At 38.1% G+C, this 144,179-nt stretch overlaps 2 protein-coding genes across 2 annotated transcripts; one reads left to right on the top strand and one right to left on the bottom strand.

Annotated features, from left to right (window-relative positions):
- Positions 1-48,869: 48,869 nt before the first annotated feature.
- LOC139739474 (solute carrier family 12 member 8-like) lies at positions 48,870-98,007 on the bottom strand. Its single transcript, XM_071650077.1, has 11 exons — positions 97,900-98,007; positions 92,299-92,557; positions 75,090-75,242; positions 66,874-67,065; positions 64,347-64,578; positions 60,487-60,776; positions 58,169-58,315; positions 56,953-57,430; positions 55,973-56,061; positions 55,359-55,534; positions 48,870-51,878 (listed from the first exon to the last, which is right to left on the bottom strand). Exons 2-11 carry the CDS (start codon positions 92,542-92,544, stop codon positions 51,554-51,556), a joined length of 2,328 nt encoding a protein of 775 aa, XP_071506178.1. The 5' UTR covers positions 92,545-92,557; positions 97,900-98,007; the 3' UTR covers positions 48,870-51,553.
- An 8,663-nt stretch (positions 98,008-106,670) lies between these two features.
- On the top strand, positions 106,671-140,979 carry LOC139739480 (dolichyl-diphosphooligosaccharide--protein glycosyltransferase subunit STT3A-like). Its single transcript, XM_071650084.1, has 16 exons — positions 106,671-106,683; positions 114,277-114,426; positions 115,104-115,286; positions 116,475-116,620; positions 117,697-117,894; positions 120,805-120,996; positions 122,177-122,333; positions 123,827-123,979; positions 128,230-128,312; positions 129,858-130,028; positions 130,972-131,160; positions 131,967-132,083; positions 133,083-133,185; positions 134,101-134,166; positions 134,937-135,059; positions 140,813-140,979. Exons 2-16 carry the CDS (start codon positions 114,318-114,320, stop codon positions 140,956-140,958), a joined length of 2,136 nt encoding a protein of 711 aa, XP_071506185.1. The 5' UTR covers positions 106,671-106,683; positions 114,277-114,317; the 3' UTR covers positions 140,959-140,979.
- The last annotated feature ends 3,200 nt before the right edge of the window (positions 140,980-144,179 follow it).

Raw genomic sequence — 144,179 nt, 5'->3', positions numbered from 1 at the left:
AAAGATGTCTACGGGAGTCAATATCACACTCATAATATGCAGACACTAATATTTGGGAAAGTGATTGTGGAAAGGGAGCATTGGAAAGAGAAGAGAGTGAGAACAAGATAACAACTACAATGGCAATGTTGGCTCGGCGAGTGTTAACCAGAGTACTGTATCGTAGAGGTCGCGTTATGACGATGTATCTATTAAGATTTATTAGCAATGCCAAACCTTGAGTTTCCGTTATAAAGGCAATATCTACGAAAAGGGCCTGACTCAGAATGGTTGGTTTTTCCAAAATCGTTGCACAAATACGGATGATGATACAAAATGCGCTGTACAGCCAATTCAAAATCGCAAGCACTCGAAAGAACCGATGGGATATCTCGTCAAAGTTAGCCAGAGGAGTCTGCAGAGCAATCAACAGAAACAGGTTCAGCAGGTTCGAGACCCCGAGTTGAATATACATAATTGCAGAATATACTTTGTCCCCAAGAGATTGGTCAGTGACGTCTGTGACATTGAACATTTGACAGAACTCTAAAACCGACATTGTGCCCAATTTTCCGATAACTACTCCTTGATGAATGATAAGCTGGTCTTGCGGTCACGCAGTTGCTCTTTCTTAGCGTGTTGGAATCACCTTGACAAATTAACGAAAATCTTTATTCGTTGTTGCCCAACGTTGTTGCATATGTAATGTTCGGTTAAAGCTAGCAAAACTAAAACACGTTTAACAGAGGCAGACGTATAAGAACGTTGGAGAGCACAATGGAATCCTGAAGCTTGTCAGTGCTCGTAAGCATGGAACTGAAGCAATGGCATGCACGCTATCTCCTTTGGTTTAACCTCACTCGCCTTTCTTGCCTTCCTGAACTTGGATACCAACTTTAACATCAAATATCTTTGCTGCAAAGCCAACGCTTGAAAAAAAGAGATTATCAAAGTTTCGAGGTGAAGATTTATGTCTTCGTCGTGCTTGTGGATGTGTTATAGTTGATAATTGAAGCGCATTCATAGAGATGTACGTATTGCAGGCTCTCCGTGAGTACCTGTACACTCTCATTACACCGTTATCCATTGTCGAACGTCAATCAAGTATAAGAGTCTGCAATTACTCCGGAAGGTTTATGGCCACTCGCAACGTTTAATTTCCGATGTTCAATCATAACACTTTGATTGGATCGCATCTGGACTCTAACCCACAGGGAGAGACCAGTCATGCCTATCTTACACACTGGTTGTGTTTGGCGGGATTTTTTTTTTTCTGATTGCATCGCTGAAAGAGGTTTTGATTGTGAAATATTCCCGTGGCCGAGACATCTATGGCAGGCCAATTTTGACAAACATAATATATTACAATAACACACCCAATCCTGGCGTGGCTTCTTCTTTCTTCCTCTCTTCTCTGACAGCTTGAAGATATCGTTTAGTTTTTGCGTAATGTAAGTTCGTATGATGGAATCGAAACAATGCTCTTTTCCATGGTCATCCGCTATCTGCTTGGAATTAACCTCATGCGCCTTTTTCACTTTCCTGAAGCGTAACTTGGATACCAATATAGATATCAAAAGTATTTTGTTGCAAACCAAGAAGAAATTACGTTTGCAGGTGAAGATCCCTGTCTCTTTCAACGTCTTCGTCGTACTTAGGTAGGTGTGATATAGTCGATAATTTTGAAACCCATTAATAGAGGTGTACGTTTGGAGGCTCCAAGTAAGAACCAGGAGACTGCCAAGACACCATTATCTATTGTCAAGCGCCAATCAGGTATGAGAAGCTGCAATCACTCTTGAAGTTTTATAGCCACTCGTCACGTTTAATTTCCGATGTTCAATCATAATACTTTGATTGGATCGCGTCTGGACTCTAACCTCGCAGGAAGAGACCAGTTTTGATATGCTTATCTTACACACTGGTTGCGTTATTTGGGGATTTTTTTCTGATTGCATCGATGAAAGCGGTCAACGACGCTTCATTGGGTGTATGGTGGTCCTATACCGCTCCGTGAGTTTTTGATTGTGATACTACAAACATGTTTTAGTTTTTTTATTTATTCATTCGCCAGCAAATAAAAGGAAAAATCGTAGACGATTTGGATGAGGTTTGGATGTGATTTATTGCAGTGCCCGAGACAACTATGGCAGGCCAATTGTGACATGCATTAATTACAATTACACAGCCAATCCTGGCGTGACTTCTTCTTTCTTCCTCTCTTCTCAAACAGCTTAATCATCACTCTCCATTAAATACTCAATCCTATGTTTGTACTATACAAAATTTGCCCCTATTGTAATAAACACTCTTGAAAACGGAAACTACTCACTAGATAAAACCACAACTGAACAGTTAACATATCACCTACCAATGTGATAATATCAATCACTATAATCAATAACAACATTTTATTACTGTCAACAAACAACTGATAACCTGATGCATAAACACACTGATAATAATTACAGATTGTCAATATCCAACCAAACTCTTACCCCTTTAACATCTGCAAAAGAGAAAGAGAAGATATTGGGAACATCTGCAAAAGAGAAAGAGAAGATATTGGGATACACAATTGTTAGATTTTGGGTTTTTAAATATGATTTGTGGTGCACAATGATTATTATAATAATAATATCTCAATTTATAAAGCGCAAAACCTATAGACATATGAAGAGCTTGTTCGCAAAAACCGATAAGCCCATATTTGCCAAATGGAGATATTTGCGATTAAAGCTCAAGAAAAATAAAGAGAATGATAAGAAAATGTTTGCTTCTTTTGACCATAACTTCAGAAATGTACCTTTAAATGTAGTGACCAATATATCATTTAAAAGGTAATATTTTGTACTTTATGACAGAGACCTTACTTCAAAATCTTCAAAAATGGACTTATCGGTTTTTGCGAACAAACTCTTCATATATTCTTCCTCAAAAGCTTCTGATGTGCTTGATAATAATGAACAGTTAAATGAAAAGATGTGTTTTTAGCCGTGATTTAAAGACTGCTATGGTTGGGGATTTCCGGACTTCTAATGGTAGATCATTCCAGAGTTTGGGAGCTGCATAGGCAAATGCTCTGTCTCCCAGTGTTACTTTTGTTTTACATGTTGGAATTTGTAAAAGGAGAGTGTCCTTAGAACTGCACAAATTGTGATTGTGTCTATGAGATTTGAATACCAATAATTCGGATATGTACCTGGGGGCTTGACCGATGAGTGACTTATATACAATCAACAAAATCTTAGTTTGTGTTTTGATTATTAACAGAAATAAGGAAGAATATGATGTTGGAATTGTGTGGAATTTGATGAACATAGTTTACATGAATATGATGTTTTATTTTTTTAAACGTGCTAAAGTAAGCCAAGTTATATCCATGTGCTAATGGATGCATCTTCCAATGCTCCCTTTCCAACCAGAAGAGAGGACGAAGAGGGGAGGCCCGACGTTCCGGACAGCTTTACTGTCCGCCCTCTGGAGACTCCTTTGAGGTCGGACAGTCAAGCTGTCCGGAACGTTCTCAATTCTGGTTCACAGTCCTTTTCAAGACTCACACATTTTCAAGAAAGTGTACTCTCTATCTTGCATTCCTTACAGTTTTCTCGCCTCTCCCTCCTCACTTATCTACTATCTACTCTCCCAACAGTCCTTATCAGGACTAACCACATGGTGAACCGTACACCCGATCTTCGTTAACACGTTGCAACTCTCCTAAAATGATTACAATATGTCGTCAATAGTATGCTGACCGATATTGGTGGCTCATGGAGCGGATTTCTGCCAGGCAAATTAACAATGCAAACCTGCTGTGTACTTTATTGTTTAAACAAAGACCAAGTTGAAGTTATTCAAGCCTTGCTGCAGGTCTAGACGCCCGAGTAGATTCCTGACTGTCTTCTTGAGATGTTTGTCGGTCATTATGAGGATGATCACACTCAACCACATGCTGCTGTAAACCAAACTCGTTGACAAGTACGACCACCATTTAGGAGGGATATTGCTGATCAGCGGAATCCATGTCATGCCGACAATCTGAGGAATCCAAAACAAGTACAAAGAACTCGTAATGAGAGCCACAGTAATCGATGCCTTGAAAGACTTTTCAACTTGCGACCTGGCGGTTCGCCACCGTCTATGGATTTCGAGCGCAGACGACAAGGCATATTGGATATTTCCTTTCCCACAAGGGTTTGTGGATTTTCGTTGGACGATATCCGCCCCTCCGGAATATGATTCTTTGAGAACCTGGGTAGGTCCCCAACCGCCGGTGGCTTGCTGAACACCTGCCTATGAAGACGCCTTGCAATAAGAAATGTGTGTAAGTTTATACCTGTAATAAGTATAGTTATTCCCGCACAAAATGCCAGTATGATCCAAAATATGATCTGCAATGTTTCAAAAAGATGTCTACAGGAGTCAATATCACACTCATAATATGCAGACACTAATATCTGGGAAAGTGATTGTGGAAAGGGAGCATTGGAGAGAGAAGAGAGTGAGAACAAGATAACAACTACAATGGCAATGTTGGCTCGGCGAGTGTTAACCAGAGTACTATATCGAAGAGGTCGTGTTATGACGATGTATCTATTAAGATTTATTAGCAATGCCAAACCTTGAGTTTCCGTTATAAAGGCAATATCTACGAAAACGGCCTGACCCAGAATGGTTGGTTTTTCCAAAATCGTTGCACAAATACGGATGATGATACAAAATGCGCTGTACAGCCAATTCAAAACCGCAAGCACTCGAAAGAACCGATGAGATATTTCGTCAAAGTTAGCCAGAGGAGTCTGCAGAGCAATCAACAGAAACAGGTTCATGGCAGGTTCGAGACCCCGAGTTGAATATACATAATTGCAGAATATATTTTGTCCCCAAGAGATTGGTCAGTGACGTCTGTGACATTGAACATTTGACAGAAGTCTTTAGCCGACATTGTGCCCAATTTTCCGATAACTACTCGTTGATGAATGATAAGCTGGTCTTGCGGTCACGCAGTTGCTCTTTCTTAGCGTGTTGGAATCACCTTGACAAATTAACGAAAATCTTTATTCTTCGTTGCCCAACGTTGTTGGATATGTAATGTTCGGTGAAAGCTAGCAAAACTAAAACACGTTTAACAGAGGCAGACGTATAAGAACGTTGGAGAGCACAATGGAATCCTGAAGCTCGTCAGTGCTCGTAAGCATGAAACTGAAGCAATGGCATGCATACTCTTTTCTCTTTTCCTGCGCTATCTCCTTTGATTTAACCTCACTCGCCTTTCTTGCCTTCCTGAACTTGGATACCAACTTTGACATCACAAATATCTTTGCTGCAAAGCCAACGCTTGCAAAAAGAGATTATGAAAGTTTCGAGGTGAAGATTTATGTCTCTTCCGACGTCTTCGTCGTGCTTGTGGGTGTGTTATAGTTGATAATTTTGAAGCGCATTCATAGAGATGTACATATTGCAGGCTCTCCGTGAGTACCTGCACACTCTCATTACACCGTTATCCATTGTCGAACGTCAATCAAGTATAAGAGTCTGCAATTACTCCGGAAGGTTTATAGCCACTCGCAACGTTTAATTTCCGATGTTCAATCATAACACTTTGATTGGATCGCATCTGGACTCTAACCCCCAGGGAGAGACCAGTCATGCCTATCTTACACACTGGTTGTGTTTGGCGATTTTTTTTTTTTCTGATTGCATCGCTGAAAGAGGTTTTGATTGTGAAATATTCCCGTGGCCGAGACATCTATGGCAGGCCAATTGTGACAAACATAGATTATAATAACACACCCAATCCTGGCGTAACTTCTTCTTTCTCCCTCTCTTCTCTGAGAGTTTAAAGGGATCGTTTAGTTTTTGCACAATGTAAGTTCGTATGATGGAATCGAAATAATGCTCTTTTCCATGTTCATCCACTATCTGCTTTGAATTAACCTCACTCGCCGCCTTCTCCTTCCTGAAGCGTAACTTGGACACCAATATAGATTACGTTTGCAAGCGAAGATCCCTGTCTCTTTCAACGTCTTCGTCGTACTTGTATAGGTGTGCTAGAGCCGATAGTTTTGAAACCCATTAGGCAGCGATAGCGATGTACGTTTGGAGGCTCCAAATAAGAACCAGGAGACTGCCAAGACACCATTATATCTATTGTCAAACGCCAATCAAGTATAACAGGCGGCAAACACTCCTGAAATTTTATAACGACTCGTCACGTTTAATTTCCGATGTTCAATCATTATACCTTGATTGGATCGCGTCTGGACTCAAACCTCCCAAGAAGAGACCAGACCATTTTTTATTAGACTTTCTTACACGCTGGTTGCGCTATTTGGGGATTGTTTTCTGATTGCGGCATCGCTGAAAGCGGTCAACGGTTCGTCGGGTGAAGTGTTGACGTTACTGATATATATGAACTTATACCGCTCCATGACTTTTTGATTGTGATAATACAAACATTAGTTAGTTTTTTTATTCATTCATTCGCCAGTAAATAAAAGTAAAATTGTACACGATTTGGATGAGGTTTGGATGTGATTTATTGCCGTGGCCGAGACAGCTATGGCAGGCCAATTGTGACAAACATTAATTACAATCACACAGCCAATCCTGGCGTGACTTCTTCTTTCTTCCTCTCTTCTCAAACAGCTCACCATTACTCTCCATTAAACACTCCATCCTATGTTTGTACTATACAAAATTTGCCCCTATTGTAATAAACACTCTTGAAAACGGAAACTACTTACTAGATAAAACCACAACTGAACAGTTAACATATCACCTACCAATGTGATAATATCAATCACTGTAATTAATCAACATTCTATTACTGTCAACAAACAACTGATAACCTGAGGCATAAACACATTGATAATAATTACAGATTGTCAATGAACTCAATATCCAACCAAACTCTTACCCCTTTAACATCTGCAAAAGAGAAAGAGAAGATATTGGGATACACAATTGTTAGATTTTGGGTTTTTAAATATGATTTGTGGTGCATAATGATTATCATAATAATAATATCTCAATTTATAAAGCGCAAAACCTATAGACATATATTCTTCTGCGCTGCAAAAGCTTCTGATGTGCTTGATAATAATGAACAGTTAAATGGAAAGATGTGTTTTTAGCCGTTATTTAAAGACTGCTATGGTTGGGGATTTCCGGACTTCTAATGGTAGATCATTCCAGAGTTTGGGAGCTGCACAGGCAAATGCTCTGTCTCTCAATATTACTTTTGTTTTACATGTTGGAATTTGTAGAAGAAGAGTGTCCTTAGAACTGCGCAAATTGTGATTGTGTCTATAAGATTTGAATACCAATAATTCGGATATGTACATGGAGGCTTGACTGACTCATATACAATCAACAAAATCTTAGTTTGTGTTTTGATTGTTAACAGAAATAAGGAAGAATTTGATGAACATAGTTTACATGAATATGATGTTTTAATTTTTTATCAAACGTGCTAAAGTAAGCCACGTTATATCCATGTGCTAATGGATGCAACTTTCTAATGCTCCCTTCCCACCAGAAGAGCGGACGAAGAGAGAAGACCCGACGTCCCGGACAGCTTGACTGTCCGCCCTCAGGAGACCCCTTTGAGGACGGACAGTCAAGATGTCCGGAACATCCTCACTTCTGGTTCACAGTCCTTTTCTGGACTTACAAATTGTCAAGAAAGGAAACCTCTACTCTCGCTTCCTCTCTATCTCGCATCTACTTTTATTTTTCTCACCTGTCCTTCTTCACTTAGGCATATCTACTCTTCCAACAGTTCTTTTCAGGACTTACCACATGGTGAACTGTACACCAAATCTTCGTGTAACTCTCCAAAATAATTACGATATGTCATCAGTAGTTTATGTTGACCAATACTGGTGGCTCATGGAGCAGATTTCTGCCAGGCACATTACCAATGCAAAACTGCTTTGCACCTGATTGTTTAAACAAAGACCAAGTTGAAGTTATTCCAGCCTAGCTGCAGGTCTAGACGCCCGAGTAGATTCCTGACTGTCTTCTTGAGATGTTTGTCGGTCATTATGAGGATGATCACACTCAACCACATGCTGCTGTAAACCAAACTCGTTGACAAGTACGACCACCATTTAGGAGGGATATTGCTGATCAGCGGAATCCATGTCATGCCGACAATCTGAGGAATCCAAAACAAGTACAAAGAACTCGTAATGAGAGCCACAGTAATCGATGCCTTGAAAGACTTTTTCAACTTGCGACCTGGCGGTTCGGCACCGTCTATGGACTTCGAGCGCAGACGACAAGGCCTATTGGAGATTTCCTTTCCCACAGGGGTTTGTGGATTTTCGTTGGACGATATCTGCCCCTCCGGAATATGATTCTTTGAGAACCTGGGTAGGTCCCCAACCGACGGTGACTGGCTGAACACCTGCCTATGAAGACGCCTTGCAATAAGAAATGTGTGTAAGTTTATACCTGTAATAAGTATAGTTATTCCCGCACAAAATGCCAGTATGATCCAAAATATGATCTGCAATGTTTTGAAAAGATTTTTGCTCAAATCATTATTACATTCATAATATGCAGACTCTAATATTTGGAAAACTGAATGTGGGAAGGGCGCATTGGAAAGAGAAGAGAGTGAGAACAAGATAACAACTACAATGGCAATGTTGGCTCGGCGAGTGTTAACCAGAGTACTGTATCGAAAAGGTCGCGTTATCGCAAAGTATCTATTAAGATTTATTAGCAATGCCAAACCTTGAGTTTCCGTTATAAAGGCAATATCTACGAAAGCCGCCTGCCTCAGAATGGTTGGTTTTTCCAGAATCGTTGCACAAATACGGATGGTGATACAAAATGCGCTGTACAACCAATTCAAAACCGCAAGCACTCGAAAGAACCGATGGGATATTTCGTCAAAGTTAGCCAGAGGAGTCTGCAGAGCAATCAACAGAAACAGGTTCAGCAGATTCGAGACTCCGAGTTGAATGTACGTAATGGCAGAATATATTTTGTCCCCGAGAGATTGGTCAGTGACGTCTGTGACATTGAACATTTCACAGAAGTCTAAAGTCGACATTGTCCCCAACTTTCCAATGACTACCCTTAGATGATTAATAAGCTGGTATTGCAGTCGCAAAGTTGCTCTTTCTCAACGCGTTGGACACATCTTGATAATTGACAAAAATCCTTATTCGTTGTTGACCAACGTTGTTGCCCATGTAATGCTCGGTGAAAGGGAAATTATTGCGCGTGTATTGGAGGCAGATGTATGACAACATTGGAGAGGACAATGTATGCTGAAGCTTGAATGCATCGAATTTAAGCAATGCTCTTCTTTGTTTTCCTCCGCTATGTGCTATCTGCTTTGATTTAACCTTACTCGCCTTTCTTGCCTTCCTGGAGAGTAATTTGGATACCAACATTGATATCAAACATGTCTTTGCTGCAAAGCCAACGCTGGAACCAAGAGATTATCAGAGTTTCCTAGTGAAGATCTGTGTCTCTTCAGACGTCTTCGTCGTGCATGGAGATGTGTTAAAGTCGAAAATTTTTAAGCGCATTCGTAGCGACGTACGTTTGCAGACACCCCTGAGTACCTGTAGACTCTCAATACACCATTATCCATTGTCAAACATCAATCAAGTATGAGAGGTTACAACCAATCCGAAAGTTGTCACGTTTAATTTCCGATGTTCAATCATAATCCTTTTATTGGATCGCTCCTGGACTCTAATCTCCCTGGAAGAGACCAGTTTTTGATTAGCCTTTCTTACTCATTGGTTGCGTTATTTGGGGATTTTTTTTTTATTGCGTCGCTGAAAGCGGTCAATGCATCGGGTGAGGTGTTGACGTCTATCGGATATTTATATGGCGGACTTTAAAATAATGAAATGCAACTTTACCACATTTGTACCATGGACTTTTCGTCTTGGGCAATGCTCATGAATCTTATATCAAAAAAATTTTAGTGCTCCAAAAACGTGCAATACAAATTTGTCCCCATGGTTTTTTTTTTTCTTTTTTATTGCCCTCATACGTATCTTCATAAAAAAAAATAATCCAGACAATATTTGAATTCAATTCAATTCATAATAATTCAATTCAATTCAAACTTTATTTTCGTTTTTCCAATAGAATGTACGAACAAATAGATATCTAAAATTTGAGAAAATTTCACGTAAGTGATAGATATGAATTTCAACCTGGAATCTGGATGTGACTTTGAAATAATATATTATTAGTAAATACAATTTCAGACTTGTTTACCAATCAGACTGTCAATCATGGCACACGATCTACAAGCAATTTTCACTTGACAATACCTTTATCTTACGTCTTGAGTCTCATTTTACAATTGATCGATCATTACAATTATCTTACCTTATAAGATTATGGAATTCTCTACTTTCTGTCATATGCCCCTAAGTAGTTCTAAATCTTTTAACCCATTTCACATCATTTCATTTTATTTCATTTTCTTGCCGTAAAAAGTATAGAATAGAATATGTCATTTGCAAATACAAAGAATTAGAGTACACTGTGACTTTGCTAATTCATGTGAAATTAACGAGATTTTTTTTTTTTACAATAAAGATTTAAATCTGGTTACAATATAGTATCTTCATACACAAACTCTTTAACTGCATTCATTAAAGAATATTATTCCTTTATCTCTCGATGTTGTGAGAAATCTTATAATGTTTGTTTGTCATTATATGTTTCGATTTGTCTTTGTCAAGTCCCATTCTTACTGTTTACGTGATTTTACACTCATGGAATACATAAAATATCTTGTAGGTTAGTCATAAACAAGGGTGTTTTTCATTTCTGGCTGCTGACTACCTCTGCATATCTGTACACATCTGTAACATATTTTTGATTCTATTTCACCGTTTCTTTCCACTGTTTTGTTACTTTTTTTTTTCTTTTACAAATGTATTTATTTCCTCTTCATTATACAACGTAACATACAAAATCATATTACAAATCATGTTTTGTTTAACAAATTAACAACAACAACAACAATAAAAGATGGGTATCAAACTCTTCAACAATTGAACAATTATATCCTAAAGATACAGTCAGCTCTCGTTACAATAAACTCCTTGGGCCCAGCGAAACCACCGTGATCTTGTCACTTTTGAAACGTTGCCATATCCAGGGCGCAAATACCTCTGAATAGGAAAATTTTCAAACCCTGGGACCCCCCCCCCCCCCCAAAAAAAAAAAAAAAAAAAACCAAAAAAAAAAAAAAAAACCAAAAAAAAAAACTACCCCATCACGTCGGGGTTCTGCCATATGGATATTCTTTATAACGAGAGTCGACTGTATGTTCTTCTACAATGACCTAAAAAATATGTTCTACAGGGGACCATTTCTTATAATGAAAATTTAATTTGTTTGTTCGTTTTGCAATGTTGGATTCTATATATCGGATATTAACAATAAATGCTGTCAATCCATGAAATTTCACACCTGTATCTTCGCATCCCTGAATATATATGTACCTTTTGTATAACAATATTAAATGATTCAATAGACTCCTGTGGGACCCTTTCCAGTCTTTGATGAATCCTAACATTACTCTAATTCTTGTACAATCCTCTAATTTGACATGAAAGATCGTACCAATTTCATCCACAACTTTTTGAAGAAATTGTTTGGCAGCTTTACAATCAAAAAACAAATGTACAGGGGTCTCAGCACATGATTTACAAAGCGTACATTACTCTGATTCTGATATTTTCATTTTAAACAATCTTTCATTTGTGTAAAGTATATTATGCGACAACTTGAACTGAAATTCTCACAATTTTACTTCAATTGTACATGTAAATGGCAACATATATATTTGTGTCCAATCGTCTGGTTGAATTCCATACTTGCCAGCGAAAACTGTCTCGCAAACAGGTCTTGATTTAATCTCTTTTAAAAATTCCTCATATATTGGTTTTGATTTCACATCTTGTAACTGTGAAATGATAAGATCCTTTTGTTTTTGAGCCACTTCTTCTTTCCAAAACATCTCCAATAGGAGTGTATTGAAGGAACATTTCGAGTATTTTTGAACAGAGTATACAATTGCCATATACATCATACTATACTTGCTTGGCACTCCTTTCCTTAACCAAAATTCAAAATCAATGAGCCGTCCATCAATACTAAATATTTGATATATATAACATAAACCTGCTTCAAAAAACGGCCTGCAGAATATTGAGTGCTTATCAATCAAAATATTCTGGTTATTCCATACTGGTTGTTGTAGGATGTCTGCTTGGCTATTTTCATCACCAATAAAATCCTCATGTATGTTTGTCTTTAACCATATTCGTAAAATATTCTCATAGAATGGAGGGATACCCCTCTTATCAATAGTTTCAAGGGAATAATTACTTTGAAACACTAGAATTCCACCAAGCCTTTTTAAGAAATAATCTCCCAATAGCACCCATTGATGGTTGCGATTTCCATAATATCTTTTAACCCACTTAATTAACTGCGTATCAATCATACATTGTAAATTGGGGAATTTGAGACCACCCTCAGCATATTGTGCATACATAGTTGACCTTGAAATCTTATCTGGGCCATTCCATAAAAAGGAAAACATTAACTTCTCTACTTCTTTCACAATTGCAATATTTGACATTTTTGTTACTTTTTTGCTTATAGTATTTAATTGTGTATACAGATGTTGATATGTGTGTTTTCATTGTGCCCTGCTCTGGTGACAGGATCTAAAAGCTAAAGAAAAGAGGAAAATATCAAACACGTTTTAATTGCTTTCTTCTTATTTTGTAGTTGCACACACTTTAAAACATTACAAGTGGAAACTCTAGGCCTACTTTCCAAACAGGGCAAATCGAAAAAGAAAAAAGAAAAAAAGAAGATAAGTGTGGAGTCTTGTCTGTAGTGAAAAGGGTATGTCCATCGAGACTGAAAAGTTTTATCACTAATTAATCATGATGGAAAGAGGTTCCATTTAATGTCGGCTCTAATGATTTCCTGTGGCCATGTATATTTGGTACTAGTCAGTAAAGCTTTCTGGTTGTAATTCAATGTTTACAGCAAAACACATGATTCTTCAGTAAGAGCAACCTTCAATGCAAAAATGTCACTTATGTTAATGATAAATTTAACACAATCAGAAATTGCTTTCAGACATCGCCAGAGAATGGAGCAATGGACTTTAAAACGTCCTTGAATTCATAGCACTAATTCAGTCATTTACCTCTACTAATATCTCTCATGAATATCGGGAACAGAAAAAGGGGGCAGGAAATGAAAGACATATATTTTTAAGACTTTTTTTTTTGAAAAGAGAGGTTGTGAAAATCATCTTCATCTCTCTTTTCCTCTTTTCTCCTCGTTAATCATATATGCTTCCTTTTTTTCTGGGGAAGGGGGAGGAAGAGGGGAGAGTATGGTTGTAGATCCCACAAAGTTACAGCAAAAACCATAATCTTATTTTTTGAATGAGATTGAGATTAATACTTAGATTCATTCCCTTTTATTTTCCGTTCAGTTGGTATTTCCTGCGACAAAACTAATATACGAAATATATTTGAGAGTACTTCTCAGAATTCAGCTTGGAGCAGAACTATAATTAAAGCGATACTAAGTATCTCAGTGAGGTGTCAGCTTTTTGTTTTAATGCTTGATTTATACAAGTAAGCTATACGTGATATGAAGAATTATGTAATTACATTTTTAATGAATGTCTTCTTATTTTTTATTATATTTGTATTTATTGTTGAACAATATTATGTGTGACTCTTAAACCAAAACTAATTTCCAAATGGACAACCAAGATTGAGGTTACAATTAAAATCAAACCCCCTTTTGAAGATAATACAAAAATGTATTTCATATTTCAAACTATGTGTCCTTGCATCTTTACTTTAAACTTTATAGCGGTATATCTTTTTCATGGGGAGGGAGGTTGTCAAGACAACGGTATATGGATATCAAAGATCATATCTTTGTTTTTATAGCAACTGATTAACAAATTAACAAACTCCCTGATCTCCGGACAGGCGTCATATCCACTAGACCACCGAGCTTCATCCCGACAGCCATTGCTAGTTCTAATTCTTGTAATTTGCCACGGTGCTGCGTAATTATTCAAATTTATGGACTTCTTCCGTTGTGATTTTTTTTTAATTGTAACTGATAACAAATTGCCCTGCATCGACGTAAGTACGCACTGAATTGATTTTTTAGGTGGTCTAATGGATAAGACGCCTGCACGGAGAATAGAAGGTCTTGGTTCGAATCCTGCCCGAGTATGTATGCCCACGATTTCTGTTGTCATTACCATACTACTACTAAGAAAAATACACTTGTAAATGACACCAAGAAGTATATTGAGTGCATTAGAACTGCAATACGTTGTCCTTTTCTGTGTTCATCGCTTCACATACATACATTTACCATCATTTACCGATTGATACAATTCGCTTTCGTCATTTAGTACATGTAGTGAAACGCATTCAAGTGTGCAGTATATTTCCAAAAAGTCATGAGTCTAAGATTGTCTAAAAGCTGAATATTGCATAGAACCTATCAAGTACAAGGCGCTTAAATAGAATTACTTGTCTTTTTATATCTTCCACGCTGAATATGAATAATGTAAAAACAGGAAAAAGAGTATACTCACTTAAAATTACAGGATGTATGATGACAAAATAGGAGAATACAAACAAACGTGCTAACACTAATAACAATACACATAGGCATACTTTTAGTATTGATGATAACAATCGAAGCAATTAAAATAAAATAATGGCTTTCATGATAATAGCGATAATCACGTGTTAATAATGAATGCAATATCAATAATGAGAACAGTTTGGGAAGTGTGGCGAAAAGAAAAGAAAAATATCAGCCGAATATATGACAAGCATGACATATAGCAAGAATATTAAAGTTGACCGAAATGGGTTTCATATCGAATCAATTTCTGGCAAGCAAAATGCAAGTAAATAATGTGTTTTGTAACTGTATTGTTCAAACAGAGACAGCCAGAAGTGGGTTCGAGCATTGCATCACATTCATACGTCCGAGTAGATTTCGGATTGTCCTCTTCAGATGTTTATCGGTCATTACAAGGATGATCACATTCCACCATAAGCTGCAGTAAACCAGACTCCCAGATAGATACATCCACCACTTAGGAAGTGGGAGCCCGACCAGCGGCACCCATACTATGTTCACAATCTGAGGAATCCAAAACAGGTTGAAAGAAATTGTTATAAGAGCCACTGTGATCGCTGCCATGAACGACTTTTTCAACTCGCGAGCAGGCGGTTCAGGTCCATTTCCTGACGTTGAGCGCAGACGACGACGCGGCATATTACGAATTCTGGAGTCTGGTTTCTGGATTCTGTATCTGGTGTCTGGATTCTCATGGGACGATTTCCGGTCCTCCGGAATATGATTCTTTGTGACCCATGATGGGTGCTGAACCACTGGTAGTCTATGGTTGAACACCTGCCTATGTAGACGCCTTGTTATGACAATGGTGTGTAAATTTATACCTGTTATCAACAAGATTGTTCCTGAAAAAAATACCACTAAAATCCAAAGTAAGACCTGCATTATTTCTGTGAGATGTCTGACAGAATCAATGTTACACTCAACATAAGCTGCTATTAATCTTTCGGAAAGCGAATGAGGATAGGGAGCATTACAAAGAGACAGCAATGAGAACAAGATAATCCCAACAATGGCTACGTTGGCTCGGCGAGTAGTAACCATAAAACTGTATCGCAAAGGACGAGTTATCATGATGTACCGATTTAAGTTGATTAGCAATGCCAGGAGTTGAGTTGCCATTATGAACATAAAGTCTACGAAAAGCATTTTGTCCGGAATGGTCGGCTTTTTAAAAATCGCTGCACAAATACGAACGATGATACAATATGCACTATACAGCCAATTCAGCCCAGCAAGCACTCGAAAGAATCGATGAGATACCTCGTCAAAATTAGCCAGAGGGGTCTGCAGAGCTGTCAACAGAAACAAGTTCAGTAGGTTCGAGATCCCGAGTTGAATGTATGTTATGGTAGAAAATGATTTGTCCCCGAGGCTTAGATCAGACATGTTGTAGATGTAGCAGAAGTCTAAAGTCGACATTTTGTGCCTACCCCTCCGAGATCAACTTCTGGGTGAAACGACTTGTTTGTCTTAGCTAGTGATACACTGAACTTGCAGGGGGATTGGCAGTTGTTCTTTCTTAGAGTTTTGAAATAACATTGAAAATCCAGTGCCTAGTCCTTATTCGCTGTTGACCAAGATGTACTGCTCGGTGAAAACAAAATGATCACGAGTTTGCCCAAGACGTGCTGCTCGGTAAAAGCAAAATGATCACTGGTTTGCCCTAGACGTGCTGCTCGGTGAAAGCAAAATGAGCACTCATCATGCGGATGTATAACAACATTTGACAGCACAATGTGAACTTGCCTTCCTCAAGCTTAAACGTTTTCCTACATCTACATGAAACACATTTTGTCGTTTTATGCAAAATCGATGCTTGAACCAAGATATTGCATTTCCAGGTAAAGATGGCTGTCTCTTCCAACTTCTTCGTCGTGTTTCTCGATGTGTTTTTATGCGATAATCTAGATGCGTTTCTAGAGACGCAGGGGCATCATGTTAGTACCAAAAACTGCAAAGATATTGTTACCCACTGTCAAAATAAATGTCAATCAAGTATGAGAGGAAAAGCAATAACGCGCTGAAATAATCCAGACGAGACAAATATTTGATAAGGTTTAATTGTTACACCCGACACTGGCCGAGTTACTGGTAATTTTTTTTTTCGAAAGCGTCGCAGAAAGGATTCATCTGATGCCTAGCTCACACAAGCCATTTTTGTTATTGAAAGCCTTTTAGATTTCAATCATCTATCCTCCGTGTCGCATGCGACTACAGTGACGTCAAAAACACCCGACGAGCCAATGAGCAGGAGAGCAGCATTAGCGTCTCTGAAAACCTGACTCTCACCGCTCGGCGCATACTTACAATAAATGATGCAAGCGTATATACAGTGCACCCCCGTTACAACGAACGCCGTTATATCGAAATGCACATGCAACAAAGACGGATACAGCGAAATCTTTGTTAAAACGAAGTCATCTCCAATCGTCATAGACAAAACAAAGTGAATATCCTCCAATAATAACGATATGCGAATCGGTTACGAGATGGAACAAACATTCATAAAACGTCTTTGAAATGAGCGTACTCTTCACATATAAGTGTCTTTAAATCGCGTTCACTTCCTTTGTCACACTTCGTTTCCAATGAGAACAATTGTGTTGTAATATAGTCATCCCATAGGAAATAGGCCTAAAGCTCGTTATTCCGGAACATACAAAATCTTTTAACCCAGCTGTGAATCTCGTGAATCTTCGTTTCTATTCAGAAAGCTCGGTACTAGGAAAAATGCAGTAAGCCTAGGTTGCGTTACTAAATCCGAAAGTGCAAAGAGGTAAATATACTAACAAACTTTCAGAATCAAAAACCTTATGTCACTTCCAGATTAGAGAGCCCTTGAAATAACGAACCCTTTTAATTTTCGGACTAAGGGACTTTCGGAATATCAAATCCTTGAAATGATACTCATTAACTCGTTTCTACCACTTGCTATCAAAGCAACCCCCACCATTTATGTTGTTCCCGGGGACCACTCATACTCGACTCCCGTCACATAGATGGGATGCGTCAATCAACTCACTTTTGCCGCAGAATTGATGTTTCCAAACAGCTATCAAAGAGTTTAGTCACTTCCTAAACGCAAAGCTGCTTTGATTATGTGGTCGAAACCTATTTTTGAAACGCCGAAAAAAAAAAAAAACGTGCGATCGCAAAATTAATGCGTTTGAGCAAGTGGAAACACGTGTTCATGCTATAGGGTTGATAAACGCAGACTTGTTAAAAAAAAGCGTTTCCGAAAGGCGCTTGCAAACGTGTTTTGATAGTAGACAGGGTATTGAAACGCGTTTCAAATATGAGAAATTTGAAAAACGCAGCCTATAAGGCGCGTTTATCAACTTACTCCTTCCAAACAACTTTCATGGAGCTTTTGGCAGATGATAAACTCAAAGCTGTTTTGGTTGTTTTGTAAGAAACGCCGCATTTCGGACGAAAACGCGTTTGGGCCAGAAACGCGTCTCTGAAGAGTAGTTTAAGCGCATACTAGTAGTCGTTTTTGGACATGCCACTTTTATTTCTGTTAGATCTTTTCTACTAATCAATATGTATTTACAAAGAGACCAGGGGTGGTATTCTGAAATCCTTCCTAGGAAGAAATTTCAAGTCAGGATTTTTTCCTAAGTGGCATTCTGAAAATCTTCCTAATTTTCTTCCTAAGTCTGTTCGTAACTTTTTTCCTAAACTTAGGAAGAAACCCAGGAAGATATGCAAATGAGGATGAGATATGCAAATTTCTGACCATGGAAGAAGATGGTATTCTAGAATGCACTTAGGAAAGGATTTTAGGAAGAATATGTATGAAAGCCCCACCCCTGTCCTAAGTACGTTGTTAAAATATAGCAAGCTGCAAACATCGTGATAGGCGCATCCCAACACGTGTATTTAATCCTACATCGTATATGAAATCTGCGATTCTTAGGTCGCAAGAAATCTTCGATTGTCATTGGTTATTGCGTTATGATACGGCATTTCGCATTGGCTTAAGAAAGGACGTGGGCGGGGATAAGGATAGCCTAATTTGCTTGAAGAAGTTGTTGGGAAGAAGTTTCAGAATACCAATTCTGTCTTTCCTAGTCACTTCCTAAGTTTCTGACTTAGGAAGAAACTTTGGAAGATTTTCAGAATACCACTCAGGGGACCTACCCACTGCAACCACTGTCAGACCACTGCAAACTACACATCTCGGCTCCTGGGGGAGCTCCTCACAGTAGAGCAGCTGTGCAGTGTGAAGACCTCCAATCTACCTACGTACGACAGATTTGATAAACGCAACATGACAACAGAGGAACGCGTTCCAAAGGGTATTTGCATACGCGTTTTGATAATTGGTATTATAAAATGGGTTCAATAACGTAGCCAATAGGAAGCGCTGAAATGAGTCACGTGGGCTTTGATTACTTTAGTACCATTGCACTGCAGTACCAGTGCGCACTCAATCAGTTGTTACAAGTGCGTCGCGCGCTACTATACGCGCTGTCAATCCTGTAAACAACTTCTAGTTCGGGCTGCCGGTGTAGCGGCAGATAGCGTTCCGCGGCGTTTTTTGTTCTAAAACAGTATCCGCCGGCAGTTATCGTTTCAATCGGCAGTTATCGTTCCGACATGGGCTAAAATCTGCCGCGATAAGTTACGGCAGATACTGTACAGCGGCGGATTTTGTACGTACAGGCTACTACGTTGTAATAGCGTTGCTTAACCTGCCGCGTGCACGTGATCTTCGTCAGGGACTGTCGAAAGAGTTCCGCGCTGCGCGGATTAGGTTCCAAGTGGCTACTGTATTGCATGCTACCAATAGTTGCGCGAGCTTTACGGCAGCCATTTTAGTAAGCAAAATGCTGCATGAATCGTCACGAGATGGAGTGAATTCTGCCTCCCTATGAATACACAACAGGGACTTATGCCTCTCTTTGAATACGCTACAGGGACTCACGGTTGACATTTTTATAATCTGTTGACATTTTTATAATCTGCGGACATTTTAGTAAGCAAAGTGCTGCATTCACCGAGGCATGATACTGCACCGAGGCATGATACCTGCACCATGTGCACTGGAGTGAATTCTGCCTCCCTTTCATTTTCTCGTTTGAGGGGGAGCCGAGGGGAGGGGGGGGGGGGGGGAGGGAGGGGGAGGGATCATAATGCTATTCAAAAGCAGCATTTCTGCCTCCTTATGGAATAGAATTAAAGATTGCTCTTTATTTTTTCATTTGTAATCTTTACAGTTATAAAGCTATATAAAAGAAATACACCTGTGTTCATAAAAGCGTTCTTATCCCATTTGTATTTTTCTCTCTCCCTACAGATCTCATCACAATTTTGTACAAGGCACCCTTTAGGTTTCAATAAATCTGAGACTTACTCTTCAGCCATGTGAAATTGTCCCAAAGTTATATCAATCGAGATATCTAATGCACAATTGTGGACAGCCCCCAAATTACTATTTTTCAATAATATGTGGAGAAATTTGGAAGCTTTATGTGACTTTGCACAAACTCTCCTGATTTGTACACGCGTACACACACACACACACACACACACAGGGATACGGCGCAGAACTAGACGTATTCGACGAAAATCGAGGCTTTTCCTGCTTGCGTAATGAATATTTATAAGATAATTTCTCGCCTGGCTACGAAAAAAAAAAAGATACGTGCGGACCAGAGCTAGCTGCTCCACATCAACCACGGAATACCGGTCTGGAGTGTAAGTGGAGGCAGCGAAACAGCAGCAGCGAGGGGCGGAAGCAGCAAATATAGAGGTATTGTCCGTGAAACTCGAAATGGAAGCAGCGAACAAGCAGGGGCGCATTGGCAGAAGCAGCGAAAAGAAGAAACCACAGTGAGAAGCAACGATATTAACGATACCTGCGCTTCAGAACAGTATCCGCCAGTGTTAGGACACGATCTGCCGGCGGATACTGTTTTAGAACAAAAAACGCCGCGGAACGCTATCTGCCGCTACACCGGCCGGCCTTTCTTTTGTGCATATTTATGTGGCGTACGTATACAGTACTCTTTATACGTACAGTACTTATGTGCGGGATTTCCGAGTGCGACGTGCTTGACTCGACTCTCTCGAGCGAGTGCTACATGTAGCTGACTGGGAATGGTATTGACCCACAAAGGTACGTGAAAAATGCTGTTAGTTTTCGACCCATTTTATAAAACAAATGATGCACAGGATTATTTCGTGGCGTTAGTGGAGATGCAGCTCACTCTCAGCTATTTACAATGTAGTGCAACATGCACTCGGCTTCGCCTCGTGCATGTTTCACAATTGTAAATATCCTCGAGTGCGCTACGCCTCCACTAACGCACTCTATCCTGTGCATCATTTGTATACTGTAATGCGCTTCAAACATATGGACACTATAGTTGATAAAAGCAGCCCATAGTTCGTTATCACTACTAAGAAGTCATTCCCGCTACTTACTGATTCGCCACTCCGGGGTCGCCATGTTCCCGCCTGCTAAGATCGAGATGATTGTGGTAATTGTCATGTCGGATTGCTTGGGAACGTGAAACGTGTGTCTGACCTACATTTTCCGAGCTTGAGAAAGCGAAGAACAGCATCGAAATGTGATTGTCAAAGAAGGAACGCACTTGGTCATTTTCAAACATGAATGACACAACAATCTGAAAGTCGAAAGGGCACGTTTCATTTTATTTCATTTACGACGAAAGCATACAATATTACCTGTACATTTTGCATATAAACAAAGCAAAGTACAATGTAACTTTTGCATATTCAAATGAGATTTGAATGCACGCAATTTTTTTTTTCACAATGAAACAAAACATACGTTTAGATAAAGAGATGCATGGGCAAACTGTAAGTGAATCGTAACAAAGAAAAAAGTCGGAAATGGAAGGGACTGCTTAAAAGTCTAGCTTGTTGAGCGCAGTCCCCTCGTCTGTAGTAAATTGTAGTAACAGTCAAACGAAACGATGGGAAGAGAAATTGCTTGAGAAACAGAGGGAACATGAAACAAATCATACACACACAAACGCACACACAGACAGAAACAAAGCAGCTCTCGTACATATGCGTGGAAAATATAAACTGGAGGTCAATGGACAGAAGGACAGGAAGAGGAGGACAAGGAAAGAAGCATATTTCGCACTTGGAGGTTATGAATGGATCATGACTACTATTATGTGTAGGGTGATGTAGGACTGGCATGTGGTATCAAAATCTGGATTTGAATTCTGCAATTTGTCAAGTAAATGGTGATTTTAAAAATAAAATGGTACGTGAAGTGACAAGACATATTTTGGACATGGGTTTCTGACCATCATCGAGTGTGGTTGGATTCCTTCCAAAGTAGTACTCCAAGAGTACCATGAGTACTATAATGTACATGTACTTAAATACTGTACCTACAATGTATCTAACATACTTTTATAGTCATAATCAAACACTCCCTCTCTGGGGCAAATGGTTCAACCCCCACCCCCCCCCCCCCCCCCCCCCCCACGTGCCGCGAGTGACACGACATTCTAAACGTGAGTGACACAACAAGCGCAAAAATACAACAATCATCTCACCGATATTTTTGGTATTATGTACATAGTAACTCTGCACTAATAATACTATTAATCAACGGGTTAATGCATGCTTTGTACTCGTTTAACAAATGCACAGTATGTTTTTTTGACTATGAAAAATATGTTTTACTTTCTTATTTTTTTCTAGTTTGTTGTGTGTACGTAGTCTTTATTTAGGGTGATGAAAGTCTTCTTAGAGAATATCGTTTATTCTGCTTCCACATCAGCTTGAAGCTAGAAAGTGGTTCTTGTTTTTCAACGTAGGAGAGGGTCTAATTCTATGGTTCCATCCTGTTCTAATAATGAATCTTCTTCTTCCGCTACACCAAAAGAAACAATCATGGAACCATGTCTTTTCAGAAATTTAATAGTCCATGCACTAGCCTACTTACATAGTAAAGTCTGACGTCAGTTATCCAGCAATCACTTTTCTGGATTGCTTTAATATCCAGACATGGACTAGCACATGGATGTCTTTATGTAATATATTCAGCACAAAATGGTTACTAAAAGTACAAAACACTTGATTCTTTTGCAAAAAAGAAAAGAAAAAAGGATATAATCCAGGACATGAATGATGATTGCTTCGATACATTATATTTCTACCAACTACAATACTGTTTCTAGAAGGAACAAGTATACTACCGATATAGAGGAGGTGTATTTTCACTCACATTCCATTTCATTTCTACATTATTTGAATGATGAAACATAAGATTATCATGTAAATCACTATATTGAATAGTGAATTAATAATGTCTTCTGTATATCCCCAACACAGTTTGCTTAAAGTGTCATGCTTGAGCATATCTTACTCATCTGGCAATTTTCTTTAATTACGATGGCTACCCGTCACGATATGGTCAGATATCGAGGTTGGACCGTATGTCACAGACAAGTCAGACAGCATCTGGCATTTCATTGTGAAAAAAAAGGCCTTGTCCACCGATGTTTCTGTCTCTCTTCTCCAACAATGCATAACAGACATTCTAATGTTTCCAACTCCTTTTGATATTTTTGAAAGATGATAAGAAACCTCCTATGAAATGCATAATGTTAATGAACCATACAATTCTACAGAAGAGTTCAAAATTTACGTGATAAAAATCGGTTTGTCACTGGCTGAGATATCCAAAAACAAAGTAAAACAAAGGGATCCAAAACAAAGGTGGGTCACACCTTTTGTAAGAAATATCATGCTCTTTCATATTTCATGAGAGTTTTCTCATTATCCCAAAAAAGCATCATCAAAAGAAGTTGAAAATTGACCTTTTAATACAAATCTAATTTGTGTAAAGGGCAGTCAATTGAAGAGAACTCATATCTCATATCTTCACCCCTCAATAATTATCTCTTGCTTTGAACATAAGTATTATTGTTATCATTGGTGTTATGTATCTTGCTATAAGCACACTTTATCCTCTAAATTAAAATCTTTGTTTTACATGCGTTAATTCGCTCTACACAATCTTATTAATAGTTTGTTTATTCGGGCTTGCAGATGCAAAAGGAAATGTATTATATTCCGCCTTTCAGTATTTGATAAGTTTTAGTATTAATTCATACCTCAATATTTACGGTATTAGATTTAAAGAAATGATTACGATAAGTACGATACTATTATCAAAATAATAACTACTGAAATAGCAAAACAACTACTGCTGACACTGAAAACAAAAGTTATGATGATAGCCCAAAAATAATGGTGCAGAAAAATAGGAGGATATGGGGCAAGGGAAAAAGGACGAGTGCCTATCAAAGTCGTAGGCCCGAATAAAACTCTTGAAATATTTGTCACCAAGAGTATATTGACCGAAATTGATATTACAAAATATTTTTGAGAGGCAAAGTACAACTGAAAAACCACTCTGTAAAATGTTGTTCAAAAGAGACGCCGAAGATTTAATTCCAGCATTGCCTTACATCTATACGTCCTAGTAGATTCCTGACAGTCTTTTTGAGATTTTTGTCCGTCATTGTAAGGATGACCACATTCCACCACATGGTAGTGTAAACCAGACTCCCTGATAGGTATGTCCACCACTCCGGTAGCTGAAGCTTGACCAGTGAAACCCATATTGAGCTCACAATCTGCGAGATCCAATACAGGTACAAGGAACTTGTAACGAGAGTCATGATGAGCGTTGCCCTGAATGGCTTTTTCAAATCGCGAGCTGGCGGTTCGGGACTGTTTGTGGACTTAAAGCGCAGACGACGCGGCGTATTTGAGTGTTTCTTTTCAACCTGGGCTTGAGGGTTTTTATGCGACAATCTCTGGTCCTGCGGATTTTGGTTCTCTGGTTTATGAGATGGATTCAGAACCGCTGATGGCTGATTCAATACCTGCCTATAAAGACGCCTTGTTATGACAATGGTGTGCAAGTTTATACCGGTAATCAATGCAATTATTCCAGCACACACTACCACTACCATCCAAAGTATGATCTCCATTGTTTTGTAAATGTGTTCTGTAGAATCATTGCCACATTCGAAATAAGCTGAAATCATTCTTTCGTAGGGTGAATTGGGGAAGGGAGCATTACCAAGATTCAGCATTGAGAACAAGATAATTCCAACAATGGCAATGTTGGCTCGGCGAGTGTTAACCAGAGTACTGTATCGCAAAGGTCTAGTTATCATGATGTACCTATTTAGGTTGATTACCAAGGCCAGGAGTTGAGTAGCCATCATAAACGAAAAGTCTACGCAAATCGTCTGAAGCAGAATGATCGGTTTTTGTAAAGCCGTTGCACAAATACGGACGATGATGCAATATGCACTGTACAGAAAATTCAGTGCAGCAAGCACTCGAAAGAACCGATGGGATATCTCGTCAAAGTTAGCCAAAGGAGTCTGCAGAGCGATCAAAAGAAATATGTTCAATATATTTGCAAATCCGAGTTGAATATACGTAATAGTAGTGAAAGCTTTGTCTCCAGGAGATTGATCAAGCACGATTGTAGCATTATTTAATATCTCACAGTAGTCTGATGTAGCCATTCTATGCCTTACCTTAAAAGATCAACTTCCGGGCAAAACGACCTGTTAGCTTTTGCGAATATACAATCTAAACCTGCAGTTGCACAGTTTCTCTGTCAAGGTGTATATGAATTTGATGTTACTCGACAAGTCAGACAAGTGATGCTCTTGGTAAGCAGAATGGATGCACGCCGTGGTTTTGGTTTCCGAAATAAATGCTGAAGCTCAGGCTCGGAGATGAGGATTATGTCTCTGTCTTCCTCTATTTTGCCTTGTTTTCAAAGCATATCATTTCCACAACATCGATATCGAAAGTCTTTATGATGCAGAAAAACGACGCTAAAACATAGAGATGAAATTTTCATCCGGATTAAAATGAGCGTTCCTCCCTACGCGTGTTAAGCGATACTTCTACCAGGGTGACGTACATTATAAAGACCGCATGGAAACTTTTGGAAACATCTTATGCGCATGCACAATATTGGTGGCGCCATGTCAGTAAAATGCCGAGATATCGTTGTCAATATCTGACGCTGCAATTACTCCGAGAGTTTTACACCCACCCCTCTATACCAGTCCTTGGCAGGTCCAGGCATGTTTGATTGATGATGCCCAAACATCATCAAACACGACGTTTTGATTGGGTTGCACTCCCTCTCAAAATTACCATTAAACTACAATTATGTTTTTAGAAGTTTAAGATTTCTAATAGTGCGAGAGATTGGTATTCCTTTTCCTCCCGGTGAGTCATTGTGGGTAGCATATAGTGAAAGAAATTGGACTTGAGGCGGACGTTGCTGTCGATCTTGTTCTCCCTTTTAATCGAGCTTTCGGCCTCTCATCAGGCCTTCATCAGGATTGGCTCATTATGCCATTTAGACAATATCCTGATGAAGGCCTGATGACAGGCCGAAAGCTCGATTAATATGGAGAACAAGATCGAGAGCCTCAAGTCCAATTTCTTTCACCACATAATAATAATAATGATAATGATGATGATGATGATGAAAATAATAATAATAATAACAATAACAACAACAACAATAATGATAATGATAATGATAATAATGATGCATGCATGTCTTATGTGATAATATTTGATGTGATGCGATGTGATGTGTGTGTGTGTGTGTGTGTAATATTGCAATTCTGGTACTGAAGTGCCTTACATTGCGCTACTTGTCATTAAAAAAGTGGTTCTGGTGCCCTTTTGACACAGTTAAATGTGGCCTTAAAATGCCCTTTCGAATGGCCTTAATGCTCCTTGAAATTTTGAAGTATCCAAGGCTACTTTGTCCCAAGCTGAAGGTGCCCTTTTAAAAATGGCTTACCTTCAAAAATCTTATTTCGAGCCCTAAAATTGCATTTGAATGAAAAAATCGGAAATTCAAAATCTTGTGCACAAACTATAATCATGGTGATGCAAAACAAACTAAAGCTATATACCGCCAACGACTTCAATTATTACAGATCAGACTTACACATTTGTGCTGCAGTACAAATTGAGTAAAGGACGTTGTTTTAATAAGCTTGGACCTATTGGTAATCTGTTGTATTTTGAAGAAGCAAGACCCATTGATGTCAAATATGTTTACTGCACCTGACAGTGTATACGTGCATGGCCACATACAATGTATTATATTCAGAACGCCGTAGACAACTTCCAATGAGATCTGTCAATCACACGCATAAAAAATATATGATCATGATTATAGGAACAGTCTCAGCCATCCAATAATAGTAGACATTAATAACCACCGGTAATACGCCGGATGAATATCGGAGAATGAACATATAAATCAGCATGTGATATATATCAATGTAATCTCTCCTGCATCTACATTCTATATTTTTAATTTCATTTTTAGTAGTATTGTGCATCCATATGCATATCTCTTCACATAAATAATAGGGAATATTAAAATGGGACAAGAGAAGGAATACGCGGGATGCGCATATTGTTTGCAGCCTGCTCAGAAAAATGATTTAGTCTGAATTAAACAAACTAACAGTTTTCTCCTTTCTTTCTTTCTCTTTCTGTGATTTCCTCCATATTTTGTTGCAGTAGCTCTCACAAAATGAATAATGGCAGAAACCAGAATTTGAATTGAAGAATGTGATTAACACGAACGCTCATACAATCGGATTCCTGGTTACCCTTGTTTTCTACAATGTATAATGTATCTAATCATTTCTTCAATTCCAACTAAGATGCATTTTTCCCCAAGAGTCATGCATGTTTAGACCTCCTGTCTTTTGACGAATAGATAGATAGATAGACATTGACTTATTTCATCAAAAGAAGAACGATGCATAGTATAGTAGCTCAGACCCCGTTTACAGTGAGTGAAAAGGCCGGGCTCGGCCGCGGCCGAGCCCGGCCTTCATTTCACTGTAAACGCGTAAAAGGCCAAATGCGGTACCAAAATCGGCAGCGTATTATACATTGGCCAAGCTCTATTACAGAGGTAGTCTCGGCTGCGGCTCGGCAGCGGCTCGGCCCGGCCTTTTCTCACTGTAAACGCAAACTTGGCCAAATGCGGTACCAAATTGCGACCGGCGCACTCCCAGTAATAGTCGTTTGTTTTCCAGCAGAGCCCCACTACTATAAAATATTGAACGGTTTGAATTAAAAGCCCGTGCCGAGCCCTCTAAACGAATAGAATTTCCGGGCCGAGCGCCGCAATTGAGGCCGTTCTCAGTCTGGGCACGGCCCGGGCTCGACCCAGCCCTGGACTCTAAACGGGGTCTTAGAGGCTGAACTGCTGCCATTGATGTAAATGTACAAACAACATGATGCAATAATTCCGCACAATACAAGACTATGAACCTAATTACATTTACTACAAATACAGTTCTCTTTCAAAATGCGATCTTACAATTCAAAAACTAACTACACACATAAAAATTACAACAGAAAATGAAATGAAGTGATTTAGAATACGAAATATAAATATGTCATCCTATACTACAACGACAACATGTGCCAAGTTTCAAAACAAAAAACATACTCAAAAACGGTCAGAGCTAGCGCAATTAAAAACACATTTATCTGCTTTCTATTAAAACAAGTATCCTCAATGTGTGTTATTTTATAATGTATATGTCGTTTAAGTCTTTTTATCACGTCACACACGATATATCATTAACAGATTAATATCTGCGTTTTCAAGCTTCCAAATTCCATATACAACAAGAAGCAACATTTAAAGAAAACTGTGTAATTCTCTGTGCTATTTTAAGGTATTTGTTTCTCCCGTGCAACTCTAGAAAACAACTTAGAACATTTGTCAGTTTTTGCGTGATCGGTCATTACTTATCATTTGCGTCATTGTCTTAATGATATTTGAAATCGCAGATGTATCAGATAGACTGGCTAAAGGTGAAAAAAAGGCTGTAGGCTTATTATTGTTGTACAAACTGTCCAAATTGGCGCATATCCAAAGATATACTGCAAGTGTAATTAGGCAAACAACCTTTAATTTGCTAAAGTTGGGCAAATCAATTTGCATAATGTAAAAGTAGGAATAACCCTAAAAATGTTCATCAGAGACAATTATAAAACTCAGGAGAAACGTTGTGTCTAACGAAAAGAGAAATTATGTAAATAATTGATGAATATTATGATTACTAATACCTTACTTAATACGTATAAGTTTTATATTAGATTATGTCATCTTCATATAGACTCCATTAAAAAAAACCCACACATCACGCCAATAGTATGATAACCGAAATCGGCTTCACGTAAGTTTCTGTCAGGCAAAGTACAAAATTAATGTGAAACTGCTGTCTATCTGCTAGTATAGTCAAATAGTCAATAATGCCTGCTGTTTATGCATACAGAGACAGTAAAGAATGGATTCCAACATTGCCTCAGATCTATACGTCCGAGTACATTCCTGATCGTCCTCTTAAGATGTCTATCGGTCAATATAAGAATGACAACATTCCACCACAAGCTGCTGTAAACCAGACTCCCCGCTAAATACGTCCACCTTGTAGCGAGCGGACGCCTGACCAGTGGCACCCATGTTATGATCACAATCTGGGGGATCCAGTACATGTAGAAAGAGCTTGTAATGAGAGCCATAGTGATCGCTGCCTTCCACGAGTTTTTTACTTCCCGACTTGGCGTTTCGAAATTGTTCGTGGTCTTCAGGTGCAGACGAGAGGGCGTATTGCAGATTTTCTTTGCTACCTGCGTTTGTGGGTATTCGTTATACGATTTCTGGTCCTCCGCAATAGTAATATTTGTGACCCCTTGCGGGTCCAGGACCACATGTTGCTGGTTGAACACCTGCCTGTGAAGACGCCTTGCAATGACAATGATGTGCAAGTTTATACCGGTAATCAATACAATTACTCCAACACATGCTACCACTGCCATCCAAAGTATTATTTCAAACGCGTCAAAGATTTGTTTCAGATTATCGTTATCACATTCGATTAATTCTGAAATTAATCTTTCATAGGGTGAATGGGGAAAGGGAGCATTGGTGAGAGACAGCTGCGAGACCAAGATAACAACCACAATTGCAATGTTGGCTCGGCGAGTGTTAACCAGAGTACTGTATCGAAAAGGTCGAGTTATCATGATGTATCGATTAAGGTTAATTAGCAATGCCAGACCTTGAGTTGCCATCATGAACGAAAAGTCCACGAATAGCGTCAGAACCAGAATCATTGGTTTTTCTACAATCGTTACAGAAATACGAGCAATAATGCAATATGCACTGTACAGCCAATTCAGGACAGCAAGCACTCGAAAGAACCGATGGGATATCTCGTCAAAGTTAGCCAGAGGAGTCTGCAGAGCAATCAACAGAAACATGTTCAATATATTTGCAACTCCGAGTTGAATGTACGTAATGGCAGTGTAAACTTTGTCTCCGAGAGATTGATCAAGCACGATTGTAACATTGAATATTTCACAGTAGTCTGATGCCGCCATTTTGTGCCTTACCTTCCGAGATCAACTTCTGGGCGAAACGACCTGCTTGTCCTTACGAATGGATAATCTAAACCTGCAGTGGCACGGTTTCTCCGTCAAATTTTGTTTGAATACATATTTTATACCATGCAACAAAATAATGCTTTGCGAAGGCAGAATGGATACGCGAAATGGCTTTGGGGTCCACGAAAAGTAAATGCTGACGCCCACTAAACTTGCGGAGATGTGAAATACGTCTCCCTGTTCCTCTCTCCCTCTATCTTTCTGCTTCAGTTTTGCTATCCTTGCCTTCCCACACGTTTGTTTTGCCTTTTTTTTTTCTCTTAAGCATGAAATTCCGCAAACAATGATGTCAAACGTCTTTACGCTGCAAATGCTGCAAAGGAAACTCTGAAACAAAGAGAGTTAAGTTTCCAACCAGGTAAAGATGAGACTTTGAACATTCCCTCGTGTTTGACGACACTTGAGTGTATATCGTGCGGATTGCGTGTAAACCGTTTTGAGGCAGATGCGCATGTACTGTACGATTGGAGGCGCCATAGAAGTACACGTTGTACTGGAAGACTGCCCAGACATCCGTTGTCCGCTGAAATGACAAGCAAGTAGGATCATCAAGGAAAGTAGTATTATGACGCTGCGATTACTCCGAGAGTGTTACATCCACTCTCCTATACCTTGTCATGCGAAAGGTCAATTACGCCTGTTCACGCATGCTTGATTGATAATGCTCAAAACACGACGTTTTGATTAGGTTACGTTTCCTCTCAAAATCGCCATAAAAAGACACCGATTTAAAACGTTTAATGGCTTTCCAGACACACTGACTATGTTATTGGCAAAGCCGTAACTGTGACTGTATACATACCTGTGAAATGCATGTATCACTATTATGTTCATATCATCCTGGAGGGGTGGAATGGCTCGTGTGCATCTGAACACAATATTGGGATTGAAGCTAATAGACTTACTTGAAAATCGTATCGAATAACTTTCATTTTTGGATGAGGGGACAAAATGTGCATGTAACCTAACAATCAAACCGAAGACACAGACATTCAGAATAATGTGACCTAAAGAGCATGATTCTGTGCACTTGCACTGCAAACCTCGATCCACACACAAACACAACAAGATACTGTGGCCGTATAAACAAAATGTAAATGAAAACATCAGCACCAACGAAGACGATGATCCATACTGTAGTTCATTAGAGCACGTGTAACTTTCATTCATTGAAGTTATATAGTCTAATATTTAAATTTCCATCGTGCTTGTCATACCACTACTGTCTTCATGGAATAACAAATATGTGGGTCTGGTTTAGTGAATACGGAAAATGGGTTCAACTTTGTAGCTTTACCAGTGTCACGCAGTGAAGACCTCAATAATATTCGTGCATGCAACTTTTCACCCTTCAGACCAATGTCGCAATGGGAGTTCCTTTAAAGGTACAACTTTGCACCTCTCTGGTGTGAAAGGTGCAAAGTTGCACCCGTAAAGGTGCTCAAGTGTGACACTATAAAGGTGCAAACTTGAACCTATTTTCCTTTGAGTGTACCTGGTGTGCTAAGCATACTCTGATCGCAACTGCAAATGGACAGACAAAACTCGACTGATCCAACCCATTATCTTTGAACAACCTCCAACTACGAAGACAAAAGTAATGAATTCTTAATAAGACTTCGATAAACTGCCTTTAATCACTCGTTACTAGTCTTCAATTTGACATATTCCCTGCAATTAGAATGATGAGACAGGCTAAACGAGTTATGAATTTTACTGGACGTTTATTGCAGGTATCAGGTATGAAGAAAGAAAATGTTGGAGAAGGACCAAACAGGAAAATGGACAAGAACAAGACAAACTTATTTTGAAAGAAAGAGATGTGATCTAGCGCAGTTTAAAGTCATTTTCATTGTTTAGTTGTTATTTACCACTAGAATCCGATATCATACACGATATTCACAAAGATGCTAAAAATTTCTTTGCGAAAAAAACATGTTTGCGACAGGGACATCCGTTTGCACGAATTTGATAGCATCTGTTTACAAACTCTGAAATTCGCTGCATTCGCCGCTTAAGGAGATACCCCCCCCCCCCCAAGGCATAAAATGCTCACCTTCTGGAAGTGCTGTGCCATTATGAAAGTCATCAAGGGTCGATCGTATTTTACATCATCAAGTTCAATCCGCTAGGCTCCTAATAGAGAGACATCGATGATGCAGAAAGACTGTGCCCTTGTATTTGCATTCTATTTCCGATGTACTAAGAGCTTCTCCTAAGTGGCGATGGAAAATCAGGCCGAAAGCTAAAAGAGAGGGAGACAGAACGTGTAATAACAAAATTGACACCAAATATATTAGGTACATTAAAACAAAGAACGTTATGACTACCGTTACGCGTGTAGGGCGCTTATTGGCAATTACTAATGGCCAGCCGCCCCCTTAATTGGCCATTAAGAACATCAGTCGAACTGCCATTAAATTGCACTTGTCCTGATCACTAATCATTCTGATCATTACCTGTCGATTCTGCAGCTTTACGGACGTGGGGGAAATCCCCTCCCTATGACGATACATCCACTAACCATACGCTGGTGACGATCGGGATCAGAGGACCAGTGAAAACCTTCAATCATTATCCTGGAGGAAAGGGGGAGGGAGAACAGGTGCAAGGAGATGGCCATGACGTAGCATACAGTCTAGAATTATGAGAAATAGGGAGGAGCTAATGCTTTGAAAATGCACAAAAATAATGAAGCAATGATAATGCAACGACTTATGCCTATATTTCCTCAATATTCACTGTTGCCTACACTGCAAAAAGTCCGGTGTTAAATATGAAACACAGAGCTGGTGTTAGATTTCCGGTGCTCATTCATGGTGTTAGATTAACACCTCCTGGTGTCATTTAAAAATTTAAAATTGCTTTTTGAATAGTTTCTTAGTTACTGCACTTCTTGTTAATTTTGAACTTCAACAAGACGATAAAGAATTTTCCGATAAAGTACTTGATTTTTGAAAAAATCTGTAAATACATTTACACCACAGTAACACCGGTTGGTGTGGTCCCTATTGAAGCTGGACGGGTGTTATACCATTGAAATTAACACCACCAATATCAAATCAACACCATGCGGTGTCATTATTGAATTAACTCTAGCGCAGTGTCATATTAACACCACGAAGTGCCAGGTGAACACTTTTTAACACCGTCACAATACATTTTCTACACCTGTGGGTGTGGTCCTCTATTGAAGCTTGATCGGTGTTAGATTTAACACCCATGGTGTTAAATCTAACACCGATGTTTTTACAGTGTAATATTATAATAAAACAATCTATCAATTAAGAAATTTCGTCTCCATAACTTCAAACGTATTATATTTATTTAGGTTTAATTTGGAAGTTCAGAAAATACAAAGTAAATTATTTGTTAAACTAAGTGAATCCAAGGAAGTTGGAGATGCTAAACATACCCGAATTCTGCAATATCGCTAAGATTTGTGCTAGATATCTTACACTATTTGGGACTCAACTGATGTCATCACTCCCAAATAGCATATCCCCTGACATTTGAATTCAGTTGAGATCCGACGAGAGATGCTTGCCTCAAAACAAATCGAAATTACAATTAGTGACTATGGATAAATATGAAGCTTTACCGAGGTTATACGTGCAGATTCAGTGAATTTCTTCAACTTGGCCTCATTCTATTCAGATTCGGCAAATGAACTGATTTCGTCACCCTTTTCCAAACATTTTTGACCACCAACTCAAAACCCACAAAAGTAGGTCAAAATGTTCCACTTTTATAGATATTTAAAAAAAGTTCTAAGAACTAAATACGAAACTTGTTACATAATTATTGGTCCATCATAACTCATTCAAAGAAAAAAATTGAAGAAGAGTGAGTTGGGAGGTACAGTTTTATAGAGAAAAAGCAGATAAGCGGATTTATAGATTAGGGTCACTGTAATATGCGTGACGTGCAGAAGTATCAATGGAAACAAAAGAGAGGACATTGTCCAGGAAAGAGAGAGAGAGAGGATATTGTCCAGGAAAAAACAACAACTCGATAATAACATTTTTGATATCGGCAAACTTTGACAGAAGTTGGAGAAAAGATTACGCTTCTCTCTCAGGTACTACAGACTTTGAAAGTTTGAATTGTTCAACCCAAATGATATAATTATTTTGGTTCATTATACAGAGAGTCCTAATCGGCTACTTTTTTTGCGGTTTTGAGCTGGGCGATCATATCATTTTAGGATAATTACGTCAGCAGTGACTCGACTTTAAGAATGGCCTATAGGTCAGAAGAACAGAAAGAAAATAATGATCACGAGTTTGGCGGGGAAAAAAATAGAAAAACCGGTCTTGTGAATGAAAGATCAGGGAAGGGGGATTTCAACCCAAGCGCGTCTTGTGACTTTACACATCACGCACTTCACACACTTGTCACACGTGGCGCATATCGACCAACGATCATCACACACCAGGCCTTTGAAATAGAAAGGCAACATTCGCTTTGCAAATATGCACTGCACTCATTCCTGATAATTATCCTGATAAAAAATGGCTTGAAAATGAGTTGACATAATACTTACGATTACAAATTACTTTTCATTACATAATGGTCACATGGACTTCGCATCATTATAAGGGGAGCCGCCTACAGCTGCTTATGTTCCCATGAACGCTTCATTTGACATAAAACATTACCGTGTATTTACAAACTTGACAAGCCCAGCATGTAGGGGTGAACAAGTTTGTGGTGTAATAATATCTGACGTGTGTATTTATGTATACAGTAATTAACGTACGAGTGTTCACTTTTAAGATTTTTAAACACCGGAAATCTCGCGGTCAAGAGTATAACCCGTGTTTAACGGGTTATCCTACTCAAGGGCCTATTTCCAAATGTATTACGAGTGGATGCTTCATCCTCTTATTACAATAATAATAAAGGTAATAATGATGATGATGATAATGATAACAGCAACAATACTGCAATAATGATCATTATTACCACCCTATTCGTAGAAGGTTCATTATTATAATTGTTTCATTTTTATAATAATGATGATGATAATAATTGTTGTTCAACATTCCTTATTGCATGAATAAACAATGACAACAAAGGCCTAGATTGCAGGCCCGTAGCCAGGGGGGGGGGGGGGGTGCGTTGGGTGCGTACGCACCCCCCTCCCCCAATTCTGAAAGGTCCACTTTTTCATAATAACGGTTTTTAGCAATTCTCAAGATAACAATCCAAATAAATATAAAGACACATTATATGCTACGTAAATGTGGAAGAGTACGTTTAACAATGTTAAAAATATTTGTACAAAACCCTTTTGTCGTATGAACCATCGGATCGTCCCCATGCACACAAACACAAATGCTATGTATCAATTTGTGCGAGCTATTATTATATTGGCACTGCATGCCATGGCCCTTGGCGCGTGTGACCGGTGTTTTTTTTTTTTTCCACTGGCCGCCCGAGTACGTGCGATTCGTGGATGACATTGAGGTTGACACTTGCATTTTTTCACAGGAACAGAGGTAAGTGGATGAAAATCTAATAGCCTCAAGTTTACATATATGATACAAATTAAAGAAATTTCCTCGAAATTACTATAATCGAAAACCTGAGACATTTTATATCTACGTCTCACAAAGATATAGTACATGTATATATAAGTACATGTTGGCATGATAATGCCTGGGGATATATTATTATGTCAACTATTTTCCATTATGAATGCATGCTCCAATCAAATTGTGAAAAGGTGGTCATGAATTAGCATTTCTTACGAACGATCAGGAGAGACAAAACAAAATGAAAGGCCTGTCTTACTCCAGTTCTCTTGTAACACTCATTGGGCCATTATGCATGCCTAACGAATTATAACAGCTGCTTTTTCTAGCCCTTTTGCTAGTACCAACATTCGAGAAAAGATCATCTATCAAGTAACTGTACGATCTCCGTGCATAATCTAATGCTTTTAAACACACACTTATTCATACTTTTTCATAAAAAACACAGGTAATGAGCCGGATTGGGTTAAAATTCTCACTTACAGCTTTGTAGAAGTCTGAGTCAACAGTATCACACAGTACTTCAAGACGTATTAGTACAAACGATTTCTTGAGCCTGCACCGTTTCAGGCTCTGTTCTGGATACGGCGGTAGAAACTAATTCTTTTTTGTTGTTTATTTTATCATTATTTACTAATCTCTTTTCTAACTTACAGGTAGCGGATTTCTTTGCAGGCCAAATTCGGAAATGTAGTGTTGATTATTACTTATACATTTTCTCATGTTGTGACAGTTCTATCGGTTCTCATTTTAAAGTGAGCCAAAACCTAAGAACATTCTCACTCATAATTTCCAAAGAGTATTATACAGGCACGCAAACTCATTTTAGTTGTATTTCATTTAAATGTAGTGGGTAAGAGGGTATGAGAGAGAATGGAAAGTGCTGAGCTATGAAGTAAAATTAAAGTAAAAAGTTTGTCAGATAGTATTACAAAAGCCTGAATATTGCAAGAGCTCCGGAGTAAAAACAGTCAGTGAAAAACCCTATGTATGATAGCATTGTGAGAGCGTTAGACTGCATTGTGACGCATCGTTATTTAATTTACATTCTTTATTGATATATTTTCATAAATATCTCAGGTAATGAGTCGGATTGGATTACAATTCTCACTTACAGCTTTGTAGAAGTCTGAGTCAACAGTATCACACAGTACTTCAAGACGTATTATAGTATAAACGATTTCTTGAGCCTGCACCGTTTCAGGCTCTGTTCTGGATACGGCGGTAGAAACTCATTCTTTTTTGTTGTTTATTTTATCATTATTTACTAATCTCTTTTCTAACTTACAGGTAGCGGATTTCTTTGCAGCCCAAATTCGAAAATGCCTAGAGACAGCTAGTAACCAAATATGCTACTATAATTTAATAAATAAGAAATAACCATTCCAGTATGTATCTTAGTGTGCACAGTAAGACAGATCAAATCAAATAGGAAAACATCTGAGCACTAAGCCTGAGGTCTGAATTTGCACTCAACTTCTTCCAATGGCTAACGGATGTTTAATTTTTGAATTTCACTGACCTCCAAATTTCACAAAGAAAACCTTCTTAGCATGATGGTTAATATGACATTTGACTGATATTGGAGATGTTTGCGAATCGGATCTACTACCTTTAATATTATTAAATCTAAAATGATTATTTGAAAGTTCGGAAATGCTGGAAATATCCTACCACAAGGAGGCAAAATATAAATGGTTCACATTTACAATTCATTTTGTTTTAAAAATTTTCTTATTTATTTTCGTTTTTGACAAACTCGCATACCAACGGCTGATATACTGTATAGTAAAGTGAATGTTTCATCTTCCAAACAGCATCCAATGGGATGGAAAACTCCAACTGAAAGGTGGACACCGTGACCATACTCGCTAAAGAAAACGCGTAATAGGGGTCGTTTTTTCTCACGGATTAGATGGAAAGTGTGATGTACCAGCGTATATAATCAAAGGGTATCAAAAAGGCCGAAATTTGGGAAAATGGTATATTGTTCAATCATGATGAAGTACTTCTTTAGGGTGCAGGAAACATTTAAGGAATACTTGTTTTTAAGGCCCGAAAAAATCATATGATCATTACTCGTTTAGGGGCCATTTTGAAAGTCCATGTATGAGCATGGTGTCCACCTTTTAATTGTCGCTACCCCTCCCGGGACAGTATCAAAGGACCGTTTTGTTAATTAACGCAATCCCCCCTTCCTTTAAAAATCCTGGCTTCAGGCCTGTTAACGCGGGTATACAATAGAAAAAATAAAAGTTAAAACAACACCAGGAAAATCACTATTCTCAATTTTGCGGCGCGCTACGCGCGCAGTCTCGAACACAATTAAACTTTGCAACTTCATGGAAAAAATGAGTTTTTACTATTTCCTAGATGAAATACCGTAACGCGATTGCATGCAACAGACAAAAATACAAATTTCCTCGAGACTTTAAAACGTCATTAAAACAGTCAAAATTCACAATTTGCGGCGCGCTTCGCGCGCAAATTCTTATACAACTTTTGTAGTTCGGTCGTCCAAAGAATATATATATATATATATATATAATTGTGTGTGTGTGTGTGTGTGTGTGTGTGTCATCACTGGTATTGGTACCGAAGGTCCGTTTTTTTAGTGACCGCACCCCCCCCCCCCCCCTTGAAAAATCCTGGCTACGGGCCTGGATTGCCTCCGGAATTAAAGAGGAGACACAAGGCAAAGACAAAGGACAATACAGAAAAACATGTAAATACATCTTACATAATAAAGGACACACTCAACAATTAGTTACGCAATCACGAACAAATTGATAAAAAAGAGAAAATACATTTTGTATACACAAACGAATTAAAATATTCAGAATCAGCGTACATGGACACACAAAATTGCACTCTTGTAAATAATGATGATACTCCTACAAGTACTACTACTACTACTACTACTACTTATTATTATTATTATCATTATTATTATTATTATTATTATTACTATTATTATCATTATTATTATTATTATCATTATTGTTATTATCATCATTATCATCATCATCATCATCATTATCAGCATTACTTGCATGTATTCATTCAGGACGGGATTCAAATACAAAGAGGAGTGTCACACAATGTTTTTTTTTTAGGCATTTGTCTTTATTTTCCAACACATATATGTATCTGCAGCACAGATAATCTCTCACAGGAATACATTATATCATACTCTCAATATATAACATTACCTTTCTCCTACCTCACACAACTAAAAATAGGAAACTATGATAGTCCCACTTGAATATTCATGGTTTTCTTTCTTCCACTCTCTCTCTCACAACACAAATCTAACACTCAACTTGACTTGGCATGTAGAATATATTCATATTTACAAATATATCTGAACATAATATGACTATTTTATACAGCTTTACACGAATATATAGCCCCACAGAAGCATAACAGCGGGGCATACAAACAAGTTGTACGTTTCACACCTAAGACATACATCATGTATTTTTTTTTTTTTTTTTGCCTACAGCACAATTCCCCTCTTATCTCAGTACCGCACACATGCAGTATGGGCGGATACAAACCATGTAACTACCATGCACATTATCTTACTTGTTCTAAACAATATCTTGCCACAAACTCATGAATACGAATATTTTCTTTATATCTTTTTTTCCCTATCTCTCTTTTAAAAATACACATTGCTGTTGCAGAGGAATGTGGGAACATCACTAATAACAAAGGCCTGGAATTAAATCTTAATACCAAACATTAAAAACAAAACTGTTGTCAAACTTTCATGAAGTAATGGCTTGTAGTTGCTGTTGCAGTATTCAAGCATCAACCAAACGACTGTACCTTGCAGTTGTAGGGGAAGTACTCTTTAACAGCAATTTTCTCAGCTAAAAATCAAAGGCAGTGGAAATGCACATTTTGGAAACCGAGGGCCAACAGTTGGTGAGAACGGACAGGCAGTTTGTAGTCTGTGCTTTTACATCATCTCTTGAGTACTACAACATAGGGGTCCGTTTCATCAAAGTTTTATGAGAGACTTTTCGCTCATAAGACCACAGGGAGGTGGGGTCATCAAAAGTACAGTAAACCTCATAGAAATCATTATCGAATACATGTAAGTATACAGATGTTCTCAGGTCCTGCTCATGCGAGGTTTACTGTACTTACAACTTGTCATGTAGGCAACCCTATAAAAGTGCAGGATAAAGAAGACAAGAGGGTGAAAGGTTAGAGGTTACAAGATGTTTGACCATATGCATGTTCCTTTACTACTTTGAAATGTTCAGAGCAAATTCATTAGTGTCTTTTAAACTAAAAGGTCAGCATGTGAAACTGGAATATGAAAAAAAAAAATGTGGATGCAGAACATATTCTTGTGACGACAGAACGCATGATCTGCTTTAAATCAAATAATGTCATAGAGATTTAAGACATAGTTAATGTTCTGTCAGCCTCTATTCATGCTAAGTAATGGAATACAATTTGTTTCATTACAATGCTACCAACACTTGCTGCAGTAACAGAATGTCTCGTGAGGGAAAAAAAAAAACACACAACAAGCAAGCGAACAACAATACACTACCAGAATATGACATACATGTACATGTACAATAGTATGAAACTACTGATGTGATAAAAACCCGAAATATATATGGATACAACTGATGCTCTGTTCAGACAGAATAAAACGAAATATATCGCGTCTTCTTGTTACATAGCTCTAGCAAAGGACAATCAATAAACTTGCACGATGAGCAGATAGTCACAAAAATGCACTAAAGAGCTAATGTGGTTAGATTCAGATTAAGTGGTAGTCTTCTTCAGATCAAAGTTAAATGCAGCATGCGCAGTGCATTCCTAACAAAGCTGGGTAGTCAGTGAACACAATATACTGCATACATGTAACATCTTGCATTTATTTGGCAGTGGTCATTCATGTTTTAGACAAAGTAAAATTTCTTTCATCAACAGCTTGCCAAATCTGCTTCACACACATTTCTTTTGTTGTTGTTGTTGTTACTGTTATGCAATGTCCATGGAACAGAATTTGGGCAGCGGAGGTACACATGTATTCCTGTGCTACTTACAACACAAACTGCACCATTTTGGTAGTAGCACCTGCCGATGTCCTTGCTTTTACATGTTTGAATATAACAACAGGAATCCACTGCAAAGGGAAAGATGGAGCACCGACTTCATATCACACTGTTGTGTAAACAGACGTGATGCTCAAAGAGCAGAACCCTGCGAGAATCACGATTTTGATGAAGAAAGATTAAGATTTCTATCAGAGATGACTGGAATGCATAAAGGAATGATATAGTAAAGTCTGTGTAATCGATGAGTCTTTGTCCTTTCTTGAGATTTTTTTTTAACTCAACCAGTATGTCACATGGAGCTCATGATAGGACAGCCTCCTCTCAAATCCAGGCTTGGATAATTATTTTCTTCACAATGAGAAGAGATCAAATTAAAGGATGTGTACAGTTCTGGTCGAGGTGAGGATTTAGCTTTTAACATTTTGCGAGATATTCAGAAACCACTCAATGAGATGTCAAAGAGCATGCAATTCTAAAGGGTATCAAAAGTTTATTTGATGAAAATCGGTTTTGAAATGGCTGAGATATCCAAAAACAAGGTGAAACAAAGAGACCCTAATCAAGTTGTGGCATGTCGCCTTTTATTATTATCACTTTTTTGGATATCTCAGCCATTTCAAAACCAATTTTCATCAAATAAACGTTGAATCCTTCTTAAACTTACATGCTCTTTCCTATTTCAAAAGAGGTTTCTCATTATCTCACTTACAAATGTTCAAAACATGAATCCCTTACCTCAACCAGTACTGTACAGTCCCTTTAAGACCTCACACTGCTAAATTAACAATTCTTTGTTTTTTTCTCCCTGGACTAACAATTTCTGAACCACAAATGATCCTGCAAGATCTTGCAGTTGAATGAAGGTTGACATGCATTTGTGAAATGGATTTTACTTTTCTACATAGTTACATACAACCGACTTTAGTCATTCTGAGATTAATGTAAAGACTTTTATATGCTGACTTCATGAAATGGACCCCTGGACTACCCTGTTATCTTATCAATGACAGTCACGGTAAGACTGCATAAGAGAAATAGATGTCTACAAGAAAAATAAACTGTATGCACAATTGTATATGAGAGAAATATCTGTCAAAACTCTATCTGTGTAATGTCCTCAACATACAATTGAAGGGGTCGGTGCAATATAGTGCTAACCCACACAATAGTCATTTTGAGATAATCGCTGTTGAATGTTTGGAAAGTCCATACATTGTACATTAATAAAACATGAATGCATGCATTTTTTACCATCTTATTGGTTGTATTCAAACATGATATTTTCACAGAGTTTAGAATGAAAAATAAGGATTATGAAAATGCATGTAACTCAATTCTGACAAAAGTGTCGGTTAGCACTATATTGCACCGACCCCATCAATTATAAAGATGGAGTAGTTTGTAGTAAAATGCCCTTACAGAACTTCTTTGAAATTTTTCCATTGATGCATTGAATAATATGGTAATTTTTCTTCATCAGCTGCAGCTACCATGCTACATGAACATTGGCAGACACTATGAGTCTTCAAAATATGTATAGAATACTATATTCACTACACTAAGTACTGAATTACTGGGATGGAATACACAATTATTTCAAGATAAACGAATACATTGCCATTTCAGTACCACAACACAACCACAAACTTATTTATCACAATATGCACATTAAGAAAAATTTGAATGTTTACCACTAAATAGCAAATATGCACCACAAATGCTAATGGAATACACTGTCTACTCAAGTTGAAGCACACAACTGCCTTGCACAAGAAAAAGCACAAGAAATAAAATACAAACCAAATATTGTAAAAGCAAATATACCTCGCACTGGAAAGTGATTCACCTTGATGTCCTGATATAAATATCACAACCCTTATTCAAGACAGCATATAGATGGAGACCAGATAATGGAATGACTAGTCTTTCATAAGGGAATTCAACTTGGAATAATGCCTCTGGTGGAGGCATAAAAAAGTGCTAAGTGCCTGTAGCAAACATTGATATGACAGCAAACTTTCCTTTAAGCTTTAACACCACTCTCAACTAAAAATACTAAAAGAATTACAACTGATTGACAAATTGCCCTACATCGACGTAAATAAGCACTGAATTGATCAGTGTTTAGTAGTAGCCATGATAAAAAATCAAGGGCGTACATACTCAAAGAATGCTGAAAACATCATAGAGGACAACACAACATGGCAAGAAAACAATAAACCAGGATTACACAGAAGATGTTTGCTTATATAACCAAAGTCCCACTTAACATAATTTATGAAGATTAGTACTCCTATTGTACTCTAATTTCATAACGATATTTGGCATTTGGTTACAGCTACAATGCCAGTCTGCAGAACTTGTCCTAAATTGAACACTGCGTACACTGTCGGGCTTGTTTCTTGCACAACAACATCCACACCAACAATACAACATAAAGAAGTTTTTGGTATTAAGGCAAGGACAGATGCATACAATCTACACTAATCTCCATGAGCATATATTTTGTGTTACATGAAAGTGACATTAATCTTGTTCTGCACAAAAATATCTGAAAGCGGCAGTCAGTGTACAATGTAGATATGCGTTGCACAATTTTACCAGGTAATTTGTCCCCATTGTGATGTCACAATGTGATAAACCGCTATATAATTCATTATGTACAAATACGACGTTATCACTATCATTTCTCTCCCTACTATCATCTGTTGAAAATAGTCTCCCTCTTTGACCTGTGATTTACAGTTTTGGAGGTGGAGTAACCACTGATCTCTGTAGGAAGTATCTAGATATGTCATTGGCTACTTGCTTTGAAACCTGCGTGTCGCCATCTTACCACACATATAGCCCACACACTTGTGTACTGAGCTCAAAATATCATGTGACCTTGGTGACAATCTCTGTAGGTAAATGTGTGCATGACTCCCATAGAGTGCGCATGGTAACATGGAGGCATGGCAGCTTCAGTTGCTAGTATGGCATGAATGGGCCAATGAGATGTCCATAATAATACTTTCTATAGAGATCAGTGGGAGCAATAAGACAAAGTGGAGCACGCCCTCTGGAGAGCCAGGCCATCACAGGTTGTGAATTAAAAGTGGCTGCATCACTCTACAGCCTCTCTGAGCAGTACAGTGTAATGTCAATGACACAAATACGACAAAAGAAAAGGAAATGTCTGGACTGATGGCTACAATAAAGTACAGAAATAACTTGGTGAAATGACAGAAGAATATTGTCAAACTGTAAATTCTGATTTTACAATTATACAGAATGAAACATCACATGAGAAATGTGCCTTACAACCGGACTATGTCTGTACTGTGCATACTTCAGCACATTGATTCTTAATCATAGGATTTCCATAACAGCATCTAGAGCACCATGGAAATTTGTGCAGTCCACTATAAATAAATAAGACTGAAATGCTACTAGTTTTACTTTAATTTTGTTTTACTATGGCTAAAACAAATATCAAGCTATATGACAAAGGATATCCAAAGACATAAAAAGAATAAAAATCAGGCTTGAAAGGTGCCTGCTTCCTAGAGAAAATACATTGGCCTACATACTGTATGTGATAGCATTGATAGACATGCCACTCAAAGGGGATGACAACAGGAATAGAAACATACTGCACATATTCATATTGGAACTTGGTCCATATTGTACCAGAAGCTACATACATGTAGAATACCAGAATATAATCTACAGTGTACTTCCTGTATTTTACGAACTCAAGTAAATAATAGTAATTTTGGCCTGCTGCACTTGAAAAATTGATGCCATAAGATTAATTTCATAAATACTGCATCCATCCGAGATGAAATCTAGTGAGATTGCATTGGTGACTAGTACTACTAGTGAATAGTAAGCAAATAATCAACGTTGGTGAAGGTGATGGGACAAACTATCACTTCCGAGGCCATCTGGATGTAGCTAACTTTCCGAAGCGCAGCTGAGGAAAGATAGCGTACACATTCAGATCGCCGAGGAAGTGATAGTTTGTCTCACTGCCTGAAACTAAAAGTTGATTATTTGCTTTATATTCCACATCTAGGGTCCTAGACATTCCCATTCTATTCCACATCTGAAACCGTTTTAGCTGTCTTAGGGTATCCTCAGGGCTTAGGCTACGTAGTTTACTTTAGACGTATGCGCCTAGATGACAAAACAACGAATTTGCTCCGCGCCCTGCGCGTGGCACGGATATAAAAGTGCATTGCACTGTGGTCTATCACTTGACCCAGGTCAAATGATAGACCACAGTGCAACGCACTTGTCTTTCGCGCGTACTCAAAATTGTATAGTTATATCACGCGTTAGGACTGTGTGGACTAAGAGATCAGCGAAACAAAATGTCTTATCATCATAGAGTGTAACGAACTTTTCTTCTCAGGTGATGTGATGGGCAAAACTATGCTTTATCCCGTGATCAGCTCTTGACCAATCCTATAGCAAGATTCTTAGTATGTGGAATATAATAATGGCTTAACCCTAACTTACCTGGGGGGGGGGGGGGGGGGGGGGGGAAGGGGCTATAATGCCCCCCCCCCCCCCCCCCCCGACGAATTCCACGACCATTCCCGCACGCAAAATTTTTTGACCGCGCCGCTCACTGACATTTTACTTTCAAGTCTCGCACAACTTTTGAGACCAAATTTGTCGTGCCCGGGCATACCGTTCCGAAGCCACGCCCCTTCAAAAAATTTTCGTCAACCCCAAAATTGCTCAAAAACGTGATTTTGTGTACAAAGTCAATACAAATTGTGTTTTTTCAATTAATTCATATAAAAATTCATATTTTTAATCTTAAAGGCTGAAATCAATTTATTTTGGTATAACTATGCTTCAAAAAATGTGTATGACAAATTCTGCAGAAAAAACAACAAAACAAAAGTTTGAAAAAACATGGAAATACATAGAAAATTGATAAAACAATAAAAAACATAAGAAATTAATTTTGATACTGAATTTTTTTTTACGCACAAATGTTTGGAATGTCACTAGGAATATTTACACCAAAAATCAGCATTCCATAAGCTTTTATAAGGCAATTACAGACGAAAATGAGGTTTTTTGCATATATTTGCATAATTAATTAATCTAAAATAGAAAATGCAAATTTTTTGAAAATTTAACTTAACAGTCTTGTAGATTACATCCGGCTTTATGTTCATGCAAAATTTTGCGGCGATCGCGCAATCAACGGTCGAGATCTGAAGGGGGGGCCATAATGCCCCCCCCCCCCGGAATTCAAACTTGCTAAATAGCCCAGGTAAGTTAGGGTTTACCACTTGTGTGCTAGAGTACTGACTGGCACAGAAATCCCATAGTGCTTTTAACACACTGTCCAAAGTCCCCTACACAGATAGGGATAAGAATATGTGCCAAGAAGCAATTGTGACCTTGATTAATAAATAAACAAGATGCAACTAATACAATAATATTTTATGTACAACTACGACAGGTACAAATGTACCTGTCATGCTTTCAGCAATATCATTCAAATCATTATTTGGATGTAATTCACAGAAGATTGATACATTGTAAGTGTGATCATTTATGAGCTCAACCGTGGGGATGTTTTACATTTGTACACACACACACATTCCATACACAGATATACTATTATGTAAGAGAGTGCTTGTATTTGGAATCGAGTGAGGTACTGCTGCAGTGTTTGTGACAAAGTTTCTTCTGATACACTTTTCAAGACCGAGACTATGAAATTTACGTGATATATGTCTAATAAAGATATCAAAGCTCACTATCCACAAGTTCAAAACATATGCTCTATAATTATTTTGTGGTATGAAGAAAGCAAGCAGCCCTGATCTCCTCAATTGTTTACATATTCATAATCTTCAAAATTTGTCTGATTGGTCATCGATTGATGATAGCGCCCTCTAGAGGCGAAATCTTGGTTATCTTCTGTCAGTTGCTCCGTTGTGATCTTGGGGGCAAAGTTCTGAGAGGGGACAACCATGTGCTCTGTTGAGGGTGGTGTGCGCCTGTAAAGTAAGAAACAAAAACAAACAACAAATGCAGATGTGAATGAAACAAGTACATCAGAAGGGAAGTGTTGGGGGGAAAAAAAATCATATTTCTGAGCAGTCATGTTCCACTTATTATTAATATTGTTATTATTATTATTATTATTATTATTATTATTATTATTATTATCATTATTATCATCATTATCATTATTATTATTATCATTATTATTATCATCATTAATATTATTAATCAATTAATTAATTTATTTATCTATTCATTTATTTAGCAATTCAACAGAAAATACAAGCGGACAAAGAATACAAACAGATAATCATACTTATTTCCTCACGTTTTATAAATGAGCAAATAATAAAGACAGTATCAAAATGATTGCAAAACATTGCAATTTGTAACTTTTAAAAACATTCACAGTAAGAGGACAAGCATTTCTGGCTGTATGGGTAGCAAAGGATGCAAGTCCAAAGGAAATGAAGATCCACTGAGCATCTGCATATTAAACTTGATGAGCTGCAAAAAAGGTTGTTTTGACATATCTTAGTACTAAATGTGTGATGGAGCATGCATTTTTTTTAAAGAAATGGAGATTGTGACATTGTATTTGTATTTTCTAGTTAATGTTCACATAAAATACAAAGAAATGTAACAAGAGTCTCTGATTTTTGTGTAAAAGTTGCTTGCAGTTTTATTTTTCATTGTATGCCTTTTTGATGCATCCTATGTCAAGGTGCAAGTGAAGGAAATGTGTATTCATCATAATAATGTAGATTTGGGAAATTTCATTATATTTCATGCTGTGTACTATTCTGCCATCAAATTTGATTATCTATACAGTAAAATCCTTCATACGGAAATTGGATTTGCTAAACAAAACACTCTTGGAACAAGATGACTTTGCAGGTTCCAACCCTTGATATAGTGAGAAACCTGATATAACAAGGAAATGTTTAATACAGTGGACTCGAGTTATAACAAAGTCCTCAGGACCGTCAATTTTCTTTCGTTATATCAAATTTTCGTTATAACTGAACAAATAAACAATAAAATACATAGAGTGGATAATGTTGCCGCCTGAACTTTTTATTTCATTGTAACCAGAATTTAATTATAACCATGTTTGTTATAACGGGAGTGCACTGTATGATGATGTGTGCCTGTCAGCAATGTATGAATGAATCTGGATGTTTAAGACAAATGCTGTAATTACAAAAATGCACAAGTGAAGACAGCAAGGCAAAAGTAATTGACATAAATCTTTATTACACGTGTCAGCTACATCCATTGCACAAGAAGTCAACAAGATTTTCGACTAGCTGTAGCAGGTGGAAACTGCTCCTTACTAACAAAATAATAGAAATACTTTTATCTATGATACAGGATATAATTTGCAAATTTAGAAATGTTGCCTTAATCCTGTAATAGCAAGTGCATTATAAATATGTATGGTACAATGGTTCTTTGGCAGTCAAAATCTCTAAATTATACAATGTACCATGTACATGGTATTTCAGCTATCATGGTGACTTTTAATTTCAGTGAGACATTGTTTATTTTTAAGTATGAATGTGTAGCATCTGCAAAGGATTTCAAGACATAAACATGTACAAGCCAGTTGCTACGAAATAAACCAGATTGATCCACCGGTGTTGGAGACAATCATAAATTTAAAATTTACCACATAGAAAGTGAATACATTTATGTGAGTTGCATACACAGGAATTTTGACAATTACATGGAAATTATGCAATCTCTCATAGCAATATACCACTGTATATACAGTTCTATATCGTACTCTAACATAGCAAATGTCCCAGCATAGAGAATTCTTTTGTGAAATTTTTGAAATTCCTTTGTGTGACCTCAGTATTTTTAAGTAAAGATGATATTACATAAACATCAAAATATTTCCCAGGGTTAGGGTGATACTTTTTCACAAATGTGCAAAAAAAAAAAACAATATGGAAATTAATTTTCTATTTTGCTAGCATTGACTTACATATGCACTTACGATGAACAAGATGACATTAAGCCATATAAAATATATGCGAAATTCATCTTCAATGACTAACATAAGGACTTAGTTTAAATGTAAAAAGTTCCTCTACTAAGTTATAGATATTGATGAAATTGGTACTGCAGTTTTACAACAGAAAGCTATGTAACATCCTGACAGACATTCTCATTTTAGATCCATAATTATTAGTAGAAAATAACAACATAAAATGTACTCTGTACGTTTATATTGAGATGTCTCCGGAGAAGTCATCAAACATGGCATTGACGATTTCTGGACAAATCTTAACTTCCAAGCTGGTTTTCTCAAGCCTATGATTGTATGGCAGTAGGCTTTCTTTCTTGTTGTGTGGCTGGTTACTTGAAGTGAAGTGGAACAAGTTTAAAGCCACTACTTACCATTTGCAGATGAAAAAAAAAAAAAAGCTTTAGTGCATCAAAATAGTTCTAAATTATGAGTTAGGGACAGGAACAACCAATATAAAAATATTAATCAGTATAATCAATGTTAAGTATTACTGAATATAGAAATGTGAACAATAGTTTCATTAAAATCGTTCTTAGAAAAAGACGCCTACAGTTACGGTTTATTGAGACGCCTACAGTTATGGTTTATTGAGAAAATTAGTGAAATCTCCTTATATTTGGGGCTTTATTTCAAAATATTTCAATACAGTGTATATGGTTAGATGTTTTGAGATACAACTGAACTATACATACACTTCAGATGTGATGAATTGAACATTTTTATTTTTTTTTTTTAAATCACTGCATCCAACGGGAAACAATGGCTTAAATATGTAATATGATTGGAGAGTGTAGGGTCTGGAGAATTTCAGTAATACCACAATCAATTTATTTTCTGTGATTTTCTGGAAATTTGAGTGTAAATGCAATATGAGATGACATCTGTGAAGTGCATAAAAACAAATTTTAACTGTAGACTTAGTTTCATTATCTTACTTTAAAGGAAGACCTTCTGAATCAAGTATAGATTGATGGTGATAATGTCTGCATGGAGATAACCGTTTCCAACAGCGAGATAGACACATACCATAATCACAGCGAATCCACATGTACATTCAGTACTTCAGATCAAGGCTTTGATCTTTGGAGGTAATGTGCAAAACATATAGAAGATAATTTGCCTTTAAAGGCAGAACAAGTAGAAACATTAACATGCTCAACTGCAAAATCAAATGAGAGTGTCTAGCTGAATTATATTGTTTCACTGTTATCACTGGATATTGGTGAATTTCATTTTGATGTGACCGAGGGTGAAAAATTACTTTATCATGCAGCATCAGCAGCATATATTTCATGTCACTATCTTGTGGTATGCTCCAATTCTTCCTGCTTTAAAGTTAATCACAATAAGTCCAACGTTTTAGCAGCTGCATTTTTTGATTTGCTCACATACCACAGATTCATAAGTTGCAGATTCAGTAATACCAAGTTTGAACATGTCAGATTCATTTGTAGTACAAACTATTAGAGTCTGAACATTTACACTTTGGTGTCAGTAAAGTGTTGAGCATCAGAAATTGGTATTTTTCTGTGACAGCGTACTATTAGGAATCCCCGTTTTCTAAAACAGTGCATATATATGCCTTGCTCTCCAGATGCCCATTACACATCAACAGATATGTGGTGTTATACAAATGCTGTGGATCATCATCATCATCATCATAATATGCAGCTTTTCTTTTTGAAAGTCATTGCCTCAATTTAGAATCTCAAATCTTTCCTTTTGAAGAACAATTCCAGACCATGTTCATGTTCATGTTTTGGTGCAACATGTTTTATGATCAATTACAAATCAGGCTTTGGCAGTTTCCATCGATCTACCACGCAGGGATGATTACTGTATAGTTGTTAGGGAATACTACTGCTGGAGCATGATCAATCACCATGTAACATTGAATGGGGTGGGCACTAGATCATTCATTTTGGATATAAATAGCCATGTACAGTGCAGTGATGAAAACCATTTTACACTGTCTACCTCAAAATACTCCGAAATAACTGATTATCCTGGCAAAATCGCATCAGCTGGACATGTTTATTGGTAGACAGTTTTGATATATTGCAAGCAAATTCCAAATGGTGGAAGATGAATCTGGAGTCCTTCTGGGAAATACCTGTACATTTTATTTTTAAAGTTTACTTTTAAAGTTCCATTACTTTCTTATTTTATGTCCAATTTTCATGAAACTTTTAGCCTTCTGCTAGTATAATCTTATTCTATTCAAGACAACTTTTAGAACATGGCGCACAATATTGCACTTTTAAGCTGTGCACATATATTGCACAAAAGAAAAACCTATACACCTTTGATAATAGAAAAATTATATATAAGTAGCTTCTCTTTAATCTTAAGTTCAGAAATCTTTGAAATGCAGCCTTCTTCATGATGACATCACCGGTCATATAAACCTTTGAAACACATACCATGCAGCATACAATGTTGCTGTTGCCAAATGTTACAGCAATCTTGAAAACAAAAATCCATCACATCTCCGAATATAATGTCAATCAAGACATCTGCTCTCCTCTTTTGCTCCAACAGAATTCTTACAGTAAACCATCATAAAATGCTATTAAAGGAGGAAAAGGTCATGTGAGGTAAAAGTGGCCGTTGTCACACAGACACAGTCGTCAAATATCTGGTCCTTGTGTCACATCTCTGTCTTGAAGTAAAGGCTCAATTTCCCCTTTGACAAGTCCCTTCTCTTTCTGACTATTTCTCTCCAAACGATCAACAGCGCCCCCTGTGAATATCTCCTCTTCCGACTCGCTGTCTGGGGCGTGGATGGCGGACAGAGGCTGGTCCTCCACGAAGCTGTTGCCGTTGACGACGGACGAGTGGTGGAAGCGATGGCGGTCCGCAAAATCCTCATTGTCCTGGTTGATGCTCGTCTCCCTCATTCCCAAATTGTCGACGATTGGAGTTAGGACCATCTGTGCTGGAGGTGGTGTGGCCCTGTAGAGTAGACATTGGGAAAGACACTGGTGGTTGTGACTTCAAAAAGGGCGTTTGTCTGTCTGGACAGTGTGTACAATGCTACATGGTGTTTTCTGTGCCAATAGGCACTCAAACCAAGGGGTAACATCTTGGAACAAAATCAACATAATAATATATAAATTTCTTTTTTTTTCAGTTGATTCTTGCCATAATATGCTGAATTGCTAACTACAATTGGTACATCTTGACCAGAAATACCAACATAGAATTGCTGCAAATATCCCACGGAAGTCTTCTAGTCCGGATGCAAACAGCAATATGTTATTTAATGATTAGATTGATCATATATGTATACAGTCTTTATAATATCAAATCTACTACTTTTAAAATGGAAATGAAAAATGAAGCTCAGAACCAAAACTAATATATTTGAATGTTAGTGAGTCATCTACAAATAACACAATGAGTATATCATGTGAACTGAGAAATACATTTTTCTCAGTTTGATATATCATTTATACACCTTTAACTCCCTCAATGTCTAATATGTGTACATGAAGAGATTGTTCGCAAAAACCGATAAGTCCATTTTTGAAGATTTTGAAGTACGGTCTCTGTCATAAAGTACAAAATAATACCTTTTGAATTATATATTAGTCACTACATACAAAGGTACATTTTTGAAGTTATTGTCAAAAGAAGCCAAAATTTTCTTATCATTCTCTTTATTTTTCTTGACCTTTAATCGCGAATATCTCCATTTGGCAAATATGGACTTATCGGTTTTTGCGAACAAACTCTTCATATGTAGAAACCAGTATCTCCATTTCATGAACCTCTCTCTACTGAAATTTATTCAAGCTTCGAGAATATTCAGTATAAAACTTGTTTGTTAGACAAGTCTTTCAGCATTTCTCTTTGGCACAACACTCTTGCAGCTGAGAATTTTACATCATTTATCTCTTCTTTTACAAATGAAATTAAATAAAAAGAAGTAAAGAATCTAAATAAACCCTTCCAATTCTGGAAAATAACTATAGTAGCTGGAGTAAGAGGTGGTCATGAAATAAAGACTGGTGCTGCAAGGAAGATTATATTGCATGAAAAGCTTTATAGAAGTTTAGAGAAAACTAAACTATAGCTACTTCGTACATGGAGGCTACAGTGCTATGCAATTGAAAAATTAAAAAATGAAGAAATTTAGGCAAATGGAAAATAAAAGTCAAGAAGTTAATGTACTTACATCTGGGTACTTGTCAGAAATACCGAAACCGGCAACGAAAGAGTTTGAAAGCCTCAGGACCTCAGCGAGGAAACCCATCACCAAAGTTGCGCGCTCCGCGAGCATTGAAATCGCAGCATAGTTTGAATTTTAACAATCTCTTGCTCAATGCTATACGTGTATCTAGTGCAGCAATCAAGGTGTGTTTCATGATCTGTGTAGGTTATTGTACATAAACATACAGAGGGTATCGCGTTATTATCACAAATTATAATACACCTAGATAGATCCTTGTCATTTGATTGGTTGTTTGATAATGGTCATTCGTCCCATTTCACTATTACATCATCATTCGTGCAATTGTGGCTCCATTTATCGTGCATTCTTGGATCCATACGATTTGCTCCATTGCATGCACGCCGAGAACCCTGCACACTACGCATGTAAAATGCTAGTGTTTGCAGTGTGTACTTGTATGCGACAACGCGCTGCGCACTCTCTCGATCTCAGAATCCCGCACATTCTCTCTTGTTTCTAAATTCATAAAATATCAAATGACAAGGATCAATTTTAGGCGTTATAAAAATTGAATAAATGTTTTTCATTCGTGCAATGGATAGAACAGTTCATTCCGTGAAAGATGAAATGACCCATTGCACTCATAATCATTCACTAATAATTGTATAACATTTGCAATGATGGCCTGCAAAGATATTTTACGCTGATGGAAAAATGTTCTTATGTGATCACGTTCTTGCCACTCTTAATTAGAAAGAGTAATTCATGAAGTCCTTATACAGTGTAGCTATTAAAGTTAAAAAGTTGCCTCTTTTGCTCCAATATTTGTTCCCACATTCATCAGAGGTGTGCCTCATTTAGCAATAAGTCAAGGCTTAGTTCTGTTTTATGAGTCAAGTCAGCTTTCCTCAAGAAGTTTAAATGGAGGTATCAGAACTGTGATGCATTAGTACACTTGTCTTGCGAATAAAATCAATGATGAAAAATTAATGATTTGCTACCTGTGACAGTTATTTTGGAAAGAGGATTCATGAAATTCACCATCAAAACCCCCACCATCACCATCACCACCACCATTAGCGCATGCATTACAAACGAACCACTTGCAATGTTAACAGGTAATAAACCTCAGCCTATAGCATGCTACCATGACAAAAGAAAAAAAAATCTATGAAGCATTTCATTTGCCATTTCACATCAAACATTCCATTCTCTCTATTTCCATACAATATCAGCTCCAAGTACTTCTCTCTCTTTCTCACCCCCTCCCCCACCCCACTCTCTACATCATATATTATTACAATACAGACCCCAATTCATGAATCTTTTCTATCTTTTTAACCTGGGTACTGATATTACAATGTATATTACATTTATAATGTAACAAAATATGACAAGGACATCATAACCTTTCACCGCCTCAGAAGCTGATTCTCAACAACCTCACGATGCTCAAACGCCCGTGAACACAACACTTGCTAGCAATGCTCGTACCCCATTCCATTTCAGTTCAAACCCACTGCCCAAAGCTCATGCTCATGGCATGTCTGGCATAAAAGTTTTTGTAAAAAAAAAGTATACATGGTTTGAAAAAACAGAACGTTATCCGAAAGTGCTTGTACGCTGCCGTCTAAGAATAGTGTGGCACTCAGGGGGGTTATGACGTGGCACACATAGAGTTATTTTTATATCATTATCATTATTTCATATCATTATTTTTATTGTTTTGTTTTTTTATCATCCTCTGGGAAGTGGATCTTGCCAGTAACAGCATTTTGTTGTTGTTTTTGTTCACTCTCACCTCAAGACATCTCACACTGCATCCATGACATTTTGCGGATATAAATTTGCTTTATTGTTTTGCATGCTTTAACCCATTGAGGACGAGTCCCGAGTATACTCAGGCAGGGGTCTATAACAAATGCGTGTTGTAGCAAAATCAGTCCGTCCTCAACGGGTTAACAAGTGAAAAGCTTGAACAAGTGCGATGTGTATCTCTCCAGCTACACACAGCAGTATTATAGAGAGGTCCCCTGATATATATATGCTTATTTGTTTTGCATGCATGAACATGAGAAAAGGTTGAAAAAGTGTGAATTTTAATCTCTCCTACTACACACATCTGTGTGACAGTGGTCCCCAAGACATGATTTGCACATGCATGCAATTGCAAAGAGATAGATGATCATGAATTAAACATAAAGGCAAAGAAAAAATGATAATGATCAAGGTGACATGTCACTGGAGCGCCTCCGTACCTGAACAGCCTCTGGCAGAGCGATTTTATCCACCGAAAGAACTGGAAGTCTGCGATCCCCGGTTTGACGCCCGGGTTGGCCTGCCCGATGTAGATGTAGACGATGAGATAGACACAGACGTTGGCAAGAGCGTAGCCCCACTGGATGGCAAACATGATTGCAACAGAAACCACGGCCTGAAGGGAGAATGATGACAAAGAGAGAAAAAGAAAACTTTTTTATATTTCCACATATGACCACACAAACAAGAAACTCAGTTTAGTTTATAATATACATACAGCGAGATTTGTGTTCCTGACGTAAGGTAATTTTGCAGGTCCCATTCTTTTTACATCCTTTTGTTTTCATCCATGATAAAAGAAGGTACCCAATATATCATAATTATATTACAATTCAGCATGGGAAATCTCTATAAAATTTTCTCATGAAAAAAAGAATAATGCTTGAACTTCCATTCAATCACTGTAGGTGTCTATCATAAATTTCATCATTTGATTGTAATTGTCTCACTAGTCCCTATATGTGACATATTATACAAACATATATGGTGCACAAGTACACAGAAAGATAACCTTGATGTGGGAAATACGATACTTGCCATCTGTGCTACTTACCCCTATGAGGGAGACCCATCTGTTACAAAATCTTGAGTACCATGACGGGGGCATTCGAGTTATCTCGTGACTGAATGGTCCTTTCATCTCTGCAAATCAGAATGAAACCATAATCACGACTGGTTGTCGATACAATAATAATGTCTTATTTATCCAGGGTAGCCTCTTCAGTGTTGCCACTGCTCTACCAGAGGACCCTGCCATTATTTTGACCCTAGCACTGCCAAGTTCCCATTTATACACCTGGGTTGAGAGAGACATGGTGTGTAAAAACATCTTGTCCAAGGACGTAAGCACTAAGCGGGAATCAAACTCCGGTCCTCTGATTGGGAGTCGGGAGTCTTATCCACTATGCCACAGCGCCCCCACATATCAACTGGTTGTCGATATTAAAGTGTGATGTGTTCAAGAAAAAAAAACTCTGAAATATTCACTATTGTTGTGGCTTGAATAAACTGGTGATAATACCATACTCACTTCTGTTTCACATGCAACACATCACAGAGAGCAGTCCACACAAACATGCTATTAAACTGAAGTCGAGGCCTCATTATAAGAACACTATGTAAATGCGAAAATGTAAACAGATCTATTAATGAAAGTCACAGAAATAAGAAATGATCTTACTGTTAAAATTTTAAGAGCTTTGTTCAAGATTATTCAGTCAACAGAGATGATACACTGTGACTGTAGGCTAGATAGAAATAGGTCTATTCAGATATAGTACAGTGTAGATAAGATTGAGAAAATACAACTTTTACACTGAATATAGGTGATCCTTTTACCAGATTTAAACTATAATTCTAGAAGTATTCATCAATAAACCATTGAAATACAGAGCTTAAATATTTTTGCGACCATCGAAAGCATGTTTTGTCACTGACACAAGCTTTAAGAATGCAATGTTAGACAACCTCTGCCAATAAACCCATTACATAGTCATCTTTTGTAAACCTTGCATACGCATTATCTTGACTCACCCTTCTCGTCTTGGTTGCTAATAAGTGACTCCTTGTCGCTGACGCCTACCACTCCTCCGTACTGGCTTCCACCATTCTCCAGTGATGCGTTCTTCTCATTGTCGCCCTCTTTCCTGGCGGCGGGCGACACGCCAAACGCCTTCTCGGCCTTCTCGATGTCCTTCTTGAACTCGTCCAGGGAGTCGCGCCGCTCGTCTGGCTCGTTGACGAGGGCGCCGTAGGACATGCCGCCGTCCTCGCGGTTCTTGTCGATGACGTGGGAGAGGAGGCTGTCCTTCTCCTTGCGGCTGGGGTCGCCGCCCACCCGGTCGAAGCTCATGGCCAGGGAGAAGTAGGCATAGTCGATGCCGGCGTAGGAGAGGAGGAAGGGCATGGTGACGATGGGGCCGAGGTAGTTGACCTGGCCAATGAAGATGAAGAGGATGGCGATGAAGCAGACGAGGAGTTGGGCGATGACCGGCTCCTTGTTGGGTCCTTTCTGTGAAGACAACCATCACACGAACATCTTAGCCCGTTGAGGACAAGCTGATTTTTGCTGTAACACACATTTCCCATAGACACTTGCCCGAGTATACACAGGACTAGTCTTCAGCAGGTTAAAGTTATGCTTTGAACTATTTTACCCTTGCTATCAACAAGACCAACCTTATAGGCCAGCTTGGAAAGTCCTTGTATGTCTTCAACATCAACTTCAACAGCTCACTGCAGATCATATCAAGCAACTTACTACATTTCTACATGTAACATTTGTGTAATTGTTGAAGAAGTACATTTGCTCACATGATGTGATGAAACATTATTATTTCAAGGCTTTACCAGTATGTGGTGTAAATGAGATAGTGATTCCAAACTCTCCTAAAATAAATGACATTGTCCAAAAAAAGAAAAAAAAAAAAAAAACCTTCTATTCTGAATTCTACACTTGGTGTGAATGGAAAAATGTGCTTACATTTTAGAAATCAATATGACTTTATATCTTATTCATTCATATGTGTGATTACCTTTTGTGTGATCACACTATACATTTTGACATATTTAGAATAAGAATATGTTTTGTACATTTATACTTTTTCGTTGAGAATGAAAAATGAAAATCTAAATGATATGAAAAATGAAATTTGTTTAACATGACTTCGGACACAGGTTGAGTGCTAACAAAACATACACACACACACACACAAAATAAAAAAAAGAAAAATACTGGAAAGAGACTAACCCCATGGCCTAGAAATCTTATGATAGGAATAACATTCTCATTGGCTATACACTGTAGGATCCTGGGGGCGCCGTAGAGACCCCCTAAACAGGATGACAGGGATGAGATGTAGAGACCAAGGAGCCATAAGAAGCCTGTCAGGGAAACCTGGAAGCAGAGAAGGTCAAAGGTCACATGGAGGATCTGGATCTGAGGCTAGGGTAATAGTGCTTTCTGCTTGCATGAAATTCATTGGATGACATCAGGAATTTGGTTCAAGCTATCCTCATTAGTACAGATTTAATATTGGACTGTTACAGTCATAACTTTCAACTCTTTCACTATCTAAAAGTTACAAGTTGACAGACACTGGTATGATGATACTACATGTTTTGTTTTGTTTTTTTTCTGAACTTAGAATATGCATACTTGCATTCTAATAGTTCTATAGGGTTTGATTGAAATGCAAATTTTATAACATATTTTTCTTTCTAAGTAACTGCAATAATGTAAGGGATCTATCAATTTAGTATTCAATCGCAAAATACATCAACATAAATGTATCATTTGGAAAAGATGCTGTATCCATATTAGAGGTATTCACACACACCACCACCAAAAAAAAAAATAAATTCACACACACAGAGAGTTAAAGAGACTTCTTTTTTTTTGTAACTAAATGGGAAAGAAACTTTATGAAAGTTGTTAAAGTTGCCTCAATAACTTGTCTCTAGGATGGAAATAAAGATGTCTCTTTTCAAGACTTTTGGCAACAAAATTGTGCAAAAAATATTTTAACTTAGAATTCATAATAATAATATGGATAGACACAGACCTACAGCTCTCAATTCCATACAAAGACTTGCACTAGTGTAAACTAATCCCACTAGGAACACAATATGTGACCCTGCACCACAAAACGAACAAAAAGTCGCCAGACATGGATTTTTAGTTAAGGTCAGATTCTGAAAGAGCAGACTCTAAGCTTTAATATGATATATGTGACCATGCACCTCAAAACGAACATAAAGTCGCACACACTGATTTTGTGCGAGGACTGAAAATAAGTGAAATGGGTCAACCTAGCCGAACTTGACTTTTTAATATTTTCTGAAAGAGCGGGTCTTCTTTTACATTATGCTAAAATTTGGTATCATAAAACGGGCAGGAAAGTGTGTTTTTTTAGCAGTTTATCTCGAACATTTTTGGTAGAATAGTGTGATTAGGTGTGTCTTTAGAATCCCTTTTTCGTTTCTGAAAAACCTTGTCCACACTCTTCACTTTCAACTCTACTAACTTTTGAAAGGATAGTGCTACTGCTTTGAAAGTTGGCATTAATTATGGACAGAATGTGTTAATGAGGCATGCTTAATTTCAGTTTAATCTGATAATCCCTTCATTGTTGTTACTCTGGTGGTTTACTTCCTGTATTTTTGTCCCATTCATCGCACAGCCAGCACCATTTGGTAAAGATTAAGTGCTTGAATAGACACTGTACTTCAGAGCCTCTTTTCTCAGTTCACACTTTTCCTGAGTTTGTGCTTTCTTTCCAATATTTAGATAGGTTAGGAGAGTCCATTTGATTTGAGTTGTATATACATCATTTTAAAGCTTAAAGTCTGCTCTTTCAGAATATATGGTCTTAACTAAAAATTCATGTCTGGCGACTTTTTGTTTGTTTTGAGGTGCAGGGTCACATATAACCCAATTCAAATGGACTCTCCTAACCTATCTAAATATTGGAAAGAAAGTACACACCCTGGATAAGCGTAAACTGAGAAAAGAGGCTCTGAAGAACAGGATCTATTCAAGCGTTTAATCTCTACCAAGCCGCCCTAGCTATGCGATAAATGGAACAAATAACAGGATGATAACCACCAGAGCAACAACAATGAAGGGATTAACAGATTAAGCTGAAATTGTGCATGCTTTATTAACACATTCTGCTGATGATCAATGCCAACTTTCAAAGCAGTAGCTTTATCCCTTCTAAAGGCATTGGAGTTTTAAGTGACGAGCATGATCAGGGTTTTTAAGAAATGAAAAGAGGACTCTTTGAGAAACACCTAATCACATTATTCCACTAAAAAGTGTTCCAGAAAAACCTTTTCGTTTTATGATCCCAAACTTTAGTATGATGTAGAAGAAGACTCGCTCTTTCAGAAAATATGAAAAAGTCAAGATTGGCTAGGTTGACCTATTTCACCTACACGTTATTTTCAGCTCTCACACAAAATTATAGTGCGTGCGACTTTTTGTTCATTTTGTGATGCACGGTCACATATGACCTACTGCAAGGTGGACATGTTCCACACCCCAGATTGGATGGGTACACTCACTGTCTCAGCTATCATGTAGTCGTTCTGCAGGTACCACCTGTCGCAGGTTGCCCCCAGCAGGATGGCAAAGAGAAGGTAGAGGACTGTGGTCACTCCCAGGGCGGACAGCGTACCTTCCGGAATGCTCTTGCGCGCGTCCCGCAGGTCGCCGCTCATGTTGATGCCTGCCATCACCCCGGTGGCCGTAGGGAAGAAGACCCCAAAGACGGTGAAGAAGTTCTCCCCGGGCAGGTAGTCGGCGGCCGAGTTATTCTTGAAGACTGTCCGATTGTAGCCCATGAAACCGTCATCTGTGGTGTGGAGTGAAGAGAATGGAAAGGAAATTACTCAGGAATTCTGGGCTGGCTTATTCTACTCGCATATGACTGGGTTATTCCTACCTTCCTCACTCTACACTTCTCTTGAGCTAGAAATACTATGGATAGTTAAAATGTAAAGGTAAATGTAAGGCGGCCTGCCTCAAATATATCAGGGAATCCCCGTAACAAATTGTACACAGCTTTTATCACTGATTGGCAAAGGTACACTGTATATCTTTGAGGTATATATAGGCCCATTCTCAGTAAAAGCGTTCAAATACGGAATTTTGGTGTCGCCGACATTCCATGACAGTTTGCGGTTCCCTGAAACCTATTAGATACTATTTAAATGTTTATAATATATCACGAGGACTTTATTTGTTAAAAATAAACACGATCAAATGCGGTTGTCTGCCTTTTTGTATAAAATTTTGCTGTTAAACTTCGTTAAGACCCCCAAAACGCAGTGTCGCCGGCTATTTCAGAATTATGTTTTATTGCTCCTCTCCGTCCACAAACACACTTTCCAAATATCATTTCATGGACGATGAGCATATCATATGTGCTAATCACAATACTCAAAAAGTTCCAAAATTTTTATTGACTTCTTTTTTTATAGCCTTTTGAAACCTGTCGCCAAATTCACCGCCAGATACGTTACCAGTTTCTTTAGTGTTACAGCATTGGGAAAATAACAAGACTATGCAATGACCCTGTGTATATGAAACCCTGAGGATATACTTCATACACTGCAAGTACTTAGATTTTTTGTGCAACAGCTCTGTATTGAGAATACGGTATAATGTTTGAAATATCGGTTTTCTACACTTTTATTTGGACAGATACGTTACATACTTTTCACGCCACCCACTGCGACAGATATTGCAATGTCAGACAAATTGTATATTATACATTACTCCTCGGAATGACGCATCGATTCAACATTAAAGTTTAGTACAAGTGAGAAATATTTGGTAGATATCGCTCTCATAATAATATGATCGACCATATACGTTACCACAGATACGTTACCCCAGATACGTGACCGAATTTTGCTCATTGGTCTTGTGCTTTCTGGGGGATCAAATCTGGTCGAAATTCATCCCTACACATTACATGCTTCGTTTTGTTGGACCTCAGGATTATATTCTTACACCAAAAGGACAGAGAGGTGAAAAAGAGCAACACTTCCACATGATTTTTCTTTGTGCGTCAGTGTCTCACAACTTAATGCCAATTTTTCCGACAGATACGTTACCACATAATCAAAATGCTGAAAAGAAATTGTAAATGTTTTTACAAACAAATCGTTGTGTGCTCATAAACTCCAAAGTTCTATTCTATAAAACCCAGCCACTTTCATATTCTATGCAACAACTTTGAACGTTTATTTTACAAGACGAAGCTAAGATTCAGCGTATCAGTTTTTTGCTTTTCAGATTTAGCAGATATGTTACGTATAATTCAGGGCACCCACGGTGACAAATAATGTTATGTAAAACAAAGTGTTCATAAAACAATTCTGCATAGAATGACGCTTCCATAAAAAATAAGAGTTATGTTCAAATGAAGAATACTCAGTAGAAATCGCTTTGTAACTTCACCGACAGATTCATTTACGGTACGCCAGATACGTTACCAAACTTTGAAAGAGTAAAAAGTAGTTTATGAAACGCTTCCGAGAAAAGTTTCAGTGTTCTGTTGCATATTTATTCTAGTGTTTTTCAACATATGAAGAACTACTCAAGATTCATTGATAAGTTGAACAATTATTTATTCATTTTCATTAAAAGGGATGAGCCAAATACGTTACCATAGGTCAAACAACTGTTTAGCATATCGAGTTCATAGAGACTGTACCTACTTCCTTCTAAGTGCCTGCAAAAATATATTTTTCAAACCTTGTTTGCATTATCCATCAAAACTTAATGAATATTTACAGTCAGATGGATAAATACATTCAGACGTAAGATGAGAATATTCTGTGAATGAAGAACTCAGCTTTCACATTTAGGGCTCTTTTCCACTACATTTCATAGTTCAAATATTACGTACAATGTTTAAAATGGTTAATTTGGGCTTACATCATTCATCTTTACATCAATTCATGAGGTAAATAATTAAACAGGTGATATTCATTAATTCATACACAACTAGAATTATTACTTATATGTTACCAGATACGTTACCAAAAGTGATTCGATGTTTTTCAATAGTTATTTCCCCAGGAAAGCAATTCATATTTGTTTCCTGTGGAAATTCCAGATCGGATCGTTCCCTTTGCATGATTTGTGGGATTCGAAACTTTATTTGTAAGCGAAATTTGCTAAAAAATACAAAGTGAATCTTAAGGTTATATTTCATTTCAGCAAAAAGCATATTTCAACCTACCACACAGAAATAATTTCTACCAATTAGCAAGGGATGACAACATCTTTACCTCTTGAAAAACCCCAATATCTTTAGGGGGGACAGATGTCTTTTCCTGAACAGAAATTGGATCAAAACAATAAATTTAATTCAGAGTTAGGAGTCCATTACAACATGTAAATTTGCGGTAACGTATCTGATTGGTGATCAAAAATCATATATGATGCTCTATTTCAATTCATTTTTATTCAATAAATGGCCATCATTTAGAATGTTCCACTTTTTGTTTCGTATTTGACCGGTTTTGAAGTTTCCGAAAACACATCTTTGAATGTATTACTTTGTGGTTGATTTTTCGGTTTTACTCACATGGAATTGAACACTTAATCTGAGAATGGCCCTATAAGTACACACACAGCCAAAGAACCTCAGCTGGAGTCAAATGTTACCGATGAGCATAAGCATTTGCTGATGGGCAATTCTCTTCTAGCAAGCCTCTGCTAGTCGTAGTTTTTTAATGTACCCCAGTGGGCAGAGAATAAAGGTAGATTAAATCGGGCCACCCTTCTCTCCCCATGCTACCAGGTCTTTTAACCCATTGAGGATGAGTCCTGAGACTACTCGGGCAGGTGTCTATGGGAAATGTGTCTTATAGCAAAATCAGTCCGTCCTCAATGGGTTAAAGGGGCGATTTTCATAATTTCACATCATGTAGTAAATAAATCGACAGCTCCATGTATAGAAAAATCGTGGAATCTATTGTTGTCCTTAAGTAGAGAAACCAATTAACTGAAAATCTTAAACAAATTACACTGAACAGGAATGATGAAATTGAAGCCTCCTATATTTCAGAAATGTAGCAGTGAAGTAATTCCGTTACAATATCGCCTGCTTAACAAGTTCACTTGTGAAGAATCTATGCATGCCTTATTCTTTTGTTCTGCTTCCTTGAGCCCCCAATTCAGGCATTCTTATGGAGAGGCTGCCATGTCATCACCCTTGTTCATTGCAATTAATTTTGTTATAAATTTTGAAAACATTCTCAATCCTCATCCCAATCACTTTCTAAATTCAGAAACTCCGTACTCACTTTAACTAATTTATAGTTGTTCAAATGTAAAAGTCTTAAAATCATCCGAAGGTCCCCTTTAAGCTATCTGAAAGGAGCCAAGGAATGTGACGACCACCAACCTTTATCTGTGTGGGCCACAGTTCCCACCAGAAAGTCCAGTGTGGCCACACCCAGTACGGCCAGGAGGAGGAGCTGCATCTTAATGACCCACTTGACCCCTGCAATGTTGATGGCCAAAAGGAGGAGGATGACCGCTATGCCCACGCCTCTCACTGCCCAGGGGTTGGTCCAGTGAAACATCTCGGCCACCGATTCGCCAAAACCGGTGCAGTACAGAGCACAAGCCACGGTCTGAGATACATTGTATAAGCAACGATGTTTAATATAAGAATAGATGAGACAGCTGCATCAATGCTACAAAAATATTTTCATTTTCCATGGACTTTCACCCAAAAAACCCCTAAAATACATATACTGCACAAAATGTGCAAAATTTTGCTCGAACGAAAGTGTTGCAATGAAATCATCATAATACTCATTTAGAATAGTTTTCCTTTTTTTTAAATACTTTAAGCATACACCTGTTTGAACATCTAGACAAAAACTGATCTTTTACCGTCACACTGAATGAAATGCTATGCCATGCTCGTCTTGCAGATTTTCATTACAAATTAGTGTGGGTAATAGTGCACACAAGTACATTCTTTTTTACTCACACTGAAGAAAATAATCCATTATATGACCTAATGATACTTTTTCTTTTCTTTTGTTAGAATATGGAGAAAATTGAAAAAGAAAAGAAAAAAAATAAAGAATGTAATCAGCAGCAGCCTCAGTGAGAGAATGCCGTAGCCTCGGAATCAGAAATTTGATCGAGATTGAGGTGCTGCCACTCCATATTACCATTTGAAAAAAGGAAATCCAATCAAAATGGAAATGACAAAATAAGAATTTCATAAGATTTTGTTTTGTGTGGTTTAACAACACAGTGACATTGGCCATTATCATAGAAAAGCAAATGGGATACATTTGAAAACCAAACAAATTGCCAAATAATACGCACACAGCTTCTTTTCTACATTTCCTTCTTAACTGATAACAAAGTGGGATTATAAGAAAAAGAAAAAGAACATTCTCAGTACCCATATCTTTGAAACAAGCTGTGATATGATTTTATGCTTCTAAAATGAACAATGGCAAAGAATTGATGCTACTTGTAGTAGCTACAGGATGTACACTCAAATTTGAAGAGGTATCTAATTGAATCGCAGCTGCTCCAGCCTTCCACAATTTTGCTTGCATGTGTGTAACATGCTGGGAATCAGTGTCTTGGACAAGATTACAGAACACATCATACGCAGACCATGTAGAAAGAAGAAGAGGAAGAAGAAGAAAAAAGTGCACAGACAACTGCTAGACTCCAGCTATACAGGGTGGCCTAGAAAGAATGGAACACCTAAGATCTTTTAATTTTGAAAGCAATATCGTTGCAAATATGTCATTATTTTGCATACTATTGGAAAGGCCATTCTTTTTCCAATAGAATGACATCAAGTTCTTTAATTTGGGTTAATGTATTATGATTTTAGGACCATTTTTGTCAACCCTTGCAATTTTCAAAATGTAACCATTTTGCATTCTCAGAGATACCGAAACCAGCGAGAATTCGGCTTGCCATAGAACCAGTTGCGTTCACAATGTGTGGAATGTGGGGCGAACAGTGTGATTGTCACTGTCCGTTATCATTGTGAATAATGTGAATGTCATTGTGAATATCATTGCGAATGCTATTGGTTCTATGGCAAGCTGAATTCTCTCTGGTTTCAGTATCTCTGAGAGTGAAAAATGATCACATTTTGAAAATTGCAAGGGTTGACAAAAATGGTCATAAAATCATAATGCATCAACCAAAATTAAAGAACTTGGTGTCATTCTATTGGAAAAAGAATGGTCTTTCCAATAGTATGCAAAACAATGACATATTTGAACAATATTGCTGAAGTTAAAGATCTTAGGTGTTCCGTTCTTTTTGGGCCACCCTGTATAGTGATGTACATTTTTTATGAGACCTAGATGATTTAATATGGGTAACAGCAAACAATTCAGATGTTCCATCTCCCAGACCTGCAGGGGTGGAGGACAAGGCACATACTGTCATTTCAGGAGATGTTCACAGTCACGCCTGACCTTTTGAAGAACTGAGTTCACATATATCGAGACAAATCCCTACAGAAGCAAAGTCTGAGCCATGGAGCGGCGGGGAAAATTACTCCGGCAGCTAGGAGACAGAGCTGTAATTGTTGTGCTGGATTACATCCCATTGGACGGAAATGCAATAACAGTGGCAAGTGGTGAAGGAATGAGAATGGAAAATGTGCACTGGACAGAAAAATAAAAAGGTGAATGCCTCAAGTCCTGAAAATGAAGGCTGAGAGTGAAAAAAGTACTTTCCATTCAAGTCAAATGACACACGTATACAAAAAGAAAAAGGGAATGAATTGTAGAAAATGTTGGCACTTAAAAAAGCAAATGAGATGGGGCAAGGTCAGTAACTTACATCTCTCTGACAGGCTTGTACCAAAAGTGTTCCACCAAAAACGAAATATTTAAAAAAGACACTGTTATATCTAGGGTCACTGTCCTTACCTGGCCAAAAGAATACAGAATGCCCAAAGTGGCCCCCATTCGGGCCCCTAGAACGTGGGACAGTAGGAAGTAGATGCCCCCGCTCTCCATTTTACATCGCTCGCAGACACCGATGGCCGCCAGGGAGGAGATCAGCGCCACGGTAACCGTCATGAGGATGATGAGAACCGAGAGGCCCACTCCTGCGTTGCCCTGGCAACAGATGATGACAAGTGTTAAAAGATCTATGATGAGAAACAATCACTACCAGACAGAGTTGAGTGCTTTTAATAATCCTTATCACCATCTCATCCATTCCACCTACAGAGGTAGTCCACAATCCCAGCCTTGGCTGCAATGAAAGGACCATACAAGCCTCCAACTTGGGTGGCGATATCATAATATCAACCTAATGCCTAAGACTACTCTTTAGCCTTAAACAGTATCCATGGAAACAAACATTTGACAGTCTAAATTCAGTACTTACTGTAACATGCTAAATCACATTATCACACTACAGACGTATAATTACGTTACAACTTTCCTGTGTGATGTTTAGAATAAACCAACTAAATTCCTTGCATCACCAGCTATTTCTGCAAATGTCATGGTACCAGGTATTTCTATGCTCTCCTCATTCATCTGATCACACTGTTACTGAGCACTGTTAATACTTCAAACTTCCAAAAATAGGGATATCATGAGTTGCATTTTGTCAAGAATAGTGTAAAACAAAAAATTTTGCATGCATATCATTTTTGTGAATTTTTCAAGGAGCCAAGAGTTGTGAAATTGAAATGCACCCATAGTGAAAGTTTTTGTCTACATTACAGTGTAAATGCACTAAATGCCAGTGGCATTTGTGAGGTTTCATGACGAGAATATTTTTGGTTTTGTGTACATGTAGGCTAATGATAGACTCTTTGCATACAAAATGTACATGAACAGTGCTTCAGAGAACTCCTTTAATATCAGAAACACTTTTTACAGGAAGCACTACTTATGTCCAGGTTACAGAAATCTGGTATAAAATCCATTTAGCCCTCATCCATGTTAACTTGATACACATGTACATTGTATGCTCGGAGGGCATCTACCCGTACCAGTATTCATACACAAAATCAATGTTGTTACATTGTATTACATGCATGCAAAGAAAAATACATTTACGTGTAGCAACATATGGATTGTACCTCTTGATGTTTGAGCAAAATCAGGCATTTAAAACAAAAGCTATACTATTTGAATGTGTGTTAGTCATCTACAATGTATTATGGCTTTTCAAGAGCATACTGAATTAGTAGTCCAGTGTGGTTATGTTAAAATCAATGTTTGTTTTCTACATATAATAAGCTTATGTTTAGTTTGGTAGAAAGCAAAGAATATTAAACAATAATAGTGCTATATATTACCATTTGTGGTTTTTATTAGGTCTACAACAATTATAACAGTTCCTGTAGTCACTTTAGGTGTACATGAAATATCTGTCATTTTACATTTTCTTTAATGGAGTGGAATGCAAATGCTTCATATCAGTGAGTACATCAACATATGTACATCGAAAAAAATTATCTTTTGAGTTTTAATTAAGTTTGAAATCACTTTTTCCTTCCGTCTTACGTGAACACGTCCGGATGGTGGAAAGGTCTGAATAAGAGATGGTCAGATAAACGAGGTTTGACTGATTTCACAGCCATGCCCACTCTGACGCATGCAATGTACTGTCTAACCAATACTTTGGCCATGGACTGCTCAAGGGACAGTATTCTAGTACTACATTCATTCCCAGACGGTGTGCAACGTAGGGCACATCCACTACAACAATGTAGTTGTACAATGCATGTCATTCTAGTTTCTTTCCAGCAGTGTGTGTGCTTCAGCCTGCTAACTGCAACTCCCACACAAAACCTTGCGGAAGCAAATCTACATTAAAGTACCAGTATGTTATTTCATCGTTCGCGGTTCGAGTGGCTTGGCATGATTTCTGATGCAGTAGATTCATCCAGGCTCAAAAACAGGTGGTTTTATCTTACACACACTTGGAAACATAATCCCCAATCCCACACTCTATACTAACTTGCTGGCATGCAGTGATTTTATGTTTTCTCTTTTATCACAAACCAAAAAAAAAAAAGAATAACAGAATGTACTGTATGGATGTACCTTGTGCTGAACTTTTAACCGGTCGAGGACGGTTTGCTTTTGCAATAACACACAAAATCACTACAAGGCTGCTTCCTCATTAAAAAAGAAAAAAAAAATACACAAACTGAAGACATATAAATGCACAAACTACAGGACATGCAAATATCTGGGCACCATTTCATGAAAGATAAATCAGCCCTGACAAGTTGTCAGTCTAGTACAATTTTAGTAAAATCTGTGGTTTTGATTAAGAACACTATAAAGAAGCTCTGGTTGCTGACTGTTACTATGGTAATTGTCAGAGAAGTACTGACAACTTGTCAGGGCTGTCAACTTTCATGAAATACTGTCCTGGTTATTTCACGTGTTGCAAATGTCCTAGATGTATTATTGTTGAATAATTCATGTGAATGATGACAGGATTTTGATTGTTTAATCTTGTATACACAACAAAGAGAATGCAAGGTATAAATTTATGTATCAAATATGAGGCATTACTTTAATACTGGTGGGTAATGCCCAAAGTGGATGAGGACTTTAAGATCTCAAGAAGGACAGGGATAAACAACTATTATACACCAGAAAATATGCTTTATACCTTGGTGAAAAAGACAAAAAAAAAAATATTCAAATGGAGTTACAATACAAATGATGTTCTCGTTTTAAGTATAAACATGCATAACTTTTGATTGACAAAAAAAAATATGTGATATTTCAACTGAATGAAATTCCTTTCCTTGGAAAGATTTGCAGGGGTGGATCCAGGAATTCTGTAAAGGGGGTGGGGGGGGGGGGGGGGCGTGACTAATATTTCTGGTGCCACTTCCGGGTTTCATTTCATTTTTTCTTTTTATTTCTTTTATTTTTAACGAAAAATAAAGGGGGGCGTGTGTGCCGGTTGCGCCCCCCTCTGGATCCACCACTGATTTGCATAGTTTATCATTAATATTATGTGTGCATAACTTTACAGTCAGCCTGTTTTAAATCAAGTACCAGCAGATGGTTAGGGGTCACTCACTGACCCATCTCTATTCTTGACCTCATTCCCTTTCATATGGCCATAAGGTCTGTCTGAGTGAGTCACCGTGATACAAATACCTGTGTGATATTGGCAGCTGTTAAATTGTCTCTTTTCATATTTTAATGAGGAATGGAGGGGAGGTGGGGATGGGGTAGTTAAGGAGGAAGGGGAGGGGAGGGGAGGGAAAAGGAGAAGGGGAGGGGAAAGGGGAAGGGGAGGGGAGGGAAAGGGGGAAGGGAAGGGGAGGGGAGGGGAGGGGAGGGGAGGGAAAGGGGAGGGGGAGGGGAAGGGGGAAGGGGAAAGGGGGATGGGAGAAAAAGGGGGAAGGGGAGGGGAAAGGGGGAGGGGAGGGAAAGAAGGAACGGGGAGAAAATGGGGGAGGGAAGGGGAGAGAAAGGGAGAAGGGGAGGGGAAAGGGGAGGGGAGGGACAGAGGGGGAGGGGAGGGGAAAGGGAGAGGGGAGGGGAAAGGGGAGGGGAGGGGAGAGAAAGGGGGAAGGGAAGGGAAAGTAGGAAGGGGAGGGGAGGGGAAGGGGAAGGGGAAGGAGAGGGGAAAGGGGAAAGAGAAGGGGAGGGGAAAGGGGAGGGGAGGGACAGAGGGAAGGGGAGGAGAGGGGAGACTGGGGAGTGGAGAGTCAATCTTCTGGGTTGAATTTGGTGGAGATGATAGGATTCTGGTCATCCTTGAGTGATCACAGCCAGGGTCCGGAACCATCTCTAATGACCTTAATGAAGGTGCTTTTGATGTCACCAATTCTGCAATTTTAAAATCTGAGGGGTTTTAGTCCTCCTTTGATAAATTATTTGCAGATAGGTATAAATGTATAAATCTTAAAGTCTAGATTTTTGCTTATCACAGAAGAAAAAGAATTCCAATGCAGTTCAAGAGCATGAATCATATAGAGCACTTAAAATTGCATTTATGATACAATAAAATCTAATATTAATGATACCACACACCATCATCTAAATTTTCACACTACCAAATGTTCACTGAGACTGTGCCAATACTTTACAGTAGACTAGACACACTGTACAAATTTTGTACCTTGCAACATTTTGGACAGCCATTTATGACAGCATTTAACCCAATCCTTTGACACATACAAATTTGTATAGTCTGAGACACCTTTCAATGTACAAACAAATGTGGGTGTGAATTCTGCCCCAGCTGTTGCTTTTTCTACACACAAGTCTTCCTTGTACATCTGCGGTGCACAAGGGTACTAATAGTAGATTCCTGTGTTGGTAATTGCATTTATACATGTCTGCAACAGCAAAATTAAACCATTGTACCTCAACCTACATTTGCATGCAATGACACATGCTGTCCTATTTGTGATTCATCAATATTTTACTATCAAGGACCGCTTTTACAGTATTCACAAATGAAAGTGGGAAAGAAAAAAAAACAAAATACTGAAGTGTTTACTATCAATATTAAAGCTATTAATATGAAATAGCCCAATAATGGCTATTCCCATAATAGTTTCTATGGCACCTACTTCGTTTCATGAGGAAATCAATTCAGAATCATTTCTTTTTCCATGCGACTATTGATCACCTTGTAATTTTATGAATGTAGCAATACTTGATTGCTATAGCATAAAATATGCTTATGGGATTTTTTTCTTGATAACTAGCAAACATCGAGAATGAAACTGTACAGCATATGTGATGGATATATCTCCAACACGTACAGTGTATCCAATCCACTGCATCACATTAACGCATGAACGTACACACTGTACTGCAACTTTAAATTCCTCACAAACCTCAAAACCTGTGTGTGTTCTTAAAACTCTCATACAATTAATATGCTTGAATGGCAAGGGTGCAATAATTACACGAGTATTGATTTATAAATGCAGTAATATACATTACTGTTATTGTCAGATTTTGATCATCAGCCATGCAGCATAATGTTAGTTAACACAATATTGCAGTTCAAGATGAATTACAGTAGGTAGCATGCATGCTGTATGGTGTATAGTGTATTTGAATGAGTCAACTAAGTTTTGATGTATTATGTTCAGCCTCAAGTTTCCCATGCTACATGTGTATTAGTAAACCAAGCAACCTCTGTCACTGAATACTCTTGTAAATAGTGGATGAATCTAAACAGGGTTAATTAATGTTGTTAGGCTTTTGGGATCTTTTTCCATCATTTCATTCCAGTTGTTATCATCCAATCTTACATTGTAATATGCAATCAGGAAAACAAATCAGCAATTTGTGCTGGAAAAAATGTAACTTACATTTTCATAAACATTATATTTTCATATCTTCCATAGACAGTTGGGATGCAATACCTTTGATATTAAATTCATACAGTACAGTAAATGATTACTTGCATTCCTCTATGAATGGGCAATGTTGTGTTCTTGAAGCACACACAAAAAATTTATTTAGGAAATTAAACAATTATGGGGATACCTGACCTGGGAAACGACCCCCCTAAAGAGAAAAAAAAAATCTCTCAAGAGGGGTGCAGAGAAGTTATACAATTTCCTGGACAGTCTTTTGCTTCAATCCTAAAGTAAATCATACTAATTGGGCATCTGACCATGAGATAAAAATGTTCAGATTTTCATCTTTTAAATCTAAACAATGCATCAGAATGAAACAAAAACCTGCAATACCTGTGTTCCACACCAGTACGGAGGGTTTGTACAAAAATAATGTTTTTTTCTCTGTTATCTTCAGTTGTTGGGGACCCACATCTACAACACCCCCACAGTATAAATTGATGTAATTGAGACCAGCTTTTCCTGGACAGGTGATCATGCGTTCTAATCAGATCTGTTTAAAGTTTCCTCATAAGAACATGATAAATGCTGGACATCTTTATATTTACAAGGGATGTCTATACGGTAGGCAGTCACTGTAGCTCACTGGATACTTTGGTTTATAGAAAGTACATTAAATAAATTTGGATAATGAAAGTATTGGATGATTCATCGCTGTGCAAAAAGAAAAAAAAATACCCTGCTTTCAAGTTCTGAAGACAATGAATGCAACATCTGTCTTTTTTATATCCATGTACAACTTTACTCAGTGATGAAGGTGTGTGGATAATAGCTCCTGTTAGTGTTTGTTAGTGCTCCAATTGCTAGATGCAAATACTTTTTATACCGCACCCAAAAGTCATGCGATTATGATAATCGTGTAGTCTACCATTCCAAACACCTGCATTAGGCGTTGATTTCCGTTGTTATCCAATGGAGAATTCAGGGTTAGGTGAATAGCTTGCCGAAAGCATGATGTGGGAAGCAAGCAAAAGCATTTTAAAATAGTATGAGGCTTTTGCTACAGTACATACTCCAGGAAATCTTCTGGCATGCTGGCTGCAATCTCGATACATACCATGGACCGTTCTCTGTACGCTCGTCTGATGGCAACTAATTACTGTCTCTCGCAACCAATTCGCATCTCAATTGCAAATTCATCTGTGTGAAGGATAGTCAAGCGATGTATCGCGTGCAATGAAATAAATTTCAATGGAGCTGCAATTTTCGTTTGAGTATCGGAAATCCACATTGCGATGTCATTTCATTACACTGCATTTAGGGAACCAATTGCACACACACAAAAAAAAAACACCAACAACAACAACATTTAAGCATATCCAGAAACTGTCGGTCAATTTATCTATCAAAATCTCCAGCTAGCATAATTTAGGCAATTTTTGCCATTATGCCATTCACAATCAATCACACCAAACTTTCCTCAATTACATGATAGAATACAGACTAACTATAGAAATGAGGTTTTGTCATTTTATTCCATTAATCCCTTGTACAACTCTGAGGTGTTCAGATTGAGATATCATGACGTTTGCTGCAAAGTGATGCGACATTGAAATATTAGAAAGGTTTCTGTATATTTACAGGGTCAAGATTTTATTCCTGTGTGTCACTGTTCATGCACAAAACAATATAGATATGTTGGCAATGATAACACAGTATGTTGAGATGGTTCAATCAGTCTTTTAAATGTCACTCTGTTGCATTGTACAGTCAGACATCATGATCTCAGTGTTCTTCTGGTAGAAAAAAAAAAAAAAAGAATAATTAACCAGGAATGGCAGTCAGATGTGTACTTCTATGCAGGTAATGGTAATACACTGGAATACATGATGATGCATAGCATCTTTGATGTAGAATGCACACAAAATTTGGTGCAATGTATGAATGTTGTAGATTGCCTCACTTTAAATACTCAGCTGGTGCTGCAGATTCTCCTAGCCAGGTTGCACTATTCTCAACTGGAAATAGACAAATTGACAGATAAAAACCCAGCTTTAGGACCTTCTGTCACTTCAGTAGTCTATTCTTTTAAAATTGTTACTCTGATCCCTATCATGTGTCATGTCCTATTTCCTTTATGAATTTCCCCCTCCATTTCTTTTCTTTGTTTTGTTTTGCTTTGTTTGTTTGAACATTTGTTTGTTTTTTAAAGGACAAGTTCACCTTCATAAACATAAGGATTGAGAAAATGCAACACTATTAGTAGAACACATCAGTGAAAGTTTGAGGAAAATTGCACAATCGATGCAAAAGTTATGAATTTTTTTAATTTTTGTGTTGGAACCGCTGGATGAGGAGACTACTACAGCTTGTGAGTCATATGCGTACAACAGTATAAAGAAAATATAAAAGAAAATTCAACATATTTTCACTTTTTTGGCATAATAAAAGTGCACTTGACTTGCCTCTTTCTAAAGGCAGGGGGAATAATATTACCAATAACATTTGTCGGTAACGAGTCAGGGGAATGTGTACTTTTTTCAAAAGATGGAATTTTGTGAAATTCTCTTTATATTTTTCTTATATTGTTGTACGCATGTGACATCTAAGTTATTCATACACTGCAGTAGTCTTCTCATCCAGCGGGTACTGCACAAAAACTTCAAAAATTCATAACTTTTGAACGGATTGTCTGATTTTCCTCAAACTTTCAATGATGTGTTCTACTAATATTGCTACATTCTCTCAATCCTTATGTTTATGAAGGTGAACTTGTCCTTTAAAGACAAAACCACCCTTTGATAATGACTCATGTGTCCTTACCACCATCCATCCGGTTCGGAGAAATATGACCACACCAAAGATGTTAATCATACAGGAGGTGAAGACCCCATCCCAGGTACCGAAGAGGACCGGTTCCCTCACAAAGAAGTTGGCCTTCCACCATGGCGTCTGGCTGTGGCTGCTTTGCCCCGCCTACAAATGAGGAGAAAAAAAAAAACAAGAAAAAAGAAGAAAAGAAATGATTAACTAGAGGTCTTGACAAGATTGAACAACTGGTGTACTTTTACTGTGTCACAATTAAAAAATCAGCAGTAGATATGAAACAAGGACAGATTTAATAACGTAAAGTAACATTACAAATAAAAGAATACTGACAAAAGGAACAACAACAGCCATCAAAGCCATTACAGAGCTCTATTCAAAACAAAATGTTTAACAAAAGTTGTAGGTACTAAAGAACAAGTACTGACAACATCTCTGGTTTTGTCAGATAGATTTGACAATATTGTTTAAGACTAATATAATTTTGTAGCATTTTTTTACTGATTATAATAACATATTTGGGATGATCAACCCCCCCCCCAAAAAAAAGAGAGATAATCAGACAATAGGCCATAGGGACATTATCACTTCGTGTTATGCGCTATATAATCACCGTCAATAATTATTATTATTACAATAGTCTTATTCCTAAAAATGCTTCCCTTTATAATTCAAAAATTTTGCAGTACACAGGAAGGATCAGATTGTAGCAAGGTACAACCTGCAGAGAGTAAGTCTAATGTAAACTACAATGTATTGATGCATAGTCCCAGTGTACAATTTGTACTTCACATATTTCCCTGAAATACTGTGTTTTAAGAGAGCAAGATGTTGCTTCAGATCATATTTTTACTTTATAGCTTGTACAGGTGTACTCTGCGCATTGTACTACACTAATTTTATTAAAGCTCTGATCAATCTTTATACTGCATAATATCCATTGTTCCATGTACATTTGTAAGGAAACAAAATTGAAAGGTGCTGATGTGTTGTTATTGTTGTTGTTGCTGTTGTTGTTGTTGTTGTTGTTGTGCTGTGTTTAGCAATATTAACTAGACACAAGGACAGCATACTATATCGTGTACCAGAGAGACAGGGGTACAATTTTATGTATTAAAATGCATGTCGACAGGTCTGTATTATCTGCTAGTTGTACCACGAACCACACACCTACAAGTGTACTACACAGTGTAGAGATCACAGAATGCTTGGCACACTCAACAGTGAAGTGGACGGTAAAAGGCTATTCCTGCACTTTGAGAGTTTCCGTATTTGGCAATGTACGGATTATTCCTCGGCTGTTAGCCAAGTCAAAAGCAGAAAGCATTTCCAGTGAAAATTCTTTGAGTGGTTTGGGATTTTCATAAAGCAGTCCCAAGTACAAAAAAATTGTACACAGTTGTATGTACAACATTCACATACTGTACTTGGGCAGGTGTCTATGGAAAATGTGTGACTAGAGCAGAATTAGCTCATACCCAGCAGAAACCATAAAAACCTGCTAAAAACTTTGCTATGTGCACAGCTCATGTTGTTCCCAATATCCAATAAACTGAGATTTAATACACGTGCACTTCCCGATATTTTTAACGGTAATGCCTATAGCCCGAACAATACACAGCATTCAACATCATGCAAAATGCACTTAATTTGCAGATTATAATGGATTGGGTGCCACTTTGTACATGGTATGTTGTATTAAACAGCCTTTTCTATCATTTGTTTCTGAAGACAACTGCAGAAACACAAGTACAGTGTGATTTTGTATGGGAAAGACAGTTTTCCAGATTTTTGAATCTCCTAGCATGGTGATTCCTGGTTCCTGAAATCAGACCCTGGAGCAATTCACACTATGCTTTGAAAATCAAAAATTTTTGTAACACATTCTTTCTTTTCTTTTTCAAAACATATTGATGCAATATGCTTTGGGGAATGCACATTACAAAGTGGATAAAATAGAACTTGTAAAGTAGGCAGAGCTCTGCTTGTTAAAGTACATATTTGGCTGAGGGATTGTATACAGTGTATATATTCCAACTAGTATCAGGAACCTGAATATTTTGCAATGTTTTTATTTTTGAACATTTTGCAAGTCTGGTGCTATTTGTGAATTTAGAAACACACAAAAATATTAACTCTGATCCTACCATGAAAGCGACATGCATTATAATGCTTGTACATTTCTCCCTTGTAGTAATTTCTCCATTCAGCATTCAGCTGTACTACAAAATTGAAAATTTCACCAATCCCCAAATCGTCAGGAAGTCCTGATTTGCGAAAAATTAGACTCACTATTCATGGTGTAATTATATGTACCATTTGTACAAATGTTTATTCATTCAAAGATTTGGAGCTTTGCACAAATTGTCACAAAATATTAAGTCAACATTTGAATACACCATCCCCTCCAAAAAAAATTAATACATTTATAAAGAATATACGTATGTAAATACTAACAACCCATACAGCATATACTGCTTTATCATTATTTGTGTACTTTGCACACAGAAATTTCACACATTAGCATTCTCTTTTAAAAATCAACCATTTTATGGCACTTGAATGGTACAACACACAGTAAAATTGTGTCCACTATCAATACTGTACCTGTCAAACGTTTACAACAGAACTAGTTTTAGGTTTATAAAGCACACCTCTTGTGCAATGTGCACAACACAGTAAATGACAGTGTAGGAAATATTCACGACGGCCTGGAGGTAATCTGCACCGGATCAATGAAATCAATCTGTGGCATTGTAGGGCATGTAGGCTGCTCCTCAACACTGGATAAAGCCTCACTTTGTAGGTCGGTGATGTACAGTGTATACAGTACTTCTCCACTTTGTCACAAACACTGCCATCCAACAGCTGTGGACACAGAGTGTATAAATTGTATCGGTCGGTACCTACAATTTGTACACATGATATTGGTACTATTTTGTGTATTTGCGTACCGTATTGTTTTGGATGCATGCACATTAAAATTGTATTATATGATACATTTTATGTACAGCTGTGCAGTGTATTTTTATAGTATGTGTACAGTATAATAGTATGGACACTGTCCAGTATGAATACTGTAAAAGTGGATATTTTCATGCGACTAATTTTTCGCGCTTTGCCTGGTGAGAAGAGTTTCGCGTGTTTTTAATTCCAAGGAATCAAGACACCAAGTACACGAACATACGGCAAGCAAAAATATTTGCCTGCTTTTATATTCGCGCTGGCTTCTGGTTGCGTGAAATGCGCGAAAATTTCAACACCGCGAAAATGTCAACTTTTACAATACTGTAAAATGAGGAACATTCGCATGCATTTTAATTTCGCAAATTTCACAAGAGCTACGATTCGTGAAATTAAAATGCATGCAAAGGCTCTTGTTTACAGTACTGTACATTGTAAGCATTGAATGCCAGAGGCAAAAATTTTGTGCTGTGAAAAAGGCTGTCAGCTCCAATTTGCGAAAATTTCATGCCGCTATTAAAAATATCATGTTTTACAGTACTGCCAATGTTGTACATTATACACTGCATTGTGTAAAGATCTACATTGTAACATGGCATTTCGAAAAACCTTTTAGTCACCAAAGGTTGTGTTAAATTTACACCTTCTACAAAAGTTTGTTCCCTTACCAATCACATCACATACACTAGTGTAAACCTTGACTCTATGTTGTACGTACAACGTACAGCTGTAGATAGCGATAAGGTTTATAATGAGGTGAATAATGAAATGGAAATGACCTTCACATTCTTTTTTCAACATAAAAAACATATAGACAGTACATGTACAACATAGGCCCTACCGTAAAAGCACATATTTCATGAAGTCTGTCAACCAAGAGCTGGAAATTTGCACATGTACATATATGTCGACATATGTCGTACACTATGTACGCAGTATCATAGGACCAAGTGGAAAGGAGCACAATTTGTATGATGTCATACACTGTAAAAGTTGTATTCTGTGAAGAACACAACAACACTTCAGCGGAATTCTGGGATGTGCTACTGTAGCATGGATAATGCAGGGTGGTACAACATCCACTTTGTTTTTGTGCATTGTACACGCACGATGTACGGTTGTAATTTTTTTTTTTTAAAGTACAGTGTGTGTATGCTTGCCTACAGGGTACAATTAAAAACTTTTTATGGGCCTAAATTGTGTAATATCTACAGTGTATGCATCTACTGGACAGTTGCCTGGCACTAGAAATGCAAGCCATGAATTTTGACATTGTACATTGGCTTGTACTGTACAATGTACATAATTACACTTAAATGTACAATACACTGTGAATGTGCGTATGATGCTTGCAAGCATTACTATTTGAGCCTTTTTCGAGCAGAGGAAAATTCTTTGGTAACACTATTAACAGTACACTCAAACATACTGTATGTTCTTTACTGCTCTGTGAGTAATCCCACTGTAGCATGTTCATTATTGTACGACATGTTGTACACTGTTACTGTACAGTACATTGTACGTGTACAAGTGTACATTGCACTAAACAATGTATCCCTCTGACAGTACCAGGTAGCGACACAGAGGATAGTGACAGCTGTTCAATATTGCATGGACAGTGCACTGTTTTGTGAAGGTGATATCACCTCACTCTAATCAAAGCATAGATCTACAAAGGTTGTACACAGGGTATTACTGTTTACCCACATGGGCATTACAAAATTAAACACACTATCCTGTATCAGCTAAAACTGTGTAAAAAAAAAAAAAACACACAACAACTCCACCTCAGGCCCGTAGCCAGGGGGGGGGGGGGGGGGGGGGGGGGGTGCGTCGGGTGCGTACGCACCCCCCAAATTCTGAAAGGTCCACTTTTTCATAATAACGGTTTTTAGCAATTCTCAAGATAACAATCCAAATAAATATAAAGACACATTATATGCTACGTAAATGTGGAAGAGTACGTTTAACAATGTTAAAAATAATTGTACGAAACCCTTTTGTTGTATGAACCATCGGATCGTCCCCATGCACACAAACACAAATGTTATGTATCAATTTGTGCGAGCTATTACATATTGAAAACTTTCGGTCATCTGCGAAGCCGCGCTTCCGCGCGAACGCTACAACACGTAAAACGGGTCAAAAATCGACGCATTTTTCCACAAAATCTGCCATAACTTTTAAACTGTTTAAGAATCAAACTTGGGGCGCCCGGATTCTGAAAGTGGACACTTTAGGGATTATTTATGTGTATATATCTTTATTGTAACATTTGTAGCAGTGACGCAAATTAGATCAGAAAAGTACCTTATGAGTAGAATTGTCTATGGCGAACAGTCCAAATTTGACGAATTTGAGCATATTTTGCCGTCTTGCAATTCTTCCAGACGGGATATCTCGAGAACGGAAGATCGCACAAACTTGGGGCGCACGGTTTCAGAAAGTAGAGGTTCTGCCCATTTTTGTGACATAAGAATCTTGTCCATTGGTTGAGCAGTCCTGACGCAAATTTGCAGTAAAGCTAGACTACCCATTCACAATTGCTGTCATATGGAACGTGTACAATCCATACAGAACTATCACGTGACGAGACTACCAACGAAAATTTGAGCCGTTGACCTTCGCTGTCTGCCGTTGTCAGCAGTGTGACAGTTCTATTGGTTCTCATTTTAAAGTGAGCCAAAACCTAAGAACATTCTCACTTATAATTTCCAAAGAGTATTATGCAGGCACGCAAACTCATTTTAGTTGTAATCATTTAAATGTAATGGGTAAGAGGGTATGAGAGAGAATGGAAAGTGCTGAGCTATGAAGTAAAATGGTAAAGTAAAAAGTTTGTCAGATAGTATTACAAAAGCCTGATAGTATTGCAAGAGCTCCGGAGTAAAAACAGTCAGTGAAAAACCCTATGTATGATAGCATTGTGAGAGCGTTTGACTGCATTGTGACGCATCGTTATTTAATTTACATTCTTTATTGATATATTTTCATAAATATCTCAGGTAATGAGTCGGATTGGATTACAATTTTCACTTACAGCTTTGTAGAAGTCTGAGTCAACAGTATCACACAGTACTTCAAGACGTATTATAGTACAAACGATTTCTTGAGCTTGCACCGTTTCAGGCTCTGTTCTGGATACGGCGGTAGAAACTCATTCTTTTGTGTGGTTTATTTTATCATTATTTACTAATCTCTTTTCTAACTTACAGGTAGCGGATTTCTTTGCAGGCCAAATTCGGAAATGTAGTGTTGATTATTACTTATACATTTTCTCAAGTTGTGACAGTTCTATTGGTTCTCATTTTAAAGTGAGCCAAAACCTAAGAACATTTTCACTTATAATTTCCAAAGAGTATTGTGCAGGCACGCAAACTCATTTTAGTTGTATTTCATTTAAATGTAATGGGTAAGAGGGTATGAGAGAGAATGGAAAGTGCTGAGCTATGAAGTAAAATGGTAAAGTAAAAAATTTGTCAGATAGTATTACAAAAGAAACTCATTCTTTTTTGTTTGTTTATTTTATCATTATTTACTTATCTCTCTTCTAACTTAAATGTAGTGGATCTCTTTGCAGCCCAAATTCGAAAATGCCTATAGAGACAGCTTGTAACCAAATATGCTACTATAATTTAATAAATAAGAAATAACCATTCCAGTATGTATCTTAGTGTGCACAGTAAGACAGATCAAATCAAATAGGAAAACATCTGAGCACTAAGCCTGAGGTCTGAATTTGCACTCAACTTCTTCCAATGGCTAACGGATGTTTAATTTTTGAATTTCACTGACCTCCAAATTTCACAAAGAAAACCTTCTTAGCATGATGGTTAATATGACATTTGACTGATATTGGAGATGTTTGCGAATCGGATCTACTACCTTTAATATTATTAAATCTAAAATGATTATTTGAAAGTTCGGAAATGCTGGAAATATCCTACCACAAGGAGGCAAAATATAAATGGTTCACATTTACAATTCATTTTGTTTTAAAAATTTTCTTATTTATTTTCGTTTTTGACAAACTCGCATACCAACAGCTGATATACTGTATAGTAAAGTGAATGTTTCATCTTCCAAACAGCATCCAATGGGATGGAAAACTCCAACTGAAAGGTGGACACCGTGACCATACTCGCTAAAGAAAACGCGTAATAGGGGTCGTTTTTTCTCACGGATTAGATGGAAAGTGTGATGTACGAGCGTATATAATCAAAGGGTATCAAAAAGGCCGAAATTTGGGAAAATGGTATATTGTTCAATCATGATGAAGTACTTCTTTAGGGTGCAGGAAACATTTAAGGAATACTTGTTTTTAAGGCCCGAAAAAAATCATATAATCATTACTCGTTTAGGGGCCATTTTGAAAGTCCATGTATGAGCATGGTGTCCACCTTTTAATTGTCGCTACCCCTCCCGGGACAGTATCAAAGGACCGTTTTGTTAATTAACGCAATCCCCCCTTCCTTTAAAAATCCTGGCTTCAGGCCTGCTAACGCGGGTATACAATAGAAAAAATAAAAGTTAAAACAACACCAGGAAAATCACTATTCTCAATTTTGCGGCGCGCTACGCGCGCAGAGTCTCGAACACAATTAAACTTTGCAACTTCGTGGCAAAATGAGTTTTTACTATTTCCTAGATGAAATACCGTAACGCGATTGCATGCAACAGACAAAAATACAAATTTCCTTGAGACTTTAAAACGTCATTAAAACAGTCAAAATTCACAATTTGCGGCGCGCTTCGCGCGCAAATTCTTATACAACTTTTGTAGTTCGGTCGTCAAAAGAATATTGTGTGTGTGTGTGTGTGTCATCATTGGTATTGATACCGAAGGTCCGTTTTTTTAGTAACACCCCCCCTACGGGCCTGCACCTTGCAAATGACATAACAATAATTTGTTTACAGTTCACAATTTTGCACTCAGGTGTTTATTGTCCTTTTTAATGAGAAAATAATTTCTGCCAATTTCTATTATTTCTACAAATTGTACCTCAGGGAAAAATAATGTTTGTCAGTCAGAGGTTAAATTTGGATGGCTTCACTGTTGGAATCTTATGGAAATGAAACAAAAATATGTACATGCACAGATTACCTTCACTTTTAAAAGCCAAAGCGTAATTTGCATATTGCATGATTAACATGCATCATACAAACTGTATCATTTTGCCACATGGCTTTTATACTTTTAATTAGTCTTTTAAAAACTCTGCCTGCTTGAAGACATGTGACAACGACATGAGAAAGATTGACAGCCTCCAGAACAAAGAAGGATAATGAGAGCTAAAAAGGCAAGTAGATTGAAAATAGGGAGAGAGAAAATATAGAGAGAGAAAGAGTGAGGGGAAGACAGGTACATTGTGCTATTAAAGGAGGGGGTGTTGATCAGGGCTGTGATGATAATTATCCAGTGTGAAGGAGACCTTGGAATATCCTTAACAGCAGAGAAGGAATGGTCAACTCATGAAAGCTGAGTATGTGCACACCCATGATGATTTTTTTTTTAATTTAATTTTTCACTTTATCTAATATTTTCCACATCCTGATAAAAAGCATTTAAAAAAATACAGGAACTTTACGCACACACTAGAACATTGGAACAACACTGGAAAAAAATGGTCAACTTAAAACAATTTCACAACAGACAAACACAACATACTAGAAATGTCGCTAAGGCGACTGCTATGCCTCCGCCATAATGCATGATTCTCCTAATAGGTCTATAGTACATGTGGACAATGTATAATTATATTTTCACAATATTGGCAAAATATTGAAATTACATGTTTGTCACAAATGTGCTGAATGTTCACCTTCCTTAACCTACAGTGTAGGTTTAATTAGATGAATAGGAGAGCATGTATTTGGGGATTCAAGGACTTTAACTTGACTTTGACCCATTCATAAGTGTATGAATACTGTAATTTTCAAGGTATGGAGAAAAAGTGTAATTTCTGTATTGAAAAGTACACTGTTACCATTTTCTTTTGGCCTTTGACCCTAAAATTCATAGGATAATCACTGTCAGGCAGAACATGCATACATATGTTGTAAGTTTCAAGATAACTTGAGCCACTTCTGAGATATGGAGGAAAAAGTTAGTTCAGCACTTTCCCTTGATCTTTGACCTTTTGACCTTTGAGGCAAACCCCCCCCCCCAAAAAAAAAAGAGAAAAAAAGAGAAAAAGATAATTTCCAGATAATCTAGGTTATACATGCATACACCAAGTGTAAAAAAAAATTGCTGGCATTACATAAATACATGTATGAGGGAAATAGTAGAAAATTTGAAGTGTTGCACTTGACCTTTGACCCCTGACCTTTGACCCTATGAACCCTAGATTCTCTAGACAATAACTGCCAGTCAGTACATGTATATGTTCCATGAAGATACCTTGAACAATTTCCAAGGTACGGAGAAAAAAGCGAAGTTTTAATTTCTTAACTTGACCTTTTGACCTTTGACCTTTGACCTCATGACCCCAAACTTTCACCAGAGAATCTTAATTAGGTAATACATGTATACACTAAGTTTCAAGAAAATATCTTCAGGCATTGCATAGATATGGAGGAAATAGTGAAATTTTATGTATTTGACCATGACCTTCTGACCTTTGACCTTGACCATGTGCACCCAAAAGTTGATAGGCACAACTTCACCCCCTAATACACACACATGCCAAGTTTCATTAGGATACCTTAAAAGGTTTTGATAGTTACCCTGTCCACAAAATTTATTACGGACGGACGGACGGACGGACGGACGGACGGACGGACAACCCGAAAACATAATGCCTCCGGCACCACTTCGTGGCGGAGGCATAAAAAGCAGTTATTTCAGTTTGTGGGGGGAATCAACATAGACCATATCTTTCTATGGCTGATCGCGAATATTCAGCAAAAAAAAAAATAGCTGATTTTATGCAATGTGATACACATAAGATAACTATACTACAGAAAGCACACAATACATGGATGAGAAGGCAAGAGTCATCAAAGTGTGGTGCTCATTATACGCTGAATAAAACTTGAAATTTACAGCATGAACAAGAAAGAATTTGTAAGTTCTTTTAAATATTGAAAGCCTATTGGACAACTTTATTACAGTTGGCAAATCATTCCATAGAACAGGTCCCGTACATTTGAAAGTGTATGCAGTATCTAAAATTTGGGATAATATACAATCTATTCATCTGTCTAGTATTGTAATTATTCTTATTTTGGATGAAGGAAGTATCAAGAAACCTTGGCAAAATGTAGTTCATATGTGTACATGGCTACTGTACTACTGACCAATTCAATGCTGGTTTGCGTCAATGTAGGGCAATTTAATCACTTGCAATGAAAACATCTCGACGGAAGAATTTCATGAATTGGAATGATTATGCAGTACCCGCTGCATGATGTAAGGATTAGAACTAAACACTTGCTGTTGGGCAGAAGCTCGGTGGTCTAGTGGAGATGACGCCTGTCTGGAGATCAGGAGGCCGTACATGTACATGTAGGTTCGAATCCTGCTCCAGTATGTACAATTTGTACAGTACGCCCATGATTTTTTGTCATCTCTACAACTATTAACACTGATCAATTCAGGGCTTTATACGTCAATGTAGGGCAATTTGTTAATCATTTGTAATGAAAGCTGCTCAATGAGTCTGAAACGAAAAGAACATGGATCCCCCTCCCTTCCCCTTCCCTTCCCCATCCTCCCTCCCTCCTCTCCCATCCCAAACGAGAAACCATACAAATTTGTCTCACCCTCAAAGGCTAGACAGTGAATTGGATAGAAGCATGCATGTGGAGTTCTCCCAATGAGATGCCTCAAAGTTGTCCTGGATTACATCAAGCGACAACACCATTACAGACAAGTGGAGTAGAAAGAGCACCTTGCAAATTTTTTACGGCAGGAAATTGCATCTGCCCGAGCATTGATCTGATCTTTGATTCAGGCCTCAAGAAGCGTGGCTCTACGACAAAAGCTCTGGCGGCACACCGTATCGTAGCCCGGGAAAAATCTTTCACACACCACTCTTCAAATAGGTCCTACACTATAACTGCAGATTTCGCTGCCATGTACATTGTACATGGTGTTTTATTAAAAAAAAATATCTTGCTCCATTCTGGGGATTATATTTTTGTTGTTCTAGGTAGCAACTAAATTCTCAATATCTACAGTACCATTGACAGATTGAACATGAATAGTATTACGTACTCAAAAACCAAGAGTCTGATTTGAGTAGCATGCAATGTAATGAATGAAAGCCATCGCTATTTTGAACATCAAAACTAAATTGTTGTCTAGATTTTAACTGAAATTCTGAACACTACATTGATCTTTCTTCTTCTTTTTTTCTTTTCTTTTTTTTTCAGTCACATACAAATTGTACAAGTTGTATGGTGTACTGTATACCTTGGTAGTGCAATTTATCAAAATGATATGGATTCATGGTCTAATAATGGACTGAATACTTGACAGATTAATATGAATATTAGTCAACATCTGCGAGTCAATTCTGAACAGCTACATACTGTATATGGCATACAACTCATGATACACAATGAGTAGTAATGAAAGCAATCTGAGTGGGGGGGGGGGGGGGGGGGTGGGGAAAAAAAAGAGTCTTGAAAGTATTGAAGAGGGTATTTTAATAATGGTACAAGAAGCCAAGAGATTCATGATACACCAAAAAAGTTGGTACCAGAAAGACGAAACAGCAGGTGCAGAAAGCCCAACACATCAACGCTGACAAGTCATTCATTTTAGCCAAAAAAACGTGTTATAAATATATTCTATTCTTACCACAGCCATTATGAAAGACTGCACCTTTATCAGACAGCCCCCTACAATACAAGCCTTCTTTTATACACATCCTCTCTCATCTTCCTTTCTCCCTTGTTCGAGGGATGCTTTGCCGGTAAAATGAATGCACTCCTACCATACGTCGTCGTATTGCTCACAGTTTGACGTCATTCGGCACAGTGCATGCGGGTCAGTGTGAGTGGAGGAGAGAGGCTAATGAACATATGGGATGTGGCTCCATAGAGCTGTATGGTACTACTCTGTGTGGGAGAAACCTGGCGAGGAGAGAATGGCATTCTGTAGTGTGTGGCTTAACAACAGCTAGGCAACGGTGTTTCCTATGATAACACGACTGTTTATCATACACTTCGACTCCCAAGAATATGCAAATAATACCCTGAATACCATGTACAATTCAGTGTGTATTGCAGACTGCTGGTACATTGTAGTTACATTTGTATAATTCAGCTCCAAGACAGAACTATAATCACTTGCTTCAAGTAAAAATGTATGTTCAGGAACACAGGTGAAATCTCATTTTGTGCTGGTGGCCGTAGCCTGTCAAAATACAGTGTACCATATGTTTTACAGTGGACACTTCCAAAGTTGAGTGTATAATGTACACTATTAAACTTCATAAACCACTCACACAGTGGCATCCCAAGCATACAATTGTATACATGGCTGCAGACAGTGGAGTACACTGTGACATTTGAATGTGGTACATTGTAACTTGTACAAATGTACTATGAATGGTGACAATATCAGACTATGATACACATTATATCATAAAGAGCTACAACTTGTACACAATGTACAAGATATCTTTATACATTCTACGTTCAATTTCTCATGAGAAAAAGTAGATACATACCTCTGGGATCATAGGATCATACAATGCAATTATGTGTAAATAAGAGAATATGTTTGCGAGCTACATTAAATACAAAAATTTTTATTTATGTGTAATCTATGTGCTTATTCGCAAAAGTGAAAACACCGAAAAATACGCAATTGTTCGTACACTGTACATGTACTGTGTTCCATACAATTTGTACATGTACACTGTACAATGTGAAGAAACGAAATTGTACAAACTGATGAACGGAAAAACAAAAATGTACATTTTCCACATATTGCTTCCTTTCTCAACTCTCCTCTTTCTACAGTCGAACGGTTGTAGGCTAGCCTTCTTTTGTCAAGCCACTATTCCTATGGGGACTATGTACAATTGTATCATGCATGGTACATTGTACTAGTACCGCAAACCTTTCTCCCTCAAAACATTTAATGGCTCTTAAAAGTGATTTTGAAAGAGCTACCTATGCACTTTTACAAATGTACCTACTGTAAATGCATCATGTCTAATAAATTACTTTTTTTTAAAGAAATATAATCCAAGGCACTGATACTGCAGGCTTGATTCATTCTCTCTGTCTCTCCCACTTTCTCTACACAAGCTCTCAAAAAATGTCTAACAAAATAAAAAAAAACACGGCCATTCAACCATCTGCCCTAGATGTTAGCATTACACTTGAGATCAGGCCAGAAATAATCGTCCAATGCACAGAGGTAACCTCTGACATTTTGGCACATGTTTATATGCAAGCAAGCCAACTGTAACCTTTGAACAGAATATGGGGTAAAATTCATATAATTTCACACACAAACGGAAATTTGATGGCTCCATGGAAATATTTCAGGAGACTGTGCAAAGTAAGGCAGAATAATCATGCTAGTGTTAAACATTCTTTACCATTTCTCTTGTACAGTACAGCTTTCTACATGGTTATCAACACCACAATGTTTGTTACCGTAGGATCTGCACGATCTCTTGATTTGATTGTTATTGTTTAATACAAGTTGTTACAATAACACAATACTGTTTTAATAGATCATTACATCTATAGATCTATATCTAATAATTAATTGAGTGAACACATTCTTCATGCTATTTCTCAGTGTAATAATGGACACCACTGAGAACTGAATTTAATTTATTAATGCGTAAGTTTGATGTGCACACTGTATCCTTGCCATGAAGCATATGTACAAATTTAACTCACTGACAATTTGTTCATCTACATTGTAGTTTTCTCATTGCTACAACGTGTACCAACAATAAAAAAAAGAGAAAAATCATCTGAATGTTGTTGTTCATCTTTTCACTCAATTTCAGTTTTTGAACACTTTCACATAATGGTCATTTACTACTGTATACTGTGTAGCTGCTGTATACAACAATCTGAACACACTACGGTATAACAAACGTGGTTGATCATCGGAGGTACTGTCTACTGCATACAGGGTGTACATACGGATGTACAATGTACATGTACATACTACAATATGTATGTACTCTTCTTATCAAAATTGGTGATTAAAGTTGCACAGCAACCATGTACAGCACTGTGCTAAGGAGATACAATGTAATCTCTAGTAGAGCCATGGCAAAACAGGTAGCCACTTTTATAGGAAATTATCTATGGCATACACTGTAAGCTTGCACTTGTACACCACATTGCATACTGTGTGTGATGAATATTAACTCCCTTAAAAAAAAAACCAACAGATTATTTAAAGGCAAGATGCATACAAATCAGCAAAACCAGCTGTAAACAATATTACTTTAATGAATACGTTGTATGCATCAAAATGAAATACTGTAAAACACGATATATTTGGGGCACGAAAATTTTGCGAATAGGAGCCGACGGCCTTTCTCGCAGCATGACATTTTCGCGACTTACCACTGGCAACCGATGCATTGTGTAGGCAAGAACTTTCACATGCATTTTAATTCTAATTCATGAAATTAAAATGCACGTGAACATTCCTCCTTTTACAGTATCACTCCTTACTATTCAGAATACAAAGTATCTTGATTTGCACACACATACAGCGCATAAATATTCGCATGTGTCTTCTACAGCAAAGCAAACTGTCAAAACTTTAAATACACAATTGGTTCTCACTCTACATGAATCACCTACATAGATTACATGAAGCTCAAATTGCAAGCAAATCTCTGAAATTTGCAACCTGAAGTAGAGACTGAACCCCAAGATACTATTAAAAGGAGAAAGAAAAAGCGACCCCTCCCCCCCCCAAAAAAAAAAGTCTCAGCAATGGCTCTCTGCAGTGTTTCAATATGACATGCGAAACTAAAAAACAAAACAAAACCAAAACACACAGGAAAGGTACACAGTCTGATATGATAAAAACAAAAGGAAACAAAGAGAAAAGGATTACAGATCAGCACAATGGTTATTCCTTTGAGCCAAATTTTATACAGTCTACTAGATTCCTAGAGGCATATACAAACTTTGTACATGGACTTCATTTTTCATTATTACAATGTACTTCTTTATCTTCAGGAGCATACTTGTAACACAACTTTGCTAAACTGAATGAGTACACATTGTGAGGGATGGGAAAAATGATGAAGTTGCAAAGTGGTCCATGGCAACCAAGAATAAGCTTCACGCAATCTTCACTTACAGTGGAGTATGCCTGACTGTAAAGCAAATATCTGCACATACACTGTACGCCTCAAATACATGTAGGCAGGTATTGTATGTTTTGAAATGCTGTGTGTACACTACAAGTTGAGAATTTCTAGTTTTCTGTATAAAGTGCATGCACCTACACAAGTATACATGTACCTGTTGGGGACGAGCTGATTTTGCTTCGATAACATGCATTTTCCATAGACACCTGCCAGAGTACACTGTACAATGTGTTTGGGACTAGGTAAACAGTTTAGAACATCACCAAATTTCTTCCAAATGTTTCTGCAGGAAATTATCACTGCAGACTTTTTAGTCTGAAAACACAAACCCTACATGAGTACATACCACATGTATTCTGTACATGTTCGTAATACAGTATACAAACTGTGTATTGGTTGAAATGAATGCTGATACACTCAGATACAGTACAAATCCTGGGACATACATGTACAAGTACACTCTGTACAGTGTACTTGACGGTGGGTTTGAACGTTGCAGACATCAAATATTTGACCCATAGAGGACGAGCTGATTTTGCAATAACATTAACAACACATATTTCACAGACATCTGCTCGAGTGTACTCATGAATAGTCTCCGATGGCTAAGCAGAGTTTACTTTATTTCACCACTTGCTCAGTCAGGCAAGCAGATTTTCAAATTCGCTGTAAAACACTTGCCCAAACATTAATTTCACTTGCCCGAAAAGGAAGTTCAAAACATAAAATTTAAAGGAATACAATGCAGTATAGAAAATCATGTGTTAGTCAAGGGCTTGATAAAACACAATCATTTGAATAAAAATCACACATTGATTTGCACGCTTAAACACAACGGAGTAACAAACTTGGTCTGAATAAAGTGTTGCCGTTGCATATCACTGGGGCTTCTTCACGTACTGCAAGTGTTGGAAAATTGCTGAAATGATCAAGTATAAAGTGTGTTGCATCACTAAATAGCCATTATCTGCAGGCTTCTGTATGGTTTGACTTTGTCGGTTTGTTGGGGGGAATAAGTGAAAAAAAAGGTGGCTCCAAAACTTTTTGCTTGTCCAATTCGGGCAAACATTTGTTCTCATTGTTCAAAAACACTTGCCTGAATTTGATTTTCACTTGCCCCGGGCAATCGAGCAAGTGCTTGTATGTAGCACCCTGCTATTAAAGTATTTGAAATGTACAGTTGTAATTACTACGAAGGATATTACAACAATAAATCCTCCAAGTCGTGCAGGCATTATCCTTTCATGTAAATCATTTGTGCATCAAGCAATGATGAATTAAACCATTTTAATTAACGAATTGTCTATGAGAATTATGAGGGATATAATTGCGTATGATGACGCACACTGCAAAGTACTGGTGGACACAAGAGATAGTAAAAGCCGTCTCACTGTGACATCAGATTATGGGAAAAGTGGCTGAAAATAAAAAAATAAAAAAATCACTGCCTTCACACTGAAGTGAGAATTTGCCAGTCTTTAATTGCATCAAGTAGTAATAAATTCTAAGTGAGAACACAAATTCAGCAGAGCGACTGTGGCAGAAACTGAAACTACCGGTGTAGGTAAAAATTTACATTGTAAAAGTGTTGCTGTCTGACTGGTGGGTATAAATTTTAAATGGTTGTGTTAAAACAAGAAAAAAAACGAATGCTTATAGAACTATGAAAGTACAGTAATGGTAAAGTCATTCTTTGAATTGATTTGTTTTGTTTTGTTTTTCCATTCACTGTTCTTCAAAATTTTTTCGTTTGAACGATGTGTTGTCCAACGCACAATGAACAGTTATGCAAAGTGTAGGATTGGGAAATGAGGGAGATTATGTAAAAAGTACCCGGGTCCATTTGTACCTTAGATTTTCATAGGCATAGTGTCGACCCACATTGTATGAGCCAAAATGGTGGTATACACTGTAGGACTCACCTGCTGTTCATCAAATAATTCCTGAATCTTCTGCCCGCTCTCCCCTTGCTGGTAACCGCTCTCACCGCCGTAACCCGTCAGAGTGTTATCCGAATAGTTTTTGGCATGGCTTTCTTCGCTCAGGCCAAAGCGGCCCCAGTCGATCTCCTTCTTCCCTCCAGCTTTGTTGTCTGCTGTGGGGCTGGGGTCGCCAATCAGTTTCTCCGATCCTTCCCCTCCAGTTCCGCCATTGTAGTCATCAGCCATTGTGTCTCAAATACTGAAGATACAAGACCACAAAAATTCAAAAAAAAGTTCAAAAGTTTAAGTTAACCTTCAAAAATGTAAAGCAAAATCAGGATAGACGAAGAAGTTTTATCAAAATCTGAAATACAAAGATTGTACTTTAAGCCATGGAATTCTGCAGCTTCATTTTCTTGTTCTAAATGAATAGTGATATTATTTTGCTTTCAAATCAAATTTTACCATATATGCAAATATAGGCCTACATATCTATGCAATTTCATGCTTAAATTGAGGTGAGGTCATGAACTCAGATTTCTTTGTTTTTGCACACACACTCACACACACACACACACACACACAAGATACAGCTAGATACCTTCTAGTTCTACCTAGACATGGGCAGTTGGACACTAATGTTTGAGATTCATAAATTTCCCATCATTTCCCATGCAAACATCATAATTGCTAAATATTGCAATGCGCCCCCCCCCAAAAAAAAAAGGCCGATGAGGTGTAGACACTCAGTCTCAGCCTACATAATAAAATTTGCAATATTACAAAACACTGCAATACACATTCATATCCAGAAAATCAAGTACTTTATCAACAATATCTCCCATAAAGTCATCATTGCTAACTTATAGCAACAGAACAGAAACACACACACACACACACACACACACACACACAAATCATGTTACTGATGTACCGGTAACTAGGTCTACATTTTGGATTGATAGATCCAAAGCCAAAGCCTTATGCTTATTAAAAACTTGACCGAAAGATCGGTCTGTATCTTCCGTCGGGGAATGTTCCGCGGAGACTGCGTCTGGCTTCACGGATCCCCTCCGTATACAGACCGAAGTCAATGATTGCGGCTCCTGTGTGGAGCAGTCGCGCACAGATCAAACGTTACGATAAACCAAATTTCAGACAGCTTTTTTACATTCAAACAAGTATGACATGACATGACACATTATGCAGCAATATTTGGGATAAATTTCTCACATTGTGCAATCGAAATACTCACATAACCTCGGTTATAATGCAGAAATTTTATCGATATCGCAACATCGCCGTTCGCGAGCAGTAAGTCGCCATTTTGAATCTGTAACAATTGCTAAGCCAATCACATGCGAGGTACGTGTTTTAGTAAAACAAACACGTAGAAGCTACCTCGCATGTGATTGGCTAATAGATTCATAGTGTATGTTTCTGCAGTTTGAATGTGACGACGCGACAGGCTGTGTTTTACGTTGAAAATTCTCCTAAAATGTTGGATTATTCATTAATCTGGTGAGTGTAACGTATTCATAAAAAAATAAATTCACCATACAAGCTTAAATTTGCCGACCTAGGGCCGTGAATTAGACGCAATCGAGAAGGGTGAGGTACCTCACCCAATTTTCCATAGAGACAGTGGTTAAGAACATCCACACAGCAATGGGTACTGCAACCTTCCGTCTGTCTACGGGGGACAGCGTTAATGGCAAAATATAAAAGAGTCCTCCGGACAGACGGATCTTTCTGTCTAATTAAAAACCTACTGTAACATTAAAGGAAATTAAAAAAAGAAAAGAATCTTGATTTCAATCATTATTGCATACTGATGAATGATTGGGCCTGGGGCAAATGAGAAACTACATCACATGATGTAAATTGTAGAACACAACCACAACTTATAAAGTGACAAGCGCAAGCTGTACAAATACAAAACAGGTTATTTCGAGTATGATCCAGCATGATCCAGACCTACAATGTACTGTAAAAAGTGATAAATATACACCCAGTGGGAGGGTTTCTACAGCTGTAGACTGCAAATGTCGTGAACTTGTGTAAAAATTATTACAAAGCAATGCTATTGAATCATCATCATTTTGATAATAAACACTGACCAAGGCATATATGCATAGGGCAGTAGCAGACGTAAACTAGAGATTGTAATTTGTCATCACTGACAAATTAAGGTGATCCGATTTTTTTTTTTAATCAATGATTCGAGTCCTGATCGTAATAGGCATGACAATACAAGTTTCATCGGTGTTTAGAGACATTGGCCGTGTGAGGTTTGGATTCTCATTTAGAAAAGGGAGTCATATCTGCCATCTTTGGTACCAATTCTGTATACACTGAATAACGAAGATACAGCAACGAATACATATGACCTTTGACCCACCTTTACACTCCCAAGATGGCATCTGAGGAAAAAGTGGTTATTTTGTGAAATGATTCTTGCGACATCGTCTATATTCGTGTGCAAAATATGGCAAAGATAGGACAGGTATTCACCAAGATGCAAAATGCAAAGTCTTAGGTACAACATAAAATCTGGGAGAAATTCACCGAAGGGTAAGTGAGAGCTAGTGCTCGATAAAGAAAAGCATGTCGATTTTCACATTAAAAAAAAAATCCCTCCCATAGAGATAACACGTCATAACGAAAATACAGAAAGAAGTACATATGACCTTTGACCTCACTTTGCACACCCAAGATGGCGTCTGAGCAAAAAGTGGTTATTTTGTGAAATGATCCTTGTTACATGGTCTTTGTGTGTGCAAAATATGGGAAAGATAGGACATGTATTCACCAAGATACAGGATGAAACATTTATGACCTTTGACCCTAATTTACATACCCAAGATGGTGTCTGATCAAGTAGTTGTTATTTTATGAAATAATGTACGTGACATGAACTAAACATGTGCAAAATATGGGATTGATAGCCATTGTTGTTGTTCATCTATTGCACAGAAAGTAGTAAAAAGAAAGAAAAACTAGAGATTGTAATTTGTCATTACTGACAAATTAAGGTGATCCGATTTTTTTTTTCAATGATTCGAGGCCTGATCGCAATAGGCATGACCATACAGGTTTCGTCTGTTGTTAAAAACGTTGGCTGTGTGATGTTTGAATTCTCGTTTAGAAAAGGGAGTCATATCTGCCATCTTTGGTACCAAATTCCGTATACACTAGATAACGAAGATACAACAACAAATACATATGACCTTTGACCCACCTTTACACTCCCAAGATGGCATCTGAGGAAAAAGTGGTTATTTTGTGAAATGATTTTTGCGACATCGTCTATACGTGTGCAAAATATGGGAAAGATAGGACAGGTATTCGCCAAGATACAAGATGAAACATTTATGACCTTTGACCCTAATTTACATACCCAAGATGTTGTCCGATCAAGAAGTTGTTATTTTATGAAATAAATGTACGTGACATGAACTAAACATGTGCAGAATATGGGGGTGATAGGGCGTGTTTTTCTTGATATTGCAAAGAAAGTTGCAGAAAGAAAGAAATATCTCAATACATAGAAGATAAGCTTTAATTTCAACCAAGTTTTTTATCGTGATCCCGACATCGTATGAAAAAACAAAATCAAATTAACGATAGCGCAAAGTCTCAGCTACAACATATTAAAATCTGGGAGAAATTCACCGAAGGGTAAGTGAGCTAGTGCTCGATAAAGACAATCATGTCAATTTTCACATTAAAAAAAATTCCCTCCCATAGAGATAACACGTCATAACGAAGATACAAAAAGAAGTACATATGACCTTTGACCTCAATTTGCACAGACAAGATGGCATCTGAGTAAAAAGTGGTTATTTTGTGAAATGATCCTTGTAACATGGTCTTTGCGTTTGCAAAATTTGGGAAAGATAGGACATGTATTCACTAAGATACAGGATGAAACATTTATGACCTTTGACCCTAATTTACATACCCAAGATGGTGTCCGATCAAGTAGTTGTTATTTTATGAAATAATGTACGTGACATGAACTAAACATGTGCAAAATATAGAAGTGATAGGGCGTGTTTTTCTTGAGTTATTGCAAAGAAAGTTGCAGAAAGAAAGAAATATCTCAATACATCGAAGATAAGCCTGAATTTCAACCAAAATTTTTGACGTGAACCCGACATCGTATGAAAAAACAAAGGGAACACTTACGGTAGTGTAAAGTCTCAGCTACAACACATCAAAATCTGGGAGAAATTTATCGAAGGGTAAGTGAGCTAGTGCTCGATAAAGATAGTCATGTCAATTTTCATTTCCAGAAAAACTGCTCTCCCATAGAGATAACACGTAAACTGGTCAAATTTGACAAGGTTACTTTCAATCCATTTTTACGAGGTGATACCGTTATGCGATCAAAATTTTGTAATCTTATGTTTGAAAGAACATTAGATAAGCTACAACATAATGAAATCTGGGTGAAAATTGACAAAGGACTAGTGAGATACGCTCGAATGAACTTGAAATTTGATGACGTCATTTTGAAAATTTACTTTTTTTACTTTATTAAGAAATTTGCTATCTTTTAATCATTTTGTCAGCATTGCCACCCCATGAAATGACATGTACAACTCATCAGGTTTTAAAATATGTAAAGAAAATGGGGGGTCACCGTCCATCCTGACGAGTGAAATCGAATTTAAAATTAGCAGTTTTTTGGCATAGTTGCACTGTATATCGCCATTGACGCGCGCGCGGAATTTCAACTTTGACGGGCCCGTATGACGTCATATTGAGTCGCATTGATTTGAAACTTGGTATAAATATTCCTTAACATTTCAGACATCCGATCAAAGTGAAAAAACTGGAAATTTCAATTGCACATGAGCTGTGCGTGCGTATATGCGCGCGCGCGTACGCGTCCGTCCGATTTTTTCAATTTTTCAAAAAATGCTCCAAATGGTCTGAAACGTGTGCAAAAAAAATTTAAGCTCGATTTGAGCATACAAATATTTCAACGCGCGCGTACGCGCACGTTTTAAGAGAAAATATGAATTTTGAGAACATGAGTAGAATGCGCATAATATGAAATATGTGTGACGTAAATTTCATTGGAAAGTTTCATTCCATTAATGAGATATTATTGAGAATGTGTTTTCATATAATGACGTCATAGTGACGTCACGGTCGACTGATCACAATGATACATTAGATTTGTCGTCTTTGGGACATGATGCATACATGGTATAATTTTGAAATTGATAGGCAGCGGACTTTCTGAGCTAACCTCTGCACAACTTTTGCGGAGAAATAAAGAAACAAAGAAGAAGAAAGAATCCGTACAGATACAGAAGGTGATCCGAAGGATACTCGGATCACCTAATAAGAATAAGATGGACGGACAGCGCGAGCGCGCGGTGCCGGTGACACCGATTGTCAAGCAGCAGGGTACTGGCAGAGCGCATCACCTACTCCATCTCATGGGATCCCATTCCACACTATACTGTACCAATACCATACAGCTACTGTACTATCATGGATGATGGCGATATCATCAGCACAAAACAGATGACACGAATTCATTCATACCAGGATGAACTGAAAGACCCAAAATTTATGTCTTACCTTTTATATACAGACTGGCCGCATAATCATCTATTTGAAGTTGAATTTACTGCGGCATATAGACTGTAATTAACAGTTTCACCGACCTCTCGTCATTCTGGCCCGAGGAAGCCCGCATCCAATATTATTCTTCGATGCTTTATGCGTAGCATGCAGCGCATAGCGAGCGCGCATACAGTATACGAGTACGTACGATGTGCGTACGTAACGTCAAGCAAACACACGCAGTGAGTTTTCGCACTGGAGTAATTTTAGAGACGGGCCGTGCGAGGAATCAATCAATCTTTGCCTGCCCCCAAGAAGACGGGCTGTGATACAGTAGTCTCCGCATAATTGGAGACCACTAATTAATCGGGTAGTCCGTTCAATTCTTGACGTATAAGAACCGAGTTGTAAACTTGAATAAACAGCTCCGATGCGTGTAAGTTTTATATCCGGGTAAAGTTGGATATGATATGGGTAAAGGCATTCGGTAAAACGGAACGAAATACCACGAAAGCTCTAGATACATCTCTTCTATTCTCATAATTTTCCACAGAAAATGCCGTGGTATATAAATATCCGCCTAGACGTTCTAATTTCAATTCTGAAGTTTCAATTCTGAAGAAACTCCGGGGGTGCTTAGAACAAGGGTGCTTATAGATCACGCGCTCCACCACAGTACAAGGGCGGATCCAAGAATTCCGTACCGGGGGGGGGGGGGGCGCAAACAAAAATATTTCTTGTGCCACAGTTCCGGGTTTGATCAGCTGACAAAAAAAAAGGGGGGGGGGCTCCCGTGCCGTTTCTTCTGGGTGTCATCTCTGACATACACAAGCAAGCAACCCCCCCCCCCCAAAAAAAAAAAGGCTTCAATATTCTGGCGCAACTACAATCGAAAATAAACGTGGGGGGGGGGGGCAAGCACCCCTGTTCATTTTTTATTTTATGTCTTTTGTTTTTAGAAAAATTTAAGGGAGCGAGCGCACGGCGGAGCGCCAACCCCCTCCCCCCCCCCCCCCCCGATCCGCCACTGCTGTGAGGCACAAGAACAATATTAATATCAATCTGTTGATTGGTAACATAGCGGCCATAATATTTCTGTAGGTGTGAACGGTTGCAAATTTAAAAAAAAAAAAGAAAAAAAAAAGAAAAAAAAAAAGTCGAGTTTGGAGCGCACTCGCTATCCCGCTATATTTGCACGTGTGAATGCGGCCTTCAAGAGTCCCAGTCATCTCTGCAGGAGGAGGCATGTTAAGTAGCACGCATGTGGCTGCAAGGAAAGAAAAGACCCAAATAACAATGTTGATTGAGTGAAAGTAACAATGTTAGAAGAACGCCGTGATCAATAAAAGTTTAAGGAAGTTTGGCCCGGTTATCGATTCAAAAGTTACGAATTCTTAGAGTTTCAGTGCTAATATCGCTGAATAGGGAGATTACTAGCCCTACAATAAAGAAAATATGAAGAAAATGCAACATTATTCACTTTTCAAGCTTCATGAACGAGCGACAGGGGGAATGACATTGCCACATGATGTCAGTGACAAGGCCGATGGGAGCAGTGAGTTTCACGGAAAATAGATTTATTGAATTCTCCTTATGAATTTACTGACGTCATGAATGTTGCTGTTGCTGTTATCATCATGGCCGGCGGAACGGGGGCGGGCGGGAGGGGGGGGGCCTCGCCCTCCCCCCCCCCCCACTTTTTTGTGCACCATAGATAACAAAGGAATACTTAAGGTGTCATGACTTTGGGCCCGCTACTTTTTTAACCCAATAGTAAGTACGTAAGTGGCACTAAAAAGAAATAGATAGAGATTTTTAAGTGTGAGCGCGTTAAGATTATATTTTTGCGCCCCACTCCTTTTTGTGTGTGCTGTGTGTGTGTTAGCTCGGACATGAAGTCCCCCCCCCCCCCCATCGCCTGTCATTCAATGCCCTTACACTGTAAGCCCTATACTAGTAGTCTTCTTATCCAGCAAAGGAGTGTCACCGACTCTTTGAAAGCATTCATTACTTCTAAACGGATTGTCAGAAGGGAAAACTGTTCTGCGCATGTGCAAACTTGCTCAAAATCGACGCGATTGATCACTGACCTCTGTCGTCTGAGTTCACACGGTCGGTTCTTGGCTATACCGTGCGTCAGCTCCATATTCACGATGTAGAGAGCTACTCTTGTCAGCTGAAGAAACGTGGAAGTGGAAGGAGGAAGATGAGCTGAAGACCTTTTTTTCTCTCTCTCTCTTGCTTGTTAGCTCATGAAACCCGGAAGTCTCCAAACCCCCCCCCCCCCCCTTTTTTTTTTTTTTGAAAACGCTCCGCCGGCCCTGGATTATCGCCTGTCATTCAATGCCCTTGTATAAGCCCTATACTAGTAGTCTTCTTATCCAGCAATATAGAGTCACCGAATCTTTGAAAGCATTCATAACTTTTTAGAGGGATTGTCAGAGGGGAAAACTGTTCTGCGCATGTGCAAACTTGCTCAAAATCGACGCGATTGATCACTCTGTCGTCTGAGTTCACACGGTCGGTTCTTGGCTTGCGTCAGCTCCATTTATTCACGATGTAGAGAGCTACTCTGCAGTGATCATAATATGGGGGCGCTATTTTACTTTTTTCGCGGTTCCGTCTTAGCGTGAACTTTCAAATAAACTTACAATTTCACACAAATTTATAGGCTTTGTTCATACTAGAATCTTGGAAAGAACAAAATAATGTGAGAATTTTGCTCATTCCACAACGAGGAATGCAACAAAAGCAAAAAGAAATTCCATACGCTGCCTGCGGCAAAGCAAGCACTTCGGATGTCTAAGTCTTGAAAATTGATGATTCGGCGAAGGTTTAACAGACGTCATCATCAATGGACCAATCTAACAGCAGCAGACAACGTGTCACAGCTAATAAAACACAAACCATAAGTGCATTCATTGCTACTAAAGAAGTGCACGTTTGTAATTGTGCTTCGGTTTACGCTAATTATTGTGATATTCTTCGAAATAAATGGTGGCACAGATAACGCTACTTGGCTATGTGTCCAGTTTAGAAACCATTACTGGAAAGGCATTTAGAATACATTTAGAATGCAAGGGCCTTCACATTCTTTATTAATAGTTTGAGAAGCCTGTCTAGAGATGGTAAATGTGCATGAACAGCAAACCACCAGAATACAGGACTTTTAACGGTAGCAAGGCCAAGCTATAACTGATATTTCTCGGGACGGGCAAGTGCATGAGAGACTTGAAATTAATTTACCTTCTATTGAAAGATTGTTGTTACCAATGATGATTTTTTAAGAGGAAATCTATATTCCAAGCAATTGGTTTAATAAAAAGAGTAAAATTTTACGAATTCAAAGGGAAAAAATTGACTGAAATCGGACGAAAAATAAAAAAGTTATATGAAATTTTGAAGTTTTGATGATTTTTCCTAAAACAATTCTTGTACAGAATGGGTATGAAATCAACATGGGGATGAGTGAGCTAACTTTTCCTACCCTCACAATTTTCCTATGATCGTGTACAAAAAAAAAATGACGAAAATTTAATGTTTCTGTCATTGAAGTCTGAAAAATGACGTTATTCCTGGTTGAATAACTTCAGAATGGATCAATTAGATATATCTTTGAGGATTTGAGCCTCGGGCATATTGCGTTTGAAAGAAAAACTGGAAATTTCAAGAATTTATGTACAAGCTATATGATATAAGTTGTGAGGGAATGACATGCTCACTTTTCCATTTGCATATTCATATTGACTGTTCAAGAACTGCCCCCCCCCCAAAAAAAAAAAATAAATAGAATGGGTATGAAATCACCATGGGGATGAGTGAGCTAACTTTTCCTACCCTCACAATTTTCCTATGATCGTGTACAAAAAAAAAAAATGACGAAAATTTAATGTTTCTGTCATTGAAGTCTGAAAAATGACGTTATTCCTGGTTGAATAACTTCAGAATGGATCAATTAGATATATCTTTGAGGATTTGAGCCTCGGGCATATTGCGTTTGAAAGAAAAACTGGAAATTTCAAGAATTTATGTACAAGCTATATGATATAAGTTGTGAGGGAATGACATGCTCACTTTTCCATTTGCATATTCATATTGACTGTTCAAGAACTGCCCCCCCCCCAAAAAAAAAAAATAAATAAATAAATAAAAAAATAAAAAAATAGCGAAACTTCGAATTTAGTGTCATAACTTCCTTATTTTTCATCCAATTTCGATCAAATTTATACCGTCGAACTCGTAATATTTTACTCTTTGTTACCAGATTAACTTATATTTGGACTGGATTTCCCCTTTAAGGCAGATCATTCAAATGACACGGAAAAGCTTCAAGTTCACTTTATATATTGGTATGGCGTTTATCCCAGCTAAATGTCATTCTAGGACTTAGTTTGTTTTTGCTTGCTGAGAATGACGTCACAAGTATCAGGCGTGCTGGACGAGTTTCGGTATATTTTTCGGAATTATAGAAAGGAAAATGGCCGGCAGGCGCCACGTTTTCAAAAGTGGGGGGGGGGGGGGGGCACTTTATACTTTTCCGGGTTTCATCAGCTAACAAGCAAAGAATTGTTGTACATTGTTGTACAACTATTGTTGTACATGGATTATTGGTGAGGGGAAAAGATATCCGAAGAGTGCATGTGCAATGAGCGAGGAAATCTTTTGTTGACATGTCATTGTACGACTATACGACCGCTGCATAATAAAAAACTACAATCACAATACACAAGCAAGTCAAAACGGGAATAAGAAATCATTACATTATTATTTTCGAGTCATGTGTGTGTGTGTGTGTGTGTGTGTGTGTGTGATTTTTTTCTTTTTTTTCCAGAGGGACCTATTATATAATTGAGTATCTGAATATAAGAACGACCCAAGTCCATGGAAGACCATTTCGAGTAAACTTAAAAAAACTTCATGTCTTTTTATTTGTCCAATAATATTCTATTTAGCTGTGATGGGAAGGCAACATTGTATATACAAATTAGAACGTATGAAGAGTTTGTTCGCAAAAATCGAAAGTCCATTTTTGAAGATTTTGAAGTACGGTCTCTGTCATAAAGTACAAAATAAAACCTTTTAAATAATATATTGGTCACTACATTTAAAGGTACATTTTTGAAGTTATGGTCAAAAGAAGCAAAAAATTTCTTATTATTCTCTTTATTTTTCTTGACCTTTAATCGCAAATATCTCCATTTGGCAAATATGGACTTATCGGTTTTTGCGAACAAACTCTTGATACATTATTATGACAATTAACATTTACATTAATTGTGGAGAGGCCATTTTGTGTAATGGACTTGGGTCGTTCTTTGAATCATGGACTTGGGTCGTTCTTTGAATCATAATATGATTCAAAGAACGACCCAATATCATGTATATTATACATGATCCATTCTGCTATAGAGATGAGAGAAGGATGAGAGAGGGCGCTATAATATGAATGTAAGAATGACCCAAGTCCTTCATTCTTACATTCATATAAGATTTAACTCATTCATTTCAGGCACTTCCGGGGGTAATTAGGATTTATCATTACACAAGATGAGTCCATGCATCATAAGCTACAATTTCCCATGTCAAACTGAATTTGGCCAAAAACTGGACTTGGGTCGTTCTTATATTCAGGTCTTCAATTGCACCAAGACAAACAATGTATCCAATAATAATTTCATTTTTCTCCGATTCACGGTGTCATGTATTACACAAATATTCTTACATGTTCTTCGAATACAAAAAAGGAAATATACAAATCAGCTTGATTTATTCAAGCATGATATGAGAAATACATGGAAAGTTATTATGAATATATCTGGAAATACTTCTTAAGTTTCAAAAATAAGATGGGGTAATGTTATCAGTGAGAAGTCAATTGATATAGCTGAAACTTTCAATGAGTATTTCTACGTTCAGTTGGTAAAGATTCAGCTCGGAATGTTCAACCGACGCAAAAAAAAAAAAAAAAAAACATTCAATGACATCTTAGGTGCGTCTAACCCCAATTATTCTTTGTATCAACTCAACTAGAGAAGAAGTTTTCAAAATTGTATGTGACCTTTATTATGATAAGAAAAGTTCTGGTTTTTATAATATGGTATCAATAACTGTTTTCTGAAAAATGTTATTGTTTATGTCGTTGATCCCCTTGTCCACAGTTTTAATTCATCTATATCTCGACTGGTGTTGTACCCGACAATATGAAAATAGCTAAGGTTGCCCCGTAATACAGTGTTTAAAAAGGGGGATAAAAGTGATGTTAATAATTACAGGCCCATTTCTTTACTCTCTTGAAAGTATGTTAAAGGTTTTAGAAAGAATTATATACAAATGCATGTTAGAACATTTAGATTTTGCCAAGCAAATCATATATCTGAACTGATTCACAATTTAGTTTTCGTGAAAACTATAGCACATCACATGCTCTATTTACGTTCGTTTGTAGAAAATACAACACAAGCATTAAATATAGGTTTTGTCATAATGATCTCCCCGGACTTCTCCAAGGCCTTCGACACTATCAATCATTAAATACTACTCAGCAAATTATATCATTATGGAATTCGTGGGAAGGCCTTGTATTGGTTCAGGACTCTTAAAAAAAAAAAAAAAATCCGGGTCAGAACTAACCAGGAACCTTGTCCGTTGGGGTCACACCCCGTTCCGGGCCAAAAATGACTTGGAATTTGGTCATGAAGACCCATGAGAATGGGGTCACCCTGACCCAATTCATGACTCTGAATGGGATCATATCTGACCCCATTCTTTCTTGTCATTTCTGACCCGGAACGGGGTGTGACCCCAACGGACCCTTTCCGAGTAAGTTTTGACCCGGATGTTTTAAGAGTGTACCTATCTAACAGAAAACAATTTGTGACTTTTAACAACACAAATTCTTAGATGTTATTATAGCTATTAATTGTGGTGTTTCACAAGGTAGTTTATTAGGCCCACTGCTCTTTATAATTCATATTAATGATTTTCACAGATCTTCGAAAATATCATCGTTTATCCTGTTTGCAGATGATTCTAATCTTTTTTTTTTGCCCATCCTAAACCTCTTCTACATACCCTGAATTCAGAATTGATAAAAGTTTCACATTGGATTAAGGCTAATAAACTTTCGCTTAATGTTGCTAAATCCAAATTTATAATTTTCAGTAATTCAATAGAATTACTGCCTGGGGCATATTTATCGATAATATTCTTCTTGAACAAGTCTTGTTTGTTTGTTTGTTTGCTTTTATTTCTGCATTCAATCAGATGCAATTTGAATGCAAACTTCAAAAAGTACAAAGACAAAGAATAACAAGTGCGGTGAAATCAATCGATAACAGTACATAAATAGATACACATAGGTGATTGCATTGAGCAATGTAGATACACAGAAACATAAAATAAAATATACAGTATTTTTCAGTGAACAACATAGATAATTGAATGCAGGAGACCACCATCATAAGTGATTAAGCTTGAAATGGATGGAGGCCTCAAGTCAATAGTATAAAATTTCTTGGTATTTGTGTTGACAATAAACTTACATGGAGAGATCATGTCAATGTTCTCTGTAAAACAATTTCACAAAATAAAGGTATGATAAATAGACTAAAATATTGTTTACCATCTTCCACATTTACTATGCTTTACTCCAGTTTTCTCTTTACCGTATTTGGATTATGGAATTTTAGTGTGGGGCAACAAACATCTATTCCTTTTGGGGAAAAAAATATTATTGCACAAAAAAAAAGTCGTTGCGAGTAATCTTTAACTTAAATCCGCGTGCTCATACTGATAATTTATTTTGTGATAATAAATTATCAAAGATATCAAATTATTTAATATTTATTTCAGTTGGGTCAATAAATTTATGTTGAAACATAATAATAAAAGTTTACCACATATATTTGATCAAATCTTTCGACGCAATGATGCGACACACAATATCCTATACTCGACGTTCCAATGAATATGATTTACCATTACTATGTACAATTCTCGCCCAAAATACATTTGTTTTCACTGGCCCGCGGTTCTGGAACAGCCTTAATAATACGAAAGCGAAATCTGTTACAAGTGCGACTGTAGACGAGCTGTCAGTGGCTCTAAAGTGGCAATACCATGGTAATAATGGTGTGTATGTGATTCAGATTGGTGCTTAATTAGTTTGTAGTGTACAGTATGTGACATGCAGTACTAAAGAAAGGTATTCTCGATCCGGTCAATCGGGTAGAGGCCATGCATAGGCCCTATTAGGCTCTACTCCGTCTATTAATCGGATAAGAGAAGCGCTGATCGACACTACCCGATTAAAGCAGAGACGACTGTACAAGAAACCGTTCCTACGTGAGTGACCTTTATGCACAGTGCCCACGGAAGTCTACTAGCACTGTAACTTCACAGCCCATGCCCAGTCGCTGTAAAAAAAAACGGCGTCTGGTCACTAGCACTGAGGGGATCGTACTAGTAGTAGTACAGTGTACTAGGAAGTAAAGTAGATGTGCGCGCAACCATAGACCCACATGCATAGTTCTGTGTGTTGAAGCCATTGTTGTATCATTGGTTGAGTGATCCCAAGGCTCAATGTCATTATGTTAGAAATTTGATTTAGCCGTCGTATTTATCAAAAAAAATGAAAATATTAGCTTTAAAAATATACTTTTCATCTAATTATTTTTTTTACATTCAATCATTCCTTTATTGCTTCACTACCTGGAAAATATTTTCCAAATCAATCTGAATTCTTCCATGTATATCGGCAACGCAACTGATAAGATTCTCTCTCCACGGTCCCTGCGAAAGGTACGTGACTCCTGTCAATGTAAATCATGAATTTTCGTTAGTTTTTCTCCTATTTGCGGTTTCATGAATAATTAAATAAAGTTTTAGTGCAAGGAATAGCGGTGAAATATAATCAGATCGTTCATTATGCAACTTACTGTCTGTGGTATGTTATATTTACGTACAAATTCGTACCAAGTTATGAAACTTTCATTCGAGCGACCGCGACAACTTCGCGGCCAGGGCAGAGGGCCACGTAGGCAGCAGGATGTATGGTGGTGTGTCGTGGCCATGGCCGATGGCCTTTGCCTGTTATGTGAGGCGCGTATGCGTGCGTGAGCTGCGGTGTGGTGACGAGGTCCTTGTTTGTTAAACCCGAGAGGCAGAGAGGTATGGGGAATGTAGTCTCTTCCCACCTCCTTGGTTATCCCACGAATATCTGTACTATTAATACTACAGCAGCTTTGCTGTTGAGTATACTAGACGTCTATTACAACTCGTGATTTCAGCCTCACAAAACACAGGCACAGGCACAGCAGTGCATAACCCCGTCGCGGGGCGCTGTAACACAGTAACAGCGCCCCGAAGCAACCCATGCAATTTTAGGAAGCACTCAAATGCACTGCAACACGTAAACAACTCACCGCTCAAAAGGACACTTGGATTCGCAACGAAAAGCCACATGATATAAAACCATTATTGTTGAACAACAGAAACGACTATGTATTTCTCACCATTACCTCCGAAAACAAGATAAATAGTCATCTTTGAGACCGTCTAGTCGAGATACTGTCCGTTCGCCGTTTTGAACGTATCACGCAAATATACTGATCTGCGCATGCGCAAATGAATATTCATATTTTACGTCATCTGCCATAATGTACAATGTTGCTCGTATTTGGTTCTCGGTCTCATTTAATAAAGGACACTTGTTCGTACCAATACGATAGGTATCATGGAGTTCAAAGATGCTCTAAGTGAAGTAGAGGAGGATGCAAAAAGAATTAAGTTCAAAGTGGAGCAAATAGAAATTATCAAGAACGCAGTGAAACAGAATGACACCTTCCTAATGTTGCCAACTGAGTTTGGCAAGAGTGCTTGCTTTGGTTTCATCACCAAATCTTGGAAGTTGGATAAAGCAGGGCTGCACACTAACCCATTTTTTTTTTTTTTTTCTGCCGGTCCAACCTGTCTCTGTCGGATCAGTAAATATCCATTTTTCCTCTCCATTTTTGTACTGGTCGGAACAGAAAATTTACTGGTCAACAACAACCTGAAAAAGCATTAACTGGCTTGCAAATTTATTTTCATGTTTTTGTCGACAATAATATTACCCCCCCCCAAAAAAAAAATACATTTTGCAAATAAACATTTTGTAAACTCAAGTGCCTTGTTTACGGATCATTTTCTTGAGAAGGAACAAAAAGGAATCATTTGTGAATTGATTTGTTGATACGAAAAGGAAGTAAAAAAAAAAGAAAAAAAGAAGGGACTGAAATGCGGTTTTTAACTTTCCTCCGAAAATTTCTTCCCGTATCTTGGCGTTCTTGAAAGTACACTGCAGGGTCGAATTTGCAATGCTTTGTACTCCTATCTCTTCTTCGTGTATAGAACCATTTTAAAAGAATTGAATGTTTGTGAATCAAAGTGTTAAATGATTATGAACAAAATCAGATTGTATCAAATGCGTTTGTGACTTTTTGTCAACATCGGCGCACGTAGAGTAACACGCGTTACTTAAGTTCTGCGCTTTTCACATTTTTAGTGCTCAGCTGGATTGTAATGATTATATGAATTATTTTTGCTGTATAGTATTTTCTGATGCACGTGCCAGAAGGGGTTCTTTTTTCTCCCGATAATCTTTTCGCATTTGTGCATGCGCTCTTGAAAGGTATATACGGCAGCATACGGCATCAGGGTCAAATTCACGATTCTTTTTGCGCTTATTTCTAACTCAAATGTCAGTGGGATTGTGACGATTTCATGAACTTTACTTCGGATCACTGTTCGGATGTAATCTGTTGTGATGAACACACCAGAATTGTTGACAATGCACCCTTTATTTTGCTCCGGTAATCTTTTCGCATTTCGTAAATGCGTCCTCTCGGATTAGAAGAAATGATACGGCCGAATTCATGATTCTTTTTGCACCTCTTGTTCTCCTCAAACTTCAAGGGGATTGTGATGATTTCATGAATCATTTCGGCTGTAATTTTTATAATGCACGCGCCAAAAGAGGTTTAAAATGTGTCTTATTTTTCTCCCGAATTTGTGCATGCGGTATGCGTTTTTGAAAGATACACAGCATGCAGGGCCAAATTCACGATCCTTTTTGCGCCTATTGTTTCCTCAAATTTCAACGGGATTGCCATGATTTCATGGATTATTATTCGGCTATAATCTTAATGATTCACGTGCCAAGAGGGGTTGAAAATGTGTTCTTTATTTTTCCCCGATAAAATCTTCGAATTTCGTAAATGCGTTCTTGAAAGATCATAACACGGCCGAATTCATGATCCTGTTTGCGCCTATCAATTTAATATCAGCGGGATTGTGACGATTTCATGAATTCCTACGGCTGTAATCTTTTACTTTGCACACACCAAAAGGGGTTGAAAATGTGTCCTTTTATACTTTTTACCGATATTCTCTCCCACATTTCGTAAATGCGCGTCCTCTCGGATTAGAAGGTATTCACGGCCGAATTTATGATTCGTTTTGCGCCTATATTGTCTCCTCAAACTTTAACGGCATCGCGGTGATTTTATGAATTATTTCGGCTCTAATCTTTTGTGATGCACACACCAGAAGGGTTGAAAAAACATTCTTTATTTTTCTCCCGAAAATCTCTTCGGAATTATTCATGCGTTTTTTGAAAGACAGTATTCAGGGCCGAATTCGATATCCTTCTTGCGCCTATCGTTTCCTCAAATTTCAACGGGATTGCCATGATTTGATATTCGGCTGTAATCTTTATGATGCACCACCAGAAGGGGTTGAAAATGTGTCTTTTATTTTTCCCCCAATAATCTCTTCGCACTATTCGAATATCACGATTTTTTTGCGCCTATTTCTATACCTCAGATATCAGCAGGATTGCGATGATTTCGTGAATTCTTTCGGCTGTAATCTGTTGTGATGCACGCACAAGAAGGATTGAAAGTACATAGTTTTTTTCCCGATAATTTCTTCGCATTTGTGCATGCGTTTTTGATAACCAACATGGCATGCAGGACCGAATTCAAGATCCTTTTCGCGCCTACTGTTTCCGCAAATTTCAACGGGACTGTGATGATTTTATGATTTTTTTTTTCTCGTCACATTTTGTGCATGCGTTCTTGAAAGGTAAACAACAGGACAAATTTCGTTATCCCTTTTGTGCCTATCTTCATTATGAGACCATTCTGAAGGAATGAAATGAAAACAAACGCAATCAGATCTTTATACTGCTGTAATTTTTTCAATTTTTCTAAAAATCTGCACAAGTAAACTCGTTCTATCATGTCATCTGCCACGCTGCTGCAAAGCCGGGATCGGATCATGGGTTAAAAAAAGGCATGAGTGAAATGACCACAGAAATGCGTGCGCCTCTACGAATACATACTCCTTGTCTGATGGCATGACCACCGATCGCAAGCAAACGAACGATGTAAACGCGTTGGGGAATACCGGCATGCATTTCAGCAGTATTGTACATACACGTATGTATAAGGCTTAAAAGGGTATTGATCAAGCAAGACAACATTAAAAAAAAAAAGCCATGGGGAGCAATGGAATACAATCCCAATGACCATGTGGATGGATCTGAAAGGGTTAATTTCTAGTTTTTCATTAACCAATCCATTATGCCTTTAAGATGAAAGCCAATCTAAAATTTTATCAATTTCACGACAATGATAAAAAAAATCCAGCAGAACAGTGCAAGAATGATAAAAATCGGATAAAAAATAAGGAAGTTATGACATTTGAAATTTCAAAAATTTTCAGAAGACACTTCTTGTCCCATTGCTATGAATGAATGAATGAATGAATGAATGAATGAAAATGAATGAATACTCAAGAGTCAATTTTATTTATCTGTATGTCACAGTACATAGAAATTTAGCTTCCAATTCTTCCAACTTGTTACACACAATAATTATGAAACACACACGCACACGGACACACACACACACATACACACAATCAAACAGAAAGTGACAAGCCTGACAGAAAAAGAAAGACAGGAAGGATCTCCTCTCATGCGATAGAAGTCTTGGGGGGGGGGGGGGGGGAGGTCTCTCAATAAATAATCAAACAATTCTCAACTATTGAATATGAGTCCCCAAGAAGCAGAGCTTGTGAGTGGAGCCCATTGTGAATGTACAACATTTAATAAAACTATAATGTACAGTGTGAAAGGAAACTTGATCTACATAGATGAGACATCTGGGGCATTTCCTCTGCAGACTGGGGAAAAAAATAAAAAACAAAACAAAACATACCCTCTATCATGAAAATCACCTATTATTTTCTTAATCCTTCACATCTCCAGATGTTCATTATGTGTGCACTTCCTTTATTGCAAATAAATAATGAACCACACATTCGAAATGCGCTTTAAAAACGAAATAAATAAGTGCCGGTAGGCCCGATAGTAAATCATCGCCCAGCATGCATTCTATTTGTTACGTCTCATGAATATTCATTTCAGTTCTCAGCGAGCCGTCCGGTTTTTTTCCACACGCATACATTGCGTATTACAGTATGTGCTACGTTTTATCCATATTAGCGCATGCGCTGTGTAAGTCATACTACAATACGAAATGCGGTAGGACTATAAAAACCTCGGATAAACTCTTTCACAGGGCTCTCAAAACAGATCATATTGTAAATCGACTTCGCCTGCCGTGATTGTAAGTATCTTATCTAAGAGTAAGGCCACTAATTTCGGTATAAAACCCTCTATTTTGTTCTCTGGTCACGTAAATGCTTAGCCATATCAGGTGCTTCCGTGACAGGATAGGTTTGCTGTGCGACCCCTTTACGGTACGTATTTGTCCGTATGGGGTCGCTGCTGCGGTTAAGCAGTGCACAGACCACAGTGTGGTCTGTGTGGCGTTCGCGTTCAGTGCGGCGGTACTAAGCGTGCTAAGTAAGTAATCATGATCATCATCATCATCATCTATCTGTATGGGAGTGTAGGTAGGTCCTGTCAAGTCTCCCGGTCGTCAGCGCTTGGTAACACGAGTACACAACAGTCTGTAACGTCCCCGATATCAAGCGTGGGCGGGGCGTGGATGTCGGACAATTTCAAAATGTTTGTCTGACCAGAATGTGTCTAAATGGTGTTTGCAAGAAGCTAGTGGATGTCACAAGTGATGATGTAGGCAAACTGGTCCATGTCTGGATGACTCTTTTGCTAAAACAGTTGCTGCGCATGTTCAAATGACAATGGGTGGCAAATAATATGAAAGGATGGCCTCTCGTTCCACGATAGAGCGTCTACTGTGATTGTACAAAGAAGGACTGTGGGTTGATTCTGTCTAGATGTCTATACCATGTAGTATTTTGAAGACCTGGATCATGTCCATCCCCTCTTTCCCTCCGGTAATGCAACAAGTAAAGATTAAGCTTCACAAGTCTCTCTCTGTAAGAAAGGGTGCTGAGTCCAGGAAACAGTTTGGTTGTTCTGCGCTGAACAGCTTCGATCCTTCTGTCATCTGTAATAAACCTGCGTTTCCATACGACACTGCAATATTCCAAATGTGGTCGGACCAAAGCCTTGTACAGTGGCAGGAAAATATCAGGTCTGACGTTAATGAAAGCATGTTTATTAAGGCCAACATTTGGTTAGCCTTCTGGATAGATGAGGAGATGTGTTGGCGAAAGTTGAGCTCGCTATCAATCAAAACACCCAGGTCCTTTTCACAGTTGACATCATCAAATGTAACATTCTCAATTGAATAGGAACATTGTAGGTTGTTATACCCAATGTGAAGGGTTTCACATTTCTGAGAGTTAAGAGGGAGTTGCCAGGTTAATGACCATTTTTCTACACCAGTCAGGTCCTCTTGCAATGATCGGTAGGAGTCAATATAGCATAAAATATAAGTAAGAATAGATTTAAAACTAAAAAAAGAAGAAAAAAAGCACAGCTTGGCAGTTGGGCTGGGCTTTCTTCCACAAGATTTATAATTCTAAGTAACGTTAGGAGTTTCAGACTCCTTTTGTTAGATGAAAGAGGAACTAGACCAAGTCGCTATAGACCTCCTAAATTAGAGATCAGACCCTGGGGTCTATAAATTTTTGTAGTCGCCATTTGTGGCGTGGTTGATGCATGCTGCTGCGTTAACTACATTATATTACGAGTAGAGGTCTAGTGCATAGTGGGAGTTTCTACATTTGTGGGTGCTGTTTTAAAATTTCAGTGCTGATGATTGATGTTCTACATTAGTGAGAGTTTCTACATTTGTCATGTTTGTGGACGTTTCTACATTTGTTGGTTCAACAGTCCTTCATCGGCTCAGGCTCAGCTTCAGCTCAGGTTGACTTATAATACTCTAAAATTTCTTCTTTTTTTCTTATTTTTCTTGACTCGTTGCTATTATTAATGCTGGTCATGTTGACAGTAGCAAAGCAGTGCAGTGCTGCACATACGCCACTGGCACTGCTCTAACCTGCTTCTGCTGGCCATACATGGTCGAGTTATACTTGTAATCGAAGTTGACGAAAGAACATGGTCCAACAAAACCAAGTTGACGTAGGCTCGGTGTACAGACGCTTGAATCCCCTGGCTTTGAACTGAACTGCTCAGTTACATGTGGCTTGAATTGTAGACTGAAACTTAGAACAATATGCTCCCAGCAAGACTAATTTTTGCAAAATTTCTGCAACAAATGGAATAACTTAAACTTGTAACAATAGAAGTGAAGTCTGTGTCTAGGCTCTGTCTAGGGCTTGTAGGCGTAGTTCTCTGAAGTCTAATGCAATTTTGTACATCCCCTTTTTTTTTTCTCGAATCCTTCCATGTGCATGATTAGCTCTCAAATTACACTGAAGTTTACAACAAACTTATGTATAGCCTGGCTCTAGGCTAGTGTTAGTAGACAATTCTGCTGTTAGGGCAGTCATGTACAAATTCTGTACCATACTGGCCACTGAACTTTTACTTGAGGGATGTATACTTGTAAATGTAGGAACCTACATCAAAGTAGGCAGTGTATACAGCTCAAGAGATGGTGCACCATGTTTGTTTTTCCTTGTACAGTTTTGGACTTTTCATGTACAGTTGATTGAGCCATCATGAAGTGCACTGGCATACCATTGTCGAGACATTGTTACAGAAATTAAATACTGTAAGACATGATATATTCGCGGTATGAAATTTTCGCGAATTGGAGCTGACGAAAATTCGTGAAATTAAAATGCACGCAAACATTCCTCCTTTTACAGTAGTGCCTCTGCCACATGAGCTCTTCATGTTGTATGCAATAGTGAGAATTGAGATGGCAAAGTACATGACAGGGTTGTGTGTGCAAGCAATGTCCAGATTGTTGTGCTTTCCCTATCGTTGAGCCTCATGATGTTGGAATGAGTCTAACACATTGATAATTTGTTTCTCGCTATTTGCAGGTTTTCCAGCGTAGCCAAGAAACTCAGGTTCCACAGCCACCATGAAGACCGGGTCTTCATCCTACGTCCCCCAGTTCTTGGGCAGGATGTCGTACGAGAAGCAGGAAACACTCCTGAAACTATTCATCCTGGTCTTCTGCATGATTCTGTGTAAGCCTTGGAACAACTTCATTTCTTGATATCTTTTCTTACACTAACAATATCCTTGGGTATACACTACTAACTGTAAGTTGATATAATTAATGATTTGTGTGTAAGGCTCATCCTAAAAGTGATGGGTTTTAATAAAGCTACATAGGAAGCTATGCAGCAACTATGACTTTGTCTGTTGGAAGTGTAATGTTTTCCATGCTTGCCTGTTTGAAATGTATTCCTTTGAGTTTGTTGTTGAGCATGTCATATTGATGTCATACCATTGGTCCTACTGAGGATTCATTTTGAGTTCTTGAGAACAAGGATTTAGTATAGGTCATGCATTATGTTTGTGATAATGAACTCATATCAGTGTGTAATAGTTCAGGGAAGTTTTGAACCTCTCTTCCCATGTCATTTTCTGTTCTCACATTGAATTATTGTGTTATGAAATATGAGGATTGATTTTGTTCCACAAATCTTGACAAAATGTGGATTGATTTTATTCCACAAATCTTGACAGAATGGTCTTGGAAGAATGAGAGATAGAGTGCAGCAATTGCATTTCAACTGGTAACATTGATACCATGTACAGTAGTGAAGTACAGTATGTACCCCTGCTTTTCTTCATGATGATGATGATGATACAAGAACAAGTTGCATTGAGTTTTCGATAATGATTTTCTTTCAAACAGCCTTCTCAACACGTCTGTTCTCTGTCCTGCGCTTTGAGAGCGTCATTCACGAGTTCGATCCCTACTTCAACTACCGCACTACCCGCTTCCTGGCGGAAGAGGGCTTCTACCGCTTCCACAACTGGTTTGATGATAGGGCGTGGTACCCCCTAGGCCGTATCATTGGTGGAACGATCTATCCAGGTGAGTAGGGCCTCTGCTTCTTGAAATAACAGCATTGATCAAAGAGGAGTTCATATTCTGTGCAATGTGCACTATCAAATGTTTCAGTTGCAGATGAAGCTGTGTTCGATAAATAACGGCCTATGTAGGACTACTGATTTAATTTCATGGATGTGATAATGTGTGACCACTATACATTTTATCACACATGTTATCTTTGAAGGACATTCATAGATTGTGAGTTGTAATAAACAAGCATTATCCAGATGTTTTTCCAGTACTGGTGAATTCTTCTGTTTGTCTTAAGGATGTAATTGTGTAGATTACAGAATCAAAGCATTTTATAAGATTTGTTTGAACATGAGACAGGTCACTACAAGTTTTTCATGCCAGATGAGAAAGTGAGTTTGCGGTCAGAACACCCTCGTAACCTGATGATTTGTAATATGGAATTGCTAGCGTAATGCTGCGAACTGGCTACTGCTATTTTCAAGCCCTTGTCAGGTGTCCTTATTTTTGAGAGACACCAATGCTAGTAGAATATATAAAGATCTTGTAACAGGTATTTTTCATTCATATCAATCATCTACCATAATCAATCATATAGGAGAAAACCCCCACATTGACAATTCAATGAATTTGTTCTTGACTACAATTGATCATATCTGAAAAATTGTACACGTTTACATCATTTCATATTAAGAAATTGCGGACTGCCTCGTCATCTCCGGTCTGTCAAACAGAATCTAATTTGCACCAGGTAAAGTACAAGGAATTAACGGAGGTGTTGCAACTGTAAAGTCAGGTAGTAGAAAAGACCAGTTCTGTAATGTATTCAGACTTTATGCATGCTTTGTTCAAAAAGTTGCCCTTAACAACCACAAAGCTTGCCGGAGGCTTGCCCTAACTAGCAACAACTAAGTGAATTTTCACTTATGGAACATAATGGAAGGGAGCAGTTGAATTAAATGCCTTGATAATTGGCTGTAGGAAAAGAAACATCCATAAATTACAACATATTACTGAAATGGTATACTATGCACAGTACTCACATGTGTGGGACTCACTCGCCATGGTGCATTAAAAGTCATCACGAACATCCATGAGCATACCAATATGAGCAATGCATATTCGTGAAAGGGATATATATCAAGCACTCGTACATGCAACACATAATGATCACATCTTTGTGCTACCTATGATACACAGGTCTGATGTTGACATCCGCCGTCATCTACCATGTCATGAATTTCCTGCACATCTCCATCGACGTCAGGAACGTGTGCGTGTTCCTGGCCCCGCTGTTCTCCTCGCTGACCACCATCGTGACGTACCACCTCACCAAGGAGCTCAAGGTTTGCAGCTATGATACGTTTCCTTTTTTTTTTCACTCATCAATTTGTTCATTTTGTATAGTTAATTTTCATTCTCCAGTCACGATTGTTGTGGGGGAGAAAGCCAATGTCCTTGCATATCGAGGATCCGAGAATTGTAGCAAACTGTCCAGCGAAATTTACTTTTGAATTGTGAGACCGTGGTTTTTCGCAGGCATTTTGAGCCGCAGATAGACCAAGATGTTCTCACAATCTTTATGTACCCAAGATGAAGGATTTGCACTTTCAAGGAAGGGAAGATCTCAATCAATATCTGAACTTAAATATGTATACTTAGACTTTTCTTCACATCTACTAGTGTTATACACAAGCAATTACATTTCAATGTTGTGCTGATCACAAAGTACAGTCTGATACTGCCCTCTGGGACGAGTTATATTTCAAAGAAATGAGAAGTTCTGTGAAATGCTCCTATTAGTATGTAAATTGATTTTGCTGATATGATATGTGCTTCTGTCTTGCACTTGATATTATGTGTGCAGAAAGTTAGCCGCCTTTATTTGATTAAATGAGCCTTCTTCATTTGATTAAAACAGAGGGATGTCAGTTCAAATATGAACAGTCAATTAGCTGCAACTGAGTTACAATTTTCAGTGACAGCCAATACCAGAACTTTAACCCGTTGAGGACGAGCTGATTTTGCTACAACATACATTTCCCATAGACACTAGCCTGAGTATACTAGGGACTCGTCCTCGATGGGTTAAGTGAGGCATAAAGTCGTAGTTTGCTTATAGTGATAACCTTGGTTAAAGAGCTTGGTAATGGCAATAGGTAAAATGCAGGGTAGTCTTTACCAATTGTCAGCTAGCCAAGGGTAGTTAAAATGCACGAAAGTGTGTGAATGGGCGCTTCCCTGTTGAAAGTAATGGGCATCTGCCTGAATGCCCTTCTTGGCAAGTGAAATAGATATAAATGAAACTTATGTACTAGAGCACAAACTGTAAAGCCATAGCCTTTAAGTCTGTTATACACTGCCAGCCAAGCATTGTGTGAGGCTTTTGCATGAACCAGAGCAACTTTTCTTTACTCTGCAGGACACTGGAGCTGGTCTCGTGGCCGCAGCCATGATCTCCATTGTCCCTGGCTACATCTCCCGTTCAGTTGCCGGTTCCTATGACAACGAGGGTATCGCCATCTTTTGCATGCTGCTGACCTACGCCCTGTGGATCAAGTCGGTCAAGACGGGCTCCATCTTTTGGGCAGCTCTCTGCTCCCTGGCCTACTTTTACATGGTGAGAATGGAGGAAATAATTTGCCAACTCTCATTTGATTAACAATTTCAGCTGATGAACAATATTTCAAATGGTATCCTGTACACTTCTATGAAGGAAAACTGCTACACAAAAGTTAGTTTGTCTAAAAATGCATAGCAAATTTCGATGCGATACAAGGAAAATTATTCCCTGGAATGGCAGCAGTTTAAGTTTCCTGAAAGATGAAACGCTTTTGAAGTTTAATAGCAGATGGTCTTGTATAGTTTGAGTGTAGCAGTGATTTTTTTTTTCTTTGTCTCCATCTGTAAGGGTACCAGATGCATTATATCTTTTACCCCATACGAAGCTGTCTTTTGGATGTGGTATCCAGGTATTGATTTTTAAAATCACGAATACTCTGTCCCATAATCTACAGTAAATCATGTGGGGACTTGCAGTGTTTGATGATGAGCTACCAAATTTGAACTCTTGTAAAATGAGCTTGGATCGAGGCATGCTAAGTTGGTATTTGTCAAGTATGGTTGATAATAATGCCTGGTATAGTTTGAGTCATCAAGAAGAAAAACAAATGTTATGAAATGAAGTGGGATCATCCTTGTAGATGAAATTTTGAAGATGCTGCTGTAATAATAGATAGCCATCTATAAGCAACATTTGTACACTAACAATGAGGAGATACTGTAGCTCATTGGATAGAAATATATGTGACTGTGCATCACACTACCAACAAAAAGTCGCACCCCCTAATTTCATGTGAGAACTTGAAAAAAGATGAAATGGGTCAACCAAATCAAAATTGAGATTTTCATTATTTTTGAAAGAGCAATTTTCCACACTCTTTGTAAGTTTGGGACCATAAAATGAATGAGAAAGTGAGTTTTCGGTAGTTTTTCTACAACCCTTTTTGGTGGAGTTGTGTGTTCAGGTATGTCTTAGAGGCCCTCTTTCATTTCTTGAAAACTCTTTGTACACTCTTCACTTTCTTCTCAACTTTAGAAAGGATAAGGATGCTGCTTTAAAAGTTGGCATTAATCAAGGACAGAATGTAATGATAGAGCATGCTCAATTTCAGCTTAATCGTATAATCTCTTCATTGTTCAATTTCAGCTTAATCTATAATCCCTTCATTATTGCTCTGGTGGTTTTCATCCTGTTCTTTGCCCCATTCGTCGCCCAGCTAGCACGGCTTGGTAAAGATTAAGTGCTTGAATAGGGTCTGTACTTTGGAACCTCTTTTCTCAGTTCACACTTTTCCAGAGAATGTGCTTTCTTTTCAAGATTTAGATAGGTTAGAGGAGTCCATTTTAATTGAATTATACATCATTTTAAAGCTTAGAGTCTGCTCTTTCAGAATCTGCCCTTGAATAAAAAAATAAATCCGTGTGTGGCAACTTTTTGTTGGTTTTGTGGTGCAGGGTCACATATAAAGACTATTCATCATGAGGCTACAGTTGCTGCAGTGGTTGTGCCCCTAGGCAAGGCACTGTATCCCCAATGCAGAGACAGTGGGAAAAGACTTACAGGAACTGCAGTCCTGTTGCTGCTTTTTCTCAAATATAACCCTGCATCACAAAACCAACCAAAAGTTGTCAGACATGGATTGGACGTTAAAGGCATAATTTACTATTTGCAGATGAGACAAAAACCCAGCTTTAGTGCTTCAAAATAGTTCTGAAATGTCAGTTAGGGACAGAAACGACCAATGTAAAATTTGAATCAGTGTAATTAATGTTAAGTATTGGTGAATATAAAAAATGCAAACAATAGTTATTATAAAAATGTTTCCAGACTAAACCATCTACAGTTATGGTTTTATTGAGAAAAATAGTGGAATTTCCCTATATTTTAGGCTTTATTGCAAAATTTTTACATTTTTACATTTTTACCTACACATATGCATCAAATGTGATTTCTCAAACATTTTTTTTTTTAAATCACTGCTCCCAAAGGTAAACTGTACCTTTAACTGAAAGAGCAGACTTCAAGTGTTAAAATGATGTATAACTTAGTTCAAATGGTCCCACATGACCCATCTAAGTATTCGAAACAAAACCACAATGTGGAAAACTGTGTAGTATGAAAAGAGGCTTTGAAGTGTAGTGTCTATTCAAGGAGTTAATCTTACGAAGCCATGCTGGCTGTGCAATGAACAATGAATGGGACAAGAAACAGGATATAAACCGTAGTAGTAACAACAATGAAGGGATTATCAGATTAAGCTGAAATTGAGCATGCCCTGCTTACACATTCTATCCATGACCAATACCATCTTTCAAAGCTATTAAGACCATCATCCTTTCAAAAGGTATTTAGAGTCAATAGAGGAGAGTGTGCAAAGGATATTTAACCCGCTGATCATACTCGCAGGCCTCGAATTACCCGGGAGGCAAAAGGCAATTTGCCGCAATGCCCTATCTACTTGCCGCAACGCCTCTCTCAAAATTACCATGATGCTTTCTGCAACTTTTCCTTGCTGCCCTTAAAAATTTTGAGAGAGAGTGCCCCTAGAACCAAAAATTGCCTGTCCTTAAAACTGGTGAAATTCGAGGCCTGTACTCGGGCATGTGTCTATGGGAAATGTGTGTTGTAGCAAAGTCAGCCCGTCCTCAACGGATTAAGAAATGAAAAGGTGCCTCTTTGACATACCTAATCACTCTATTCTTTAAAAAAAACAAAAACAAAAACAAAAACAAAAAAACTTGTTGAACTAGAAAAAGTGCTGAAAACACAACTTCCATTATTTTTATGATCTCAAACTTTGAAAATATTGTATAGGAAGAATTGCCCCTTCAGAAAATATGAAAAACTCAAGATTAACCCTTTCACCTTTTTTTGAGTCCTCATGTGAAATCAGGCCATGTGACTTTTTGTTGGTTTTGTGATGCATGGACACAAATGACCATTTTATCCTTGGTTTCCATTCAACAGGTTTCCTCATGGGGAGGTTACGTCTTCCTCATCAACCTGATTCCGATGCACACCCTGGCCCTGATGGCCACGGGACGCTTCACCCACCGCATCTACGTGGTCTACTGCACCGTCTACTGCCTGGGTACCATCCTCTCCATGCAGATCCCCTTCGTTGGATTCCAGCCAGTCCAGTCTAGCGAGCACATGGCGGTGGGTGCACAGTGATAGAGTTTGATACAGGGAAAGTCTTGACATGGAATGATACCCAAATATATGTGTGGATTGAGTGAATGCAGCAATTTTAGTAGAACACATGATTCAAATCACCAGCAAAAACTGATGACCAGTTCGTATTGCCACTTTTTACGTGTCCTGAAAATTTCATCAAGATCTGAATCACCACTGAAAACTGACAACCTGCTCCTTTTGCCACAATATAATGGACCTATCCTGAAAATATCGTCAGTCAGATCATAACGTTTCGGGTTATATTGCTACGAGACAAGCGCTCACTGACACCAGCCAAACACTACTTAAATACTCCATTACCAAAGGTAATAGATAAGCGGATATAAATAAGTGGATAAATATACCTGTAACATTGTCCTGCCTTGTTTCATTTTTTTGAGCAAAAATAAGACCCTCTAATAATTAAAGTATGCGAACAGTATACACAACCCTGTTGCTGTACAAAAGTCGCAACGTTACTGCACAAACTGGGTCAGAAACACCAGCCGACTCTGAACAATGACACTTGAGTTTGAATTCATCACATCATGCTTGTTACCTCAGACCCATTATGCACTATCTTAATCAATTAAGCTTCTGATTGGTATTATCTATATTGACATACACAATTTACAACAAATTCAAAACAAATGAAGATTCAATCCTTCGTTTGTATACTATAAATCACATTTCTCTGCACAGTATTATCAAAATCACTCATGGTGCCATTGGAAGGGTCGTAGCAAATGGCCGCCGTGAACGTGGCAGTGTGCGCGTTTGGTTTGTCCAACACTTTCAACACACATGCCGTGCATGTTACGGAGCTCTGGCCATTCACGTCAAAGCCGTCATTTTGAATATTAAAGTGCAGTGATGGTCAGGCTTTGTGGTTAGAAATTAAAATTATGCTCTGTTAAGTGTAGATATCACACATGGACACACTATGGATTGATACTCTAGTCCAAGCTTTCTATTTCATGTGAATATGATGTAAAATTTGTGTTGAAATGTGGGCATTTTCAACAGTTTTGTAGCTGTATTGAGGGTCTTCCTATGAAAGTGTATTGGGAGCATGTCAGATGCCATGCTTGGCATGCCGTCTGGTTGGGCTAACTAACAGTTTGTTACAGTACATGTTTCTCTGTCCTCTCCGTCCGTACAGGCCCTGGGTGTGTTTGGACTCTGCCAGGTCTACACATTTGTGGAGTACCTTCGCTCGCGTCTCAGCTCCCAGTACTTCATGGTGCTGGCCCGCAGTGCTGTGCTTCTCTTTGGGGTGGCCATCACGGCTGCTGGGGCCTACCTCTCAGCTACTGGCAGTATCCTTTATCATGCAAAGCTGTTTAGCTGTCACATGATTTTTCGAGACATTCCCTGAGAAGTTGGAAATCTTTTCACTTGGCAAAATGACGTAAAACCCTCCCAAACTTGGAGCTTTTAATCTTTTAACCTGTTGAGGATGGGCTGATATTGCTTCAATGCGCATTTCCCATAGACCCCTGCCGGAGTATACTCGGGACTCGTCCTCAACGGGTTAATATCAATAAATTGATTTTATGAGCACAATTAGTGTTGAGAAATGCTAAAAATCATTAATTGAATGAAGAATCAGTATCTTCCATCTTCTTTCTGAAACTAATGAATTTTGAATTGAAGTAAATATTTGTGCTGAAGGACAGGCTTGTGCAAAATTGTGTTCCTATTTGTCATTACCACCAGTTTACTTTGTTGCTGCTGTGCAAGTTTGATAACAGCATCTGAAAAGTTCTTTAATTTGAATGACTGATTGACTTAGCGCAATTAACATAGGGACCAAAATCGAAGGAATTTATAAGCATGAAACTGGCATTGTACTTTGAATGAAGAAAGCAAAAGAGGATATATCTATGAAATTTTCTTTTGGTGCGTAGAACCCTTTTGGTATGCAGATCATGTAAACATCCTATGCCAGGGTGCTACATAAGCACTTGCCCGATTGCCCGGGGCAAGTAAAAATCAAATTCGGGCAAGTGTTTTTGAACAATGAGAACAAATGCTTGCCCGAATTGGGCAAGCAAAAACTTTTGAAGCCACTTTTATGTCACTTATTTCCCCATTAAACTCACAAAGTCAACCATACAGAAGCCAAAAGATAGTGGCTGTTTAGTGATGCAGTGCTCTTTATATTTCATCTCAGCAACATTCCAACACTAATGTGAAGAAGACCTGGTGCAATGCAACAGCAACACTTGATATGACCAAAAATACTCCAATTGTGTTCAAGCATTCACTAACACATTATTTTCTGTATCATTTCCCGATATTTGGGACTTTCTTTTCGGGCAAGTAAAGTTAATGTTGGGGCAAGTGTTTTGCAGCAAGTTTGAAAATCTGCCTGCCCGACTAGGCAAGTGGCAAAATAAAGTTTTGTAGCACCCTGCATGCATGTATCAGGGGGAGTGCCAAATATCCCGATGTAATGCAGCCAAGTAGAAATGAGTCTGCAGTGTTTCTCCTCTTTAGTTTTTTTCTGTGTGAAGGTGGTAGTCAGAAACTCCCCCCCCCCCCCAAAAGATTCTGTATTTGCAAATCTTTTCACATGAGATAAGTCAATATTCACATTTCCAAAGAATTTTTAGTGCGCTCACTAGTTTCATAATGGCAAATGATAGAATGAATCTTAGGTCAGGAAACCTTTATAATTTGCTGATCTGTAATGAAGAATTGCTGATGTAATGCTCAGAACTGATTGATGCTGTTTTCCAGTCCCTCTGAGAATGCCACTATTTTGAGAGAATTCAAGAAGTTTTTCCTGAGCGAAGGTGGTGATTAGAAATCTCCCCCTGGACTGGGCGTTTCTACTCCCTGCTGGACCCATCCTACGCCAAGAACAACATCCCCATCATCGCCTCCGTTTCTGAGCATCAGCCGACCACTTGGAGCTCCTTCTACTTTGACTTGCAGATGCATGTCTTCATGTTTCCAGGTGAGCCGTTAAGAGTCAAACCATGTTGGAGTAGATCTATGTTAGTGTAAATCTGTGCCGATTTCAATAGGGTTCAATTAGTATTTCATGAATAGACTTCAAATCAACTACATTTAGCAGTGAATGTTTCTTTTAATGTTGGAGTAGAGAAAGAAAGTATTGGGATCTAAAATGAGCACAAATTCATGAAAGAATGTCATTGTTCTCAAATACATGTGTATGACCATACGTATATGTGACTGTGCATCACAAAACCAACAAAAAGTCGCTTGCACTGATTTTGTGTGAGGACTCAAAATAGATGAAACTGCTCAACCCAGTCAGTCTGGAGTTTTTCATATTTTCTGAGAGACAAAGTCTTCTACATCATGCTAAGGTTTGGGATCATAAAACAAACCGAAAATTGTGTTTTTAGCAGCTTTTCTACAACACTTTTTATAGAATAGTGTGATTAGATATGTCTGAGAGTCACCTCTTCATGTCTAGAAAAAAAACCTTTATAGCAAAAAAGGCTACTGAAAACTGCTTATCCTGTAGTGGCGAGCCAATGGAGTAAAATGGAGTCTAAAGGGGCCTGAGCTTTCGATCACAGCAGAATCTTCGTCAGAGGCAAAATGACAAACAGGCAGGGAAAGCAATCACATATATAGGACTTCACACAACAGGAACAGTCAGGGACAGGCTAGGGACACAGAACAAAGAAAACAAAGGAGGGGTAGGAGGTCATGGGCAAGGAGCCCTACAGGTAAAGGGAGGGGGATTAGAGCAGGAGGGTGGACAGACAAAAGGCAGAGGAGGGTCAGTGATGATCCTGAGGACCAAGGGGGCAAGCATTGAAGGAAAAGGAAGAATAGGGAGGTAACATCAAAGAAGATAAGGAACAACAGAGCAATAAAAGAAAGGTGAAAGGAAAAGAGTGAAATAGTAACAGCAAGGGGAAGGGGGGGGGGGGGGGGCGGGGGAGCTGAGCAAACAGCGAGCCCTAATAGGTGTACCAAGAGGAGGTAATGTAAAGCACATACGAAAAGGGGGGGGGGGACACAAAATCCAAGGGAGAGAAAAATGTTTATATGTTGATAAGCAGGCATAAATGGGCATAGTAAACACAAATATGTATAAACACAAGCAAATACAAGTGTGTGTATGTGAAGGTAGAAAAAGGCTGTATAAAAGAGACTCTGACAAGCAGAAGGAAGCAGTTGGGAATAAAAGGGTCTGCAATTGGAAAAAGTGCGACCAAAGAACAAAATAGAATTAGAATTAGAAAAGAACACAGTGGTTCAGACTGTGTCTGGACGAGTGCCTAAAGATTCAATGCCCTGTAGAGTCATATCATTGATGGAATGATTGGGAAGATTGAAATGGTGGCCCACTGGAGTATCGAGCTTGGCTGTGTTGACGGTAGATCTGTGTCCATAGAAAGCATCTTTTGAGTGTTGTCTTGGTTTCCCCAACATACTGGATCCTACAGACTCTGCAAGTGATGAGATACATGACATTAGTGGTAATACAAGTGATGTTGCCCTTGATGTGGTGAGTGAGGGTGAGAGCGGCCGGTAGAGTTGCTGGTGAAAGAGTCACTCTCGTGGATGTGTATGCTACAAATGATGCACCTGCTGGCTGAACATTTGAATGTGCCATGCTGTAAGAGAGAATTGTCAGTGAGGGAGGGTACTTCAGCATGAACGATGAGATCCTTGAGGTTGTGGGGGCGTCGGTATGCCAGGATGGGAGTATCTGCGAGTGAGACAATGTGGTGATCAACAAAGAGGGAGATGTTCTCTGTTGGGGAACCATTTCCAGAGAGGATGGGGTGACCAGGATTGCCAGGTTTGTGGATCTTGGGGAGGAGATAGAATCGGGTAGGTTTGGCATTAATAGGGGAGAGAAATTTGTGAGCCTTCTTGGTGAGGTGATCGTGTTCCTTCATGTCATCGAGTGTCGACTGGATCTGTTGGGAGAAATCATGGGTGGGATCAGAGTCAAGGAGTGTGTAGTGGGAAGTGTGTAGTGCTCAGCCCCCCCCCCCCCCTTCTCCTTGCTGTTACTATTTCACTCTTTTCCTTTCTTCATCCCTCTGTTGTTCCTTATCTTGTTTGATGTTGCCTCCCTATTCATCTTTTTCCTTCAATGGTTGCCCTCATGGTCCTCAGGATCATCACTGACCCTCCTCTGCCTTTTGTCTGTCCACCCTCCTGCTCTAATCCCCCTCCCTTTACCTGTTGGGCTCCTTGCCCATGACCTCCTACCCTCTCCTTTTGTTTTCTTTGTTCTGTGTCCCTAGCCTGCCCCTGACTGTTCCTCTTGTGTGAAGTCCTTATATGTGATTGCTTTCCCTGCATGTTTGTCATTTTGCCTCTGACGAAGATTCTGTTAGGATCGAAAGCTCAGACCCCTTTTGACTCTTAAGAAAACCCTTTACACACTCTGTATTTTCAAATCTAATAACTTTTGAAAGGATGAAGCTAAAGCTTTGCAAGTTGGTATTAGTCATGGATGGAATGTGTTTATAGAGCATGCTCAATTTCAGCTTAATCTGATAATCCCTTCATTGTCATTGCTATGAAGTTTTACATCCTCTTTTTTTGTCCCATTCATTGTACTTAGCTCATGGTCAGATGAAGCGCTTGAATAGACCCCTTCAGAGCCTCTTTTCTCATTTCACACTTTTCCAGAGTGTGTGCTTTCTTTCCAATATTTAGATAAGTTAGGAGAGTCCATTTGACTTAAGTTATACATCATTTTAAAGCTTAAAATCTGCTCTTTCAGAAGCTGCTCTTACTAGAAATCCATGTCTGGCGACTTTTTGTTGGTTTTGTGATGCAGGGTCACTTATGTAACATAATCTTATTTGTCTTTTTCTGTTTTTTTAAAGATTTTTCTTGAGGGCAGAGGGCAATGATTGCACTTTTATGATAATGTCTGGTTAACTATTATTCTGTCTTTGTAAACTGAATTAATACTCGAGGTGCTGTGTTTGATGATTTTGTCTTATGTAGGCTTGCTTTCTCCCTGCTGCTTGGCAGTTTGTTTGGTTTTTGCTTGTTTGTTGTTTTTTACAAGTCTGAACAAATGTCCATTGGGAATCACATGTTTCCATTAACTTTTTGGGTATCATTGCTATTGTGTGTGACGTTATAAAGCTTCATTAACTGAGCCTGATTGTTTTACCCACTTTGATTGGGAGGGGTTGAATTTGCAATCAAGAACTTCAACATTAGAATAAGAAATAAGTGTGCTCTGTTTTTGAAGAGCAAATTTAGCAATGTCCCATCTTGGAAAAGAAAAAGAAAACATTTTCTCTGTAGAAATGGAGGCAATATTTTTTTGCGTGTTTTATCCCATTCTCTTTTTTATGTGTGTGAATATGGTGGATATTCACGAATATGATGGATTTTACTCAGCGTAATGTAGGGGAGACAGATTTAGATACAACTGAAAGGAGATGGTCACTTGGTTTCTCCCTCGTCAATAGCTCAGTTGTCTGTATGTTGCTTTATTTTTACTCTGCTGGAACAATATGTGACCGGCTACAACAAAAGGATCAGAAAGTCGGGGGTGGACAATTTTCTGAAAATGGGATGACATTATTCCCTTACTCTTCTACTTTAATTTCATATATAACACAACTCAGAAAAGTAGTCAGTTGCGAAGATATCGATGATTTTATTAGCGCATGTCAAGTGGTTGAGGAAATCAGAGTTTCGAAAAAAAAAGTTTTCCTTTCAACGCTATCATGATCAAGGGAAGGCAAGACAGTTTTCACCGCTTGACAATGGAAAGCATGCTCCTAGCGACCTCCGCGATGTTCATTCAAGCTTAGCGCCAGCAGTCTACGCACGAGCAATCAGTAATTAGGATGCCACGCACTGACCAATAAGATCACTTCCTCGTTGCTAAGGGCGGAGTCTAGCTGCGGCGCTAAATCCAAATCTTTGGACACGTTGCTGTTACATTGAAAGTCGGAAAATCATGGCCCCAAAAAATGCTGATTTCTTGCCTTTTCTTTGATCATTTAGCTTCAAAATTTCGGCAGATGATAGACAAAATATTAGACCACAAAATTATGCCAAAAACAAATTCGATTGTTTTGACCAATTTTGATGATGTGACTTTAAACTCGATTTTCTCGGCTCAACCGTCAGCGACTTTACGATCCTTTTGTTGTAGCGGGTCACATATAGATGAATTGTGGTATTTAGAGTGACATTTGGTTCCCCCCTATCTGTGTATGTTTTATTTCTTTGTAGTGGGCATGTACTACTGCTTCATCAAGCTGACTGATGCAAACATCTTCATCATCCTGTATGGTATCACCAGTCTCTACTTCTCGGTGAGTATGCAGGGCTCTGCTGCCGCAGTCTTGACACTCTCAACACAGATAATGCATACAAAGAAAAGTCTGTCTTATGTTGTGCATGGAGAGTGCCACATCTTCTTCACCCAGTGTTTGTGAAAGCCCCTTCTTCTGTTTACACAAACCTGAATAATAGAATGTCCCTGGATAGTGCAAACAGAGAATGTGATGGAAGGAAATGGAATACAAAGGAGAAAGCAAAAGAGAGAGAGAGAGAGAGAGAGAGAAAGAAAAAAAAAACCCCACAAACTTGTCTGTCTGTGTGTGTGTGTGTGGGTGTGCGTGTTTAAGAGGGGGAGAGCCCACTAGACCAAGCAAGACCAAGGCCAAGATGAAAAGAGGCGACACTTGAAAGAAGTACAAATAAAGATACAAAAAGGAGTGTTTGTCATGTCTGTTCACTCGAGTCTGCTCAACATAAATGCATTCAGACTATTGACTTAAGGAAACAGAAGTTTATGCTTAATTTGGCTTCCATAGACATCATTTCAGGCAGTAGTGTTTTTCTCAAACAAAGAAGACAGTTCATGAAACTGTCAAAACCTTGGTGAGAAATGCTGCATGTAGAAGGTGAAACACTGTTATATTTGGTTGGGGATCTGCCAGATGAGTATTATATTACTGATTGCTTTAGTGAATACATACAAATGAATTTCAAAAACACATAGTATCTCTAATGAATTCACCCCAACCAGAGATGTCCACATTGTCTTGCTGTGGCATCAGTACAGCGGACAAGATATAATCAGATGAGTCTGTACAGGTGTAGTTACTAGGATATCACCCTTTGGCACAATTACCTTGTCTATGAATGTATCAATGTAAACATAATTTGTTACTTAAGGGACAATTGCCCCTGTGTTTCCCCAAAACAGATCTTGTAACTACTCTCCATAACCGCAAATACAGTGTATGAGAACAATCAAGAGACAGGAAGAAAAAAAGAAAAGGTCACAGATTTATTATTATTTTTATAATTTGTTATGGGTCAGAAAATCCCCCTAGGTTATTCATGAATGGTGTGTGAAGGTCAAACCATGGGTGGGATTTTTAAAATAAGTGTTGAGCAAATTTGGTGGGAATTCTAAATGCACTTCTCAAATTTCAATTTGATTTTTTGAATTGAGGGGATGGGGCAAAATCCCAGTAGTTACACATGTATGTTATTCTACCAAATATGGCACATGAATAAAGCATAACTGGACATCAAACTCTTAACCGAATCGAAAGAGCTACTGTAAACAACAACAACAAAATGCAACAGGAGCAGCATCAATGAAAAGTGCATGTAAGTGAGTAGAGTCATATTTTGTGAAAAGGTAATTCTACGTGCAAAGAAAATATTGCTTCAAGCATGGGGCATTTGATGTCCATGGGTCAAGACCATTATTAGAGTAGCTGGACAGCTTCTATTTTTTTCTACCAAGCCAACACTTCTTTCTCTAGTAATGCAAACTTGGCAAGCTTTCCCTCCTCAACTCCTAACCAACTAAAAACCTGTCTCCCCTGCTCCTTCTTCAGGGCGTGATGGTGCGTCTCATGCTGGTCCTGGCCCCAGTCATGTGCATCCTGTCCGGAATCGGCATCTCCTCCGTCCTCAATAACTACATGAAGAACCTGGACATCGTCAAGGCAGAGAAGAAGTCCACCAAGAAGGAGTATGGCGACAACGCCTACCCCATCAAGAACGAGGTATAATGTATGAGCGAGGTCCTTGCTACGTATCAGGGCAATTACCCCCCCCCCCCCCCCCCCCCCCAATTGCCCCACGGCTAAATTCTGGTTAGTGGTAAGGTTAGAGTAAAGGTTAGGGTTATGTTTAAGGTTAGGAGTTTGGGTGAGGGTTAGGATTAGGTTCAGGATTAGGATTAGGATTAGGGCCAGGGGAAGGGTCAGAGGTAATTACCCAGGGGGTAATTGCCCTAGACCCCCTTGCTACCCTTGGGGGGGGGGGGGGGAGAGGGGTGGGGGACGATAAAATGGAAAGAAAATGAAAAGAAATTGAATTTTTGCCTGGAATATCTTATTGTACACTTTGTTCTAACTTTGTGATGTTGCAGTTTAAACACTGACCAAGATATCTTGTATCAAGGAATCATTTATCCTCCGTGATGCTTCGTTGAATGAATTCCGTGGTTTTGCATGGACCTTTGACCCCACATTGAGCTCCGTTTACCTATTAGCAGATCTGCAAGTCATCACTTGTGTTGATAGACAGTATAAAGTCATGAGATGGAATCTTAGTTGATATGAATCCCTTAATTCTAATCTATTTGACACAATTGTTTATTTGATTAATTAATTTGTCAACTTGATTTGTGATTTGATTTTTAAACTGATTATCTATCAAACTTACTCTATTTATTTCCTTTTTATGTGGGGGAGGGGGGAGGGGAGGGCGACTTAAAGAGCTGTTTTCACACAGAGACAAACTATTGGTCAGGAGATTTGTAATTTACAATATATTGGTTTGTTTGTATTGTGTGTGTGTGTTTGTGGGGAAGGAGAAGTTATGTTATTATTATCACTATATTATGATGATGATGACGATGATGATGATGATGATGATGATGATGATGATGATGGAGTTAATGTTTGTTAAAGACTTCCATCTTTACTATCCTATCCTTGCTAGGTTGCCTCTGCCATCGTGCTTCTCGTCACTTTCTTCCTCATCACCTACACCTTCCACTGTACCTGGGTCACCTCCGAGGCTTACTCCTCCCCGTCCATCGTCCTCTCGGCCCGGGCGGGAGACGGTGGCCGCATCATCTTTGACGACTTCCGTGAGGCGTACTACTGGTTGAGGCAGAACACTCGTGAGGTACGAGCCTTGCATCACACATATCGCTGTTGGGGGCGACAAAACCTCGTATCTCAAAAATGTCAGATGTTCAGGAGAGTGAAAAAAACATGGCAGCCAAAGCACTATTAAACAAATGGGATCACTTTTCCTTTGGCATCCTGTGGTGACTTTATATTTAGGGTAAGATAGCTAGGATTTGCCCAAGACATCACCTAACTGATTATCTAACAATTGATTGAAAAAAAAAGAAGTGATTTTCACCAGAATTTGAGATACAAGGTCATGTCACCCCAGTTACAATATGTAGTTCTTGTAAACTTTCTGCACTTTGACTTATGCATTTTTCTCACTCTCCCAAAGAGTCAGTGAATGTAAAAAGAATAAACGGCCTGAGGAAAATCATTTGATTACAGGCATGGGAGTTAAAAAATCAAGAGTTTTTCTTGTTTGTTTGTACGGGGCATTACGTCACAAGAGATGTCATACATTTCATGTTCTACATAGAATATACCTTTAATGATTATGTTATCTCTTAGAGATCAGCCATGCCTGGTGACACTTATGCCTGTGACTGATAGATACTGTATTTTGATGAAGATGAAGATACCATGATACAAATAATGTATCAAATAGATAAATCGTTTTTAAAAACATTGACACCAACTAGCTGCTGTGTGTCTTCAACCACTTTTGATCTGATTTACTGTTAGTGTGTCATGAATTCTGGAAAGTGTGTGCGCGTGACCTTTTCAAAAATTAGTTTTCTTTGCTCAATACTCTATATCCTAAGTTTTTGTTGATTTCTTCTCCATCACATTTGGCAGGATGCAAAGGTGATGTCATGGTGGGATTACGGTTATCAGATAACAGCCATGGCGAATCGGACAATATTAGTGGACAACAACACATGGAATAATACACATATTTCTCGTGTTGGGCAGGTGAGAACTCAACCAACCACATCATTTCATAGCTGAAGAATACAGTGGACTCCCTTTATAATAAAGTCCTAGGGACCAAGTGTTTTCTTTTGTTACATCGAAATTTCATTATAAGTAAACAATTAAACAATACAAAAACAGTTTGTGGATAATGTTGCTGCCTGAATTTTTACTTCGTTGTAACCAGAATTTCGCTATAATCGTGTTCGTTTTAACGGGAGTGCGCTGCACTAAATATTTGCTTAATGATGTAGTTAGTGTATACAGTACAGATTTTATAGGGTAGTTGTTCTTTGATCGTATCAACATGTAATAGGAAAACAAAGAGGTAGGTCTATATCTTGTCTTTATAGGAGGGTAAGAAAGCGAGAATGTTTGTGTTGTGTTTATTTTGGTTTCTATTAATTTCTGTCTTCTTCCTCGCTTTGCTCTCTCTCTCTCTCTCTCTCCCTCTCCCTCTCTCTCTCTCTCGCTTTCTCTTGCCTCTCTTGTTCTCTCTCTATCTCTCTCTCTTGCTGCCTGTCTTCAACTGTGTCTTTCATAATATGATCGTCAAGAGGCCTGTTATGTAATGTCTTAACTATTTTCATGTGCTTAAAGTCAACAGCAAAATCATTCTAACCTGAGTTTTCGGTTCTTACCAGAGTTTTTCTCAGGTAAAAAGTTTGATGCAGCAGGCCTAAAGTTTCTTCATTCTGCTATATGAATGTCTGTAGTCAATAGTTTGTTTTCAATCAAATTTCATCCAAGCACCAGAAAATAAATCGTTAGAATAATTTTCCTTCCAAACTCTGGAATTGTCCATAGAGTTTATACATTTAGTACTTCAAACGTTTATACTTTTAAATAAAGTATGTAAGGAATGGCATGAGTATGACCTGACTTTCTCAATCTTGGAGGGAATTTGATTCCCCACATTTTATCAAGAGTTACAACCAATTTTCCTTGTAGCCGGTGTATGTCTCATGTGTAATAACAGTGATACTGCTCTCTCCATAGGCAATGGCATCCCCTGAAGACAAGGCCTACGAGATCATGAGAGAGCTTGACGTGGACTATGTTCTGGTCATTTTTGGTGGACTCATCGGCTACTCGTCGGACGGTAAGTGACGAGATGCATGAATGTACGGTCATCCTCGCGTAAGTCAACCTTGGACAAGTAAGAAATATTGGTGAAGTCGAAGAAAAATTCTATCCTGGACTGATAAGATTATATCATATAGTCTATATGCACAGTCACCGTCACTTAAGTCTTAGGATTTTCTATGGTCCCCTTGGATTCAACTTGGGCAAGATAAACTGTATGTGAGTGACTATGTGTAAATGTGTTTGCCAGTAACTAACTGTAAATGTGGATATTTCCGTGCGACTAATTTTTCGCGCTTGACCTGATAAGAAGAGTTTCGTGTGTTTTCAATTCTGCGGAATCAAGAATGGAAGTACAGGAACATTCGTATGGGAAGCAAAAATATTTGCGTGCTTCTATTTTTGCACTAGCTTTTGGTTGCACAAAAATTTCAACAACACGAAAATTTCCACTAACAGTACAAGGCAAATACTGATATACTTGAATGAGGAATCATTATTTGTTGTTGGTTGAATTCAGCTATGTGTATGTGCAATTTGGCTAATCGATGGTAGTAAAATGTTAACAGCTAAAAATTTGAAAAGATGTTGTACGTGTAATTGGGATATTTAGTAGATATGTTACGTACACACAGACATGCCAGATCTCCTTGATTCTGTGGGATATTCTCCAAAGACTTGAATATGTCTTCAGGTTCAAACCAAAAAAAAAAAGAAATATCAAAGCCTCCATAATATGAGGATTATTTTCACCTATTGAGATGCACGTAACACACGTCTATCTCCCTGATTTTTGTTGTTGTCGTTATTTTTAACCTCCATGGTTTTGATATTGTATTCTTACAGCCCTGTTCCTGGTAGTTGTTGAAAGAGACTGTTGACAGTATTTTATATTGTTCTCTCTTACTGTTGTGGGTGTCTTGTTTTTCAGATATCAACAAATTCCTCTGGATGGTTAGGATTGGCGGCAGTACAGATACTGGAAAACACATTAAAGGTAAATAAACTTTGTCCAACCTACTCATTTCTGTTTGCCTACAATGTCATATCAGAAGTTGTTATGCTGGCAAAGTGTAAACAAAATGTTGCATTGTCCCCCTTTGGCATGTTTGATTGACTCACATGGACTTGTGCTTTTGTCAATTTGTCCTTCAGGTAGGATGTAAATTTGGTTTTATTCTGCAAACATTTAATCTCTATGAATGTCGAAGAGGTCCCTTTTCACTTCCAGGAAAGTGTACCTGAAGTTAAAGGCAAACAGAGATATGATTGTAATAAATCCCTTTGACATAATGGTCCCTGGATGATAAGACGTCATATCTCAGCTGGCACATGAATCATTAACCTAACTCAGTTTTGAATATCAAAAATACTGATTTCAGTTTGAAAACATGGCAGTTATTTATGTAATCCAAATCAGTGATTCTAAGTTGTTGATGTGAATATTGATGTTATTTTGCAAAAAAGTTGCAAAAATCAGAATGCCTTGCTAAGAAATTCAAGATTTTTGATGTACAAGGTCTTGTCACCCAGAGAAGATACTGTCAAACCTGTCTATAGCGACCAACTGCCGTATGTGACCACTAAACACAATTCCCCCAAAGAGAAAAGCCATGTTAACGACCCTGTCTGTAGTGGCCACCAGTCTATAACGGCCATTTTTTTTTTCGTCTCCCTTGGGTGACCACTATAGACAGGTTTGACTGTATATGAAATAAAAGTGAAGTACACCCTGATTATTTTGACTTGCTTGTTACTTTGTTACAGAGTGGGACTACTACACGCCTCACGGAGAGTTCCGCATTGACAGGGATGGCTCTCCTACGTTGCTCAACTGCCTCATGTACAAGATGTGCTACTACCGCTTTGGCAGGGTCTACACCGAAGCAGGTCAGTCTTTACTCTCTCTCTCTCTCATCTCACTGTCTTGATAGTGAACATTACTGCATCTCAACCTGACAGAACTTCATTCACAAAGGGACTGGTTAGGTTTTAGTCCAAAAGGTTTGATATTCAGAAGTAACCATGCTGAAAACGACGTGGGTTTGGTGGGTGGAATAAAATTTCGCACAAGTTTTTGAAGATTGTAGAATTCTTACTCTGCCATCACAGGTATTTGTATAAGCATGTGGTGCTGTCATTATTGCAAGGTTGTTTCTTGTCGAGAGCCAAGAGCCAATGATGTTCCTCATTATCAACTTTTAATGAACAGTTGTGATGTGGTTTGATTAGTTATTTGATCAGGAAAGAAACAATAGAAAGAATCTAGCCAAGTATCCAGTAGTTCTTCCCAGAAAGGATTTGAACTAAAGCAATTCCACTGTTGCATAGTAGACTGGGATGCCTCTGCCCTCTCCAACATGTACATATGCCCTCAAAGTGTGGACCGTCATTACATCAGGAATGTGAGACCTAAGAGTTTAATCTCATTTCAGAGTTTTTTAGTCTTCCCCAAACCCATCTTTTTGTGATTCAACTGGATCGAAATATTTACAGTTTAATGCACTTCAGACTTTTTTCTTCTTCAGAGGTTTCAGATTTTTTTTTTTTAATTTCTTTTTTCTCTCTGCAAGTACTCTCATACCCCTGTGAAATGTTGATGTTAACTCCTCTTGACCTTTGGCATTGAAGATTGACCTTCAAGCCCTGTTGCATGGTGGGACATTTTTCCCCATTTGTTGTTATTCCTCCCATCAAATTTACATTCCTGTTTGACTTTAAACTGTGCCAGAAAAATTTTCACATTAAAAGCATTATTTACCATCTGCAGATGAAACAAAAACCCAGCTTTACTGAATAAAATAGTTTCAAAATGTGAGTTGGGGATAGAAACAACCAATGTAAAAATGTTAATCAGTATAATCAATGTTGAGTATTGTCAGATAAACAAAATGTGAACAATAGTTGTAATAAAATTGTTTCTATGATAAACCATCTACAGTTATGGTTTATTGAGAAAAATAGTGATATCTCCTTAGATTTTAGGCTTTATTGTAAAATCTTTATATGGTAGGATGCTTTGTGATACAACTGACCGACACATAGTAAGTATGCATCAAATGTGATCTTGAATGTTTTTGAAATCATGGCTCCCAATGGTAAACAATACCTTTAATTTTTGTTGTAGTTTAGACATGATATGGGTGGATAGATAAATGGATAGACAGACAGTACTTAAGATTAAGGTCTCCGGCAGCCTGTGGGGATGGAGGCAGAATAAAAGTAATAATAGAGGGCAGCCCTATTTTTGTGTCATTATATCACTAATTTGGCATTCTTGGTCTTGTATCCTATGGACAATGCTGCATAAAAAGTATTTATTGGGGTTGTTGAACTCGGCAGTAAAGTCATAAACATGATATGGAATGTTTGATGAGTGCTGTAAAATATGATAAGAAGGGACATATTGAGTCTTTTGTAAATTGATAGATACTTGAAATTGCTATGCCCAAAGTAATAAATTGTAAATTGAAAAGTGTATGTGTTCAAAGTCTGATTTAAGCTACCTACATTATTGCAGTCACAATGACTTTTTAAAAGAAGCTGCTAGTCCATGACCACACTGTACAGAGTGATACACAGCGTATATAGAGGAGTACTGCATTTATCTTGTTTGATTAACAAATTGATGCACGCAGTTTAACCTGTACCACTGTCCATTATTTGCCTGTGCATCATTTTTGAAAAAAAAAAAGATTGCATTTTGTTCTGTAGAGCCTTTGGACTATCTTGCATCCTGCTTCAATTTTAATCTGAACAAGAATTAATTCTGAAAAGCACTGATCACTATGAAACATTTCACAAGTATATGTAAAAGCAATTTACCGAGTATACTCAGGACTCGTCCTCAATGAGTTAAGAACAACAACAACAACACAACAACTCTAGAAACCTAGATTCAATTATTTTGTGTTATGAGGACCTCCTGTGTCCAAGATGAATGTCCAGAGCTTAATCATGACACCTGTGTGCAATAATTTCTTCCTGTAGTAGAGGCTGACTCTGCAAGACACCCTCAGATGCTAGAAGTAATATCCCCTTGATATCAAGATGTCTGTGATACCTCTCCCCAACACACACGCACACACACACACACACAGACACACATTTACGCGTCTATGGTGGAAATCACGGACATGTTTTGCCCACAAGAATTTTACCACATAACCGAGGACCCGTGTGTAAGTAGGAATCTGGTCAACCGAGGACTCATTCATATATTGCCATACAACCGAGGACTTTTTACAGTAATGTTAATTGAGGACCTACAAACATGTACAGTGTACCCCTACATGCAAAAGCGGACCATCTGGAATGGTCTGCGAAACAAGGACATCCTCGGTTTGCTGACTGTCCTTGGTCTTAAATGTAAAGTTTGTGTGTATGTCCTCGTTTTCCACCTTTGGTAAGTGCAACACACACACACACCAAAGCAAAAGAAGAAGAAGAAGAAGAAGGAGGAGGAGGAGAAGAAGAAGGAGGAGGAGGAGGAGGAGGAGGAGGAGGAGGAGAAGGAGGAGGAGGAGGAGGAGGAGAAGAAGAAGAAGAAGAAGAAGAAGAAGAAGAAGAAGAAGAAGAAAAAAAAAAAAGATGAGTCAGAAAGGTCTTATTTGGTGGGGATTTGGGATACCCTCTGCCTGTTGTGACATTCATTGAGGGAGTATTGTGAAAGAGATTGCTGGGAAAAGAATCACCTGTCATGACAACCCAGTTGATGCTTTGGAGACATTCAGACCATGACTTCAAGAGACTCGGCAGAGCATTATGAAAAAGAAAGAATGATTTATCCGATTCACACAAATGGATTCTCATGCAAGAGTCTTTAGCTAGTAATTGCTAATAAGTGCCCAGGCCTCTACTCACCCAGCAGTGACTGTTCAAGTTGAGTGGGCAGGTGGGCGAGTGGGCTTTATGCAAGAGAATCCACTAGCAATAGTTTGCTGTGCAGGGTTTATTGACTTGAAGTTACAAGCATATTTACCTAAGTTAGCCTCTCATGTATTAAAGGGATGGTGTAGTTTCAGTTGAGATGGGTTTTCATGTTTCCAACTTTTTTTTCTCTCTTTTTTTTGTGGGATAAAGAGAAACCACTTTCTGAAATATGAAAGAGGATATCATTCTAAGAGGAATTCAAAGTTGATGAAAATTGGTTTTAAAATGGCTGAGATATATCTGAAGCAAAGCTATTCTCATATAAGGTGGGACCCACCTATTATGAGGGCCACTTTGTTTCACTTTGTTTTTGGATATCAGCTATTTGATAAACTGATCTGCATCAAATAAACTTTGACTTCCTCTGGAAATGATATGCTCTTTAACATTTTATGGAGTAGTTTCTGATCTCACAAAAGTTGAAAGCTGAGTCCTTACCTCAACCAGTACTATGCTATCTCTATAACACTGTTCTCCCACAGTGCCCTGCCATTATCACTCCAGCATTGCCAGGTACCCAGTATCCATTTTATAACATCACACCTGGAGGTCATGAGGGTTATTTTTATGAGTAACACATTGTGTTTACGGAGGAGCAGTCTGGGCAGGATTTGAACCCTAGACATTCTGTTTACTTTTCAAACCTTTGGTCTTCTCCACAATGCCATGGTGCTAACCACATACACTGTATGGCTTTCCCATTTACGATGCTGCCGAGACAGACTGCGTGTTTTGTGTGTAGTTTTCATAATAAACATGAGGGATGAATTGCTTTCAAAGATTTTCAGTGTTTCTATCATGCTTATTTTCAGCGTGTTTTTAAGTTTCATCATAAAAGCCAAGAATTGTCTATCTCTTCACTTTGAAAAGTGCATTGAAGTGTGATTATTGTTGCCCCATACAATAAGTTCCCCCCAGGTTCCATCTCCTGTATAGTGTGTTTTGCCTTCAGCATGATTGTGATAGGTGCAGTCTATTCTGGGAGTTCAGGAATTAAGATAAATGAAGCATGCCCTGTGCATATTTGAATACTTTTTTTTTTCTTTTGTCACACTGCTTTTGTTGATAGGAGTCCTTGCGTGCTAGCCAGATCTGTTAAAGTTCATGTACACTAGATAATACATTTAATTTGGTACAAGGTACGGTACACCTTTTATTTTCGACACGAGCCAGTGTTGATCAGTGTGACATGACAGATTTTTTGTCTGATATCTATTAACAGTGCTATAAGCTTTATCTCTTCTATCAATGACCTTGAATTGTACATCATTGACATAAATCATTTTTAGACTTTGCATGTCAGTAGTGCACTCGAGCTTGATAATTTTGTGTGTTATCACCTTGATGTACAGAAATCATATGGAGAGAAACGTGTTTTGATAGATAAAGTTGTAACCACACTTCCTGCGAGTAACACTCTGGCCATGTCCTCTCCACTGGACCTTTGCCTTTTTTCATCTCGCTACATCAATGCAGGGCTCTAAGACTTTGGTCTGACTGTACACATGTGTTGTCACGTGTGTATAGGACTGTGTCCAAGAGTCCAATAAATTATCAAATCATCGGCTGAGTATGAGAGGGCGATTTTAGGTGCCTCGAACACTGGTTGTAGTGGCAAATTTACCCCTTAATCTCAGCTGAAGAAATAATGTCTCTCCAGTTTGGTAGAACTCTGTCACAAGGGCAGGCCCTTGTCGCTATAAAAGGGTTTGTTAGGGACAGATCTGCTAATTGCCACATTTCCTAAGGATATGGGGGGGGGGGTGTTCATATTTGGACATTGTATGCAGATACCTATTAAGATGGCAGCTGTAATAAAGTAGCTCCATTTGCCCCTCTAATGGGATTTGATAGAAAAGAAGAGAAACCACTACATCATCTTCTTCAGTGTGCGTGATCAGATTGTATTAAAATTGCCAGAGGCATCAAGATGCATGAGAACTGGTTTGCAGAGTGTTTCAAAAGCATTCTGTAGTCATTATTCCCATGGGGACCTTATAGACAGGTTTCCTCATGGCCAGCGTACATGAAGTTTGTTTGAAGTCGGTCTTCTCGCTGTCCAGCTGTAGCACTGTGATACTCGTATAAGTTTGTCCTCAATGTGTAAATGCCCTCATCAGTAGAATGACTAATTGTGTTTGTAATGCCCCCCAGCAATGTTATAACTATTTAGCTGAAGAAATGAAGAGTTTGATTGCAAAATGGGCTTAAGTGCCATGATTAAACATTTATAAGTGAGTCCATAATCAGATAGAGCAAACTTAACCCATTGAAAACGGGCTGATTTTGCTACAACACCCATTTCCCATAGACGCCTGCTTGAGTATACTTGGGACTTGTCCTCAATGGGTTCAACCTTTCGAGTGAATCTGTACTTGTGACATACCAATGAAAATTCTTCAAGTTATGATTAAAAGAAAGTGTCATATTTTCTAATTGTTTTCCTTGTTTATCAGCAGCTTTAATCGCAAATATCTCAAATTGTCAAGACATGAGTTAAATAATTTTTCCAATGAAACTTTTCTAATATTTTTGAGGGTATTAGAAGGGAATTAAAGTTTGATTATCTTTAGGTTCCTGGGGCTCTTTTTTTCTGACCACAGTCTATATTCATGTAGTTACCAAGTATGAAAGAAGATACATAAAAGAAAAACAATAAGGATGTTACTGAAGTAATGTTTGTTAGTATTTTTTTTTGTTCTTTTTTCCAGGCAAACCCACTGGCTACGACCGTGTGAGAGATGCTGAAATTGGCAACAAAGATTTTGAGCTGGATGTCTTGGAAGAAGCCTATACCACAGAGCACTGGCTTGTTCGAATCTACAAGGTGAAAGATTTAGACAACAGGGGCCTGTAGTCTTAGCGTAAATTCTTTTAGTAGTTTATGAAGAGTGATGCAGAATTTTAGAGCATTCCATTTCTTCTCATATTGGTAGTGGTGGGTTCTTTCTTCATCCATTTCTGTTCACTTTTAAATCTGCAGATCTGTACTATTTTCTTTTTTCCATTTTTCTTTTCTTTTTTTCCATCCAAAGGGCCTGTGTATGAAACAAAAACTGCTCCTAAATAAGCAAACTGGTTCATAAGCAATGGTATTTCTTTAGTCATTATTTTGGAACTACACATAAAAGATTATAAAGTTACAGAGCTGTCACTGTTTTGAAGATTGTTGGACACATTATCTCCTGGAAAATGTTTGATGAGGTTGTGACCTCATGACCTGTATTGCATTTCACTATGACATTTAGGGTAGCCTTCATTCACATTCTGCTTTGATATGACTCATACTTCTATACATTTTCGTATTTCTCTGCGACACTTGCATAGTAATGACAATTATGACAGTGATCACAACCTCAGCAGAGCAATAGGGCTAATATCCTATTGACTTTGCACCTGTTTGAGCAAGAAGGTCAAGCAAGAAGGTCAAACTACCGATATCCTATCCAGTCTGCCAGATAAAAATGTGTAAGGAGCTGTAGCCGTCTCTGAATGTGAGGTTGGAAATGACGCAGAGCACCAAAGTACATGCCAAGTACAATGTATTGCTACTCTGTAAGTCATGCTCTATCTAGTATGGGAAGATTGGCAGGGCATGTCACATTGATTTCTTCAAATAGTCTTTTGGACATCTTTGTATTTATACAATGTACATCAGTCTTCAGCAGACAATGCTGACTTTGCTGCACTATTGAACATGGCGTGTGTGAGAGTGATTCCCTAAGGTTGGCATTTGACACTAGATGAAAATCCTCCAATATGAGTCACTCCATATTTTACTGATCAAACTGTCAGTCATGCCTTTGTTGTGGTATTGGATTAAGGTTTTTCTTTGTACAATCATGTGTGATTCTCTTACCTCTGATACCATGGACTTCTTCTTTAAAGTTTGCTTTCATTCTGTATAAGGCTCCTGTTAAACAGAAGCTGTAGATACCATTGAAAGAACATTCACATTTATACAAAGTGTCTATGGCAAGCAAGATGGATAGTAAATTATATAATATCATGAAACTTCCACAGCTAATTGCAGTTGGTGTTTGCAGATTCTAGGAAAGTCAGTTTTTATGAATAATGCTAGTTGTGCACTTTTTAATCTCACTCTTAATCATGGTGATTGTAACAACTTGGGGAAAACAAAAAGAAAAAGAAAAAAATGATACACCAGCACTTCTATATCATCACTGTACAATATTGTTTATAATCTGCACTCATGTTATTCATGTCAAGAAATGGATTGGCAGCTAAAAGGTCAGCAAATGTTAGGTACCCTGCTACTAAAATGTAGCTTTGAATGTCTGTTGTAAAGCTTGAACTCTTGTGCCTTAAGAAGGATTTTAGCTCACTACAGTGAAGAAGAAGGGTTAAATGATGGAATCTGCTGGTATGAAAGTTTGTTGATACAATATTTGACCCACACGCACCCCAGGATGAGACCATTACTTTATCGAAATGAAGAATTCATGAAACCATCAGTGAGATTTTATTGCAGTCCCATCTTTCTAGAGTTCTAAGAGGAAAATTCTCCCACAAGTGTTTTTACATGTATGCCTGGAAATTGGATCTTAATGTACTGCTTTTGTAACATGGCATCCTGTAACAACATGTGGAAGAAAGATAAAAATACAAGAGTGATCTCTGTTGAGTAGTACTCTCTCTACAGGTGTGGAATAACAAGAAAAAGAAGAAGAAGAACAACAACAACAATACGGGGAATTAATAGGGACATATGTACAAATGCAATCGTTGGGAAACCTTGATTTGGGGTGATGTCTCGAGGGAAACATGTTATTTGTTGAGCATCATTTAATGTCTGCTGTTTAGTAAAGTGGACTGAGGGGGCGATTGTCATATTTTTCTTTTGTAAATGCAAACAGGTCAACTATAAATTGTCAATAAAGTGAACTCTTGACAATAAACAAAACAACCCACGTCCTTATCATCATTTTGAAACAATTTTCCTTCTTGTGAAGATGTTTATGTTTTTGTCAAGTTTATAGTTTTATTTCAGTTTGATTGGCAAGGCTACCAAATGGAATGTTTTCGTGATGTTTTGGAGGTTGTCCTCGTCATACACTGTAACTGAAACAGTACTATTTTTTTCTCCATAAACTTCAGTGCATTCTCATTAGGCGTTTTCACATCAGCCCAATGTTTCGAAATAGCACGCTATTTTCTGGCTTGGGAAATTAACCCGATCACGAAATAGCGCGCTATTTGATAATGTGAACACAAATTAGTGCGCTAATTGTATCGCTCTGCTCGAGAAAATTCCTCGAGTCCCACTCAGGAAATTTCTGAAATAGCGGGATAGTAGTGCGCTATTTGATAATGTGGAAACGACTTGAGAAATTAGCGCGATGCATCCCATCATGCCTAGCGTGTGTGACCCGATCGATTGAGGCAAGCTGCACACAAATCATGAAGAATTTTTAAGAGGGCATACACATTACTGATGCTGTTTGCACATACTCAGCTGTTGAATTAGCTAGCCAAAAATTCGGGCTAATTCTCTTCGGGCTAATGTGAATAAGAAATGAAATAGTGCGCTAATTCGCTAATGCGAAAAATATCTCGAGCTTGGATTTTTATCGGGCTGATGTGCAAACGCCTACTATGTGAAATTCCCTCCATTGTTTACATGCAAAACTGATTTTGCGTCAAAAGTTTGCATGTTTTGTATTTGTTTAGATTGTTCTAGTTGTGCTCTGTGCGTGGCATGCCCTCTGATCTGTAGAGGGTGACCCTAGACTCACTGCATGCTAATAGCCATAAAAAAACAAACAAACAAGAAACTAAAGTAGCTAGGCTCAATACATGCTAGTAACTGTAAACCAAAGCACTTAAAAAGAGAGCTCTCTGTAATTTGATATTATGCTCATACTGTAATACCCCTCCCCATTTTTCTTTTTTATCTGAACTACCAGTACATGTAATTTCCTTTTGTTCTGTAATTCTGGTCCTATTTGAATGCATAAATTTGGTTGATGATTCTAATTCAATGTTTACTGTATAAGCTGTTATTTTCACGAGGGTTTAATTTTCACAAATTTCGCAAGTTACAGTTAGATCACAAAT

The sequence above is a fragment of the Diadema antillarum genome, unplaced genomic scaffold (genome assembly GCF_040938485.1).
Source record: "Diadema antillarum isolate AM-2024a unplaced genomic scaffold, OU_Dant_1.0 seq00000799_RagTag, whole genome shotgun sequence".
NCBI lineage: Eukaryota > Metazoa > Echinodermata > Echinoidea > Diadematoida > Diadematidae > Diadema > Diadema antillarum.
Note: the sequence above shows the minus strand (reverse complement) of the source record. Positions and strands in the feature narration are given on the sequence as shown.

Coding starts and splice junctions, on each gene's coding strand:
- LOC139739474 (XM_071650077.1), bottom strand. CDS start 92,544: ATGGCTGATGACTACAATGGCGGAACTGGAGGGGAAGGATCGGAGAAA. Junction 57,431..58,168: donor TAAGATTTCTAGGCCATGGG/GTTAGTCTCTTT, acceptor TTGTCTTCACAG/AAAGGACCCAACAAGGAGCC. Junction 51,879..55,358: donor CTCTGCCAGAGGCTGTTCAG/GTACGGAGGCGC, acceptor TCTACTCTACAG/GGCCACACCACCTCCAGCAC.
- LOC139739480 (XM_071650084.1), top strand. CDS start 114,318: ATGAAGACCGGGTCTTCATCCTACGTCCCCCAGTTCTTGGGCAGGATG. Junction 134,167..134,936: donor TACTGGAAAACACATTAAAG/GTAAATAAACTT, acceptor ACTTTGTTACAG/AGTGGGACTACTACACGCCT. Junction 135,060..140,812: donor CAGGGTCTACACCGAAGCAG/GTCAGTCTTTAC, acceptor TCTTTTTTCCAG/GCAAACCCACTGGCTACGAC.